The sequence below is a fragment of the Meriones unguiculatus genome, chromosome 10 (assembly GCF_030254825.1).
Source record: "Meriones unguiculatus strain TT.TT164.6M chromosome 10, Bangor_MerUng_6.1, whole genome shotgun sequence".
Classification (NCBI taxonomy): Eukaryota; Metazoa; Chordata; class Mammalia; order Rodentia; family Muridae; genus Meriones; species Meriones unguiculatus.
Window position 1 is genome coordinate 3,780,243 of NC_083358.1, and position 135,798 is coordinate 3,916,040.

Genomic DNA, 135,798 nt, shown 5'->3' on the forward strand with positions numbered 1-135,798 from the left:
TTTCCTAGTGCTGTGAGGACACACCATGACCAAAGCAACTCCTAGAAGAAAACGTGTCATCGGGGCTCACAGTTTCAGGGGGTCAGAGCTGGCGGCTATCACGGTGGGCGGCATGGCAGCAGCAGGCGAACATGGCACCACAAGCTGCCAGCGCATGTCTGACTCACAGCAGGAGGCAGAAAGAGCTAGGAGGGAATGGCGTGGCCTCTTTTGCTGCTGTTTGTTTAAACTTTCTGTTGATTCTCTGTGAATTTCACGTGGTACACCCCAATCCCACTCACCTCCCAGCCCTTTGCCTCCACCCTCAGCCCTGCAACCTCCCCACAGGAGAAAATCAATCAAACAAAACATCTCATCACAGCATGTCACTCAGTACACCCTTCCGTGCACACTTCTTTGCTTGTAAATGTTCATTGCATTGAGTCATGGGCCTGGCTGGAGGCCTCTGGCTTCTGTCACACTGTCAACACGGATCCTCACCGGGACTCCTCTCGGCTATCCTGCCATTGCCCTGTGTCATGGAGGTCCTGCAGCTCTGGATCTGCAGGACCAGCCTCTTGGCGTGTTCCAGCATTTCACAGATGGGGCAGATGTTGGGGGGGCCGACTCACAGCCCTGGATCTGGGCCTGGGTGGTGGCTGAGCTGTTCAGCCACCTGCTCTCCGGCGCCGGCACCACCAGGGTGAGCTCTCCAGCACTGCCCCGTGCTCACCCAGTGCCACAGCCAGCACGGGCAGAGCCGGGTCTCAGCACTCCCATGCTCTCATGCTCTTACACCCAGCTCACCCACACCCTCGCCACCAGGGCCAGCTCTTCTGTGCCACCCAGGTGAGGGGCGGGACCTGCTCTCCCAAGCACTGCAGCGGGGAGGGGCAGGGCCTTCTGCTCTCATGACCCTGGGGCCAGCTCTCTCACCTGCCATAGGAGGTGAGGCAGCTCTCCCTCCCCCATGCCACCACCGCATGGCAGGCAAGGAGTGTAGCCATGGACCCAGATGTGGCCCTCTGCAGCAACAGCATGGGCTGGGACCTCACTGTGGCCTCAGGAGGCAGCGCAGGCTGCTCACACAAGGCTGTTCCTCTCACCCTCCTCTCTCCAGTTCTGCCTCTCCTCAGAGAGTTCCAACCATTCTGCTTCTCTTCCTCTCTCATCTCTCTAGCTCATAGTGGCTCCCTCTGCCGGTGGGTCATGAGGGGGGCCTTTCCAGTGTGGACTTCTGCATCCTCTAAGCCATCCCTAGTGACACACCTACTCCAGCAAGCCACGCCTTCTAACCCTTCCCAAAGAGTTTCAGCAACTGGGGACCAAGTAGTGAAATGCATGAGCGTAAGGGGGCCATTCTCATTCAAACCACAGCAGTGACAGTGCCCCGAATTTGCTCTATAAGGGGTCCCACTTAAGAGCCCCTGTCCAGAGGCCACCGGATACCCAGGCCCTCTATTCCAGCTCTTTGGGAGCACCCACCTGCTCACCCACACAATGTGACTTAAGTTGTGGCCCCACACAGGGAACCTGGGGCCATTCTCTGCCACCGAGCTCTAACACGGCCTCTTCAGACACTGAAAGAAAAAAAGAATTCGCTTTTGGGTCTGGAGAGACAGCGGGGGGTTAAGAGTGCTTGCTGCTCTTGTGGAGGACCTGAGTTCAGTTCCCAGCACCCACGCTGCGAGCGAGGCTCACACAGTCTGTAGGCCTAGGTCCAGGGAACCAACAGAGATAATTATCTGTCTTAATCATCCCGAAATGTCACAGGTGATAATTTTCAGAACCATAAATTAAGCGTTCCTGGCACTGTTTTACACATGGAGGAAACAGGGCAGGTAATGCTGGAGCCAAGCAGTAATGAAATAACTCCTGGGTGTCCAGAGCTGCAGAGAAGCCAGGGTTCAACTGGCTGCTCCCACTTGCCCTCCACCCTCCTCCGCTCTGCCCACTGCCCATCAGCCAGGTCTGACTGCACTCATGAACACACCTGGACTTACATGAACCCCCTTGGCCATTCTAAACAGCCCGAGGACGCAGGCGTCGGCATCTCAGCCTCTCTCTTACTTCTGCGGGGAAGGCCTTGACTGTGCTGTGAATGCGTTGTGAGCGCAGCATCCTCCTGAGCCGCCAGCAGGGGGCGCCCACAAACACTTGCTGGAGCTCTAAGCAGCCAGGCAGCCTCACTACCTCCGACACAGAGGTCAACCAACCTACAGAAGGAAAGGGCTTCCTCCCTCTGACTGACTGCCAGCCAGCCCGGGCTCATGTACAGGACATTTCTGAAGGTGACTTGGCGTTTGGCAAGGACAGTTGTACGTTGCCAGAATGTACGCTGACCAGCAGACATTGCCTCGTCTGCTTCTGGCTGTGTGGAATTTTGCAGCTGTCTCTTTTCTGCAAAGCCAATCTCCCAGAACCACCTGGGACTAAAGGAAATACTGGGCTGTCCAGCAGGGTGCCTGGACACCCATCACAACCACAAGCGTTACTTTCAAATCCTAGAGGGAGAAGGAATGGGTGGAAAGCTAGCCTCACTCTCCTACGTCTGGGGTCATTTGCAGCAACTTGGGAGATGTTGATGACCAGATCTTGCCCCCACTTAGTAAGCACAGGCTTGCACTGCCCAGGGTAGTTTCTTGACTGAAGCTCCTCTCCTCCCTGAGACCCTAGGGTCCCTGCACTCCCCACAGGCCTCTCCCTACTCTGTATAGCCACTCTGTGTCGGGAGGCAGAGGCAAAGGCTGAGGTCTGTTTGTTTGGAGAGGGCATGCCTGCCACTGCAGGGTCAGAGGAAGACTCTCAGGATTCAGTGCTTTTCCTTCCAACATGGGAGTGGAGTCTGGAGGTTGATGTCAGACAGTCTTGCTTGGTGGCAAGTGCCTTTATCCCACCGAGCAAGATCCAGGGAAAGGCAGGCTCCACGTGCCCAGCAGTGGAGGAGACAGAGCTGTGGTGTGGGCACAGCTGTGGAGGTGTTGGCAGAGGACGTTAACTGGAGTAGGGCGTTCCTGAGAGCAGCTCTATGGAAGAGCAGACAGATGATCCAGCCGCTGGGTCTTCATTCTCAGCACAATAGCTGGCCGATCCTTTCCTTCCTAGGTTCCTCCAGGAGTCCCGTGGGCCTTGACCTTAGGACAAGTTTCATCTTGCACATTCATTCCCCCAAGAACCTGTGATGGGCCACTCCTGTTTTGTTTTGTTTGTTTTGTCCACAGCTGGCCCTTCTCCTGGTTCTAGGACAGATTGCCCAAGCCCCTGAGAGCAGCTCAGGAAACACTGGGAAAGGCCCCCTGCAAACAGAGTTTTGTTTCAGAAGTCAGGTGAGGGTTTTGGTCCAGATTAGAAGAGGGCGGTGGTGGAGCTGAGAGTGTACGAACTGAATGGCCAGAAGAAAAGGGAGGGTGGGAGGGAGGGAGAGAGGATGGGAGGGAGGGAAAGGGGGTGGGAGGGAAGGAAGGCTATACTCTCATGTCAAAGATTCTATAAAGCCAAATGACTGAACTTAGAGATTTCAGGGATTAAAATGTTTCCAACCAGAGCCCAAGTATCTGGGGCTATTTTTAGTTCCTTTGAAAGCCACCAGCTGCCCATCCCCTTGTCTAAGCTAATCTTGTTGTGACTATTGTATTCCTAGCAGACCACTGGGTCTCCAATAATCAAGAAGCAAGAGGCCACCGGTAGCATCTGGAACCAAGAACAGAGGGCCTTAATCACACCAGCGGCCGCACAGAGCCCTCTGTCAGCAGGAGCGGATCGGAGAAGCTGGACACTCACCCTAGGCCAGGCAGACAAGGAGAGTGCCTTGGCACTTGCCCACTGGCCACTTCGTACCGTCCCCAATCAGGCTCAGACTCTGAGGTGACACAGTCACCAGGCTTCCACTAGGGGAAATCTGAGAACTGGGACGGGAGGAGAAGCTCTCTGAGCACAGAGCCGCCTCTGTCCACGGCCTTTCCACAGACGATGGGGCCTGCATGCTTGCCCTGGAAGGAAGCTCTGACTTTCTCCCCACCCAAGCAGCCACTTCCTGGGTCACGTTAGGATGGAAGGCAGCCATCTCCTAAGCTGGCTCCACTTGAACAGATCACACTGTGAAAGCATGGCCAGCTAGGTGCCGCCCCCAGGCCAGCCACTGGCTGGGAGAGAAGCCTAGTCAGTTGTTTTTCCTACTACTGTGAAGCAAAGTAAGGGAAGAGCTCACAGGTGGCTCACAGGTTCCAGCTGTGTGATCCATCATGGTGGCCGGGGCATGAGGCGTCTTTAGTCAGGAACAGAGATGAAGAAGATGGAAAAGGAGGAGGAGGAGAGATGGATGTGCTTACTTTCTCCTTTACTCACTCAGAGGCCCCAGGCTGTGGCGTTGGCTGACTCAGGGCTGGTCTTCCTCAGCAAGCTTTTCCGGAGACACCTCTCGGTGCAGCCAGCTACGTTTCCGTGGGGTGCTTGCTGCTAGCGCCCGCACTGTTAGCACGGGGTCTGTCTGTAATGTCCCACGTCCCCCAAGCCCACGGAAGGACCCCAGTCCCACTGGATGATGTCACCTTCGCGAGCTTTCCTCATCTCAGCAGCTTCTTGAAAGATCTCGTTTCCCAGTGCTGTTTCATGCTGAAGAAACGGGTGATGATTCCAGCAGGAATTTCATGGGAGAGATAGAACCCCAACCTCGACTCAAGAAAGTTCGAACTGTCTTTGACTTTAGCCCTTCCTAACATGGAGAATGCCTTTGGGGGCTGGGAAGAAAAGCCCATTTGGCCAGCCTGAGCCTTCCATCTGTTCAATGGGAACCAGCTACCTAAGTGTCAGATGAGGCCCGAGGAGAGGGCTCAGCTGGTAAAGTGCTTGCTGTGCAAACAGAAGAACCTGAGTTCAAACCCCAGGATCTGTGTAAGAAGCTGGTCATGGCTGTGTATATTTTGTATGCCCCACACCAGGAGACAGAAACGGGGGAGCCTGGAGCTTGCTGCCCAGCCAGCCTAGGTAAACTGCTAAGCTCTGGGCTCAGAGAGGGGACCCAGAAAGTGGACAGTGACACGGAACACACCTAACCTTGATCTCTGGTCTCCACACATGGACACACATAAGTGTATAGACACACACAGCACACAGACACACACATAGATGCTCTCCCTCTCTCTCGCTCGCTTGCTCTCTCCATGTTGGGAAACCATGGTAAATAGGAGGTGCATTTTCTCGTGTGACACTCATGACTGAATGTGGCCTCATCTGACCTCCTATTGACACCCATAAATGAATGCATAGAAAGAGTGAATGAAGAGTAAATGGATTCTCCCAGCACTTTCGGCCTCTGCAGGCAGAAAACCCGGAGAAGCTGCCTGATGGGCGCCAGGCTCAGATGCTGAAGTCCGTGGTTCTGAATGGATGTCTGTCTGTGAGTGGCAGGGCCTCCCATTCAGAGATGCTCATTTTTTTCCTCCTCCTCTTTTTTTTTTTTTTTTTTTTTTTTTTCAAAACAAGCTTTCTCTGTGTAGTCCTGGCTGCCCTGGGACTCATTCTGCAGACAAGGCTGGTCTCGAACTCAGAGCTCCACCTGCCTCTGCCTCCCAAGATTAAAGAGTGTGCCACCAACACCCAGGTCATTGTTTTCCCTCCTTCTCCTCCTCCTTCTCTTCCTCTTCTTCTTTTCCAAGACAGGATCTTTGTGTGTAGTCCTGGCTGTCCTGGACTTGCTTTGTAGACCAGGCTGGCCTTGAACTCACAGAGATCCACCTATCTCTGCCTCCCGAGTGCTGGGATCACAGGTGTGCACCGATGTGCCTGGCTTGGTGACTCTTCTCTATTCAGGCTCATAAAAGCCCAGGAACCGAGGCTTTGTGAGGAGGATACATAGAGCAGAGTTAAGAGAATTCATTATGGTATGAACTTTTCTCCCTCCCTTCTCCCTCTGTCGTAGTCACTGTTCTGTTGCTGCGAGGAGACATCATAACCAAGCCAACACCTATACAGAGAGCATTTGATTGGGGGAGGAGCTGGTTCACAGCTTTAGAGGGTGAGTCCATTCTCATCCTGGCAGGGAGCATGGCACAGGCCGACAGGCGAAGAGAGAGACCCTAGGCCTGGCATGGGCTTTTGAACCTCAAAGCCGACTGCCAGTGACACACCCCTTCCAACGAGGCCACACCTCTTAATCCTTCCGGAACAGCTCCATTCGCCAGTGGGTGACTAAGCCTTCAAATGCTTCAAACGAGCCTATGAGGCCATTATCATTCAAACCACCATACCCTCCATTTTCTCTTCCTTCTCTTTCCCTTCCCCTTTCTTTCATTTTAAATGGGGTCTCCTGAATCTGGGGCTGACCACGAACCTTCTAAATAACTGAAGTTTAGGAAGCTGCCTAAATTTCCCCAGTGGTGGAATTAGAAACCATTACCAGCACACCGGTTTACGGGGAGCTGGAACTTGAACTCAGGGCTGTGTGCACAATGCAAAACCACTCTGTCAGCTCAGCTATTTCCCTGGCCTGAAAGTTCATTCCTCCTGCCCACCTCTTCTCCTTCTTATGCAGGACATTGAACCTAGAGCTCCTCCTACTGCAAGAACCTCTACGGTGGAGCTGTGTGTTCCAGGATATTTGATCCCACTGTGAACCCCAACATTGTGAACTGTAAACCCCTGTTTCTTGTTTGGTGTGGTTGAGCCCTATCACACACCTTGAATCCAAGAACGTTCTGTTTATTGTAGACAGGTGATTATAGTGTGGTTCAGCCAGCCCTGGCACACACCTTTAATCCTAGAGCTTTCTGTGCGCAGGATTTAATAATGCTAGGTCAAGAGGCGGAGCAAGAAACCAGCTAACAGGGATTAAGGAGTAGGAGGGACTTTGAGTTGAAGGGTATTTAAGACAGCGTGGAGAAGGAGAAGGGGCTTTAGCTCTCTAGCTCTCTGGCTTTAGGGGCTTTTTGAGTTTCAAATTGGCAAGTCTTTGGCCTTGGGTTTTTTGGCCTTTTCTTCCTGGGCTGTCAGCTGAGCTGGTGAGCCTTTTGGGCTTTTCCCATGGAGACTTGAGTTGAGAAGGAAGGTCAGCTGGGTGCTTTCTCTGCCTCTCTGAGCTAGCAGGTTTTCACCCCAGCATCTGGTTGGGATTTTCCTTCATTAGTAACAACAGCTGTGTTACCAGACTTCTCTGGGGACTCACTATGTTGGGCAGTCAGGCATTGAAATCACAGTTCTTTTTCAGCCTCCCAAGTAGCTGAGACTGTTGTTTCAAGACCAAATCCCAAAGTTCAATTTTACCAAAAAAGACTCAGGAGCCAGATGTTGGGGTGAAAACTTGTTAGCTCAAGAGGCTAAGAAAGCACCCAGCTGACCTTCCTACTCTGCTGACATCGCAGAAGGAAAAAAAATCCCTCCCCATCTCCACACTGTCTGAAATACTCTTCAGTCTGAATGCCCCTCCTTTCTATTTTCTGTGTGTCTCTCTATCTGTCCTCTGTACTTCCTCTCACTCTCTATGGTTTATTTTCTTGCATTCACTTCCTGTCTACTGGTTACTTGCTCTGCTTCTTGATCTAGGGTTAACTTTATTTAGCTCTTGGGTTGAGGGTGTGTGCTAGGGCTGAGCCACACCACAGTAAGAAACAGGTTTTTCCAGTTTACAATGTGATCAAATTTCCTTCACCACCTGGCCAGCTCTAATTTCCTTTTGTTGAGCTCCACAAATACTGAATCTATTTTGTTTTCAAAGAGTTAAAATTCCTGTTAGGTACTAGAAAGATGACTCAGAGGTCAGGAGCACTTGCTGTCCTTGCAGAGGATCTGGGTTCAGTCCCCAGCACCCACATGGGGGCTTACTTCATTTCTGGTTCCAGTTCCAGGGGATCCAACACTCTCTTTCTGACCTCTGAGGGACCAGGCACGAAAACAGCACATATACATACACATAGGCAAATACGCATACATAAAATGAGAATATATAAATCTTAAAAAAAAAACAACAACAAACTTTAGTTATCAGACCAGATTGCAAAACCTTTAGCTTTGTGGAAATTTCCTCACCCTCGCCACTAACAGCTCCATATTTTTGGGAAAATAAAGCTAAGTAATTCTACATTGTTGGAGTATCAGCTGGATACAGTAGCTAATGCCTATATCTCCAGTGTAAATGTAACTTTTATTCACCTGATGTAATTGTCATCTCATAGATTGCTACAGAAAAAGCTCACTTTTTCTAGCTCTTCTGAACCCCAACCCTTTTGGGGGTCATATAACCCTTTCACAGGTGTTGCCTAATACATCAGAAAACAGATATCTACATTAGGATTCATAACAGTAGCAAAATTACAGTTATAAAGTAGCAACAAGATAATTTTATGGTTGAGGGTCACCACAACATGAGGAACTGTATTTCAGGGTTGCAGCATTAGGAAGGCTGAGGACCACTGGATCTAAGTCTCCTGTTACACCAGAAGATAAAGAAAGACTAAAGCCACAAGTTGAAAACCAGACAAAGAAAAACTGCCCTCATCCATGGCTAGTATCAATAAACAGATAGAAACCGGGCGCGGTGGTACACACCTTTGAGCCTTGCGCTCAGGGAGGCAGAGGCAGGTGGATGGTTGTGAGTTTGAGGCCAGGCTGGTCTGAAAAGAAAGTCCAGGACAGCCAAGGCTACACAAAGAAACCCTGTCTCAAAAAGTAAAAAATATAAATAAGCAAACAAACAAACAAACAAAAGCAGACAGGAAACAGCTCTCCAGTTCTGTTCTGCTAAGCTGGTTTGGGAATCTACCTTACGATTTGGCCCCATGTGCTGTGCAATTGTGTTCCTTGTTGGAAATGTGTGGCATGAATCAGCAAGCACCTCCGTCCCTGTGGGAAGCTGTTGGCTCCTGCTCACACTTGCCCTCCCCACCGTGACATCTTCTTGTGGTTTCAAGACAGGGTTTCTCTGTGTAGTCCTGGCTGTCCTAGAACCGGCTCTGTGGGCCAGGCTCACCTCAAACTGCCTCTGCCTCCAGAGTGCTGGGGTTAAAGGCCTGTGTCACCCACCCTGCCTGCCATACCTGTGATGTCTTTAGGAGGGACTCTCTGGCTGGCCCAAGCCACACCCTCTCTATGCCATGAATAGCTATTTCTGGGTCTACTCGTCCTCCTGCAGACGGGCCGGGCTGTGTTCTAAGACCAGAGCAGGAAGCTACCCAGGCTCAGACTTATTTTCTCTTTAGAACATCTGACTCCAGACACAAGTGTTATCTGCCCAGAAGTCGTGACAGGCTATGACTGGCAGAATTTCAGTTCAGAATGAAGGTTAACGTGGTAGAAAGGGTGGATGACGTGTTGTTAGTATGTGGCTAAGGAAGTTTTGGGGAGTGAGGAGAGCTCTCGTCTACCAGAGCCCCAGTTAGCAATGGTGAGTGTGTAGGAGAGGGTAGAGGAGTCCGGGAGAACAGGGAGACCTCGAAGCCAGAAGAGGGCAAGTGTTGACCATCCACCTCAGTGCTTTCTTCATGTGTGAACGTCAGTCCTTATGTAAAACTCCTGGATGTGAGATGGTGTGTTTATTGTGCTTTGTTTAAAGAAAACAAAAATGGGGGTGAGGAAGGGGATGAGACAGGAAAATGAAAAATGGCCGAGAGGCCAGAGTTGAAACTTTCCATCACCTTTGTGAATTTGACTTACTCTGGCTGGTGGTGTAACCTCACAAATTGAGAAAACGTTTTAGGCTTTAAGTACTTCAAATGCCATAGCCAGCTCAGTTTAGTGGTTAAGGACACTTAAGGACCAGAGGCCAGTTCCCAGCACTCATGTAATGCCCTGCTCTGACCTCTGTGGGCACATGGACACATGACATACATTCACACAGGCACACACACAAACATATACACACAATAATAAAAGTATCTTTTTGCTGGACTGTGGTGGCCCATACCTTTAATCCCACCACTCAGGAGACAGAGGCAGGCAGTTCTCTGAGTTGGGGGCCAGCCTGGTCTACAGAGTGAGTTCCAAGATATCCAGGCCTACACAGAGAAACCCTAACTCAAAACAAACAAATAAATCAATCTTTTTTTTTTTTTTTTTTTTTTTTTTTAAGCCACAGTCTGGAAAGGACCCGAATTTTCCATATGATACTCAAAGGTCATGAAGATAAAAATCCTACTTAAATGCTATTAAAAGAATGACTTGAAGAGCTTTGAAAAGCAGATTTGAAAGTAGAAGTGAGACTGTCTGAGGAACAAAGTGACTAGCTGGGGCAGGGGAGAAGGAGGAGGGTAATGGAATATGAGGGAATATGACAAATTACACTACAGCTGTGCATAAGAGTTCTTTTAAGAAATCTTAAAGCTTTTTTTCAAGCAAATTTTAGAGGTTCTCTAGTTGTCTTTGATTTCCAGAATTCTATCTACACATCAAAATCCTGCTGTCATTTAACTCGTTACACCCCCATAATTACTTCACTGTGATTTTTAGCGGTGCTGGTACCCAGCTCGGGGCGTCCTTGGCAAGCACCGAGCTCCACCCTGGGTCATCCTGGTGTGATCCTGAGGGTGTGGAGCGCCTTGCTGTCTGCAGTCGGAAATCAGCTCTGTGGTGGGCGGCGCACACCTAACGCTGTGTTTCTGCCGCCCTTTGGGGCATCTCCCAAGCGGAGCAGAGTGGGACTCCGCCTCTCCTTAGCTTGGAGAAAGGTGGCTGCTAGCTGCCTGTGGGCCACTGTGAGCACAGCGCCTGGATGAAGTAACTTAATGGCAGAAACATTTTTTTTTTCTGGCTCACAACTTCAGGAGGGCTTTAGTCTGAAGTCACATCAAGGACCAGGAAGCAGAAAAGGAGGCAGGAAGTGGGCAGTGAGACCACCGGAGCCCTCCCCGCTCACCTGCTTCCTCCGTAAAGCCTCACCTCCCCCAACGAGCCCCCAGCGGGAGACCCGGGGGCACCCATGAGCCCGTGGGGGCATTGCTTTCCTCACTCTCCTCAGAGCATTCTATGACCCCCCTTCAGGCTTCGGCTGCTGTTGGCAATGGTAGGGTTCCTTGGCCTCTTGGTACCTTGTGGGCATGGCTGAGAGAGGCCAAGCTGGGTTATGCGTCCCCTGGGGACCGTGCCTGCCAGTGCCAGGAAGCTTCTGCAGTCAGGGTGTCTGGACCCAGATCTGGTTTCCCAGCCATTAACTCTTGTGTCCTCAGACAGCCGTGTAACTTCACTTATGGGATATGGATAACAGCATGGCTGCCAGTCTCTTAGTCATTACTGTGATGACCAAATGAGATAATGCGTGGAAAGCGCCCTTCAGAAGGGCAGGGGGATGAGAGGCTATCTCCATGTACACAGCACGGACCATCTTTGCCTTTTGCTTCATGTTACTTATGATCAGCACTTTAAAAAACATGTAATTTTTTAAATTAAAATTGTACATATTTTTAAAAGAATGTATGTAATAACAAGCATAAAGGCGCCATTTAAAAATCTTCTTTTAGCGGAGCATGATGGCCCACACGTGTAATCCTGAGCAATAGAGGCAGGATGTCATCATTTCCACAAGGCTGAGGTCAGCCAGGTCAACACAGCAAGCTCTAGATCAGCCAGAGAAACATAGACTCTGTCTATGAATAAATGAACAATACATAGTTTTATTTTATGGCAAGCCCTAATCTTATCAGTTTTTCTAATAAAATACAGAAAGTTGTGAATTTTATCTCCAGCTGATGGTGTCAGAACATCTATCTGAGCACAGAAAATAGTCAATCAGAGGCAGCTCAGTCGGTAAAGTACTTGTCCGCCATGTAAGAAGCCCAGGTCTGCTCCTTAGCATGACAGTACATGCCTGTGATCACAGCACTGGGGTGGTAGAGGCTGGAAGAGCAGAAGTTCAAAGTCATCCTTGGCCGAATAGTGAATAATGCCTGCTGGAGATACGTGAGACCTTGTCTGGGGCCGGGGGGCAAAGCAAGAGAGAAATTAAGAAAGGGAGGAAACAGCCAGGCTGTGAACTAAGGAACAGGAAAAATAGAAACTGGACTTCCTGTGGCCCGAAAAGCCAAGCCACTTCCTGGTTCCCTCGGCAGCACACGTCTTCAAGGAGACCAGCTGGGTCCTGCTAAGACGCAAGCCTGGCTTCTCCCAAGGTTCCCAGAGCAATTGCCCAGTCTCCGAGCTCTGGATGAGATAGGAACTTTCCGTGCCCCAGCCCTGAGAGCTTTGGCAGCCCCTCAGCAGTTCCTTTCCTGGCACCCTAAGTGGGCACAGGTGGGTATCTGGACTTTCCTCCAGGCCCTGGCTGTCACACTCCCAACGTGTACAGCAAAGATCCCCCCAGCTCGGCCTGGATTCTGGGGGAGTCTTCAGGCAGAAAGTCGGCCAGTTTTTTGGTGGGGTGGGCTTCATTTGCTCCTGTTCTGTCAGGGATCCCAGCCTGTTGCTCTTTATCTTCCATAGAGGACCGTGTTTTGTCCGGTCTGAGGCATGGGTGGTCCCATTAAAGGCAAAAGACCCAAACCCGTTACACGCATACCACGTGACATTAGGGAGTCCAGGCAAAGACAACAATCTCTCTCCCTCTCTGTCTCTCCCCCCTCCCTCTCTCTCCTCTCTCTCTCCTTCTTCCTCTCCCTCTCTCTTTCCTACTCTCTCCCCTTCCTCATCCCCTTCTCTTTCTCCCTCCTGCCCCTCCCTCTCCCTCCCTGTCTCTCCCTCCTCCTTCCTGTCTCTCCCCCCTCTTCCCTGTCTCTTCCCCCTCCTCTCTGTCTCTCTCCCCTCCTCCCTGCCTCGCTCCCCGCCTCTGTTCTGGGATATTGTTCACACTTTTAGGTAGGCACTGAATCACTGAGCTGAGGTGTTCATAAATGGACACCTGTTTCCCCTCACCCTCACTGGCAAGTTCCTTACTCCTGATGCTGAGTCGTTTCTTTGCTGGTATTAGAACCAACTTCAATGTGATTCCAATGTAGACTGAAGACCAGCAGCTCTCTGAGAGTTCCCTGGGGACTGCTGAGACATCCAGTCTTGAGGACTGAACAACTACCAGATTCCTGGCCTTTCTGTCAGCCAACAACAGCCTGAAAGCCAGTCTAACACATCCATTCTATCACTGCATTCCCACAGAGAACCCTGACTAACACATTCCTCTATGTTCTTTCTCTTTGCAGGATCAGCACAGCCACGGGCTGCCTGCAACAGGCCTGGCCTGACCTTCGACCTCTCCCCCTTCACATCTCATAGTGGCTGTCAGTTCACAATCTTGACATTTGTCCTGTGGAAACCCTTGCTCTCAGCCCCAGTCAGCAGTGAGATCACAACAGAGAGCCCTGATTCCCGACAGCCTGAGGTACTTCCTAAATCTAACAGCACCCCCACATCACACACACACCGGTGTGCTCACCGAATGCACGCACGTACAGGTAGATTTTCACGCAGCTTTGGTCAGGCCTCACCATCACTCATGGGTTCAGCAGTAGTTTCGTTGGATTTGATGGCATCCACCGACAATGTGACACCCAGAACTCATTACCTACAGCATGAGGCAACTTACAAAGACAAGAAAAATGGAGACATGGGGTGACTCCTGCCTCTGGAGTGTAACTGAAGCCTCTTGCCAGCTAGAAGAATGCCAACACAACTAACATTTGCTGTGAACCTGCTATCTTAGTCCACTGTTCTGTTGCTGTGAACAGACACCATGACAAAGGCACCTTTTATAAAAGAAAGCATTTACTTGACGGCTTACTTACAGTTTCAGGAGGATAGTCCACGATCATCATGACAGAAAGCATGGTGGGCAGGCAGCAGGCTGCAGCAGGCAGGCAGCAGGCAGGCAGCAGGCAGGCAGGCAGCAGGCAGCAGGCAGCAGGCAGGCAGCAGGCAGCAGGCGGCAGGCAGGCGGCAGGCAGGCAGCAGCAGGCAGGCGGCAGGCAGGCAGGCAGCAGGCAGCAGGCAGGCAGCAGGCAGGCAGCAGGCAGGCAGGCAGCAGGCAGCAGGCAGGCAGCAGGCAGGCAGGCAGGCAGGCAGCAGGCAGCAGGCAGCAGGCAGGCAGCAGCAGGCAGGCAGCAGCAGGCAGGCAGCAGGCGGCAGGCGGCAGGCAGGCAGGCAGGCAGGCAGCAGCAGGCAGGCAGCAGGCAGACAGGCAGCAGCAGGCAGGCAGCAGGCAGGCAGCAGGCAGGCAGCAGGCAGACAGCAGGCAGCAGGCAGCAGCAGGCAGGCAGCAGGCAGCAGGCAGGCAGGCAGCAGGCAGGCAGCAGGCAGCAGCAGGCAGGCAGCAGGCAGGCAGGCAGCAGGCAGGCAGCAGTCAGCAGGCAGCAGCAGGCAGGCAGCAGGCAGGCAGGCAGCAGGCAGGCAGCAGGCAGCAGGCAGGCAGGCAGGCAGCAGGCTTGGGGCTGAGAGCTCACACCTTGAGACACAGGAAGAGGAAGCAGACAGAGAAAGGAAGAGAGAGACTGGGTCTGGTATTAGCTTTTCAAACCTAAAAATCCGCCCACTGATACATGTCCTGCAACCTGGCCACACCCCCAATCCTTCCCAAACAGCTCCACTAACTGGAAACCAAGCATTCAAACATGAGCCTGTGGGGACATTCTCATTCAAAGCACCAAAGTTGCTGACATACAGATAGTATTCCTTTCCTATGTGGCTAATTTTATGGGAAAGTAGCAATAAGCCAGAATTAAGGCCTGACTATATAAGACTTTGGGTAGAGCCTCGTCTCTCTCCCAGGCATTTTCTGGAAATTGGCTTTGCTCACAGTGAAGATACCCCACTTTCAGCATCTGTGTCTAGACCTCATCAGTTGGAGGCCTGTCAGGTTCTGCTCAGGGCCTGCCCTGTGGCCTCATTTAGGTTCCCTACCAACCACTGGGAAACAATAGCTTCAAAACTCACAATTCTCTCTACAACTATTGCAGAGACAGCAAAGGGCGACTTTTCTTTGAGACCACTGCCCCCAGCTTCTGGGTGTCTTGCTTTCCTCCGGGGCACCTTCTTTTCTTTGCACCCTTGCGATGAACCTGTGGCGAACATCTGCATTACAGTCCTTTGAAATAACCCGAGTCTCTGCTTCGTGCTGGCTTGTTCTGAAGCTCCCTACAGTACTGAAGGCAAAGATCTGGCTTATTAGGCCGAGGACCTGCAGGTGACAGTGTGGGTCCGTGTCTCTGTCTCTAGAGTGTCTCACATTCCCTAGAGTGCTGTGAGCCCTGAGTTCATTTCTACAGGACCATTGCTCTAGGGAGCAACCCTTAGGTCAGGCTCCCGCCCCCGAAACACCAGTAACAGCGCTTTGCCACTTTTTAATGTAAGTATGTGTGTAAACACATCTTACTTAATACTTGCTGCTAATTTAGTTCTTTTTTAGGATTGTGGGCTTTAAAAAAAAAAGATTTATTTATTTTTATTTTGTGTGTTTGAGTGTTTTGCCTGCATGTTCCTGCACCATACGCATGGCGTACCCACAGATCCCAGAGGAGGGCAGCAGATCACAGAACTGGAGTTATGGATGGTGGTCAGCGGCCGTGTGCATGCCAGAGGCTGACCTCAGGTCTTCCGGAAGAGCATGTATGTTCTCTTAACCACCTGGACAACTCTCTAGCCCTCGAGCGATGGTTTGACAGTCTTACAGAGCCCGAGCTAACTGAGCTTTCTGCACAGCTGAGGACATTGTCCCGTCCTCCTGCCCTCACCTGTGCTGGGGCGACAGCCAGGAAGCGCCATGCAGGTTATGCTGCAGTGGGAAGTGAGCCCACAGCTGTGTGCAAGCTAAGCTAGTGCTCTGTCACCTCAGCTGCATGCCCAGCCCAAAGGGGCATCTCCAACACTCATTTTCTCCACAGGCTCATCTGGGTCTTCCGACACATCGGTGAATGCTTCACTTGGGGAACACCGCAAACAGCAAAACAACAGAAACTGCAAGAGTGGGGGAAATGTGGCACCAAAAAGACTGGAGGGGATTCTTGCTTGTGGCCTGCCAGCTCCTCGGGGAACAGGAGCAACAGGGGAGCCGAGATGGTCACTTCTCTCCGTGGCCACAGACCAGAACTACTGCTTGTGCCTATGTTGAGGTCTCAAAAGTAGCAAGCGGGTGAATTCTCAAACGCGGAAGCCGTGAGTACAGAGTCTGTGGACAGCATGGCTGTCTCTGAAGCTCCGCTGCCCGACAGTCAGCGCCTTCGTCGCTAGGGACCAGGCCAGCTTTGCCCCCTTTTCAACCACAAGGGCCTGTCACGTACATTCAGCTAGTCTGTTTAGATCCTACAGGATCCTCCAACCTGACCCCAGGGAGGCATTTTCTCATGGAGGCTCCCTCCTCTCTGGTGACCCTAGCTTGTGTCTCGCTGACATAAAGCCAGCCAGGACACTAGTTGATCAGACTTTTAGGAAGAAGAATGAAAAAGGTGGAGACCTGTTTGCTGAGTCACAGGTCTTTGTTGTCACCAGGGGCTGACAGCCGAGTCCAGCTGGCTAATCCATGGAGCTGCACAGGGCACAGTTTCCTCTGCTTGGCCATGTGGGGCTCTGAATAAATTCTGTCTAGTCTTCCAGTTCTATTCACATCCCAGTTCCCCCACTGTGCAAATTCTCAATGGATGCATGCTGGAAGCTTCCACATGCCGCCACTGTGGGCGGGAGCTGGGAACTTCCATCTGTCCTCTGCTTTCTGTTCAGTGAGGCTTGTCCCCACAACCTGACTGGTGTTCACTGAAACCGAGAGTGTTGCCTGGCAGGGAACCCCAAGCTCTCAGCTTCTGCAGAACTGTGATCCCTGAACAGGATTTGCCTATCTGCAGCGTATCTGGACACAGTGAGTCAGTGAGGAGACTGTTCAAAGCCTGGCCTGTGTAACTGAGTCACTCTGGTTTTGTATGGGACTCTCAACTCCTACCCATTCAGGGTTCTAAGGGGAGGTTATTAACAGGCACAGTCTGAGGATAACGCTCACATCTCTGAATGCAACCTGCTTTGGGAGCCCCAAGCCCTGAAGGCATCTACCCTGCTCCCCCATTCACAGCTCTGGCTGCTACGAGGACTCTGTGTGCCTCGCCAGCCCTCCTTACGAGAAACTGGACCCAGGAAAAGAAAAAAGCAGATGAGATGAAAATATATTTTGAGAATATCCAGAACCGTTACAGCCTGCCGTCAACAGAGCGGTGCTGGTGAGCCCTCGTGCTCTTTGTTTGGTGATCACCATGCTGTTCAGCACACGCCACCCGGGACCAGCCACATCACCAGGGCTCCGCCGTGGCTCCCGTTGGTCACCATCGCTTCAGATGGTTCCATTTTTGGCACATTTTTTTTTTTAACCCTTGTCATCCACAGTCACATGACAGCTAATATACTCAAAATACAAGCGCACAGACTGCGGCCAGAGCAGGGCAGAGAGCTGCGGCTTCGCCCTTCACCTATCCTGTTTGTCATTTCAGTCCATCAAAGTGGCTTGGCCAGGAATGCCTACTGTCTCAGCGTGGGAGTCACTTCACAGACCTCAGGGAGCACCGTGAAGAGGGAACAAGATGCCATCTGCAAAACGCACACCACAGCAAGCCTCAGCTCGGCCACTGTTGTCACTGTCACCGTCACCTAGGTGATGATGTCATTAATTCAGAGGGCAAGAGTTCAAGAGAGGATGGGTGTGAAAATAGGTCAACAATAGAAGTTCAGTGGGCGTTGCACACGCCTTTAATCCTAGCAGGGGCAGGCAGATCTCTGTAAGTTTGAGACCAGCCTGGTCAACAGAGTGAGTTCCAGCATAGCCAAGGCTACACAGAGAAACCAGGACCCGAAAAGCCAAAACCAAACCAAACCAAACCAAACCAAAACAAGCCGGCACTAGGAAGGGGCTGTTCCAGGCTAGCCTGAGCCACACAGTGAGGCAGTGAGTTCTAGGCAGCTTGATTACAATGTAAGATCCTGTCTCAAATATAACAAAACAACACAGGATCAAATAGCTTTGCTCAGCTAGGACTCAATAAAGCAAGTGAAAATGGTGAAAACCAATGTGGAGAATGCCGATGCTATGTGCGTTCCGCCTTGGCAGTTTTTGTGTACTGCTGTTTCTCTGTCCAACTTCCCTGGAAAGGGTTAACCTGCAGCTGGAGTAAAGCTCAGAAGTGTGAAGCATCAAGCCCAAACTCAAGCTTTGAAAGGAGCCAGCTCACAGGGAGGGACAGGAAGAAGCCTGGAACTGCTCAGGACTTGTCAAATACAGCTGGAGTCTCTCTGACACCCCGCCTCCCCAGCAAGTAACTGTGAGCTGGTGGCATCTGCGGAGTGGGGAGGCGGACAGAGCAACAGTGTCTCGCCAGACAGCTGTGGGGCTTGAGGTTGTGTGACCTGGAGTAAGGACTGCCGAGGCGAGGCTTGTGCACGCTCTGCTCTGCTCGCTGCTCCCCCAGAGTCAGTGGCCACTGTGATGGCCCCAGGGGCAGACGTCTCTGGGGCTTAGGCAAAATGGATCGACTGGCGAGGGTGACTAAGTCAGTCTTGAGGGTGGAACCCCATGAATGGAATTAGTGTCCTTATGGGAGAGGCTCCAGGGAGCGCCCCTCCACCCAGTGAGGACATACACAAGGCCCTCTGTGTGACGCTGTGTGAGGCTTGGGCTCTCTTCTTCCCTTTTCTCCAGACTCAGAACTGGGAGTGTAAACTTGGTTGTTAATAAATAACCAATTCCGAGGTATTTGCTGAGAGCAGCTCCAGCAGGCGGAGACGGCTATCAGATGAAAGCAAAGGCTGTGCATGCCAACATCCTCAGGAGCTGCCTTAATACCCTTTCCCCCTGGTAAGCCTGTGGTTAAAAGCAGGCACTAGGGGGAGGCCAGGAGGAGGCTCCATCAGCAAGGTGCCTGTCGCTAAGCCTGAGAACCCGACTTTGGATTCTTCAGCACCTGCAGACCCATCAATGGGAAGGACACAGAAGGACCCCTGGAGCTAGCTGGCCAGTCAGTCCAGCTGCTCGGTGTGCTCTGGGTTCCCTGTCTCAGAAAAGGTGGCCGCAAAAGTGCTTGATGGCAACCTGGAGACCTCAGCTTGACTGCTGGGAGCCAGACAGTGGCTTGTCTAAAAGCTTCTCTCTGACCCCTACATGTGCACATACACAAGAATAAAACAGCACACACACTCGTGCGTGTGTGTGTGGCCTGACGACAGAGCTCAGTGGTGGAGCGCTGAGCTTTCCAGCAGGTACAAGCAGTATTTAATCCCTGGCATGGCTAAATAAATAAATAAATGAAGCAAGCAAGCACTGGCACTGCCCCATGGGCGTCAAAATATTTGGTCGACTATTGCACAATTGTGTCTGGTTTGCTCATGTAGTCCTTATCAGTTCTGAATAAATTCTGTGGAGATTTCTATCCATCTCGGGTGTTATTTGCTGATGGGGGTTCTAATATGTTCACCTCCTTGAGTACCTACCAGAAGGCAGGGCCTGCTGAAACCCTGTGGCTGGGACTGACCAGGCTGCCCTCACACCAAGGGCCCCGGCTGTTTTCTAGCTGCCCCCATCCTCTTTCCTCCAGCTTCCGCCTTCCGGAAGGATATTCCGCAGTGTCTCAGATGCTGCAAAATGCTTCCTGTTGCTCTGTCTGCTCACTTGACCGTTCTGCTGGGTCTTCTAGAGAGGCGGGTAAGGAGGCAGATGAGAAAGAATTCAGGCCAGGTTGTGAAAGGCAGGTCTGATGTTTTCCTCCCCTCCCTTCTCCTCCTTCCTCCCCTCCCTCCCACACAATCTCCCATTGCTTAACAGACTGATGAGGAAGGAGTGCCCAGGGTTTGGGATGATGAGAAAGGAGTGCCCAGGGTTTGGGATGATGAGGAAGGGGTGCCCGGGTTTGGGATGATGAGGAAGGAGTGCCCAGGGTTTGGAAGGGTGGCTGGATAGTCACTGGACTGCTGGGAAATGTGGAAAGTGGCAGGGGGTCCCCTGGGAGCCCTCAGGTCTCACTGTCTGGCTGGGTCAAATTGATTTGGGGTGGGCTCCGTGCACAGCGGCAGACAGCCCCAAAGCTAGAGGGTGCTTTCACAGTAGGTATCTGAAGTGGAGCACACATGCTTCTGCTGAGCTAACGCAGACTCAGTCAGACCCTTTATATAAACCCGGAAGCCACAGGCGTTAAAGTCCTCCCTAGTGACCCTCTAGGCTTCTCTGCTGTTAACCGCAGCTCAGGTTTCCTCATCTTCCATCTGAGCTGGTCATCTCTTGCTAAGGTTTGATTCTTCCTGGGAGGACAAAACCTCTTCCTGACTCTCTTTAAGGTGTAGTTTTACTTACATTTGCTGGAGTTGGCAAAGAGTTTTTGAGATTTGTTGTCTTTTTCTAGCTCCCTGACATTTCACTTAAATTTTTTTTCTTACTTACTTTAGTGTGTATCGTGTGTGCACACGGCCTGATGGTGCATTTAAGTCACAACTTGGAGGAAAGGGTCTGTTTTCCACCAGGTGGGGCAGGGTCGTTATTCCCTGACGTTTCTATTGAGAATTATTCATCTGTTCTTGGCCAGGCTGAAAGACAAGTTGGTTCATTTCTTTAAAAGAGTGAAGAGAGCCTGGCGCTCCTCTTGGCTTCTGAAGTTCGGCACCCACAGAGCCCTTGCGAGTGCGCAGTGTGGGGTTCTGGCTTCTACCAGCACTCCAGGACTGAAGGCCGCGTTGGGGCACAGGCAGCCCCGGGGTTCGGGGCTGGGACTGGGTCCCTTGGTAAACAGAAGCGTTGTCAGGGGCTGGTCAGAGCGAGGCCAGAGAGGCCAGCCAGGAGCGTGGACAGGGAGGGAGGGGAGCAATCTGGAATGGAGGAGGGAAGATGGATGGGGCTGTGGGTGCAGAACGGGTAGGGGCAGGGCGGGTAGCACGGGCCTGGGGCTGCAGGTGGGGCTCAGAGGGGAGGAGGGTGACCAGCTGGAGATGGGGTGCTCAGGGCTGGGGTAGGACTGGAGGTGGGACACAGAGAGGTGGAGAGGGGGTGTGGCGAAAAAGGGAGGGGACTGACTCCCCGTGGCGTTCACGGCGTGGAAACTTAAGGAGACCCCGGGGGCCGGCCCGGGGTGCACATGGGTGAGGATGGACCGGAGGCCAGGGTACCCTGCAGGGCGTCGCCTCACAGCGGCAGGGAGCCGAGGAGGAGGGGGCGGGCCCGAGAGGGGCGGAGCCCGAGGGGCCGGGCCGCAGGCGGGGCTCGGCGGGCGGGAAGTGGGTGGGGACCCGCGGGACTCCGGGGACCCGGGCTGAGCTGCGCACGCCGGTGAGATGAGCGGGGCCGCGTCGGCGGGCGCGGCCAGGGGGCTGCGCGTGGACGGGCTGCCCCCGCTACCCAAAAGCCTGAGCGGGCTGCTGCACTCGGCGGCGGGCGGCGCGGCGGGCGGCTGGCGGCACCTGCAGCGGCTGTACGCGCAGAAGTCGCGTATCCAGGACGAGCTGAGCCGAGGGGGCGCGGGCGGCGGCGGGGCGCGGGCAGCGGGGACGCCGGCCAAGCCGCCCAACCTGGACGCCGCGCTGGCACTGTTGCGCAAGGAGATGGTAAGGACCAGGCGCAGCGGGTCCCGTCGGGGGGCCGTCTCCTCTGCTCCCTGGAAGCCCGTGCGCTCCCATCTCGGGCTCCCGGCGGCTGGACATCCGCGCGCAGGGCAGCCGCAGGGGCTGGGGTTCTCCTGGGCCAGGCCAGGGCGCGGCGCGGTCCGCCCGTCGGGTCCCTGGAGGAGCAGGCTTCCTGTGCGTCGGGCCTGCGGTCGCTGTGGACAGCAGATGGGTGGCCGGGCCCCTCCCCAGCCGCCCGCCAGGAATCCGATTACCGGCACGGAAGCCATGCTCCGGCCAGCCGGGTGAAGTCGGTGCGTCTGGTCCCAAACAATGGGGTTTAGTTTTCCTCCGTCCTGCGAAGTGCTGTAGGTGTTCCTGGACCAGGACGCGCGACTCAGGGTGACGCCAGGGCAGGGATTTGGGCCGCAGAGAGCCCTGTCCCAGCTTGCTTCCTGTGGCAAGCCAGGTAGCGAGGGACAGAGACACCCACCCAAGCCCCTGCCCTCTTTCCCCTGGTCCAAGAACCACTGGGACCAGTAAATACTAAAGAAATCTAATATAAGAAACCCTTTTTATCCTAAGAGTGTGTGTATATAAATATATATATATGATTTGGCAATTTATATATACATAAATAAATTATATATATGGGGGGGATTTGACTTCATCTAGTGCATCTGACATTTTGTTTAGAAATTCGGTTTCTGCCTCCTCTTAAAGGAGCATGCCTGCGCTTCGAACTACGATTTAATGAATCCAGTCTTAACACTTTTTTTAATCAAGGAAGTGCTGTCTAGTTCTCTCTGAAAAGATTTCCCAAGTTTCTTACAGAGCCTCCGAAGTTCCAAACTACTGATTTTTCTTTAATAATAACCACTACTTTAAGCCTAGCACATCTGGCAAATTGCATTTGGTTAGATAGATCAATTGTGCGCTCACAGCCCGAGCTTGAGCTTGGTGAAGGTAGACAGACTCCAGGTGTCTGAAGGTGTCTTTTCTTGTATCAGTTTCGGGGTGCAGGGTGACTCCTGTCTGTGAGGCTCTGCTTTATAAACACATAGGGAGGCCTGGGAGCCGGCTGCATTCCCAAAGGTATTTCCCAGGTCCCTCCCACTGTGACTAAAGTCCTGAACCTTATAATTAGCCTTGGGCAGTAGCTCAGAAGCTCAGCTATAGGAAATGAGGGAATGAGCAGCTGTCAGTTTGCCTGATAACAGTGTTAAAGGTAGGGTTTGGCTACAGGCCCCGACTGGCCCTTTCAGAAAACCATCACAGGGAGTTTTCAGTCTGTCTTGTGGCTCTTCAAGAGACTTATTGACCTGGGGGAATCGTGGGGTTTCCGAGACAACTCATGTCTCACTTAACAGGAATGGGCTTTCATTCCAGAGCCTTTCCGTGGGTGTCTGTGTTTCTATTTAATTTGAAAGCTGAGGTCAGATCTGTGGTGGGGATATAGTTCTGTGTCAGGACAGAGTGTGACAAACGCCAGAGAGAAGAAAGCTCCTGTGAGCACAGAAAGGGAGTGTCCTCTGGTCAGAGCGAGGACTTCTCTAGAGATAGGAAGGCCTCAAGCGACAGGAAGAGCACTCTGGGAGAGCAGAGTGGAGCCGTGGCCCCAGCTTGATGGCAAGAGTCAGCGTGGAGAAGGGCAGCGTGGACGGGAGGCTGTGGAAGCCTGAGTATCAGCAGCAGTAGGAACTCTGAGGTGTGCAATGGGTGCCGGAGGCTCCTGGTGCATCGTGGAGGCACAGTGGAAGCCAGCTCATTGGCAGCAGAACCCCAAAGTCAAAAGAATTGCTAATGGGTCAGCAAAGTGGATAAAGAAAGAAACCAATCACAGAAGACCCAAGGTTTTGGTTTGTTTGTTTACTAATAGAAAGTATTTTTGAAGCAAGACCATTAAAAATCACAGCCCTAAGACTTATCACCTGGTGGCAGAGGGCCTGCCTGGCACGCATGAGGCCTGTACTCACTACTTTTCTCATTGCTCTGACAAAAGCAAATGAGGGAAGACTTACTTTGGCTTGCAGTCCACCCTGGGGAGGAAGGCCTGGCAGCGGGAGCACCAGGCAGCTGTGACATCCTGTGTGCGGTCCGGTGCTCACTCGATTCTCTCCCTTCAGTCTGGAGTCCTGCCGTGAGTCGATGGGTCTTCCCACATCAGCTAATCCAGTCTTGGAATTCCCTGAGAAACGCCAGGCGTTTGTCTCCTAGGCTGTTCCCGGTCCTGCTGGCAGTCTGTATTAGTCTTCCAAGGCCCTGTGTTCAGGCTCGGTTCGAGGAAACCTCCATATTGTACCTGGGAGAGAGACGAGCACTGCTAACAGTCTGATATATGCAAAAATTCTGTCTGTATTCATATCCTGACGGGGTCGGGTGCACCTGTGATCTCACCACCAGGGAAGCTGATGCAGGAGGATTACAAGTTCTGGGGCAAGCTTGGTTACACAACAAGACCCTATCTCAAAAAAAAGCAAACAGAAACCAAGTGCTTTGTCTACATTGCCTAAATCCTTGTGTTTTACTTTTATCTCCATCACTGGGATAAAGGTCCCTCAAAAGGCAACTTAGGGAAGAGAGAATCATTCAACATTCAGGTCCAGGTTACGCCTGTCACTGTGGGGAAGTCCAGGAGCAGCTAGTCAGAGCCATAGTTCCAAGAGAATGAGAGCATAGTGTTTGTTAGCTTACTACCTGCCCCCACCCGCCCCCGCGTTCCCTCGTTGTGACAGTTCAGATCCTAGGCCATGGTTCCTGCCCTCAGTGGCCTGGCTCATTAAGCGTTAATCCCCACATCCACTAACGTTCAAGACAATTGTCCACAGATATTCCGTCAGGCCAGCCTAGTCCAGACAGCGTCTGGGACTCTCCTCAGGGCTTCAAGCTGATAATTAGAACCAGCCATCACATGTTGTCAGTTCTTCATGGAAACATTCTGCACGTTTATTTTGTGTGTTCTTTTCCGCCTCCTTTTTTGAGGCAGGGTCTCTCTCTCTGTAGCCCTTTGGCTGGACTGGAATTCACAGAAGTCCACCTGCCTCTGCCTTTTGAGTGCTGGGATTATAAAGAGATTTGCCACTACTCCTATGTTACTTTCTTTTAAAGTAAACTTTTAAATTTATTTTTACTATTTTTAATTAAATGTATGAGTGTATGTATGTATGTGCACATGAGTACAAATACCCTTGGAGGCCAGAAGGACCTCGGAACTGGAATTACAAGTGGCTTGGAGCCACCTGACCTGAGTGCTGGGACCAAACTTGGGCCCTCTGCCAGAGCAGGGTGGCTGTTAATCTCTGAGCCATCTCTCTACATCCTAATTATATTTTCAGAAACCGCCTGCTGGGGGTTAACTCCCATGAGATCACAACCTGTTTTGGGTCTCTTGGGCTTCACGGCCATCTGACCATGTGATCTGTACACACATGCGCACACACGCATGAATGCACACACATACAAAGACACATCCATGGGTCGTCACACACGCACAGGAAGCACACATTCACGGGTCATCACTGCATACCCTGCAGCTCGATTTTGGGGGGTGCACGCTGCAAACCTGTCCCATCACTAGGTCTTGTGGGGTCCTCAGTGAATGCAGAGCGTGGCTAGCGTGGCTAGCTGTGTCACTTTGAACCTTGATCATGGGTTGCAAGACAGTTTCCTGCAGCATTTCTGGTGCAGGGGTCTTGTGACCTTCCGTCTGTCCAGGAGTGCGCTGAACATCTCAGATGCAGAGCAGAGGGCTGGAAGGGAACTGGCTGGAGCTTGGGGTGCAAGTGTCGCTTCAAAGGAGGGACACTGATGGTAAGAGTTAGGGGAGCTGCTCTGCAGAGCAGAGCAGGAGGGACCCCTCCTGGAAAGAGGGTCAGTCCCACGGTTGGTTGACGCTGACCTCTGCTCAGAGCCGTAGCTTCAGTCTCTCTTACTTCCTGTTCTAGTAACCCCATGTCGGAGTCCCTGTGGCCTCCAGGAAAGAGTCAAAGGTCAAACCAGTGCTCAGCCACTGTAAAAGTGGTCGCTTAAAAAAAAAAATCACTGTATTGGCCTGGCAGTGGTGGCGCACGCCTGTGATCCCAACACTTTGGGAGGCAGAGGCAGCCAGATCTCTGTGAGTTAGAGGTCAGCCTGGTCTACAGAGTGAATCCATGACAGCCAAGGCTACACAGAAAAATCCTGTCTTGAAAAAATAAACAAACAGACAGACAGACACCCCCCCCTCCAATTTTGTAGTTTTGTTTTGTCTTTATGATTCTTTGAGGTGGTCTTACCATGTAGCTGTGGCCTATAGTTCATTGGGTTAATTATAGTTTGTTTGTTTTGGTTTTTTCAAGACAGGGTTTCTCTGTGTTGCCCTGGCTGCTCTGAAGCTCTCTCAGGAGACTAGGGTGACCTCAAACTCACTGAGCCCTGCCTGCATCTGCTGGGGTCAAAGGCGTGCACCACAGGGCCTGACTCCCGGAACTCTTTTAACCAAATTTACTTGTGCTCTTATTTTTGAGGCAAGATCTCCTCAAGCAGCTGGGTTCCCTCCGAACTGTGTAGCTGAGGCTAATATCCACTCTTGATTGTCTTGTGGCCCTAGATGTTATAGGCTCACGCCAACATTTTTCCATGTTTGCTTTTCTTTTCTTTTTTTTTTTTTTTTCCCCTTTTTTGAGACAGAGCCTCACTGTGTAGGCCAGCCTGGCCAAGAACTTTTGGCCTACGCCTCCCAAGTGCTGGGATTATAGGCTTGCACCATGATGATACCCAGCCTAGAAGGTCTGGTATGGAAGTACTGGGGCTGGGGCCGGGGGATGGCTCTCTGGGTGAGAGTCTGCTGTGCAAACGTGAGGACCTGAGCTGGGGGCCCCAGACTGCACAGAGAAGCCAGGCATGGCAGTGTGAATCTGTCGTTCCGGCTCCGGGGGTAGAGACCAAAGAATCTCTGAAGCTGGAGGGCCAGCCATCTTAAACAGTCAGCTCCGGGTTCAATGGGAGACTGTCTCAGCAAATAAGCTAGAGAAGCAGCTGAGAAGACACTGACGCTGACCTCTGACCTCTGGCGAGCACACAGGCGTCTCGCTCTTATCTCACACACACAGAATGGAGGACTTACACTCTCTATGTTCCCTGGATGAGCATTTTGCAGAGGGCTGAGGGCAAACAGGAAGTTAGGAGATGCAGGTGGATATGGGTGTCGTTACAGCAATGTGAGACAGACTTCGACCTATTTACCTGCCTGAGAGCACCTCAGGCTCATGCTGACCGACCTAATTCCCAAGGGCCCCACCAGTTGCTAAAGCACTCATCTCTTGCATGGAAACGTCACAGCCCCAGGTTTCGGCACACTGAGCATGCTTTCGTTTGCTCGGGCCTCGGAGGAGCAGCAGCCTCGGCAGTCACTGCTGCCTCTCAAGGCCGGAGCTTCCTTCCCTGGGTTCTGGGGCTTGCTCCCTGCATTAATGTGGCTGTAGCAATTGGTGGGGCTGGGAAGGGTCTCCTGGGAGGTGGGGAACCCACTGTAGGTCACTTCCAACAAACAGCAGCTGGGAGCTTTGAGGGTTTGCTCTTGGGGTGCCAGTGGAAGCTTGCCTGATCCTGTGGTGGAAACCACACGTGCAGACAGAGCAGGAAGTGAGCCAGTCAGATCCATGCCCGAAGCCCGTGCTAGCCGAGCCTCATCATTGCCTCCTGTCCCCGTGTTTCCATAAAGGTCACTCATTGCTTCATTGCTCCCCGCCCTGGCCCTGCGTTACACCGAGACAAGAAGCACCATTACCACAGAGCCTGCCGGCCCAGCCCTGTTCACTGTTATTTGCTCTGCTCTCTGATTGGACGCAGGAGCCACAGGCTGCCTGGTCCTGCAGGCCTGTAGTCTTGGGTAAGGGATGGGAAGTGGTGTGCAAGCTCAGAGCAGCAGGGCTCTGCGCTGTGACCAGAGCGCCGCAGTACATGTCATTAATGGGAGCCAGGTCCGGTCCAGCCGGGAGCAGGTAGATAGAGGGAGACTGAAGAACACACTGAAGAGAAAGTGTGGAAAGGGGATTTTAGTTCCTAGAGAAAGCATGGCGCACACCTTAAATCCCAGCACTGGAGAGGCAGAGTCAGGTGGATCTCTGAGTCTGAGTTCGAGGCCAGCTTGGTCTACAGAATGAGTCCCAGGACAGCCAGGGCTACACAGAGAAACCCTGTCACAAAAAAACAACCAACCAACCAACCAAATAGAACTGGAAAGAAAATGTCTGGGTGTGACAGCAGGAAGCCGGGCCTGGTGTCACATACCCGTGATCCCATCACCTTTGAAGTGGAGGCACAAGTATCTCCCTGGGCTTGAAGGTAGGTGATAGAAACAAATAAACACCACTGAAGACAAGTTACAGGGGTCGGCATCCTTGTGACTACAGATATAAAAACGATGGTGCTGTGCGTAGCCGGGGCTTCCCGGGAGACAGCGGCGGCCTCTCCTGCCTAGCTGGTACAGGCACGTGCGCTTTGATCTGGAGAACGGTTTCACAATCCACATGAAATTGAATCTGCACCTGCCCTTTGGCCCCGTAACTTCATTAGCTTAAAAACTCTACGATAGTGCTTTAGTGAACGGGGTGAGGTGTGCTGCACTGGGTCCGTGTGGAGTTTAGAGGCCAACCTCTGGGTGTTCCTCCAGGGCCACGCACCGTCTCTGCTGCTGATGCACGTTTCTCACTGGCCTGGGTCTCACTGAAGAGGCTAGGCTGGCCAACCATCCCTGGAGCCCTTGCTGTCTGCCCAGGATTCCGTGTTACTGACTCCTCCCCCACATCCAGCTTTTCGCACGTGGGATCTGGGATCAAACCCAGGTCCTTCTGCCTGCAAAGCAAGCCCTCTTAAGGACTGAAGCATGCCCCAGCCCTGTGGACTGAGGGACCTAGGCCATTGCAGGGTGACAATCAGATCTCCATGCCCTTCCTGCTCTGTAGACCTGGGATCACCCTGGGACTCAACAGGTACTGGGCTGTCATGCCTTGATCAGAGGGCCTCCTCCAGGTCTCAGTTCTGCTTTAATCTTGCCTCGGGTTTGAGGCCTGGGATTGGGGTGAATGGAAACAACTTGTAAGTCTGCACCCCAACCCACCCTTCACCCCACTTTGTGCTTTCTGCTTCACACGAGGGAACAGCAATTCTCCTACATGGTGTATGCTGTAGTTTTGTTTTGTTTTCTTGCTGGGTTTTTATTTTTTCAGGACAGGGTTTCCCTGTGTAACAGTCCTGGCTCTCCTGGAACTTGCGTTGTAGATGAGGCTGGCCCAGAACACTCACTCCCCACCCCCTGGATTAAAGGCACAAGCTACCCTGGCCTTTGGTTGTGTCTTGAGCCTTAATAAGTTACCCAGGCTGGCCTGCCAATCATAAGCATCTTGCCTCAGCCTCCTGAGTAGCTAGATTACATGCACATAAGCCAAATGCACGGCTTTTTTCTTTAAACAAACATTTATTTCAGGCTGGGTGTGGTGTATGTCTTTACCCCCAGCATTTGGAGGCAGAGGCAGGTGGATCACCATGAGTTTGAGGCCAGCCTGACCTTCATAGCAAGTTCCAGGACATAGAGAGACCTTGTCTCAAATAAGTAAACAAATTAATTAATTAATAATTAATTGATGTCTCTATGTATGTACCTGAGTATAAGTGCAACATAGGCATGTAACACATGTGTTCATGTGTGCATGTAGGTGCATACGCACTTGTGAACATGTATATGGGGGCCAGAGGGTGACTTTACATACCTCCCTAAGTTCCTCCCCACTGTATTTTTTGAGATGAGTTTCTCACTGAAGTTTCTCACTGGAGTTTGCTAATTTGGTGCGACCTGACGTCTCTGCCTACAGGCTCTGGCTTGAGTTTTGGGAACTCAGGTTGGCATGCTTTACCAACTGAGCCATCTCTTCGCCCCTTGCACGGCAACTCTTTAAACCTGTGGTTTTGTTCAGGTTGGGCTGTGATTGCAGGGGACAGTGGGCACGCCATCTGGCTGTTTTTCTCTTCCCACACCTGGCCAGGAACCAGGGCATTTCCCTGTGTGTTTGTTTTGCTTTGAATCCACTGTTGTTGGGAGGCAACAGTGGATTCCTTCCTTCTCTTCCTTCCTTCCTTCCTTCCTTCCTTCCTTCCTTCCTTCCTTCCTCCCTCCCTCCCTTCCTCCCTTCCTTCCTTCCTTCCTTCTTTCCTCCCTTCCTTCCTTCCTCCCTTCCTTCCTTTCTTCACTTCCCTCCTGAGACAGGGCCTCACCGAGTATCTCTTCTTGGAACTCACTATGTAGACCAGGCTGGCCTTGGACTCAGATATCCGCCTGCCTCAGCCTCCTGAGTGCTGGAATTAAGGCTGAGCACCAGCATGCCTGGCTGCAAGTGGTTTGTGTAAATGCAGATTTGGGGGAACTGAGCTCCCCGTACTTGCATGGCAAGCCCTCTCCACACCGAGCCGTCTCCCTAGCCCCTAGGATTCCTTTGGAAGGGTCCCCAAAGCAGAGGAGGCTCGTGAGCACCCATCCTTCCAGAACACGGGAGGCAGAGACAGGAGGATGAAGAGTTCAAGGCCACCCTCTGCTACGTGGTGAGCTGAGGTCAGCCTGGCCACACCGAGGAAAGAAGGAAGAGCCCCTCCAGCTGGTGGGGAGACCATCTCCACCACGACCTCGGTGAGCTTCTGGGACTTTGGGGAGCCTCAGCCCAGCACGGAGCCCCCATCGTGTGCAGGTCCATCTGGCAGCAGGACGGTGCAAAGAGCTAAAGGAACAGAGCAAATGGCAGGGAGGAGGCAGGCAGCCGGCAGGGAGGGACAGCAGCCTGCAGTGACTGAGCTGGCCCTTCCTAGCTCAGCTGTGACAGTGACAGCCGGGAAACCACAGCGCTGAGAATGATGGCTGGAATAAGCCTCAAGTTTTCAGACATGCCTGGAAGAAAGCTGTTATCTCTGAATCCTGCAGTAGCTGTGATGAGCAGAGATGTCCCTCAGGGACACGTGAGGGGATGGTGTCAAGAGATGGCAGGTGATGGGTGAGTCGGGCTTGCCTATGGGTGGGGTAGGACAACTCCTTAACACTTCTTTCTACAAGAGCGACCTGCTCTTGCCCATGGTGACTTCATCATGCCCTGGGGTGCACGTCCCCTCCTCGTCCCTATCCAGACCCCTGGCAAAGGGCCTTCTGGAGGAGGCAGGCCTACCGTGCTGGGTTCTGAGCTGTGAGCACACTGCACGGCCTGCCCAGCTGTTGCCTCTGGGCTACATGAGGGTTGTGTAACAGATTTGTGTATTCACTCAGCCATGCTGAAGGCTACCTGTCCTGGCGAGAGCCTCCGTGTCATTTGCCTCTTATACTTGAGGGAAACTGCAGAGTGGGGGCAAGTTAGCCTGGCGCCTGGAGCAGCTGCCGTGAGGAGCTGAGGCAGGCAGACCCGGGTGAAATCTGCCTGTGTGCCAGGCATGCACTGGACTGTGTAACAGATGTGTCAGGACCATGCCGAGTCTAGGCGGATCAGCTGTTTCTGGGCCAGGGTCACACCCAATGACAGGGCAGCCCTGTGAGTCATCTGTGTGCCTGTGCAGAGAGTCCAGTCATGTGCTCTGCTCAGCATCCCGTGCTGGGCATGTCCTTGGGCATCCAGGAAGGCAAGCCTGGCACCGTGTCCTGGGTGACAAGGGGTCATGGCCTTGTCATCCGACACTGCGAACCACTGGGCAGAGGCTTTTCTTTCTGTTAGGAAATGTGCGGCTGTGAAGGTTACACGTCAGGTTCACAAATCACACCACGAGATCGGTTCCACGTGGGAGGTTTATTAGGGGAAGGGAAAGGGGGTCTCAGAGAGACGAGGTGGAAGAGAAAGAGAGAGAGGAGGGGCTCCAGTTCTCGTATGAGGTGACCCAGGGCATGCGCAGTGGTTCCAGGTGATCAGTGGGTGGTCTTCTTGGTGGCTTCACAAATGCCTCATAACCAGTTTGTCAGGCCCCTTGGGGCTGGCCATAGAGATGCCTGCTTACTGATCCCAACACTTTCACCATGGGCCGACCCCAGGGGACCCCAGAAGGCGAGTGTCACCATGTGCTCAGAGCTCCTTTGGTCTTTCTGTGGTTGTTCCTGGCATGAGAAGCTGAGTACTGAGGCCTTTCTCCCGGTGGTGAATCGGTGGCGGGGCAGGAGACCTGTTTGTATGAGCCTCCTCTTGCATAGTTTCAGCCAGCACGGGGGTGAGTTCCGGAAGGTGCGGCTTCGTCAAAGCTGAATCTGGGAGCATCCGGGTGTACTTGGGCTAGTCAGGGCCCACGTGGCGGAGGCTGGAACCTGGGAGCCACGCTTAGGGAGGATTTGGCCATAATATCCTCATGAAAACAGCCCATGGGGCTGTTCTGTCTTTTGATGCTATAACTAAGTGGCTCAGGCCAGCCTCCTCTCACAGTCCTGTGAGCCGAGGGCCGGGATGGCAGCCATGCCCTGCCATGAGCGGCTCGCCTGTCCAGGCCGCAGGGTGTGGGCCCGCTAAAGCAGGTCTGTGGACATGGGGGTGCTCACACCTCATGCAGAGGGCTCTGCAGGATGACATGGACAGGTTCTGACTCTGTGTGACAGGGCTGCATCTGACTGAAATCCCGTAGGTAGCACTGGCGGGCTGCCCTTGAGAGCCTGAGGTTAGCGTCCCAGGGCTGGAACCCTTCTCCTGCCCTGGGCGTGTGGGTGGTAGCTTCCATCTGCCTGACCACACAGGTAGCGGTGTGCCGTGAGCAGGCAGTGCTTTCTCAAGCCCCAGTGTGCTTCTTGTCCTGTTACAAGTTCAGGTTGCGGGTTCCTCGGCACGCCTGAGCGCCACCTCCCTCCTAGGTCTGGGGTTGATGGAAGCCATGCTTTTCTGGACCTGGCTGCTTCTCGTCATAGGAAGGGAGGGGAAGGTGAAGAGCAAATGGGTGACACACACACACACACACACACACACACACACACACTCCCTGTCCCTGACACTTGTTTTCAGAAGGTGGTGTGAGGACACATGCTCAGTCTCTTCACAGTTCACTGTCTCAGGGAGCGGTCACATGCCCTGTCTAGAAGAGAGAGCACATGAACTCCGCCATGCCTGGAGAGCCCCGAGCAGGTGAGGTTGCTACAGGGTAGCATGTCACTGAGCACTGAGATCCTGTCTCTGGCCAGGGCAGGCAGACTGAGGGGGCCAGGGCTGCCAGGAAGTCACGTGGCCTCTTCTCTTCTCTGGGTGTGGGGAGAAGCGATGTCCCCTGGACCTGGCATCCACAGCGAAGCCAGCTGAGGGGCACAGTGTGAACCGTGGGCTTCACAGCGTGTCTGGAGCACCAGAGCAAATTCAGGCTGGGCCACAGGCCCACAGGGTCAGGCTCAGCCCCTCAGGTCTGAGGTGTGGCATGACACAGTGGAGGAATGCGTCTACCTGGAAGTCTGCCGACACGGCTGTGAGCCCTTCTGAGGGAAGGAATGTGCTAGCCTAGGCGGCTGGCTGGCTGGGTGTTCGGCTACAACGCAATTCCAGTGCTGACTTGGTTTCTGCCTCCCTCCCTCCCTCCCCTCCAGGTTGGCCTCCGACAGCTGGACATGTCCTTGCTCTGCCAACTGTACAGCCTCTACGAGTCCATCCAGGAGTACAAGGGCGCGTGCCAGGCTGCCTCCAGCCTGGACTGTCCCTACGCCCTGGAGAACGGCTTCTTCGATGAGGAGGAGGACTTCCAGGAGCAGGGCTCTCTCCCCGACGGCCAGGGCCGAGGCTGTCCCCGGGACCTGTCACTGCCTGTCGCCCACCTCTCCAGCAGTGACTGGGTCCTGGAGTCCATCTAGCGCCTCGGGAGGAGTCCACTGACACACACAGACGGGCAGCATCTGTGTCTCTTCCTGCAAGAAAGTGCTTTAGCCTCTTCGCCGTGGACAGTCCAGGGCATGTGGGGACACGTGCCATTTGTTTACCTAGTGGGTTTGGAGCTCGCGGACATGGGACAGCCTGCTTAGTTGTCTGCAGGGTCTTCCGGGCGTCCCAGGGGCATGCTAGAATATCCTGGATAGTTCCTGTAGCCCCTGCTGGAAGCTCTGACAACGGCCTCCAGGCGCACAGCCTTCGCGGCGTTTTGGGTGAGTGCGCTCAGCTCTCTGTACGGCAGGTGTGTCATTTTCTCTTGGATTAGGAAAGTCTCCCTGGCCTGGAACCCCCAAGGCGGCCTGCGTCTTTTCTTGCTCTTACTGAGCTGTCAGCCTCTTTGCACTGATGAAAGCTGATCACGGATTTTCCAGGGCACTCGGGAGAGCTTTCTAGAAGACAGTCTGCCACTCCGGTCAGCCGCTTTTCTGCAACTATCAAAACTGACATTGGGCGCAGGTGGAGGGGAGACCACCGATGAATGGACACGGTGGAGAGAGAAGAGAAACCGTGGCCAAGCTAACGCTTGTGCCGCTCACAATGAGGTGGTGACCGCTCGTGGTTAGACTGACCGTGAACGTCAGTGTTGGAAATGATAGGGTCGCTGGAGCCCTAACGTATTTATTAGAACCCTTTCTCAGGACTTCACTCTGGTTAAACACGGATGCGATGCTCAGCTGTCTCTTGCCGTGTGTCATTTTCTTCGCAGGTCTGGGATGGGCTTACTGGGTCCACAGAGTCCCTGGCAAGGATGAGGCCTGGGCTCTGGTCTTTACTTATCCTGTCAACTGGGCATGGTGGTGTATGCCTGTAATCCCAGAACTGAGGAGTTCCAGGCAGGAGGATCAGAAGTTCAGGACCACCCTTCACAACACAGAGAGTCCAAGGCCATTCTGGGCTTCCCTTTCTCAAACCAAAAAAACCCTGAGCTCAGACTTACAGCCTGAACGTGGGTCCAATCTAACACACATTAAAAGAAATTTAGGATTCTCTGGCCACTAAATGAATTTTAAGACAGATTTATTTCTCTGTTAGGCTTGGACGGCCATTTCATTGGCACCAGGCTGCATTTACAGCAAGATTTCACCTTGTGCCTTGGAATATGCCCAGCTCCTTGTTCCACTTTTAGGGGCCATGGCTGCTCATCAGTGCCCTCTGGAGGCCAAATACAGGAAGTGCAGGTTGGCAAATACAACTATGTGTGAACTTTCCCTGGGCATCTACAAGTCTGTACTCACCCCAGGCAGGGAACCAGTGACCAGCCAAAGTAAGGATTACAGAAGCCCAACCTGGCAAACCAGTACGCCTACTCCTGCCACTTAGTGGAGTGTGAGTGACCCCCAAACAGCTGAGCATCCAAAAGTCCTTCTCCAGGACGGCTGATGACCGCCCCCACGGCTGTGCCCACCCGAAGCTAACCTCACTAGACAGGGCTGGGATGGCTTTATAGGAAGGAATGCTAACTCAGGGGAGGATAATGGACCTTCCTGTGAAGGACTGGCACCAGGCTAACCTTGAGGGTGGGTCTCTTGGGTAGACGGCTGCATTCATCGATATGGTAATGGCTGTTGTGCCTGGAGGACAGTATGCTCCTCCAAGCTGTTTCTGATGAGTGTTTTTCACTGCAACAGAAAGCAGTCTGGGGCAGGCAGGCTACATTCAGTTACACAGCCACCTGAGTGTTACCTGTCTGTGCTATAAGGAGCTGGATTAGCCAGAGAAGTGGCCCTGTCGGTAGTCAGACGGACGGGGGTTGGTGACAGGACAGTCCAGACAGGACAAGACAGTGAACACAGGAAATCAGTCACCTGCAGGGCGCTGCTTTGAGGCCAAGGCCTGCATAACTGAGGAAAACCCGAGGTTAGCTTGTCTAAGCCCTGGCTGCATTAGGGTCACTTGGGGAGCCTTGGGGGAGCTCCAGCAGCAGTGCCCACCCCAGATCTGGATCTTCTTAATAAGTGATGCTAGAGGGCCTGGGCCTGCCTGCAGAGGGGAGGTACAGGTCAGGAAAGCATGTCCCACCATGCACCTTTATTGTAAACAGCCTAGCATTATCTATGATCCCTTTATTCCCGATAGCTGCCTTATAAAAATTCACGACAATAAAACTGATTGATTTACCTTTTTTTTTTTTTTTGGTGTAGTCCTTACTGTCCCTTGCTCTGTAAACCATGCTGTCCTTGGACCTCAAAGAGATCTGCATGCCTCTCCCTCCCCAAGTGCTGGGATTTAGGCGTGTGCCAGTACCACCTGGCTCTAAAATTGCTTTTTAATGCAGGCTTGGTTTTTGTTTTTTAAGTGGGTGCACAAACAGGACAAAGGCTGGCAGATAAAATGAAACTAGACTTTGGAAAACAGCCACACTGTGGGGAAGACAAGGCGTCCTTCTTGTCTGAGGGTGCTCAAGGCAGCTCTGACCTTGACTCCAAGCCAAGCGGAGGGCTGCAGGTCAGGTGCTTGCCTGTTTCCTGCCACGTTCGTCCTCACAAGGTGACTTCTGCCACGTGTAGGGAACAGCTGGCAGTGGAAATGTTTTACTTCTTTTCTTGTTTGGGGTTTTGAACAGCCTTACTCACCCTAGCCCAGGCTGGCCTTAGAAAGTCTCACCCTAGCCCAGGCTAGCCTTAGAAAGTCTCACCCTAGCCCAGGCTAGCCTTAGAAAGTCTCACCCTAGCCCAGGCTAGCCTTAGAAAGTCTCACCCTAGCCCAGGCTAGCCTTAGAAAGTCTCACCCTAGCCCAGGCTAGCCTTAGAAAGTCTCACCCTAGCCCAGGCTAGCCTTAGAAAGTCTCACTCTAGCCCAGGCTAGCCTTAGACTCCTGGAAGTCTCCTGCCTCATCATCTGCCCCTTGGTCAGAATGGAGTACACCATGTTGGCCTCACAGCTCACCGGATGTGGGTTTTGGAGAGCTTCTTGCATTGCCCTTACAGCCATGGGCGAGAGCCCCACTGTGGCAGTGGGCACAGCTAGCGATGTGAGGATTTTGCAGCAGATGGAGACAGGGGTCTAAGGGAAAACTTTAAGCGTGTGTATCTGAAGCCTGTGTGGAGAGGCCCTGTAGAGCTGAGCAGTGGCCTTAGGCTGGAATTACTCCGGGTCACCTAGGTGGGTAATGCCGCCTGTGGTCCTCCCAAGAAGGGCAGAGGGACACTTGACTGGATGGAAACTACAGGGATGCTGGCCAGTGACAAGCCAGGAAGAACGCACAGCAGTGTCCCTCCTAGCATCTCCAGGGGCCGCACAACTCGGGCCACACAGGAGGAACCTGCATCTAGACTCCCTGCCTGCCTCCCCCATGCAGGCACGAGCGTGAACCAAGTCTCCTAGCTGCAGGCCAGGAGTTTAGCTTTAAGCTACATGCACTTCCCTTCACAGCATGATTCTCACTGCACAATGAGGCTGTGGGTAGGCACCAGCGACTGTTACCTCCATTAAGGGTCCCAGCAAAATGCTCACTTCCTTTCATCACTGCTTCCCTCAGACACAGACTCATAGTGAAACCTGGTTTTAGTTCTGCGAGTTCTCTACTTATCAAAACTCCTTTGGGCCTCCCTTCCCGGCACTGTATTTGAAGGTCAGTAAATTATTCTGTCTTAACAAAGAGATACAGATCCCCAGAGACCGGCCACTAGGCTACAGATGGGCAGAGGCTGTCCATCAGACCAAGAACAAGGGGACTCAGTCCTGTCACTTGACCTTAAGTGCTCCCAGTAACCATTTTGTGGTTTCAACTATGTTACTGCTAAGCTTCCTGATGAATTCAACCTTGCAAATATCTACACATCTACCATTTTGACTCCCATACTACGCTGTCTCCCAGCGTGGTCTGAGGGCTCCAGACCTGGTGACAGAGGCACCTGCCCTCTGCCCATGGGCGTGCTATCTGCAGCACTGGTGAGCAGCCTGGTCTCTCTTGGCAGTGAAAACAAGAGTTGGCAGTTGGCTCTGAGAGCACTTAAGGTTTCTTCCATCGAGGTCATTCTATAGGCCTAGGCTGACTTCAAACTCTGCATCCTCCTGTCTTAGCCTCGTGAGTGCTGGGATTTGTCACTGCGCTCACGAGACAGGTTTTCAACCACCGCTGGGGTGCATGTACTTTTCTTTTTGTTTCAATTAATTGTGTGTGTGTGTGTGTTTTTCCAAGGACAACTTGTAGCTGCTAGTTTTCTCCTTCCAACATGTGGGTCTTGGGGATCACATTCAGTTGGTCAGGCTCTTCGGCAGAAACCTTCACCCTTTGAGCCACCTCAACAAATGTTTGTTTTAATAAACTATGTGCAAGTCCCCATGCCCCACCCAGGACTGCAAAAACAAAACAAAAAAATAAAACCAAGCACAAACTTAAACAAACGATCAGAGCAAAATGAAATCAACTGTATTCTAGGAGCAGGTGTCCAACATATTTGTCTTTCAAGGTTTTCACTGAAAATGCTCAAAACTGCTGGAGACTGTTGGCTGACAGCACAGACAAACCTGTGTTTGAGCGGGGAAACCCTCTCCTTACATGCCATTCCATTGGTAGCTGGCTGGTCTTAACATTTTTTCACTCTTAAGTGATGGATCAGTTCTGAGTCAGGCAGATCACTGTGAGTTTGAGGCCAGCCTGGTCTACTAGTCTACAAAGTGAGTCCAGGAGAAACCCTCTCATTAAACCAAAACCAAATAAACAAAGAAAAAACTGAGTAGACTGCTCTGACCTTTTCTTTGGTTGGCCTGCAGGACCTCACCCATGGGAGGCAGTGTCTTGTGCTAAGCTACCCAGCCCTGCTTACTGAGACAGGGTCTTCCTAAGTCTCGCAGCCTGACCTTGACCTCACTGTGCTGCCACAGTGAGCACTTGCACAGCTGGCTCCGATTCTTGTTTAAAGTTCTTTGAGCGCCACGCTCAGCTACTCAGAAGACTGAGGCAGGAGAACACGCTGGGCCAGGGCTCTGAAGACTGGTATGGATGAGACTGAGACCTTGTTGAAATAGAAGGGGCATTAGACAGGGACAGGCTGCCGCTGGACCCACTTCCAGCAACAGCTTTACTGGGATAGATTTCACCTCTAGGTTGTGACATTTAGGGATTTTATGACTTTGGTGGCTGGAATGAGAATGGCCCTCACAGGAATATATGTATATGAGTTCTCCCAGCCGGGGTTTCTCTGTCTCACAGCCCTAGCTGTCCCAAAACTCACTCTGTAGATCAGGGCAGCCTTAAACGCACGGATGAGACATGCCTACCTCTGCCTCCTGAGGGCTGGGATTAAAGGCTGAGCCACCATGGATTAGGCCCATATATGTGAACACCTGGTTCCCAGTAGGTGGAACTATGTGTGAAGGATTAGGAGGTAACCTTGTTGGAGGGAGTGTATCACTGGGAGTGGGCTTTGATGTTTCCAAAGACTCCTGCGATTTCCAGTGCTCACTGTGCCTCAAGCTCGTGAATCAAGACGTGAGCTCTCAGCTGTTCCTTCTAACCCTCTGAAACTATAAGCCGAATTAAACAGTTTCTTTTATACAGTACCCCAGTTGTGGTGCTTTATCACAACATTAGAGAAACAACTAAGACACTTATCTTGGTTATCGCAGACAATTCAAAAGATGATCTTAGTTACTGAATCGGAAATGTATAAAAAACTTGATTTATTCTGAAAGACTACTTAAAAGTGTTTCTCTCAGCAAAACACAAAACACGGTTTTAAACCAGCAATGTAACACTTAGACTTAAAGGACATAAGACAGGCCAACATGAACCCTTTCATTGCTGGGACCACAGTGCCTGTCTGGGTGTGATTGTAGTGCTCCTCGCCTTGTGTCTAGCTGGTTCAGATCTTCCTTGGGTGTCTGGGTATGCTCAGGAATTGCAGCCTTGACTTCACTCACAGAAAGCGGGAACCTTGATTGCTCTGTGCCTTCTCTTTTGAGGTAGACAGTCTCACCATAGAGAGTGCAGAATAGAGCTGTGGAGAAGAGAGGAACACTTTGTAGGCCTGTCCTGATCTCCATAAAAGACCTGCTCCCAAGGCTGGCTGGGAGCCAGGGAGGGCACAGAAGCCTGAGGCAGGGTCTCTCCCTGGTGTAATTTCAAGGAGACTGAGACAGAACAAAGCACAAGAAAGCAGGCCACTGGCTCTGCTGTAGAGAGAATATCTTCTGTATTATATGGATACATTGTCAATTAAAAAAAACCTATGGCCTATAGGAATGGGTAGAATAGAAAGCGGGACATCTGGCAGGCAGAAAGGATTCTGGGTTAGAGCTAGAGGTGGGTGAGTTCCCTGGGAAGATATAAGGAGGTCAGTCACATGGTATCTGAGCAGAGGTAACCAGCCATGTGGTAGAATGTAGATTAGTATAAATGGGTTGTTTTAAATTAGGAGCTAGTTGAGAAGAGCCTAGCTATATGGCCTAGGTATCTGTAAATATATTTCAAGTCTGAATCACTATTCTGGCAGCTTGGGGTCAGGAGGAAAAAGAGTATCCTACTACACTCTGTAGTGGATTCTAAAGATTGGAGATTAGTTGTTTTTTGTTTGTTTGTTTTGCCTATGAATTATAGCATATAACCAGATACACAGATGCACTGAGGGAACACAGCCCTGGGTGGCCTAGGGTAGAATTTGGAAGGCAGCTGCTGTGAGGTGCCAACTGGGTAGAAGTGCCAGGGGGCAGTCTGGAGACACATCCCTCCTCAGGAATGAATGTGGCATTCTATAGAAGGGAAACCAGCAGTCGCAGCAGTTGGAGTGTGGGCATATCAGGGAGGGCCACGAATACCAAGTGTTAGGCAGGAGACAGGACACAGCACTGGGCAGAGGAGAGGGACCTGGGAGGAACATGCCTATCCCTTCATGGAAGGAAGGAAAGAAAGAAGGAAGGGAGGGAGGAAAAGAGAAAGGGAGGGAGGGAGGAAAGAAGGAAGGGAGGAAGGAAGAAAGGGAGGGAAGGGAGGGAGAGATGGAGGGACAGGGTGGGGCTAGAATTCTAGAACCAGTGGGGAAGCAGGTCTGATAGAAAGAGACCATGAGGTTCATAGCTGCAGTAGCCTGTTAAGTTTGAGACCTGCACCCAGGGCATGGAAAGGGTGGTGCACTGGGGAGGGGGGGCGGGGGGGCGGGAGGGGAAGCGGCAGTTCAGACGGAATGTCCAGGATAAAGAGCTGCACATGCAGGAGGGAGGGCAGGTCCAGCAGCCGCACCTGCAAAGACCCACGAGGAAGGAAGAAGAGCTGGCTCAAAGCACAGCAGGACGTTGAGCCTCCACCTCCAAGGAGCATGGCCTCCCCTCCCTGCTATGGGTGGATCCTCCAGCACTTCTTCATCCTAGGATCTAGCCTCCTTGCATGGAGGAGGGGCCCACAGGTCAGAAACAGTCCCAGAGGGAGCTGCACACAGCAGAGAACTAGACAGAGGAGGAGGGAATGCCACAAATGATAGATGAGGAACAAACTGTGCTCTTAGCACAGGGGGGCAGCGTGGCTGAGGAGAGGGAGGGTGGGTTCAGGTCCTCAGAACAGTTCTCAGAGGCCACTGAGTCTTGCTGAGATCACATGATGGGCAGAGACCACCCACTCCAGAAGCTTGAAGCTCGGGTAGACCCAAGAGGCTCAGCAGGCAAGGTGGAAGGCGGAAAGCAGAAATATTTCAAGGGCCTGGCAGAGAAGCACTCAGCAGCTTCCGTCAGAGCCCATGTGGTTAAGAGATGCAGAGACAGTCAGAAGTAGAGGGACTCTGGAGAGGAAGAGACTGAGAGACAGGAGAGAAGGAGAAGAGCAGCTGGAAAGGGCTGCAGCAGCTATCAGTGGACGGATGTGCCCAGACCCTGTAGCCCAGCACAGGCGAGACAGGGTGGACTCTGAGAACAGGTAGGGAGAAGTGGAGTCAGGTGAAGATCCTGGGGAGCCCAGCACTCCAGTCCTCCTGAAGAAGAAGGATGTGAGGGAGAGGCCATGAACAGCTTCAACTCAGCCACACCACTGTGCCAGCCAGCAGAAGAAGATCCATGTCTGACGGGATTTTCCTGGAATGCTAAACCCCAGGCATGACACAGCCATAGACCTCAACCCTTGGCAGCTGCGATCAGTAACAGGCCTACTAACATACAGTGATGTGGGAGGGGTCACAAGGCCCTTTTCCTCCCCAAGATACACACGGAGCTAACAAATGCCGAGGAGACATTCCTTGGAGGGACAGCTGCCCAGGAAACTGCCATGCTCTGTTAGTCATCCCAGAACTAGTTCTGGACGGCACCATTTCCTGGGTCTGTTGCTGGTGCCATATGTGGGATGAATAGATGACATTAGTCCCCCAGACAAAGTTAACTCACGAGAAAGTAGACGTTTCCAGTACCTTCAGAAGTCCTGAGACTTGTAGACTGCACAGTCACTGCCCACATCCCACTCCATTCTCTGGAAGAAGTAGACCATGATGCTCTCCAGCAACAAGCCGCTCAGCACGGCCAACAGAGAGAGCCTGCGGTTGGTGTTCAGGGTCACTAGAAAACAAGGGCAGCAAATGTCCTAACAACTCCTGTGACATGACAGGGCCTGGGAGATGCATGGCGGGAGAAACGCTGCGTGACGCTCACCTGAGGAACCCCACCCCGCTCCTTGTCTACACTGAGCTAAAGTCCCTGCTTGAACACAAACAGCCCGCTCTTCTCAAGCAGAAAGGCCATGAAATAAAGAGAAAATAAAGCAGGCTGTGGTGGTCCTGCCTGTAATCCCTTGCAAGCTTCATACAGACGGACTGCCATGAGTTTAAGGGCAGCCTGGGCTACATAGGGAGACTGTCTCAAAACAACCACCACCATCCAACTGAAGGTTTAAAGAGACTAACAGAAAGGAATTTTCACTTGCAGCACCACAGTTCGGGAAGAGCCTGACAAGGTGGCCAGGCGGCAGGGCAGCAACTTCATCCACAACAACGCTTTCATTGTTGTGCCTGAAAGACTCATCTGGCAGGCAGAAACTGTCTTCCCATGGGAGGCAAGTACCTGGCATTTTCTCTTGGCCAGACAACTGCTCAGTCTCATAACTTTGGACAAGCCACTCACTCCTCACAACCCCTTAAAGCCATTGATAAAGCACAGGTAACAGAAGGCTGCTGCCTAGCCTCCAGGAAAGACACTGTGGGTGAATGTGCTTTAAGACTCACGGCACACAGGCTGAGCTGAATGATCCCAGTGTCTGCTGTGCAGGGCACTGCTGACATGCGCAGAGCCAGCATGACTCTGGGAGCATCCTGTTCGGAAGGCCCCACTCACCTCGGATCGCCTGGAAGTTGGACGTCAGGACGAAGACTTTAATGAGCCTGAGGCACAGCGGTGTGTAGTCGTGCTCCCATATGACGGCTGGGATCAGCAGGAGCTTCCCATAGCTGGACAGCAGCAGCGCCTTCAGCAGCAGGACAAGGTCGGGTGCTTTCTTTGCGGTCATGGGTTGCTCTACCCACAGGAAAGCAAAAATGCCAGTAAAAAAGGCAGCTTGTTCTATGGAGCAAATGAGAGAAACACAGATACCTCACTCAAATGTAACCCTGAAAAACAAGAATCCTAATTCCAAGATAGAACTCGGCCGATGTCACAAAAAAAACACCTTAACAATATCATTTTTTTACACATGTGCACACAAGCATGCACACACACAAAGTCATGCTGGCATGACTTAAGAAACATATTTCAATAGGTTTTACAGTTTCTTTTCTCCTTTTGGGTGGGGTGAGGGCTGGTGCCATGCTTCCATGCCGAGGTTGGTCTTAACCTTTGGGGCTTACTGCACCTCAGAGTTCCAGGATTACATCTGAGATTATCAATATCAGCCACCAATCCTGAGAAAGCTTTACTTTAAAGCCTGAAACTACATTTTAGCTCTTGCATTGGGCAATATGCTTGAGTATTTTTTTAATGTTTATTTTATTGTTAATTATTTGTGCCTGCCTGTGTGTGTGTATACACATGAGTACCACTGTGTGGAGGTCAGGAAGAGGGCATCCAATCCCTTGAAGCTGGATTTACAGTAGCTGTGAGTTACCCAGTGTGGGTGCTGGAACCAAATTTAGGTCTAGGTCAGCACATGCTCCTAATTGCTGAGCTATCTCTTCAGCCCACTTGAGTATTTTCTTAATATTACAGTCTTTAAGATGTACATGGTAATAAACTTACACTGTACATGTCAGGTTTTAGTTAAACAGACAATAAAAAAAACATTAAGTTTTTTAAAGCTGCAATAGAGTCTCAATGATAGCTTAATTATGGGCTGAATGTGTATCACATTACTGAAACAGTCATAAGCTCAAGAAAGCAAGTCACAAGCCATCCTTGATTCTAAGCTCTGAGGGTGAGAACATCAGTGTTTTGTTTTGTTTTTCTTTTCATTGATGTGTCTCCAGTGTCTACTACACAAACACCAAATAGTTCTTCAGTAAACCAGCAATGCTGGATGGTGAATGAGCAATCCCAGGCTAACCAAATGGACATGCTCATGCTGAAGGTATGTCTGTCTGTGTGCAACCCTTCGTTTAGCCACCCAGACAAATGCCTACTGAGCAGCCACAATAGGCCAAACATTCACTGGGCTTAACCTACGTGGGTGAGGGCAAATCAGCAGTAATAATAACCACAGCACTTGTATTCGTGAGATGGTGTGCACCTAAAGAAAGGTACAGCAGGGCAAGACAGAAAGGGTTGTCAGGGAGAAGGCAGAAGTGTTGTCAGGAGAAGTGTCACTAAGATGAGATTGAAACCAAGACCTCGGGGACACAAAGTCAGACATGGGGACACCATGGACAAGCACTGGAGCAAAGGGAAAAACCAGTCCAAAGGCCATCAGCTGGAGGCTCACTGAATGCGCCTGAAGCATGGCTGAGATAGGGCTAGAGCAGTAGCAGTAAGCGCCTTGAGATCCATGGGGAGGAGGGGCTTATCACAATGCAAAGCCCCTCTGTCACTGCACAGGAAGCAGGAAAGAGCTACTGCAGATCACATGGGCTCTCTGCTTCTCAGAAAGGGAACCTTGGGGAACAGTGCCAGGCCTGAGGCACAGGTTACTCTACCTTGTATAAAGTCCCAGCCAGACACGGAAGCAGGGTAGAGCTTTTCTGAAGGTGAAATGAGCAAGGCTTTCGGTAACTGAACAGAGGGCTCCAAAGAGAGGGAGGTTCGGGCAGGACATTAAGGCCTTTAGTTTTAGCAACCTGCAGTGGGAGGCTGAGGGCAGAGGCAGAGCAGGAGCAGGCTCAAAGATGGCAACTTTCTAGCTGTCCAGAAGGGCCGCTAAGAAGCAGGTGGAGAGCTTGACTACTGCCTGCTCTGAGCCTCCTCCCACGCTTTTGAGATCCAGGTCACCTTGCCAGAATGTCTCAGGCTGATTTTGACAAAGCTGCTGAGGAGGTGAAGTGCCTCAAAACTCAGTCACGTGATGAAGACATGCTATTCATCTCCAGCCACTTCAAACAAGACACCATGGGCAATAAAAATACAGAGCATTCTGGGCTGATGGACCTCAAAGGCAAAGCCAAGCGGGATTCCTGGAGTAAGCTACAGGAACTTCCAAGGAAAATGCCATGAAAGCCTTTGTGGAGAAAGTAGAAGAGTTAAAGAAGAAACACAGAGATAAAAGATCAGATTTGGTTGCCAGCCACGTGTGTGACCTGTGAGGACATAATGCCTTGTTTTTTTGTTTTTTGTTTTCCTAATGTAGATGATTTGGCTCTGATAAATTAGGGCCAGAACTAATCATTGCTCTTTCTCCCTATAGTTTTTACCTGAAATCAATTAAAAGTACATTTGTTATTCAAAAAAAGAGGAGGAGGAGGAAGAAGAGGAGGAGGTAGGTAGACACAGGGTCCAGAGGTCAGGAGAAAGGTCTAGGTCAGATGTGGATATCTGGAGCTCTGAGAAAATGGATGAATGAGACCCAAGGGAGGAGAGGGAAAATGGCGGCGAAGACAAGAGGGCACATGGTCCAGAATATGATGTGGAAGGCATCACACTTGAAGAACTCCTAAAACAGTGCTTTGTGACTAACTGAAGGGCTATTTTTATTTTTGAGATGGAGTCTCACTGTGTTGCCAAGACTAGACTCAAAGCTTCTGGATTCTAGCAATCCTTCTGCCTCAGCCTCCAGAGCAGCTGGGAGTACAGATGTGTGCCATAGCCTGGCTTAAGTCAAAGGCTTCTGAGGCAGAAAGGATGGAAACTGGAAATCAAGCTGTCACAGAAACTAATCCAATGCAACTATGGAGAGGAAGCCATGGATTTTAATTTCACTGGAAGGTGCTTCCAAACACAGGGAAGTATGGGAAGTCCTTGTTCGTAGCCCCACAGCAGCAAGCTTCCTGTAGACATCCTCACGATGCAGCCAGCCTAACGCTCTGGGGAATGCCAGGCAGGTATCAGGAATGCCTTTCAAATGACAGGACTGATGCAATCTTCAAGGCGGACAGTAAGAACTTAAAAATGTTTAAAGCATTTTACAAAATGTTCATGTATTAAGGCAAAGCAAGCAGGCGACTCACCAGGCAGTTAGTGGCTGAGCTGAAATATGGTCTCCAGTCCGGTATTACCAGCTGCCTCACTGTGTGTCTTGGCTTTAACCAGAATTGTGAGGTGCTAGTTAGCAAAACACAGCATCAGCTTACCGAAAGACGCAACCACGAACATCCTGTAGAAGTCCCACTCCTTGGCGTACCGGATCAAGTCATCAGGGGCTATGCTCTGGCTGGAGTCCTGCAGCTGCCACCACCTCAGGTATGCTTCACAAAGCAAACAAAACATGCAGAGTTTCCCATGGATCTGACAGCCAAACACAGTGTCACCAGGTCAGGGAAAGAAGCAGGCAGCTCACTGCTCGCCAACAGGCACACCGCAGCATACACACGTGTAGGGTTTACTCTGGTCTTTGAGGTAGGGTTTGGCTTTGTGGCCAAGGCCTCCGGCCTCAGCCTTCCGAGTCCTCGGACTACAAATGTGCAGCACGTTCCACTTGGAAGTGGCACTGAGAACGCCCCGTGCAGATCCTCCGAGGTTTTTAACTGGCTAGTTACATTCTTATGTCACTAACAAGTTCTTAACTAGCAGTGTCTACTGGAGCTCCACGTGGGAATTACAAGCTTGAACCATCCAAGGACCCAGTCTGGAGTCAGATTTTTAGGAGCAAAAGCTGGGTAGGTGTATTTTGCAGCAATTCCTGGCTAGACCCTAGTGTGCATCCCCAGCCAGGAATCATTGCTTTTAACAGTTCACCTTTATCATATTTTTAATGCCTATCCCCACACATAGCCAAATACATTGATGTGACTTACACAGGGGGGAACAGTCAGAAGAGAATCAATTTAACCTTAAGGGATCTTGTTTTCTGTTTTTGGTTTTCTCAAGACAGGGTTTCTCTGTGTTGCCCTGGCTATTTTGGAACTCACTGTAGACCAGGCTGGCCTTGGATTCAAAGAGCCACCTACCTCTGCCTTTGGTGTTGGAATTAAAGGTATGTACCACCACATCCAGCTAACCTAAAGATTATAGTACACTACATTAACTATTAGTCTGCACAGCAATTAAAAAAAAAAAGCTTCTAGGCTGAATGAGTATTAGGTCAATGAAAGAGAAAAAGCTATACAGTGAAAATAAGTTGAAAGCTCTTAAGATGCTAATTTTTTAAATCAATTTTACCATTTTCCCCAATCCTGCAACCTGAGCTGTCCATATTAGTGCACAGCAGGTATGTATGCTTGTTATGTCTGTGAACCTGACCCAACCTAACAGACTCAGGTTCTGAGGCTCCTCAGCTGGCACACAGTCCTCTGGTGGCACTCTGGAAACTTCAGGGGAGGGACGGTAAAAAACTCCCACAATGCCATTCACAAAGACGCTAACTGAGCTAGTCTGGGGAGGTCTCCCACACCCCAGGACATCTTCAGTGTGCAAGCAAGCTTGAAAATTGACTCTCCTCACTCCAGGCCTTGATTATTTGAGGAGCAGAGCACTGCACTGTCCGCTTCTGCCCAAATTTAGGAGTGCTGCATTAATGTTTGCTTCCTAAATCCAGGTATAACTGTCTCCTATTGAGTGCTAGATTTTGACTGTCAAATTGATTAATTTAAAAATACCCAGGGTGACATTCCATTGGTAGTTTGGGGAAAGAGACCTTCCACTTTAGACCAGGGCCAAGTTTGTCTATAATTTCTGGAGGTCCCTGGCGCTGGTGACCGCTGCTGTGACTTAGTTAAAGCCTCAGTTAGTCACATCTTACACTACGCCAAGGTGGAGCTGGTTCACCCAACTCCACAGCTACTCAAAAGATTCAAAGGGTGAAAAAGTAATTCCAAGTCCTAAAGCTGGTAGCTTCAAACAGCTTTCAGTTAAGGAAGCTCTGCTGAATGGTTTGGCGGCCACGGAGGTGTGAATGTGGTTTTATATTGGAGAGATCACAGGCAATCTTGGCATCCCTGGCCATAATGTTTGAAGCCCAATCTTTGATATCTGATTGTATTTGAGTTCTTATTTTAATGTTCTTAGATCAGCCGTAATGAGACTGCGAATCTGAATAAAATACTGTTGGAAAAACAAAACAAAATAAACTACCTCTGTGTCAGGGTGTTTGCAGGAAAAAAAAAAAAACAAAACAAAACAAAATAAACTACCTCTGTGTTAGGGTGTTTGCAAACAGGACTAACAACCTAAGAGGGAAGACTGGCTGTGGACAGCAGTACACCACAGGCTGGGTCCCTGACCAGGTAAGAGGGAGGAACAGACACCAGCTAAACCCTGGCATGGCCCCTTACCTGCCTCACCCTCATTGACATGCTGTGCCCCATCACATGAACTCACTGTGAGCCAACCTGAAGCTGCTTCCTCCTAGGTATTAGGTCACAGCAATGAGCTAAGAAAATATACACCTACCCAGAGATACTTAAGTTTTCTTCTGCACAAACTCAGCATTTTAAGAGGTAATCCATTACAGGCAATCCAGACTATAGCTGTCTGCTTCTTGCTGTGACCACATCCTCCCCTGAACACAGTCACTAAGCACTGATACTCTTTTAAATTTGTATCAGCCACTTCTGGAATGCTTCCAGACATGATGAGAGGGGGAAATCCCACAGTTAGAACTGTTACATATTCTTTAATTCTGTTTGAAACTGTTATTATTCCTTTTAAACACAAAAGCATTAAGTAACATTAAAAAATTTTTTTAAACCAAGGTTGAAAAGAGGACTTGGCAGTTAAGAGGATATATTGTTTTTGCAGAGGAGGAGAATTATGTTCCCAAAAGCTATGACTGGAGGCACACAACTGCTTGTAAGTCCATCTCCAGCTTCCACAGCACTTGCAATCAAGTGCACATATATCCTCCTTCAACATACACATAAATTCAAGAAATTAAAATGCCACAACTTACATTTATTTTAGTGTTGAAAAGAATATGCCTATAGGCCTGAGCTTTGCATAAAATGGCATTAATCAAGATAATAACAGGATCATACTCAATATATTTGTCTACTGGTTTCTGGCAGGATTTCTGAAAAAAAAATAAATAAAAATAAAATTAGAGCAAACAAATTAATACATTCTGAAAAAAATTAAAAACTGGAGGCTGTTTTGGACTTTCCCAGCAACAAGGTGTACCAGCATCTATTGAAAATCCGCAGATTTAAGAAGCTCACCCGTGTAGGAAATGCCCTCTAAGTACAGACTAAGTACAGACTTCGAACTAGAAACACGAATTATTTTAAATTTATATCAAGAATCTAAAAGGAAAGCCAAACGTGCTAACACATAACTAACCCCAGCATTTGAGACACAGAGGTGAGAGGACCCTGAGTTTAAAGTCAGCAAGTGCTGAGCAGGGAGATCCTGCCTCAAAAAAACAAAACAGAAAGAACTCAGATTTAGATACCCACTCCAGGCACAAAAGTATTTTAGAAGCTCCTACTTTCAACTCCACTTTGGTTTGCATGATTTCTTAAAGCGAATCTCTGATGCACTCTGGCTGCCAGGCTGTGGCAGAGCCTGTGGCTCAGGACCTGGAGGAAGGTGTTCAATGGGGTTCCTACCTCCTAGCTTCTGGTGGACACAGTCAGCGTAATCAGCAACCCCGAGCCTGGGCTTTTCTCCAGCGAGATCAAGAACCTGGAGAGAAAATGTCTCTCTCTGCTACCACAGACACAGTGGACAGTGCTATGCTGTGTGCATCTATGTCACCCAACACTAGACTCCCTCAGCTTCCACAGTGGCCTACCCTCATGCTCCTATCTGTGAGGAGAAGTTAGAATGGGCTATTTAATCACATCCAATCATAGGTTGCTAGGCAACCATTGGACATAGAAACAGTATTAGTTTCAAAGTTGCACCAATGCTACCATTCATTGCAAAGATTGAGTGGCTGCAATTCTGAAAGACTGACAGGATAAAACAGAAACAGAAATAACAGGCACATATACATACCAGGATCACCTTTCAGTTACATCAAAACCTAGAAAAAAGGTCAAGTGTTTTGGAGAACTGCAACCTCATACTTAAACATAACAAAACAGATTCACTTTCACCTGGGAAGAGATTCTTCACTTCATGGATACCATTGTAAGACACACCATGCTTTTCCAGTTCCCAGGTGAACCAGCAGTTGTGTTATTCCTGGAATGCCAATCTAGCTGTCAAAATGGACTTACAGAGGTTCACATTTTCTGTTACCTAATCAAAAAGTGAGTTAACGAGTAGCCACATTCAGAAATCAAGCTCAGGACGATGGCTCCTTCCCAGAGTTCCCTTTCTTCACCACTCCAGGGCTCATCTCCTCCCCTCATGCATGAGGTTCAAGCCAGGAGATGTAACATTAGTGTTCAAAGAAACCATTAAGTTGGTAAGTCCCTCTCTCCGTCTTTTGAAAGCTATCTAAACCCCACTTCACGTAGCACCCCAAATGTAAGATTAGGAGATAGACAACTTTTGGAAGCAGGAGGGGAAAGACCAGTATCAGGAAACACAGCCCCTATCCCTTCTGTACCGTTTGTACAGATGGCTGTGCAGTGGGTGTTCTAAGGTAACAAGAGCACCCCTTCCTCAGAGCCACTGCTCTCTACCCTCAGGGACCTGACAGGTTAGAAAGGTGAGAAAGCATGCCGCCCTGCCTTCTGACGACTGTCACATGAGGAGATGCTAATGACCTGCTAGGATCAGGTGGCATGCTGTGTGCAGTCCATCACTTGTAGCACCTGACACACAGGAAGTTGACTTATGTCAGCTGACTATCTCCATCAGCAGGACCTGCTTTCTCTTCCATCAGCACCCCTCTCCACTGTATCCTCCTGCCTCCACTTTGAACACAAGGAGGAAACACGCCTGCACACACACACACACACACACACACACTGGCAGCAGATCAACTAACTGGAAGTTTACTACTTTTAGTAAAAAAGAGAGAGAGAGGAAGGAGGAGAGAGAGAGAGAGAGAGAGAGAGGCAGGATCTCTAAGCCTCAAAATCAATGGAAAGTGGACTGGAGAAATAAATGGCTCTGTGGTTCGGAACACCTGAGGTTTCTGCAGGGCACTTGGGTTTAGCTTTCACACAGGCTCGTGGTTTTGAACCTCTGGTCCTCTTGCCTCCACCTCCCAACTGCAGGGATTACAGGTGTGTACTACCATGCCTCAACATGGTGAGGGATGTCAGGCAAGCACCTTAGCAACCGAGGAACATTCCTGGCCTTAGTAAATGTTTTCTATTTTGGTTAAATTGCTGCATCATTTATTATTTAATTGACAAGTACCCTGAGAAGGCAGTTTTCTTCTAAGAAATCTCTACAGCGCCGGATCTCAATCATTGCTTCCATCTCCTCAGGCTCAACACGAGAATGACAGGCTTCCTGCTACAATGACTATTTCCTAAGTGAATCACATCTCTTCCCATCACTCATTTATTCGTTTGAGGCAGGGTCTCTCCCTCTCTATTTAGGTAACCAAGGCTGGCATCCAATTCGTGATCTTCCTGCTGGCATGCGAGTAAAGCGCTGGAGTCACAGCAATGCGCCAGCACTCCTGGGTGTCATAAGTCTTAGGACACCAGTGGCCTGCCTCTCGCTTTCTCTTTCTCACCATCAAAATGACCACTCCTCCCCTACGTGCTCAAGGACTCGCGCCCCCGACGACAAAGCGTTCGGGTCCGCCTTCTTAGCCGCGCCCCGGCCCGCCCCGCCCCCGGCGCGCTCACACAGATGGTTATCTTGAGCACGCCGTGGCTGTAGTCCCGGTACAGCTCCCGGGCCTCCCGGTTGCACTCGATACAACGGTACAGACAAGGGGAGGAGGCCGCCGCCGCCGCGCCCTCGGTGCCCTTCCCGGACCGCGAACTCCTGCGGCCGCCCGTCCCCATGGCCACTCTAGGCTCCTACTTCCGGTCCCTGGCGGAAGTCGCTTGAATAGACCTAGAAAGGCTCACCAAGGGCCTCACTGGGACTTGTAGTCCGCATGCCGGACACGCACGTGAGGCTAACGGGCCGCGGACTACGACTCCCGGCGGGTACTGCGGCCGCGCTCCGCGCCCACCTGCCCGCGTTGGGCCGAGCACGGCCGCGCCTGCGCCGTGCGGGAAGATGGCACCTGCCGGCCGCGGCTGCGGCTGCGGCTGCTGGGGCTGCTTGGGCGCTGGGGTGGTGCGGCTACTGCAGCTGCTGCTGCTCCTGGGGGCGCTGGCCTGCGCGCGGGCCACAGAGCACTACTCTCCGCTGTCCTTGCTGAAGCAGGAGCTTCAGCACCGGCAGCAGCAGGAGGCCCCGGCGGGCGGCGGCTGCCCGCAGTCGGGGGACTGGGCGGACCAGTACCCGGAGTGCGGTGAGTGGGCCAAGCCGCCCTCTCCCTGCGGCCGCCCCTGCCCAGCGTGGAGGCGCCTGGGAGGTGGGGAGAGCGGGCATGGGCTTAGGCGGGCGGCGGGGACTGGGACCCGCCCCGAGGGTGTCTGCTGGCGTGCGCGGGTCAGGAATTCTGACTTCCTTTCTGCCTGCCCGGAATGGAGTCTTGGGCTCAGTCCCCACCCCAAGAATCCTATCCTGAGAGATGCAAGCCATTGGATCTACGGGGTGACATCAGCACTGGCCCGTGCCCCTCAGATGTACCCCTAAGGGTGGAGATCCTCAAGTCTGAATCCTGCGTGCGTTCCAGCGGCTCAGGCTCATTCATTGAAGGCAGACGTTGTAGGCCTGTAGAATAAGTCGTGGAAGACGAACTCTGGGCAGAATACACATACTCTTTTTCCGTTTCGAGTTGCAGAATGGACATTTTTTTTTTTAAAAACCCATCAGTACCCTCTCCGCCGTGCCTTCCCCTCACCCTATGACTTGCCTTGGGAAAGTTCTGGGTCTTCCATACCTACCAGCAGTTGGCTGGTGCCTTTTTAGACATCCCACTGGTGTTCAGCCCAGCCGCTACCTAATTTCTTAGCTGAGATGAAGTCCCAAATTAGCCCAATCTGATTTCCTTTGCGCACCGTCTGGCTTCTTGGAGAAAGTGTCAGTCAGCGAGAGTGACTTTTGTGACTTATTTTGTGCTCAGCCTTGGCTACCCACTGTGGCTGATGCGGCCAGCATTCCTTTACTGAAACGAACGGTCACTGTTAATGTCACCTGATTCTGTGAACTTGTCTGTAAATTGCAGACTCTGTTTCCTTGAGTGTGAAGTTTTGTTTTCCTCATTTGGCCTTGTTTGGTGGCTTAATTTACCATAAAAACAGTAGCCACCGTCTTGGATGGCAGCTCCTTATTCAGAAGGGAAAACTAAGGCACAATGAAAAGGCTAGCCCCAAAGGTCTCAGCTGTAGAAGGAAGAACAAAGTACAGGCAGCGGGTGCCTTTGTTTTTGTTTTTGGGAAAGGGTCTTTCTTAGCCCAGGCTGGCTTCGAACTTACGTTTACCATGATCCTTCTGCTAAGCTCCCAAGTGCTGGGATTACAAGTGTGACCTACCATGCTCAATTTTGCAAACAGGTTTTTGTCTTAACCTCCCAAGGGCTGTTGGTAGGAAATGCCTCTCTTCTGTTTCTCCCAACCCTAGACTATCGTATGGATATTGGACTCTGTGAAGCTTTGGTCGGGCCCCTGTCCTAGACTGTGGGGACAAATTCAGGATAGGCAAGTAAGCGCGTCATAGTTTGAGGGGCAGCTGACGGTCTGTACCTAGAGTCCGAATACCAGCAACACAGTGGTCTAAGCTTGGTGTCCAGAACCTATGAGGGTCTCCCCCATCATACAGGCCTGACCTCAGCATGAGGGCACCTTTGATCTTACCACGATCACTTATGTGCCCGCCTTCATGGAGCCGGACTGTGGACTTGGAGCAAAGAGCAGCATAACTGTCTCAGTTATCTCAGTTGCTCAAGAGATGCCTGCTTGGGTTGCAGTCTGCAATTGGTGGATGAGCCCCGCTCACACTTACTCTCTACTGCCCCCAGTGCGGGGAGGTGCAAATGGCTTCAGTGAGAGCCCAAGGGGCTGGAGGTGTCCAGGGAACAGCCTGAACCCTCAAACCTACAAGCACGCCATGTTCCCCAGCCCATAGTGATGTTTGTCCTCCAGTATGTTTCTTACTGAAAATAATTTATAATGTTTATGACCATATTTCTCCATGAGAAGATAATATTAAAAGGAAAGATTTGCTTACAATTACGTCTTTGTGGGGGATGTTAGGTGTGGGTGGTTGTTCACAGAGGTCAGAAGAGGGCATTAGCTCCCTGAAGCTGGAGTTACAGGTGTTGTGAGTGCTCGGGACCAAACTTGGGTCTTAGCCACTGAGCCAGTCTCCAGCCCTGAGAAAATAATGTTACTCTTTCAAAAGAGAAGAAAACATCTGGTGTATTACTTGTTTTTGCTTTCGGTTTCTTTTTCTGCTCTGTTTTGTTTGAGGCTGGCTAATGATAATTGAGCTAGCCTGGCCTAGAATTCAGTATGTAGTTTAGACTATCCTTGAATTTGTGACAGTCACCTGCCTCAGTCTGCTGAGTGCTGAGAAGAAAAGAATGAGCCGTCAAACCTGAAACATTTATTTTCAAAATAAACTCAAATTTTGTCTTATTCCTGTGGCCTTATTTTTAATTTATGCTTGTGGGAGGAACATGGAACAAGGGCTTTTCCCATTTCTCTTCCCTGTTCCTGTTACACCGTATAAAACACTCTGTGCCTCTGTTGATGCTGGACTTGTGATTATTACCATTTTTCCCAGGGGCAAACTGAGGCCAAAAGAAGCTAAGCAAGGTTACTCTGCAGGGTCATCCTGCAAGAGCCCAGATTTGGAATTAATTTGATTTTGGTGTTATAGTCTCAGTTTTTTGCATATTAGCATAATCTCTATAAGCATTAATAATAAGTCCCACACCTTAAACTTGTTGCAAGTTGTATTTGTTTGTGTTTGTTTTTTTCAAGACAAGGTTTCTCCGTGTAGCCCTTGCTCTCCTGAAATTCTCTCTTGTAGACGAGGCTGGCCTCACTCAGAGATCTGCCTGTCTCTGCTTCGCGAGTGCTGAGATTAAAGGCTTGTGTCACCACTGCCTGGCTTGAAACTTGTATTTTTTTATTAGTTAATTGGTTTATGTATGTATGTATGTATGAATGCTCAGTCTGCATGTACATCTGTATGTCAGAAAATGGCATAAGATCCCTTTTTATAGATGGCCGTGAGCCACTATGTGGTTGCTGGGAATTGAACTTAGTACCTCTGGAAGAGCAGCCAGTGCTCTTAACTGCTGAGCCACCTCACCAACTCCCAAACTTGTATTTTTAAATAGCACCTAGGATTCCATATGTTTCACTGGTCCTAGTATTTTGCACTATATAGTCACAAAAAAGCTGTCCGTCCCGACATTACTGGAATGTGCTGGACCTTAGTAACCTGACTGTGGCCCTGTGAGGAGCCAGTTTGGTGCACAGAGAGTAGAGATACTGACTAGTGGGTGGAGCTGAGCCGTTGGAGGGACTGGAGTCCCGAGGAGGTTCTGTCGTGCAGGGCAGCGGGGAAGACCCGCTGTGCTGGCAGTGGAGTGCCAAGGAGAGTGGCCCTGAGTAGGTGCTGGGTTCATGTCTCTCTGGTGGCTCATTTTATGGATCTAGTAGATTAAGGACTGTACCAGGTGGAACTTGCCCACTGACTAGAGAATTTAGGTTTTCTGCCCTTCCTACAAACCTATACTGTGTGTCATTCAGAGGGAACACTGACTGGTGCTGTCGACATCTGAGTTCTTCACAGATGTCCGAAGCCACACCTCAGCAATCCTGACACACATTTCTAGAAATTCCCTTTCTAACACCTTTGGTGTCTCTTTCTTTGAAGTAACAGGAATGATGGGCTAAGGTGCAGCATTTTTTTCTTTTGAGATAACACATCGTGTGTCCCAGGCTGGTCTCCTGGTCTCTACACAGTAGAGTATGGCTTTGAGCTCCTGATTCTTCTGCCTCTACTTCCTGAAATTTGAGGGTTACAGGTATATGCTACCACACTTGGACTTTTTTTTTCGCTGCTGGGGCTTTCTGCTTGCTAGACAAGCACTTTGCCAGGTGGGCCGCATTTCAGCTCTTCTGTGGGGTTTTTAAGTGACAGACCTGGTCACTCCTAGGTGACAGTCCTGACCGTGGCGTCTCCATGGTAGTTTTCAGTGAGGTGCCGCCATCTGGTTGGTGACTTTAGCACAGCCCGTGTTGAATGCTACACTCCGTTTGAGTGATGACTTGGAGCCTAGGCATGTTAAGTTGGTTGGGATAAATGATCCCAGAATCGAGGCAGTGAGATGGCCCATCGGGTAAAGGTGCTGGCCGCCAAACAGGAATTGGGTTGAAGCTTAGGAACCACGTGTTGGAAGGAGAGAACTGACACCTGTAGATGACCTCTGACCTCCACGTGTGCATCATAGTGCACATTTGCTTACCTATACTCAGCCGCATAGTAAATGAATGTTTTAAAATTTTTCACCCTTAGAATTGAGTTGTTTTTTTTTTCCATAGTTTTTTCTGTCTGGCCATCTAACACGGGGCTGCTTGCTGGGTGAGTAGGAAGTAGCCACGAGCCCAGTTCTAGCCTGCAGATGATGATGATGATGATGGTGCGTGTCTCTCTTGGGTAGGACACTTGGCAAGAAGTTGGTCTTGCTCGCTCTACTTAGGTGTACGGAGAATCAATGGAGGAAAGCATGGAAAGACATTAGCTTCCTTCTCTTTTTAGGGGGGGTTCCGAGTTGAGAACCAAGTTTTACGCTTTGGGAACGGCTGTGCGAGCTTTATTGCTGGAGTGTGGGGTGTGGGCTGGTGTGCTAAATGCATGTGTGTCTGCCTTTGGAGGGTGCTGGTGCGCATGCGTGTCTAGGCTTGGTGAGTTGCTCACATACTTCGATGTCAGTGTGTGGTTTTACCTGGTGTGGGGACATGCTGGGTCTTCAGATGTCATCATTGTAACGAACGTGCATCTGTTGGCCAGAGTAAAGGTGCTGCTTACTGTGTATAGGGACTGGCCCTTGTGGCACTGCCCTGGGAATGGCATCCTTTGAAAGCCCTTTGATTTAGCCAGAAATGGCACTGGGTACTTTGAGAGACCGGGCCCTGTGAGAGTAGCTATGGCCTTTACAGGCCATTTGCTTTTCAGATGTGTCTGTTGTAAATTGTTTCTTTCTCTTTCTTTTTTTGTTCTTTTGAGAGCAGATCTCACTAGTCGAGGCAAGCCTGGAACACAGAGATCCGTCTGCCTCTGCCTCCCAAGTGCCGGGATTAAAGGCATGGGCCACATCCTGGTGTAACTTCTGTGTGTTTTTCTTTTTTTTTTTTTTTTTTTTTTTAGGAGGTTCAGGAACCACCAGACACAGGGATGAGGGCTGATTTTGCGTCTGTGTGGGCAGAGGCCACGGTCTGTTAAACCCGAGGGTCTTAGTAAGAGCCCTGGCAGCTTAGAGCTTCAGTATACTGTAATAGTTGATGAAACTTTGGTATGGTGAGATATCACATTTGCACGGCATCTTAGGTTGTGTCATCTGAGTTGGGACCAGCATGGAGCAGTGGGCTGAACTTGACTGACATGTGCTCAGGTTCTTTTTGTTGTTGTGTTTTCGAGACAGGTTTCTCTGTGTAGCCTTGGCTTCCTGGCCTGGCTTTGTAGACTCGCAGAGATCTGCCTGCCTCTGCCTCCCAAGTGCTGGGATCAAAGGCTGCACCGCCACGCCCTCTTAGGCTTTTCTTTCTGGCCCATCTTCTCCTCAGGCCCTCCTGCATATAAAAGGTGCTTGGCCTCTTGCCGCTATTTGTGTTTGCTGTCTAGGGGGCTGTATTCCCTTGACAGCCTCCTGGAGCTAGTCCACAGTTCAAGTCCAGGTGACATTTGCTGGTGACTACAATTATGGGAAGGTTGTTAACTTTGGAAATGCATGTGGCGGGGCTGGAGAGATGGCCCAGTAGTTAAGAAACTGGCCTTGGAGAGGACCCAACTTCATTTCCCAGCTCCCACGTTGGGGCACTCCAGCTGCCTGTGGCTTCAGGTCTAGGTGATGTGACACTGCTTCTGGCCTCCACAGCACCACACACACAGCGGACACTCTGGCCTCCACAGCAGACACTCTTTGGGCTATTTGCTTACTTGAGACAGTCTCACTGTAGCCGTGGCTGGCCTGGGGCTCACTGTGCACCCCAGGCTTGCCTGGGGAGAGACCATCCTGCCTCTGCTGCCTCCTGAGTACTGGGATTAAAGATGTGCACTGCCACACCTGGCAAAATTAAATCTCTTTTTAAAAAGGGCATGCGGCCAGTGTGGCAGCAAAGGCCTTTAATTCCAATGCTTGGGAGACTGAGGCAGGTAGATCTCTGTGAATTCTGGGCCAGCCTGGGCTACATAAACACCATCTCAAAAATAAATAACTAAAACGCAGCTTCGAGAGTTCCTGGTACATCCTTGGCCTCCTGCAGCCAGGCCTGTGTCTGGCTGTCTTGCCCTTGAGTAGTGGCCCTCCCCCCATCTGGGCAGCTCGACTCCTCCCTTGATGCTTCTGCAGCTTCCCAGGTCATGCCCTTTACATGCCAGGCAGGTTGGCATGTACTTGGTGAGGTCACATTCAAGCTTGCTTCAAAGTTCTGCCTCTTTGGGCTGAGTGGGTCCTCGTTCTAATATACCCTCATGTAATCGTGGGATTGCCTCGTCCCTGGCGGAGGACAGCCTCTATTCACAGTGCCTTTGAGGTGGCTTTGGTTTATGCACTTAAGTACACTCACTTCAAAGAGCTCTCAGGTCTGTAATCCCACTTGGGAGGCTGAGGCAGGAAGCCTTGGGATTCAGTGATGGCCTTTGCTTTAAACAACAACAAACACACACACACACATTCATGAACATTGAGCTTACTTCCTGTGTGTGCCTGGGTTATGCTGAATGTTTCAAGTACCTCAGGGGAATAAGGACCAGAACAAATAACATTTGTGAAGCACATAGAAGCTAAAACATGCTATTTTGGTCTCAAAGGAAACGAGGAAAATAGATAATAATGACGTGGGTGGGAATTTCAGCCATGTACACAGGTAGGTCGACTGTCCCTCACCCAGATGCAGAACTTGGAGCCCCTATTTGCTGCCACAAATGGAGAGTTCTGTACTGCGAAGTCTTGTTTCAGAGTCATTGAGAACTGCGCAAAATGACCTCAGGGCTACATGTGTGCTGTGTGAAACATGAATTTTTGTTGTTTAAATGTGGATTCTACCTCCAGGAGAGTTCATACTTACTCAAATAAAGTCTTTAAAATCCCCAGTGTGAGGCTGGAATGGTGGCTCAGCTGATAAGAGCACTTGTTGAGGACCCAGGTTCAATTCTCAGCACCCACATGGTGGCTCACAACTATAGCTTCAGCTCCCGGTCAGTCCGTGCCCTCACGTGACTTCTGAGGGTACTGGGCACATGTGGTATACATAAGCAAACTTAGGCAAAGCACTCACACACATAAATCTTTTTAAATAAGTAAAAAACCCTCAATCCAAAATACTGCCAGCCCAAGCATTTCAGATAAGGCATATTCCACATAGGCCGGTGGGATGGCCCCGTGGGTAAAGGCAGTTTCCGCCAAGCCTGATGAAGCTGGTGGAATGGCCTCGTGGGTAAAGGCAGTTTCCGCCAAGCCTGATGAAGCTGGTGGGATGGCCCCATGGGTAAAGGCAGTTTCCCCAAAGCCTGATGAAGCTGGTGAGATGGTCCCGTGGGCGAAAGCAGTTTCCGCCAAGCCTGATGACTTGTGCTAGAATCCTGGGATCCACTTGGTGGAGACAATGGGTTCCCATAAACTTCCTTGGCATCCACTTGTACGGGTGGCATGTTCACCCACATAAACCAGCAAATGTAAGTTATTTTCTGTAAGGTGGGCTGTGTCCTTCCCATGGCTCTTCCCATCCTAAAGAATGGAGCACAGAAGTAAGGGCACTGAGGGTCGTGCCCAGCATTAGGCAGCCACCAAGGTGCCTGAGCTCTGAGCCAGCGTGGCATTGCCTCCAAAGCGGTCAGGTTAAGGTCAAGGGAAAAGCACAGTGAAACAGAAGACCTGGTTCTGCAAACACCGTGTAAGTATGGCCAGTTATCCGGCAGCCTCCCCAAGACAAGCCTGGGGAAACCGTTATTTGGCTTTAGAGAAAGGAGTTTGGTGAAATCTGCAAACCACTGGAAAAGGTGTGTGGCTTTAGGGCGAGGTGCAGACTGTCAGTGGGCTGTTTAAGAGGGTAAATCCAGTCTTTCTCCCTCGCTTGTGTCGTTCTTTCTTAGCAAGCAAAGCTGCCCAGCCCTCATGGCAGCCTCGTCTAAAGGTCTACCTAAGCTCACACCCAACAGCTCTCCGGGGCAAGTCCACATGGTCCCTGTGTCTACCTGGCTCTTGCTCATGCATCTGACATAAAAGCAGAGTTGCTGCTGGCCTCTGCCCAGACTTTCTGTTTCCCTGGTGCCGTGGTGCCTCCTTCCTTATGTCTCGGCCACTGCTTGTCCTTTCCTTTGTGTCATGGCAGAATGTGCCCTCTTTCCCCTCTCCAAATTGGGCTTTTCATCTTTGGCCACTGCCCAGGCTACAGGATCACCTCAAACGAGCCAGGCCCTAACCTAGAACCGTGTCTTCCTCCTCGGAACCAGTGATAACAGCGTCTGCCCAGTCTTTCCCTGACGTACACAGTTGCTTGCTTATTCACTCAGCCACTTCTGAAAAGCTCTCGTGAGCAGTGGCAGTGAACACAAACTTCACAATAGTTCTTAGGCTATTCCAAATGCCTTATGCTTTTTTTTTTATACTTCTAATTAACAAGAATTAGTATCGTGTGTTTTCTACCCATGTGGAGCTTAGACTGCCATCTGTGAGGATTATTACCGAAGCTAAAGAGGTTTGTTGTTGTTTTTGTTTTGTTGATATTAGTCTCATCAGGCAGCCCAGGCTGCCTCTGAACTTGTGGCAGTCCGTCTGAGTGCTGGGATTACAGGGATTCACCACTTCACCAGGCTTTAGTCGAATTGAAGTAATCTTAAAGGTTTCATGGGGCCAGGGATGCGAAGATGGCAGAAAAATTGATCCCTTAAGTCATGGGCGCTTGGACAGCAGGCTAGCTCTGAGGAAGATAGATGACTGGGAATTTTTCTGTGTGCTCTGCTGGAGTAAATTCAAGTGGGCAGAAAATGGGCAAAAGAAGTGGGGTATGGTGACAAGCACCCGTAGCTCCAGCACTCTGCGGGCAAAACAGGAGGACTGAAAGTCCTGGGGCAGCTTGAGCTGGGACGGAGCCCCCGTCTTAGTAGGGTCATCTGCTGCTGTCCATCACAGTGTCCCTCCCATGTACCTGAAACATTGCTCACCAGGCTGCTCTTTGCCTCAGGAGGCTCCAGGGGCAAACTGGATGCCCTTTATCTACCACGGCATCATAGTACACTTTTAGTCCCGGCTGGGGTGAGGTTCTCAGTAAATGAGCTGCTTTGGAGGACTCCGGCAATTGTACGATTCCCACGCTCTGCAGTTACTTCTAATGTGATCCCCAAAGGGTCATGACCCACAGGTTAGGGGCAGCTGCCATGGGCATCTCTAGTCTGTCCGTTCCTTTAGCCCTTGAGAAGCCATCACTTCCTCCCTGTCTCCACAGTTGCCCATCTGGCCGTTTGGGAGCTGGGTACCCTGTGTGCCAGTGGGCACTGCGCTGTGACTAGAAAAGACAGGCCTAACCGAGACACCTTTTGTGTCTTGTTTCTGTCCCTGAGCCTCGTGTGTGAGACAGTTTTCCGTGCTGTTCTCTGTTTTTGTCGAGGGATAATCCGTGGTGTGTATCTAGCCCAGTTTACATACACACCTGCTGTGAATACGTGGGCTGTTACCACCTTCTAGGTGTTGGATACCGCTTCCATGGACTGACTGTGTTTGGCATTTGTTTGAGTTCCTGTATTCAGTTCTTCATCTATTCACAGATGGAGTTGCTGGATCCTGTGGTGGGTCTGTCTTGAGGAATTGCCAGCACATTTTCTGCAGTGGCTAAACCATGGTACAATTTTTCCTTCAGTGCCCAAAGTTTCCAGCTCTCCTGTGGGTTGGGAGGAGGGCCTTATCGTGGTTCAAACTGCATCCCTCTGACTAAGGATAATGGCCTTTCTTGGGTCCAGTACCTTTTATATACCTTTAGAAAGTTGCCTGTTCAAGGCCCCTTGCTCATTTGTGATCTGATTTTCTTTTCCCTGTTGAGTTGTAGGACGTGTTCATATCTTCTGGACCCTGGATCCATAGTGCAGGTCTCCTGGCTTGGCTTTGTTCTTGTGTGTGTGGTGGGGGACATATGTGCATATACAGGAGCAGGTTTGTGTTAAGCCTAAGGCAGGTGCTGCCACATGGGGAGGTGTTCAGCTACTGCACAGCCACCGGCACCTGGGGGGTAGACGGGTGTCGCTTCGCCTGCTGCTTCAGACAGGTCAGGACTTCCCTCCTGACCCTCACCTCATGTCTTGAAGCTCTGCGGCATGTGTGACAGGTGGCAGGGTGCGTGTCACCTGCGAACAGCATGCGGCTAGAGGCAAGGGCCTCTAGTTTGGGCCTGTGGGCATCGTAAGACTTCAGCTGGTGTCGCAGCCCTCAAGCTGAGAGAGTGACGCAGAATGTTTGCCTTGCAGAGTCACCGTTCTTGAGCTTCCACGAGTCTGACTGTGAACTGAGGGGCTCGCCACCCTGTGACTCCCTGCTTTCTCTCAACACCGAAAAGATCCTGGTATGTGGTCCTCCACGTGTGCGCATGAGTGCTGGCCAGGTGCCCACCTGTGGACTTCGTACTTCGGGTCCCTGTGTGACCAAGGTCCGGCCAAGAGCCGGGATGTGACACATTCCCGTGAGGCTGGGATTGCCTCCTAAGTGGGCCTCTGTCCTGTGTGTGTTAGGATCGGAGCCAGCTTGCTCCTGACTTCACGGCCGAGCGCAGCTCTGGTTTATGACAAGAAGGTCTCGTAGCCATACTGAACACAGTGGTCAGGTTGTTGTGGTCGGCAGTACGGCTCATTGGTCACACTGCTGAGCTGTTCAGTGATGTGTGCCAGTGGGCACCGCACTGTGAATAGAAAAGACAGGCCTAAATCTGGAGCTGCCTTTAGGTCTCGTCCTCTAGGTGCGCCTGGGGGCGGGTCTGTACTCCTTTCTCACTAGATTTTCCTGCATAGCTCCTAGGAGTTTGAATTGTATCTGTGGCACCTCCAGCCTGGAATTGTTTTAATATGGTTTTTTTTTTTTAATTTACTTATTTTGTGCGTGTAAGCGCATTCGTATGCACATGCGCCAAGGTGTGTGTGCAGAAGTCAGGGGACAGCTTGCAGGACGTGGCTCTCTTTTCGTGTGCTGTGTGGCCCGAACACAGTAGTCGGCCGTGGCACCTTCCCCACTGACCTGCTTGTCAGCCCCACGGTGACACGTGTGTGGGCAGGGCCTCCTGTATCACCATTTCGTGTTGGCTGGCAGAACATCTGGAAAAGTGGCAGCTGTCCGTATGCCAAAATGTGGTTTACCTCCACAACCATTAGAACCAGCTGTTTGTGCAAGTGTGGCAGCATGGGACTGTAATCCTAGCACTTGGATGGTAAAGGTAGGAGGATTGCCTGAGTTCAAGGCTAGCCTGGGCTACATAGAGTTCTGGGCAATCACGGGCAACGTAACAGGATACTGCCTTTAAAGAGGGCCTTGCTTCTGTGATAGCTTACTTCCTGTTTCCTGTAGTTTGGGTCCTGTTCTGGCAGTCTGGTCATACGTGATCTCTGCATAGGGCCAGCCTGACACCGTGCACTAGACAGCTATGCGCATTAGTTGCCTGGGGAGCACTTAGTCACGTCTCATTTCTTGGCCAGATTCTCTTAGGCCTTTATGTCTAGCATGTGGCTGTGGATTCTGGAGGAGTTGTATGCTTTACCTGGAATTCTGTTTTCAAGTCACCCTGGAAGGACTGAGGACTCATGTGGTCTTCTCAACATACTCAAAGGCCTGTGCAAACTCAGGGCCTCAGAGTAGCCAGCAGGACTAATCCCCATAAAACAGAGAAGTTGTTCCCTCTTGGAAACAGAAGTGCTGGGGACAGGGGACCAAACATTTGCCCACTAACTGTGTTCTCAGAACTCAGGCAGCAGACAGTGGCACATGTGTGCCTGCTTCAGCAGAGCTAAAACACAGCTCCAGCATCTTAAAACGTGCTCTCATGCAGCGTAAAACACAGCTTCTATCATTCGCCAGAAGCTAAACGATGGCTGTTTGTTTTCAGAGCCAGGCCAAGTCTATTGCAGAACAGAAGAGATTCCCGTTTGCTACTGACAACGACAGCACCAATGAAGAGTTAGGTGAGAATCCAGTCTGGGAGCAACTTGTAACATCCGCCCAGAGCCAGGACTGGCTATAGACCAGGAGGTCAGGTGGGACAGAGACTAGGAGCCTGGCACTGCCCCCCACGCTGGGACTACCCGAGCCGGGAGGCTCACCCTGGCCTTCCTGAGAGTCTGTGTGGTGTGCATCATGACAAGAGGCTTGGGTGGGCCATGGGGGGGTGGGGTGTACTTCAGCTGATAGAGTGCTGGCCTAGTGTGCAAGAGGCCCAGGGCTCAGCTCCCAGCACAACATAAACTAGGCATGGTATGAGCCCAGCATCTAGGAGGTGGAAGGAGGAAGATGAGAAGTTCACAGTCATCGTTGGCTAAATAGTAAGGTGGAGGCCAACCTGTCATATACGGGACCCTGGCCCAAACAAAGGGAAGGAAGAAAGGCAGGCAAGAGGAAGGAAGGCAGGCAAGAGGAAGAAAGGCAGGCAAGAGGAAGGAAGGCAGGCAAGAGGAAGGAAGGCAGGCAAGAGGAAGGAAGGCAGGCAAGAGGAAGAAAGGCAGGCAAGAGGAAGGAAGGCAGGCAAGAGGAAGGAAGGCAGGCAAGAGGAAGGAAGGCAGGCAAGAGGAAGGAAGAGGAGACCTTTGCACAGTGGTTGGTGCAGTCCTGGGGTCTGTGGAAATTAATAGTGACATTAGTAAGGTCAGCTGCTCTGAACTGCTAGACTATTCATGTGCCATCACCACCATGAACAGCATGGAGGTGAAAGGAAAGAGACTCAGAAGAGCATCTTAGGTGGGAACAATCACATTCACTCAGGTCTATAGAGGAGCCTCATGGTTTGGCCGTTCCTGGTTCCCAGCATCTAATGTGTACCGGGTGCGTCCCCTTGCCCCCTTGCCTCGTGAGTGGACGCACAGCAAGAACGAAGGGTGAACCCACAGCAGCACAGGGCTGGGCAGAGCAGACGGACTCAGGTTCCTACATGGGATCATGTCCTCCTGTGGCCATCCATTCTCCATGGTCGCTCAGCCTGTGACAAGTGCTTTCCTTGGCTTTGTCACTGCAGACCACTGCTGACTCTGGAAAGTGCCCCCTCAAGCTGTTCTTTGGGATGACTTTGAGAACTAACTGTCCTTTAAGACTGATCTCTGTGAATGGCGGGCTTCTGTTCAGTTGAATGTCTGCTTAGTCACTGGTACTCGGGCCCTGCTGTGGGGGCTGGAGAGACAGTTCAGAGCTCTGGCTGCTTTCCCAGAAGCCCCAGGTTCCATTCCCAGAGCCCACATGGCACCCCATAACCGTCTGCAACTCCACTTCCAGGGGATATGACGCCCTCGTCTGGCCTCTGTGAGCACCAGGCATGTGTGTGGTGTACAGACACTCGTGCAATAAGAGTGAAGATAAGTAAATGAAGTAGGCCCTGGTAAGAGGCTGCCTTACTCATTCTTAGAACAATCCAGGAAGCTTGAGCTGGGGTAGACTCTTCCGTCTGAGAGGTTTTTCTTGGAAAAAAAGCCTGCCAGGCCAAGACAGCATCCAGAGATGAGCTGCTGGCTCTAGAGGTCTCCGCTGGAATTGTAGCATTTCTAGCTCTTCCTTTATGTCCTGGTCTCAGACTCCAGTGGCTATTTACGTTTGCCTGAGATGTAGGCCAGTAGTGTTTGAAGTTGTGGGTATGTATGGCAAGATCGGGACCCCGTTTGTTCTCTTTTGAGGAAAATTTGGTAGCCAGGGTAACCAAGGGTTTTCCTGAAGTTCTGTCCATTTTAATTTTAAAAGAATTACAAAAACTGTTTCTCTAATGTGAATGAGTGTTGTGCCTGCATGAATGTGTGTGCTGTCTACATGCCCTTGGAGATCAGAAGAGGGTGCTGGATCTCTGGAGCTAGAGTTACAGTTGTGAACCACCGTGTGGGTGCTGGAACTGGGGCCAGGCCTCTGCAGGAGCAGCCGCTGCTCTTGGCCTCTGAGCCGCCTTTCCAGCCCTGGCTTTATTTTATAGCTCATTTGTTTCATCCAGCAGATACTACCAGTTATGGGAAGATAGGAAATCCTAAAAACGTGTCTGACAGGGTTCTTTAAGAAAATTTGCCAGTGGCTTATTAAGCAAGAACCAGGGAGTTGGAAGAGGTTTCTGGGGCCCCATCCTCATATGGCCGGGCAGGACTGAGCCTGCTCTCGGCCATCCAGCAATCTTCAAAGTCTTACATTCAGAAGGTTGGTCCGTGTCTTGCGGTGGCAGCCCAGGAAGGGTGGCACTGGTACCTGTCTGTAAGTGGAGGAGATAATTGTACCATCCTCCTAGCAACCAGTCAGAGAGTAAGGCCATCCCTAAAGGCCTCTCTGCGCGTGCCTGAGAGGATGTGAGGTATGCCCCCGTGCTGGCATTCCTGGCCCAGGCTGCGCTGGAGGGTGGAGCTGGGAGGCTCCTTGCCTGCTTGCCTCCACGGTCTTTAGCTGCACCCTTTCTCAGAGCTGCTCTTCTGAGACAAGGCAGAGTGAGCTGACTGCAGACTGCCTTCTTTTCTTCTCGCTGACGCATTTCTGTTCTGTCCCACAGCTATTGCTTACGTGTTGGTCGGCAGTGGTCTGTATGACGAAGCAATAAGGCACTTCTCGACCATGCTTCAGGTAAAGTTCCCCTTGGTCACGTGATTGTGAGTGTTCCGTCTGATGCCGCATGAACCCACACACCTGCAGTGAAGCGTCGTGTAGGGTTGCAGGAGTGCAGGAGGGAACCCGGACTGTTACTTCTCGGTGCCGGGCCTCCAAGCATCACTTTATCCTATGGGAGACCAAGGAAGTCGGTGTTGCATGGTCAGCTGCCCATACTGCCTGCACCATCACGACACAGGGGTGGCTTCTTGCTGCAGGGCTGAACAGAAGTAGCTGCAGGTCATACCTTCTGCCATAGAACCGCTGGGAGACACGGGCCCTCCCTGACACACGGACCCTCCCTGACACACGGGCCCTCCCTGACACACGGGCCCTCCCTGACACACGGGCCCTCCCTGACACACGGGCCCTCCCTGAGACACAGGCCCTCTGTGGGAGGTGGACATTAAAGTGTGAAATTCCAACTCCAAGGGCAGCATTGGGGGTAACGTGGGTCCAGCTTATGGATCTGCCTCTCGCTGTAGCAGTTGTGAGGCCGCCAGAGCAGGCTACCAAACAGCTCAGTTAAGAGAACATAGCCTGTGGCGAGGTGGTGCACACCTGTAGTCCCAGCACTTGGGAGGCTAAGAGAATTGTAGGTTTCAGGCCAGCCCTGGTTACAGATGCACAGCCTGTACACACACACACACACACACACACATACACACACACTCACATACACACACACACACACACACACACACACACACACACACACAGGACAGGAGACTCGTGTGTAAGTGCACCGTGCTGTGCAGGAGCCCCGCCTCCACCTGCTGTCCTCTCAGTCTCCTTCGGCTGTTGGTAGGAGTGTGTTGGTTGGTGGGTCTGGTGGCCTGTCCTCTGCAGGAGAGGGCCTGCAGTGCACACCTGCTCCAGCAGTTACTCAGCCTCCTGTGAAGCACAGGGACCGCCTCTGGAAGGGCCCCTTCTGGTTTCCCCGTGAAGAACTAGTGTCTCTACCTGGCACCTGGTGTTCAGCAGGCATTTTGAGATTTCACTACTCATGTCTTTGCTGTAGATTTGTCATTATTGCTGAGAGGGGCCAACAGATGGCTTCATTTGAAAATATTAAGTTTGAAACTTTAGCTCTGCTTGTGTTTAAAAAGAAAGCACCCACAGCTGGGTCTGATTGATAGCGTGCATTCTGAGAAAATTGGTGAGACGTTTTGGGCATTACTTTGAGGTCTGTGAGTCAACAGCTGTGTGTGAGCAGGCACACAGGGTTTTGCTTTTCAGTAGAATTTGAAATGCAAAGAGAAGTTTAAATAAGCTTTTACGTTGCAGTTTTGTTAGTGTCACAATATTACAAGTGTTAAGCAAGATTCCACAGTGAACACAGGCCCATGGAGAAGGGACCTGAGGCATTTTATCCCATTCACATACTAACCAGGCCCAAGCCAGTGCCTGAGACCTGCTAAGATGAGACTCCATCTGGACTGTGTGGTCATAGACTGAAGGCATTTGTTTTTTAATTTGGTTCTTCAAGACAGGGTTTCTGTGTTTGACAGCCCTGGCTGCCCTGGAACTCACACTGGAGAGCAGGCTGTGCAGGAACTCTCGGTGTAGACCACACTATCCTGGAACTCAGAGACCCACCTGCGTCTGCCTCCTCAGTGCTGGGACTTCAGGCGTTTATATTAACAAAAATCAGGGTTTCTTTTTTGTTCGTTTTGTTTTTTTGTTTGTTTGTTTTTGGTGCCCACAGCCTGCAGATGGATAATTATTTAGTTCAGCTTAAAAAATATTATAATTGTGGTTGGTGATAGTGCCGAAACATTTTTGATTTAAAATGTCCTCTTAGGTAATTTATGATCTGAATACGTGTGTATAGAGTTTGTTAGTGTTAAATTAGTGCTGTATCCAGTCTGTGGGGCTGTAGGACACTCTGGTGTTCCATCCGCTGGGATTTCATTTTGCAAGGACACTGTTCCCTTTAGGCTGGGACACAGCCAGTGTGGATTGTAGTCAGCTCAAGTGTGGCTGTGGGGACCAAGAGGTCCTTGTATGCACTGTCTCAGGGCAGGAGGGCTCAGGGGCCGGGCGCAGCCTCCTGCTGGCTTCCCTGTGCTGTCAGCTGCTCCACGCAGTGAGAAGTGTAGGTGTCTTTATGGTGGGGACAGAGCGCAGTGTCCAGGTTAGGTTTGTGACTTTTCTCCCTTTTCTTCATAGCATATGGTTGGTTATACTAAGTAGAAAACTCAGAGATTCAGTGACAAAACTTTCCCCAGAGTTTTTAAGGAAAACCCGAGCCCTCTCTTCTGTCAAAGCTTCCCTGTATTGGGCTGTGTTTAAGAGTTCCATGTGAGTTCCCTCTGGTGCTCTGTCAACCCTAGGCTGGGACTCTGGCCCAGTAGGCAGCAGTAGGGTAAAGTCTGCTGCCCACTCCACTTAATAGAACTTTCTTACATGGGTGGGATTTTGCATGAGCCAGTCTCTTCAGGTTGAATGTTGATAGCATGTTTGCTCTTCACATCAGCTGCTCTTGCTGTCTTTATACTGGCAAATGTAGTGGTCAGATTTCTTGGTGTAATGGAACTGATTTTTTCCCCGTGATCCCTGTTCCTATCCAGAATTTGAGAATCTTGTACTTCTCAAGCACACCTGAAACTGTATGGATGGACTTTGTATGTCCCTCCCAGCTCTGAATAATGACATGGAGACTTATTTGTTTATAATAGCTCTGGCTTTAGCTTAGGCTTGCTCCCCACCAGCCCTTAAATTACCCCCTTTATAGTAATCTATGTGCCCATTACCTCTCCATTTTAGTCTCAGCTCTGGCTTCTTCCTAGTGTCTGCTTGGCAAACACTTTCCTCCCTTTCTTTCCCGAGCCCCTGTCTTTGCCTGAAGTCCTGCCTTCCTCTCTTGCCTTTGCTATAGGTCGTTCAGCTCTCTCTTCAACCAGTCAGGAGGGGTTGGAGAACAGTGTTTATAAAACATGGAGACAGGTGATGCTCAACAGTCCCAAAGTCCGGTCTGTACTGAGCTCTGCTGGCACAGACATCAGCATTGGAATGTAAAGGACAACCTTTACAATGCTCAAAACATCTCTCCGACAGACACCTGCTGGTGCCGGGGTTCTCTGCCCTCTCTGAACTGTAACTGGGGACCTGTTTATGCTGTGCTGGCGCTGACCAGTCCTACTCTTTTGCTGGGACCCTCCAGATGTGCAGCGGTTGCTTCTAAGCCAGTGACCATCCTATGTAAATCATATGCTGATAGCAATCCTCACACAGATTTGGGCTTTTCTTGAGTTCGTCAACACTCAGCAGACCTATGAGACAGTTTTGGACCACACACAAAGCAGTAGCATCTCACTCCACCTACAGGAAATGACAAGGGTGCCCACAGGGGTTTGGATCTCACGAAGTTGCTGTGTGGATGAGATCACGTCTATGTGAAGGTTGAGTTCCAGAGTCTGGTTGTTGTCTCAGGGTTTCCATTGCTGTGGAGAGACACCATGACCACGGCAGCTCTTATAAAGAAAACCTTTAACTGGGGCTGACCTACAGTTTCAGAGGATCAGTCCATTATCATCACGGAGAGAAGCATGGTGGCTTGCGGCAGACACGGTGCTGGAGAGTAGCTGAGAGTTAGTTCTCCATCTCGATCTGCAGGCAGCAGAAGTAAATGCCACACTAGGCCTGGCTTGAGCGTCTGAGACCTCAAAGCCACCCCAGAGCGACACACTTCCTCCAACAAGGCCACTCCTCTTAACAGTCAAGGATTCAAACACAGGAGTCTATGGGGCCATTCCTGTTTAAACCACCACAGATGGTAAAGCTCCAGGTCTTCCCAGCATCTGCTCTGTGCCTTCAGTCTATGAACCTGAGGTGTTCCTATGCTTCTCTGAGTTTCTGAATGTTTGTTAGGGAAAATCTTCCTCTTTATGTCTTGGGACTCTGAGCACAGTTACCTGTTTTTCCTGTTCTTTCTTTCCTTTCTTCTTCTTCTTCTTCTTCTTCTTCTTCTTCTTCTTCTTCTTCTTCTTCTTCTTCTTCTTCTTCTTCTTCTTCCTTCTTCTTCTTCTTCCTCCTTTTCCTCTTTTTCCTTCTCCTCCTCTTCTTCCTCCTTCTCCTCATCCTCATCGTCCTCTTCCTCCTCCTTGTTCTCCTCGTCGTTGTCCTCCTCCTCCTCCTCCTCCTCCTCCTCCTCTTCTTCAAGAGGTCTCACTGTGTGGCCTAGAGTACCCTCTGACTCTCAGTCACGTCTCGACTTCCTGAATACTGGGATTACAGATGTGTGTTATCACATCCAGCCGCCCTCAGTTGGCACACTTTGTAAATGCCAGTCTGCACCACAAATTGCTGATTTATCCATCCGTTCGTTCCTTTTGAGGCATGTCTCATTTGGTAACCTGCACTGGCCTTGAACCTGTGGCATCCCTCCTGCCTCTGCCTCCATAGAACTGGAATTCTATGTGGACCAGCATCCTGGACTGAAATGCCAATTTTAGTTTGAGTTGGGCTGACTCCACATCAGTGTTCCTGCATCCCTTCCTTGGGTGTCTGTGCACTGCAGTGGTGCTATTGAATGCCAAGCTCCGCCCAGTCCTGGGAGGGCTGGGAGGGCAGGAACCGGAACAGTTTATGAGGCAGTTTGAACCTCTGTGTGGATCTGATCTGACTGTGGTGGACCTTAGTTGCTATCAGCTTTGCTTCTTCCTTCCACAGAACTAAAGGTACCCTGTGGTGTCTGTGGCATTTTATAAGTGGGCACCACTGAGGCAGGGTTTAACCCATCGCTCATGTGCTGATTCTCTTAGTGGACTCTGAACATAGTGACTTCTGGGTTTGTGGCTAGAAGCCAGCCCCATGGTGAGAAAAAGAACTGCCTCTGCTTCTAAGAAGATTATTATTTTATTGTATTGTTTGTGTATGTGTGAGCACTGGCTTGTGTGTGCCTGCACCAGTGTGTGCCTGGTTCTAGGAGGCCAGAAGAGGGTAAGTGGGTAGTTGTGAGCCACGTCATATAGGCGTCAGGAACCAAACCTAGGTCCTGTGCAAGAAGAGCCAGAGCCAGCTGCCTCAACCTCTAGGCTGTGTCTCCAGCCCCTCCTGTGAAGAACTGACAGCCCTACGTCTGCCAGCTGTGGGGCACGAGTGACATGTAGGCAGCATCGCCTGACGGTTGCTCCCTGCTGCTGTGGCTAGTCCCCAAGGTGCTGCAGCTGCAGGAACCAAGGAAGACAGGGGACTATGCGCAGTTTTCTCTGGGCTTAAAATGCCAAAGAGCCTATTAAAACACAGGACTAAACTGGTCATATTTGCTCAGTAGCTTTTTGTTTTTGTTTTAAGAAAAGTTACTACTACATTACTTAAATAAAAGCTTTGTCTTGTCAACTTGTAAAACTAAAGATGGAAAATGTAAGTAGATAGACTGGGCCTGTTTTTAGAACTGATAGAATTTGTTCTGAAATTTAAAAGTAGTAACAGTGTACTCCGCCTACAATAGCACAGTTATCATCTGTCCTTCTGTGCTGCTACAAAGTATTTTCTAAAGGGCAGGCTCAGTGGACCAGAGGGCCTGAGTGCTGCGCAGCTGCTGGCAGGGATGGGTGCCCTGTGGAGATATTGAGCCTGGGGCTGGTGAAGAAGAGGGCTGGATGGGGCCTGCATGCGGGCACGCCTACATCCCTGGGGCCTGCTGAAGGTGGCTAAAGGCAGGAAATTGTCAGTGTCCTTGCATTTCATTTTCTTCTTCCTCTCCTCCTCCTTCATGTGCTTGCATTTCAGTTTCTTCTTCTTCCTTCTCCTCCTACTCTCTTCTTCCTCCTCCTCTTTTCCTCCCTTTCTCTTCTCCCTAGTCTCCTTTGTTTTTTTTTCTTTCTTATTTTAATTAGCACTTAAATACTACAACTTTTACCAGCTTTTGAGCAGCATTTTTTTTAAAGGTTTAAAATATTGCTATACAAATGTTGATGGGAGGTGGAGGCGCCCATGAGCCATTTCGTGAAGGTATCCATGGCAAAGCTCCGTCTGCCTCCATTCAGCCTGCACAATAGCTAACACGGGTTAGCAGAGAAGAGCTCAGCCTGCTCTCACCCATTCTGAGGTTTTTCTAACTTCAGTACATGCTCTGCGTTTGTTGCTAAGTAAAGGCGGCCTGTAATAACACTTGCTCTGTACCAGCTTCTGTGTGTGCAAGATTCCAGTGCACTGTATGTGCACTGGATTCCAGTGGGCGACAGGCATACAAGTGTGAAATAATGTGATACTTAACTGTATCCTTGGGGCCCTTGTTTGCTTGCTTGCTTGATTTTGTTTTTTGAGGCAGATTCTTAGTGTGGAGGCGAGGTGGGCCTCTCTCCTCTGCCTCCCCCCGTGCCAGGATTGCAGGCTGGAGCACCATGCCCAGCTGAGACATGCTAGACTTATTTAACATCTGTTAGTCATGGGATATGATCACTTGGCTTCAAAATGTTATCTTAACTGTGACTTCGGGCTGTGTTTTGTTTTGTGAAAAGATGGGGAAAGTGCCAAGGATGGACACTGGTCATTGCTACAACCTCAGACTCATCAAACCCTTTTTTCCATTTTCTTTCCCTTTTATTTTTTTTTTCTTTTTTTCCCCTGTGAAGCACTCTCCAGCTTGGAGAAATCCTCCTGTCTCAGTCTCCCATGTGCTGGGAATACAGATAGAGCCACCATGTTGAGTTCTGGCGCTACTTGGATTACTTACTTCTTATTGAGGTGGTTAGTTGGTTTGGTGTTTTTGCAACAGGGTTTTAAGTATCCCAGGCTGTCCTTGAACTTCGTATGTAGCTAAGATTGGCCTTGAACTCTTGATCCTTCTCCCTCCACCTCCCAAGTGCACCATCATGTCTGACTTCTATTTCGAATCCCGAAAGGCTGTTTTTATTCAAACTTGCACATCTTTCTTCTGCCCTCTCACCTGAGCCCCATCCGGTCACTCAGCTCTGCATGCCCTTCTGGTTCAGCTCATGAGTTTACACTCCACACACCTGCTGTCCCCTCACACTATCATCCAGCTCTGTGACAGCAGAGATCCAGATCCCTCTGCTTGTACGTGCTGTCCAGGAATGCTCAGGGCTGTTTGCCAGCTAACATCTGACCACTATTCCAGGTGCACCCAGAGCAGTGTGATCCTGTACCTGCTCCTCCCTGGCTCTACAGCCGAGCCCTGAGCCGAGCGATGGTCCTGCCTCTCTGCCTGCCCTCTGTCTGGGTGGTGCTTTGGGCTCCTCCCTGTGCCCCACCCCCATCCTCAGCTGGACAGGCAGCCCCCCCCCCCCAGGGATGCTTCTGTACTCCCTTCTGCAGACTCACCCCTCAGTGAGGAGCAGCCTTGCTCCCGTGTGTGATTCTTTGGCTGTGTTGCAGGAAGGCAGGAATCCTTTCCCTTCTGTGTCGGCCCGCTTGCTCCTCCTAGCACAGCAGGCATGCTGCAGCTGCGCCTGTCTCCTGGCTTGAAGCCTGCCTCACCGGCAGAAGGCCCCAAGTAGCTGAGTGACACCTGTCCACACAGACACGGCAGTGGCGGAGGAGAGAGCACGCTTCATTCATTCCAAGGCTCTGGAGAGACTCAGGGAAGGTCTTGGGGTAGAAGAGGCTTCTTGGGGACAGGGCTGAGGTGTGCCCCGGGTGGGTTTGGGGCAGACACTGCTCCCCTCAGCCAGACTCGATGCTGGGCAATGGCTGGGGAGAAGTGCTGGTTTTGTGAATATGGAAGGGAGAAGGAGCGGGGTGACTGATGAGGTTGGACACAAGCGTCAGCCTCTGCAGGGCTCGGCAGTGTGGCCTCACTGCTCCTGCCTTCAGTGCCTGATTACATGTAGGCAGCAACGGTGAGTCTGACTCAGTGATCCTTCTCTGATCCCATGAGCAATGTGCACATGTGTGTCTGTATGTGCATACTTAACACATGTGCACATTGGCCAGCCCATGTGCATCCTGGGTGGCAGTGTAAAATGCAATACTGTTGGGGTTGGGTGATGGCACAGGGTTGTGGCACACCCAGACATCCGGGCACAGAGAAGAATCCAGAGGACAGGGAGGCAGCTGTGAAAACCTGGTGAACAAAGCTTAGCAGAGCCAGACTGACTAGGTTTCTTCAGGAGGAGGCAGGGTGGTCAGAGTGGTGTGAGTGTGTGAGAGACAGAGGTAGCAAGTGTGTGTTTTAGGGGCATGAGGTGATGCTCTGAAAGACAGCCACAGCTCCGCGAGGCCAGTCACATCTGTAGGGTACCTGTTTATTTGTAACTGTTTCTGATTCACTTCATGGCTACCTACAGTGAACTGTTCATCGCAAAAAAGATGCCTGTTTGGTACATTTGAGTCACAGCAAACCTAGGCCTGCTGCCTGAGCCGTGTCAGGTTTGAGGCCAAGTGTAAGGATCCGAGGGCATCTGTGAGAATCCCAGACCCTCTCAAGGCCTGGCTTCTGCTCTGTCTTCTCGTGCTGCCCCTGGGTAGAAACCTCTGCTGCAGGGAGGCAGTTCTCCTTCTGGTCCTCTGGTGGTAGCTTTTTCCTGTATGTCTTTTTCCTCCCGCCTGCTCTGCCTTCCTGTTTCAGTGCAGGCTTAGCATCCTTGGTGCCCTTAGCAGTCTTTCCTGAGCCCAGGAAAGGCATGATTTGTCTTAGCTTTCTCTAGTATGTCTTGTGTAAAATGTGTTTTCCATCTGTGTCGAATAGACACTGGTTCACATAGACAACAGGAACACATGTTCTTGGGAACATGGGGTCTTGTGTGGCATTCGCCTCTGCCAGAAGAGTCTTTCCAACTCTGGATTTTGTCCTGTGCACATAGCACCTGTAGTCACCTGCTTGGGCTAGCGACTGCTCCAGACATCACTAGAGCCTGCTCTCCTCTGTGACCCTGTGGCTTGGCCCTCCTCCTTCTTAGCAGATATACAGACAGCCCTCATGCAGTACAGAGATCACACACAGCCTTCATGCAGTACACAGATCACACACAGCCTTCATGCAGTACACAGATCACACATAACCTTCATGCAGTACACAGATCACACACAGCCTTCATGCAGCTACACAGATCACACAGCCTTCATGCAGCTATACATGGATCACACATAGCCTTCATGCAGGAACACAGGGAGTACAGATAACTGGCTAAAAATTTCACGGAGCCAAGAGGAACTTAAGCCAGTTTCTGCTGTAGAAGATTGCCAAAGTGTGCCTTGTTCTTGTTCCACTCTCTTTAAATTTTTGTTTGTCATCACTGTTTTGTGTTTGTTTAGGATAGGGTCTTATTACAAAGCCCAGGTCGGCCTCAAACTCACGATTCTCCTGTCTTATCCCCTAGCTCTTGTATCACAGGCCTGACTTGTCCTGCTCGTCCCATGAGGTACTAGCAGGGCAGAGTTGTTGGGTGGAGTTCTGTGGCGTTTGCATACAGTGTGCCTGTTGCTGTCCAGAGCCTGGACCACAGTCCTTATTCTGCCTAAGCAGCCTCTAAGACTTGAGTGGAGGACGTCCTTCCCTTCCACCAGCATGGATGTTGAGGTGCTCTTTGTCAGTAGTCGGGCAGATGCAGCACTCAGGTCCAAAGCTGAGCAGCGTTTTCACCTCTGACAGGCCTGGCACAGGGCGATTCTGTACAGATCTTCAGGTTGCACCAGGATCTTGTAGCAAAGCATCCAGAAATGAGGTGAATGAGGCAGACACTCAGCGTAGACAGGTATTTCTTCTGCCAGAAGAGTGATCAGGCCTGGGGGACGGGGCTGTGGAGAGACTGCAGAGGGTGTGCCCTTACCTCGGCAAGTGTGGAAGAATGGCAGAGCCACAGAGTCAGGTGTGCCCTTACCTTGGCAAGTGTGGAAGAATGGCAGAGCCACAGAGTCAGGTGTCTCATTCTCGTGGCTCCTCAGCACTTTTGGGATCCACTGCTGCCCTTCCCATGGCCGCGGGGACTCTGCCTCCTCAGGTTGTCATGGGTTTGTTCAGGGCAACATGGATGCTCATCAGAGAAGCACCTGCTCACATCTCCCCAACTCCTGGGCTCTGAGGTCCTCTGTGAGGCATGGTTGCTGTTGTGCCAGGCTCAGCGAAGCTGAGAAGGCAGTGTGTGTAGGAAGGTAACTCCACAAAGGAGTGCCAGGACCCTGCTGTCCAGTGTGGGTCTCCTCAGCAGGTCTCCTCTGCGAGCTCTGTGGTTACGGTTTCAGATCAGGGACTGGAGAGACACCTGGGGTCACAGTAGTGTAAAGATACAGAGCTGTCTTTTGAGGTATTGAGTAGCTTGAAGCAGAAGCTGACTCTTGCTTATTTTATTTGTTTCCGGGTTTTGACGTGTTTCTGTTTTGGTCTGACTAGGAGGAGCCTGATCTGGTTAGTGCAATTTATGGCCGAGGGATAGCCTATGGAAAGAAGGGACTACATGTGAGTATGTGCTGGTTCCGCGCCACCTGCCCACGTGGCTTGCCGCACCCACGACTTTGTCCAACCTGCTTCTCATTCACTCAGCTCTGCCAGAACACAGCCAAGAGAGAAGGGGGATAATCAGCCTAGGCACTGTGGCTGGAAGGCTGGCAACCAGGCTCCCCTGGCTCTTCCAGTCAGTGCTGAGCTGGCCACAGGAGAAGCCAGACACCTACTGCATTCCTAGGACATTACCCAGAATGCATTACCCAGGACATTACCCAGAGTAGGATTGCTTGTCACAAGTAGGACCTACAGCCTGAGACCCTCATACAGTTGTGACATGTTGGATGAAAGAACATGTTTATTATTATTGTCATTATCATTTTGATGCTGTTGTTGTTTGACAGGGTTCCTCTGTATATCCCTGGATGTCCCAGAACTTATTTTGTAGACCAGGCTGGCCTCAAACTCACAGAGATCCTCCTGCCTTTGCCTCCCGTGTGCTGGGATTATATGCATTTTGCAGATAGGGAAAAATCTTTGCAAGCACAATCAAGCCATTCCTCTTTTTCCCTGAGGAAGGGGGTGGAGGCTACAGTAAGCCCTGTTCATGAAAAAGCCACCATGCTCTAAAAGTGCTTTCTCAAGGTTGTGGGGATTATGCAGTGGGTCATGGGGCACCCGAAAGACCAGCGTGCTTAGAGTGTTGTACACAAGCCTCTGTGTGGTTCTCAACTAAAGACAGTCATGGAGGAACTATCATTTATAACTTTTACATTAAAGACATCCTGCCTTTAATGTTTCATGAAATATTTCAGTTAAAATTTATTAGAGTTTAAAAGTTCTGCTCAGCAGGTACTAGCTTGGCGAAATTGATGGGACAGTTATAGTTGTACTCTCCTGAGTCATGGGGGACCTGGTTGAACTGGGCCTTGGTAACCATGGCGTAGAGGGTGTAAAACCATTCTATACGTAGGTCAGCAGGCACCAGGGCCCACACAGCCCAGAGACCATTGCTGCTCCCGTCCCCACCTGGCCAGAGTTTGCAGCTCAGCTTGGGACTTGTTTTCACCCTCAGTGGGAACTTAAGTATGCATATTTAGGCGTGAAATCAGCCTATGCTCACTCGAGAGCTTGGCTCGTAGAGTCAGAGTTGTGGGCTCGTGGCTTTAGCCATTTTCTTGTCCCTCACTGGCGGACAGCGTGGGCCTCACTCCTCGGTGGCGCCCACATGCTCGCCCCTGTTTTAGATAGGTAAAGTCTGCACCTGTGCACTCGTGGGTCACTGGGTGCCACTCCCTCAGGGTGGGGAGATGGGGAGCTGGGCAGCTGAGCGAGCAGAGCGTTTGTTCATCTCTGAGCAGTGCCACTGTTAGTGTCTCACAGATCTTGTTCTGAGCGTGTCTCACACTAAGCTAACACCTTTTCAAGGACGTTAAGAATGCTGAGCTTGCTTTGTTTGAACTGAGCCGAGTAATCGCCTTGGAACCTGACCGTCCAGAGGTATTTGAGCAGCGAGCTGAAGTGAGTGCAGCTTTCTTTTTCCCTCTGTTACTGGATTAGCTGAAATGCAGAGCGTTTTCCCGTGATTTTATCATTGAAACTTTTAATGCTTCTTTATGCTGAATTATGTTCCCACTGGACAGCTGTGGAATGATGCTCTCGAGGCATATATGAGTGATATTTAGTGTGAGCATGTGGTTCTGTGCCTTTCTCAGTGGGCTCATTAGAGAGGTGGCATACAGCATACTGCAGATAAAAATGACACAGTTTAACAAAAGTGGCTAGCAGTTGGGAGAACCTGAAATATGTAGCTCTTGGGAGCAGTTGTGCCCCTGGTATGGAAGGGAGGATAGGGAGAATGAGTGAATGAATGAATGACCGTGGCTGCGTGTGTGTATCCACGAGCTCACGTACAGTTCTTGGGAGATGGCCCTGCCTCCACAGATGCTTGGAGCAGGTAGGTTTGCTGCAGATCTCAGGCGGAGACAGGCGAGGGTGCCTGCAGCTGTCTGCCGAGTGGACACGAGCAGGGCCTGCACAGGAGGTGGGGAGAATGCCAGGCGCGGGGTGAGGCTCTTGGGCAGCCTTGGGAGGAGAGGGCCAAGACTGCTCTGTGTTTTCAACGTTTGTGCTTTGGCAGTAGAGCTGGGCTGTTGGGGACCCGTGTGCTGGTGTGGCTGGTATGGCTGGTGTGGTTAGTGTGTTGGTGTGGCTGATGTGAATGCAGCCAGCCGTTTGACAGGACCCTGAGTGCTCAGTCACCCCAAGACTGCATCTAGAGGTCTTGTCCTCGGGGTGCGGCATTTTCTATTTCAGCCTCTTTAAGTGTTTTCGTGTCATGTCGGGGCCTTGGTTTTACTCTAACCTTTCTCAGCTCCTCACCTGCCAAGCTGGGTCTCACCCTCAGGCTCTGTGACTATAGTCCTGTCCCCACAGTGGGAGGCCCTTGGATAGTGGTTGGGCACTCTGCACCAGCAGGGCAGGGCAGGCTTGCTGGTGTTCCCTGGGCTGGCCGCTGTGCCCCAGCAGGTCAGGGCGGGCTGGCCACTGTGCCCCAGTAGGTCAGGGCGGGCTTGTGGGTGTTTCCCTCAGGACCCTGGGCTGCTAAAATGACTCTGATAAAGTAGGAATTCAGTTAAGACTCGCAGGCTTTAAAATTTTATATATCTAAGAGAATGCTAGTTGCTTATCTAAGTGAGATTGGTAATTAGAACAACAACTTTCCACTATCTAAAAATACATAGCCGTATTTATGACACAGCAGTCACTGCATCATGATTTTCATAGCTCAAGTGCAGCCTGCCTTTGTCTGTCTCAGAATTAATTTGCAGGACACTTTGCTCTTGTGCTTCCTGAATTAATCTATAGTTGATGAAACTGTTTTAACCCATTACTGTGGATATTGGCAGCTGTGCCAAGATGTGGGTGAATAAGCAGAGAAGGGCAACTTTCCTTCAGGTCGCCCCACCCCAGCCTGTGAGCAGGTCTGGGTCACGTGCCTGTCTCTCTGCCAACACGCGGGCTGGGCCCACCCTGAGCTGTCCCAGGCTGTGCTGAGCTGCAGAGTCCAACAGGGTGAGCACAGCCTTCCTAGAGTCCCCTGAATAGAGACCTGCTGGAGGGACACAGGGACCCACTGGGCTTGCTTCTGTCTCTCTGACTCCCTTCCTGGTACTGGGCTGTCACCTGTGTCGTCACGCTGCCTGGACCACAGTGACCCTGTGCTGGCTCTAAGGGGCTTCACACATAGGTGGACAATTTCCGCTGTGATGCTAAGTGTGGTTGGTGAGCTCAGGGCTGACAGGGCGCTGGGGTGTCAGGACCTGTCCTTCAGCTCTCACTCCCTCAGGAAGCTAGAGACCATGACGGACTGCCAGGGGCTTGTCTGTCTCTCCCTGTGGTTGAATGTGCATATGCCAGCCCTTTACTTAAAGAGTGAACGTAGCATAAAAAAAAGGGGTCCTAGCTCGATACTCTGGTAGGCCCAGATCAGAGTCAGTAGCAAGGCAGTTGCTTGAGCTATACCCCAGCCCCCATCCTAACCAGAGTGGCCTTCTGTCTGTGCCTGAGGCTGCAGCCTGCTGCAGGGTGATTGTGAGTGGCGTGTGGTTCAGTGGCACTGGAAAATTAAGACCCTGGCAGTGTAGGGCTGGTCCTGGGAACGTTCCTGATTGCGTGTTTTGGATTTCTAGATTCTGTCCCCTCTGGGGCGAATTAATGAAGCCGTAAATGATCTCACTAAAGCTATTCAGCTTCAGCCCTCCGCACGGCTGTACCGACACCGGGGGACCCTGTACTTCATTTCTGAGGTGACTGCCCCACGATGATTGGCCCACGCCTCACTTCCCCATCTCCTCAGGAGCCACCCTTCTGCCGAGCAGGCTCAGTTCAGTGTCTTCGCCACAAGGCGGCTGTGACAGCACTGTCTTTGGCAGAGACTAAACGTAGGGGAGAATACTGGGCCAGCCGCGCGTCCGTGTTGGTCGTCAGCAGCATCACGTTCTAGACTGGCACGGAAAGGTTGCAGTGGCGCATAGCTCCTGCTTGGAGGCACAACCCGAATGCATCTGCTTCTCCGCCTGAGAGCTGTGGTCTGAGCCCGTGAGGCTCCCCCACCCTTGTTTACATGACCTGAGTCCAGCCAGACTCTGTCTCTCTCACAGTGGCCCCTAGAGCACAGGTGTCTGTGAGCGTGCAGTACGCTAACAGTGCATGTAGACACCAGCGAGTCAGCTCAGCACGCAGTGAGGTTACACCACAGCCTGGTCATTGCACAAGTGTCCAGTGTGAGCAAAAGCGGTCTCATTGCTATTTGAAAGGACACTTTTCCTGTGGTTGAGATGGAAGGCCCCAGAGTAGGCCTCTGTGCACACCGGTTAGCAGTTAGCTGGGCGAGGACTGCCAGTGTGGCTGGACAGCCTGGCTGTGGCATTCCCTTCCAGGCCAAAAGTACCAGGTTGCGTTGAGGTTTTCTCTCTGCCCGTCCACAGCCGAAAGCATCCAATTTCTAACAAACAGCACCTTACCTCTCCTCCTCCTTTCCCTAGGACTACGCGACAGCCCACGAGGACTTTCAGCAGTCCTTGGAGCTGAACAGAAACCAGCCCACAGCCATGCTGTACAAAGGCCTAACTTTCTTTCACAGAGGACTTCTGAAGGTGAAGCTGCCTGCGCTGCTGTGCCCACTGCGCTGGTGGGGAGGGGCCTGAGCGGAGCTGATCTCAGGGTGGTGCGGCTGGTTTCTTAGCTCTGTGTGTGTGTGTGTGTGTGCTGGTGGGGAGGGGCCTGAGCGGAGCTGATCTCAGGGTGGTGCGGCTGGTTTCTTAGCTCTATGTGTGTGTGTGTGCGCGTGTGTGTGTGTGTGTGTGTGTGTGTGTGCGTGTGCGTGTGCGTGTGCGTGTGTGTGTGTGTGTGTGTGTGTGCGCGTGTGCACGCACACTCGTCCATCATGAATGTGTGTGCATGCATGTTCACTTCATTTGCAGGGAAGGGGGACTTGGATTGTGCCAAAATGACATCTCAGGTGCCTTAGCTGCCTCCTTGAGAATGCAGTCTGCGGGACTGTGCTCTCGGTTGGTCCTTACATGGAGGGCTAAGCGGGAGGCAGCTAAGGTAACTAAGGAGAGAGTCAAAAGGCTGGCTGGCTGCTGGTAGGTCTTCCTCTGGAGCAGCGCTGGCCGCGCTGGCCAAGCGTAAGGGTCAAGAGGAGCTATGGCTTTGGGGAAATCACAGTGGGCACCCAGTCTGTAATCGGCTCTGACTGTGGCCCGGGTGAGAAGCGTGGGAGCCTGGATGGGAGGCCCTTGTAGGTCCCCACGGTGGCTGAGAAGATGTGACCCAGCTGCTGGGTCCACATGAGCGGGAGGGACATGTTGCTGAGGCTGATGATGTGACAAGTGTGACCAGTGTGACCATGGGCCAGGGAACAGGGCAGTAGGACGGGTAGGACACTAGAAAAATTCAAGCCACTTGACCTGATGAGGGGTGTGTGCGTGCGTGTGTGTGTGTGTGTGTGTGTGTGTGTGTGTGTGTGCATGTGTGTGCCGCGCGCGCGTGCACGTGTGCTCGTATGCTGCTTCCTCCTGGGCAGGCCATCCCATGTCCTGGTGTCTCTGTGGTCCCTGCTGCAGCAGGCTGTACCTGTAGCCGGGCCATAGCCTTGCTGCCTCTCTCCCTGGGCCCCAAGTACCATTGGAGCCCTAGTACAGGGTACTCAGGCCACTAGATGAAGGCCAGGCTGTCCTGAGCGCACAGCCAGCTGCCGTGCTGGAGAGCGCACTGTGCCGTGAAGCAGTCCTGTTCAGAGAGGGCGGTCATGAACCCAGTGTCCAAGACTGCATGGGATGGGGAGCGTCCCTCTCACCACACGGCCGTGCACACTGCCCCCCACACCTGTTCTCTGCACCAGCTGTTCCTCCTTAGACCTGCCGTCCAGAGCTCTGAACTGCTCAGGGGAAAGCATTCGGTTTGTTCTTGCCCCTCACCGTGTTGATGGCCCCTGCAGGCCCTGCCTGTGTTAGCTCTTACAGGCCATCACAGAAGCCTGGCAGAGCTCAGAGGCTGGACGTTTGGCCCATGCCAGTGCTGGCCCGTCCTGTCTGAGGACCAGAGACGCTGTGCAGTTTAGTATCTGAGGGACCCCAGAGCCGCCGCTGCCACCTGCAGGGAGGGCTGCAGATGTGTTTGCAGATGGCAGATTGTCTGGGCCACAAGTAAGTCCTCGGTGTTGAGGACGGTTCTTGTCGACAGCCTGTGTCCAGAGGTGAGATGGGCAGAGCATGAATGTGGCCTTAGGGCTCTGGCTGCGCCCTTGCTCTGAGCTCTGCTAACTCCCCGCCGGACACGTAGCTGACTCCATAGTCTCCAGACTTACCAGCTTCTCACATGCCCATAAAGTAGGCACACCCTCTGTCTCTCCTCACAGTGGCCCACAGAGTTTGATAGCCCCATGAGAAAAGCTTTATTACAGTTATTTTATCAGGAGAAAGTTCGTCTGTGTTTTATAGGTGCTTTTTACAAACTCCCATCCCGCTGAAAACCAGAAGACAAAGAATTTTGCCAGTTCTGTGTATGTTCCTCACATCTCATGCCCAGAATGTCCGAAAGCAGGGCTTCCTCTCAGGCGAGGAGCTGCCCGTGGGGGTGTAGGACTCTCTGGGCTGTGCCCACCCGTCCAGCAAGCCCCTTCCGTTTATCTCCTCACAGCCTCTGGAGGTGCAAAGGTTCAGGCCACTGTGCTGCGCTCAGAGGCAGCCCCAGGGAGGAGAAGAGGCAAGGAAAAGTCTGTCCAGTCCACTTTCTGAGTATTTCTTGAAGGGAAGCACGTGCCCGCAAATGCACTCTCCACTTGTTTGATGAATCCAGCTCAGGCGAGAGGCGGGCTTCTGAAACAGGCTCTGAGGCTTGGCTGCGCTGTCACTCTGCGCATCCGAGGCACACTCGGGCAGTGGGAGAAGCCGAGGGGGCTGTTTGTGGTGGTTTGTCTGTCCAAGCAGGTCAGAGGAGCTCGCTGCCTCCCTCTTGTCCCACCGCATCCTTGCTGTGGACAGCAGTCTCTGAATTGAGGCGCTAAAGGGTGTCTGCCGTCCACAGACACGGAGCAGTAGACTCAGCAGTGGCCTTGGGCCGACGTTTACTTCAAGGGGTCTGTTCAGGCCAGGGGCGATCTAGAAATTGGTTAGGTGACTTTTTTATTTTGTAAGTGCTGGAAGGATATTCAACATTTTAGAGCTTTTTATTATGTAATTTGTTAAAGAAAGGGCTTGACTGCAGCTCAAGTCGGTGTTCAGCTTGTAATCTTGTTACCTTGGCTGCTGCGCATGAGCACCACGGCTTCCTCGTGTGAGCGCCACCGCTCCTGGCCAGGCCCGTCACACAGCTGTACAGTGTGCCGGATCTAGCCCTGGGGATTCAACAGCAGGAACTTTCCATCCATTTAGTCCACGTCATAGGGATGTTGTAAGCTCTCCCCACTAAGCCGTCTGTTGTTGGGAGCACGGAGGGCGGTGGTGAGGGAGTGGATGGCGGCCCTGGCAGGCTGAGGGTTCTGAGGCGGTTTATCTGCGTAGAGGTCGCCTCATGTGTGCTCGTCTCTTGTTCCCAGCGGCTTAAGGTCTTGATTCTGCTCTGTCCCTCTTTGGCAGAGTGAGATAGAGAGCTGAGCAGTGCTTAGACAGGAGCCCTGAAACCAAAGCCTTAAAAGCTGAAGAGAATCAGACTTTGAAGAAGTGTGGCGTCCACACATGCTGTAAGTGGGGTGGGCAGCGGATGCCCACTGGGCACCTCCCCTGGATGTCCACAGACACGGCAGGCTCAACATGACCCAGCCCCCTCTCCCTATATCCCCGTGCTCCTCAGCGGCCACACCCTCGTCCAGTACCGCCTAGTACCGCCCTGTTCTTCTTCCTCCCCTCAGCGCCACCAGACTCTGGCTGTTTGCCTTCAGAAATGTCCCTGAACCTGACCCTTCTCTCTCCTCAGGGACACTCACCTTGAGCTTTTATTGTCTCATGCCCACTGACCCAGCCTGGGTCCCGCTTCCCTGCTCTACCCCCGACTGCTGCTCTGCCACAGTTGCCGTCCTGTTCCCAGGGCCTGGGATACCTGGGCAGGCACCAGCTAGGTTCCATTCTATCTGTCTCCACTCACATCCTTGTGCACTGTTCTGAATTCCCACTACTCCTGTCTCTGAGCTCCGCACGGTGTTGTTTCATCCCTAGACCCCGGAGCTGATCCTTCCTTCTCCCTGTTCCCAGGGCCTCCCTCCTGTGTCATTCTAGCTTGTAGCATTGGTGCCAACAACCCATTTCACAGTTGGCTTTCTGTTCTGAATTGACTGGGTGTTCTTAGAGGACACAGGGAATGGCTGCTCGTGTGCCCGCCCCTCACACTGCTCTGGTACATGGTAGGCATGCACTGTGTGTTTGCTGAGTAAAACTATCATTAAAGTCCTAGAAGGTTAAGGCTGGGCACTTCAGGAGTACGGTCAGAGTCATGGGGCCCTTCAGCGGTTGATCATCCCCACCATGGCTTCAGAAGAGGCTGAAGCTGCTCTCCATCTACGGAGAGCCTGGATGCAGAGACAGATGGCTTTCGAAGGCTTGCGGTTATGCCTTGAATGAGTGCCTACCGTGTGCAAGGCCTGGGGCACTCCTGCCAGCATCTGACTGAACAGACACGATGTGTCTAAAGCCAAGTCTTCTGGTTGCGACGGCGACTTAGTGCCATTAGTCCTGTCCCTGGAAAGGGTGACATGTCTGTGACTTTTTATTACCCTGACAGTGACATGATGTGCAAGTGCAGGTGTAGTGGGTGCCCGTGTTCAGGCTGTGTAGCCGTGAGCAGAGTGGTGCCCTCAGGTAGTGGTTCTCACATGAGGTAGGTGCAAAAGTGTGCTCCGGAGTCCCCTCCGTGGCTGCAGCACCCCAGCCCAGCTGTGCCTGGTGCCCCAGCGTGCCCAGTGCCCAGCCCTGGGTGGGCTCTTTTTTACACCACTTTCCTGGTGATCCGAGGAATCCTGACCACCAACCCAGGAAGCCCTTTTTTTTACTCTATCTTGTTGACTCAGTTTAAGTGCAGCAGGCTGTCCTTTGGAATAATCTCAGGGCTGTTGAGTGTTTGGCTCATTGGCCTGTTACAGATGGAAGAAACGATGTCCTTATGAAGGTGAAATTGTTAGCACTACGGGTTCTGCCAAGATAGATGGAACAGCAGCTCTGTCACACTTTGAGAGGCGCAGCCTGAGGCCGTCTACGGGTATACGTGTGTGTGCCGTTAGGAACACAGCCTCCCAAAGCTCTGTGCATTGCCTGCCTCTTGCCTGGCCTTATTTAGGATAAGCCTGCCAGAGCCGGGCTCGGCATGTATGTAACCTTTAGCAATGTGAGTGCAGACATGTGAAGAGCCTCTTCTTCGTGCCTTCCCCAGGAAGCCATCGAGGCCTTCAAAGAAGCGCTGAGACAGAAAGTTGACTTCATTGATGCGTACAAAAGTCTGGGACAGGCCTACAGGTGAGTGCCGTGGGCTGAAAGGAGGCCAAGACGGTAGGTTTGAAGGCATTGCCACGCCCGCTGGCGTCTGTTCTGCGGTGTGAGGGAACCCGTAGCAGGACCCACATGGCACCTGCATATTCAAGCACAGCTCTCTGAGGGTGTCAGTGCCCGTAGACTGGTGTTGTGCCTGGGTGATGGACACTGTCACCACTTGCCAGGCCATGCGGTAGGGAAGTCCCAACCGTGGGAAAGTCAGTCCAATTCCATAAGCTCTGGCCAGCCCTCACCTCGTGGTTCTGGGCATTGCCTCCCTGTCAGGGTATTTCAGCTTTGAAAAGCAGTGTCACTGTGATCAGAAAGGCAAGTGGCCTGGCTAACAGTGAGGACGCATGAACTCTGCAGCTAAGCCAGTGTAGGCCTCTAGGCCTCTTGCCTTTAAAGGAGCCGTTCATTGTGGCTGCAGGGGAAAGGCTGTTAGAGAGCCAGGGAAGCCCCGCCCCTCAGGTGGAGAGCTGCTTTGTGGGATGGATGGTCTGAGAAGGCTGGCACCAGCTGGGGAGATGCCTATGCTTCTGTGGGGCTCAAGGTGACGTTTGGCCCCCTGCTCCACAGGACGGTTAGATACACAATGAAAGTAGGTTGGAAACAACCATAAAATGAGTGCAGAGATGTCAGGAAGCTGTGTTTTTAAAAATATTCCTCATTTTTAGAAAATTGGCATCTGGACTGTTTCCATTCACTAAAGTAACTTACTTCAGTGACCAGAGAGCTACAGTTTTAATCCTCTGGATTTGACATTTTTATGACTGATCCGTGCACGTTTTCCCCAGCGTGGGAGGAGTGTTTGCATCCATAGCAGTCTAGAGGTTGGTACGGGTGCACTAGAGAGGACTTTGAATAAGCATTTGGAAATTGCTGATTGTGGAAATCAGTAAGTCACTTTTTCGTAGAGAAACCAAAGAATGTGAGTGTCCTGCAGTGGGTTAGATTCCTAAGTGTGTGAAGACACTGTGGCCGTGCCTGAGGTGTCCCCAGCAGAGACACACCCCCTGGGGCTCCCCGCGCTGCACTCCGTGCTCATCGCGGTGTTCAATCCTTAGAGAGCTGGGGAATTTCGAGGCGGCCACCGAGAGCTTCCAGAAGGCCCTGTTGCTCAACCAGAACCACGTGCAGACCCTGCAGCTCCGGGGCGTGATGCTCTACCACCACGGCAGCCTGCAGGAGGCCTTGAAGAACTTCAAGGTGAGCCTCACCACAGCCCCGGCCAGGGCTCTTGCGAGGTCTTCAGAGAGTGCAGCAGAGCTAGCTGAAGGGGCCACGGCTACCAGCACAGGCCACGCACAAAAGGAATCTGGACGTGGTGTGCTCCTTCAATCCCAGTACCTGGGACGCACAGGCAGGTGGCTCTGTGAGTTCAAGGCCAGCCTGGGCTACAGAGTGAGTTCTAGGCAAGCCAGGGCTATATAGTGAGACCCCGTGTCTCAGAGAGAGGGGGGAGGGAGATAGACACAGAGACAGACAGACAGACAGACAGAGACAGAGAGAGTAAACACTGTCCTGGCCTCTCGACTAACTTAGAAACCTCTGTAGCTGACTAACCTTCCAGGAAGGCTTCCGGGTTGAAGGAGATGCTGTCCCACCCCCGTGACACTGATGCCGCTTGTGTCTAATGCAGCGCTGCCTGCAGCTGGAGCCGTACAATGAAGTGTGCCAGTACATGAAGGGGCTCAGCCACGTGGCCATGGGGCAGTTCTATGAGGGGATTAAAGCTCAGACGAAGGTCATGCTGAATGACCCCCTCCCCGGCCAGAAGGCCAGCCCGGAGTACCTACGGGTGAAGTATCTCCGAGGTAAGCAGGCAGTGGTGGGCACGTCCACTTCCACGCCCAGAGGTGGTCGCCCTGCTGCTTCTGTGAGGGAGTGGGGTGGGGCCATCCTGTCCTCAGCGTGTCTTGCTCTTGGAGGTTTCGGGACCAGGGCCCCAGTGTCTCCCGAGACAGGCCTGCTGCTCTGTCTCCCTTCCCTGCAGGAAGACACATTGCAGCGGATGTGAATCCTGTGGGTGGCATGTCTGTGCCCTCTCATTTCGCTTCTGAAGGACAGGGAGTACCCACGTTGGTTGAGGTCACCGTTGAGTGTCACCTGGCCGCTCACTTATGTCATATCCTCCTGTATCAGAAAGGCACAGTTTGGTGAGACAGGAAGCAATTCTCGGGTTAGCACACGCTTGCTGCTTCTCCATCTCCATCTTCAGTGAACACGTGCGTGGGCCTTCCAAAGCATCCCTACACACATCTTCCTATGTACACATACAAACCTTATATAGACACACACATCTTCCTGTGTAAACACACACACCTTATGTACACACACACATCTTCCTATGTACATACATAAACATACCTTCCTATGCACACACACATGCTTTACTGTGTACACACAGACACACACACACCTTCCTGTATGCTCCCATAAACATCTTCCTGTGCGTACACACATCTTCCTGTGCGCACGCGCGCACACACACACACACAAACATGCACATTACTATACACACACACACACACACACACACACACACACATGCACATTACTATACACACACACAGGCACCTTGCTGTACACTCACATAAACATCTTCCTATGTATGTACACACATCTTCCTATGTTCACACATACCCGCACATACACACACACACACACACTTTTTCCTGTGTGCACACATAGCTCTTCCAGCTTACATACATGTTGTCTTAGGGTTTCTGTTGCTGTGATGAAACACTGACCACAAGCAGCTTGGTGGGGGCAGGGCTTATTTTGCTCACATGATAATGGTTGTCACTGGAGGAGGGCAGGGCGGGAGCCTAGGGTGGGAGCTGATGCAGACGCCATGGACGGGCTGCTCAGGCCTGCTCCCCAGGGCTCACTCAGCTGCTTTCTGACACACCTCAGGACCCCACCCTGGGGTGGCATCGCCCACAGTGGGCAGGCTCTTCCACATCAGTCATGATTAAGGAAATACCCCACAGACTGACGTTATTGAGAGAAGACCAGCCCGTGATACATGCACTTTCTAACATACACACAGTGTGTCCCGGTGTGTGTCTTCCCGCTCACTTAGGAAGGTGTTTCTGCTGTCTGCAAACCCACGTATTTTGCCTTTGTTTTTATGAACCCTTGAGAGCATTGTTGTAAAGCAAGTGTGTAATCCTAAGTTAGTAATAGCGATATCAAAATAGGAAAGCACAGGGCATGCAAGGGGTCTCAGTGGGTAAAGACAGCTGGCACCTGAGCCCAGTGCCAGGGTGCACAGCATGGAGAGAAAGGTCTGAGCCCTACCGTGTGTCCTCAGTCCTCCACACACTGGTGCACACACAGGCCACCCCCAAGTTAGTAAAATGAAGAAAACATCTAAAAGAAATGTAAAATCCAGCAGGTGGAGATCATTTTAATGATTTTTTAATTCAATAAAAATAAATTTAATTTAATAAAAATTCTTATTTTTAAATTCAGCATATAATTAATAGAGAGCTAGAGGCTTTTGTTCGTGTTTTGGGTTTTTTTTGTTTTGTTTTTTTGTTTTTGCTTGTGTGTGTGTCTTTTTGAGATAGCATCTCATCTTGTACCCCAAGCTGGTGATCCTCCTGTCTCAGCCTTTGAGTGAGGAGATTACATGCATCGCCACCACAACGGGCCTGCTTGGAAATGCCCTGGCTTAGGTCTCAGGAGACAGTTCAGTGGTTGAGAGACCTGACTTTAGTTCCTGGACCAAACACGTGTGGCAGCTCAGAGCCACTGTGAGCAGCCCCATGGAGTCCAGCATCCCTGTTTTCCAAGGGCACCTGCACTCCTGCATGTGTCACGCTCAGACACTCATACACACACACACATACACACACTCATATATACACTCACAGACAAGTAGTCATAAATGAATACACAAACATACATATTTGTGTTCACACACACATCCTTATACATACATACACACATACGCAGTCACATGCACATCCTCATATATATAAACACACACACATACTCGTGTTCACACACACATCCTCATACATACATACATACATACGCAGTCACATACACAGTCATATATATATGTATATGTGTGTGTGTATATATATACATATATATATATGTATATATACACACACACACTCACAAATAATTTTAAAAGTAATAAAATTTTTTGAGACAGGGTTTCTCTGTGTAGCCTTGGCTGTCCTGGACTCACTTTGTAGACCAGGCTGGCCTCCAACTCACAGAGATCCACCTGCCTCTGCCTCCTGGGTGCTGGGATTAAAGGCATGTGCCAGTGTGCCCAGCTCAAAAATTTTAAAACTGTTTCATCCATGATTTTTGACTCCAGTGTGTGACCCCTGGGGTGTGGGTGTATGTTACACCACAGGACATCTCAGTTTGGCTGTGACTTTTTATTAGCCATATTTGACCTTGACCAGACTTTGGGCTTCATAGACGTCATGGTTGGAAGAACAGGCTGCTGTGTGTGTGTGTTGTCCCAAACACCCCGAACTCTTTAATGACTGACTCAGTTGTCAGCAGCCCTGTGGGCCATCTCCTGGACATTTGCCCTTCACTCCTGGCTTAGCAGAGCTGGAAGCGGGCCGGTGCTCTGGCCTGTTCCCTTCTGCAGGGCTCTGTACAGACATGTAGCTGTCAGTCAGGTCGTGCTGAGCGTGCACAGCCGTGTGACTGTCAGAGCGGACAGAGCCAAGGCTCAGCCTGTTGTGCCGTCGGGCTTCGGGCTCTTTGGCTTGCTTGGTAGCAAGGTCCCTGGGATGTAGCAGCCGCAGGCTGCCCTGTGGGTGCTTGACCCTTGTGCTTCAGGCTGGCAGCGTGCTCCCGTCACCCTGGAGCCACAGCTCGTGAAAGCGTCAGTGTGCTGAGCGTGCTGGCCAGGACTTCCCTGGCTGGGTCTGGCCTCGGCAGCTCCTTTCCCATCTACAGAGTACTCTCGGTACCTGCATGCTCACCTTGATACCCCTCTGACGGAGTACAACGTTGACACAGACCTGCCCGGCAGCTTCAAGGACCACTGGGCCAAGAACCTGCCCTTCCTCATAGACGGCTACGAGGAACAGCCTGGGCTACAGCCGCACATCAAGTGAGTGCGGGGCAGTGTGGGCGCAGGGGGTGCCCCAAGCCCACCCGATGCTCACTTCTGCTTTAACGTTTGTTGTGGGTAGTGCTGAGTGTGCATTCATTTCAGGCTGATTTCAGGCTTAGTGCCTCGGCCTCCCCAGGGCTGATCGTTCTTGTCAGCAAACAACTTCCTGTGCGCTTCCTTGTGCAGTTTGTATGTCACCAGCCCTTCCTCCTGTAAGGCAGCTTGAAGCTTCTCCCAGATGTTATTCTCGGCACTTCTTGCCCCTCCGCATCATGGCGGCTCTGGGCAGCCTTTAGTGAACGCTCTTCTTTGCTCCATGCTGGTGAAACAGGTTGTAAGCAGCTGTGGTAGCACAGTTACAGTCACAGCGCTGGGAAGGAGCAGGGCTCGGGGCCAGCCAAGGTCCGCAGGTTAAAACTGCACTGTTGGGCAGCTTCTGTCAGAGCTGACCAGGGCACGTGCCCTTAAGGGCGGGCGGGTTACAGAACAGACGCAGGGCACAGGCTGACTGCCAGCCAGGTGCCTAGCAGGACCTAGAGCTGAGACATCCCTGCAGCTTGGCATTTCATGGGAGACAGTGTGTCATCTGCCCTGCAGCGGAGAAGGGGGCCTTTAGGAGTTAGTGTGAGCCTGTGTGGGAGGCATCCAGGACCTCCCCAGACATGGTGGCAGGCTCCTTGGAGTAGAAAGCTACCCCCATTTACTCCTGTAGGCCCACATGCTAACAGCACGGAAACAAAAGCCAAACCTCTAATTGCCCGCACCACGAGTACTGGTAGGGAAGGAGCACCTGGCCGCCTTGGGCCTTGAGCGCTTCACATTTGCTTACACTTCCACATCACTGAAAGAAGTCAGGGCAGGAACCTGGGGGCAGGAACTGAGGCAGTGGCCATGGAGGGTGCTGCTGACTGGCTTGCTCACCTGCCTCCGCATAGAGCCTGGGACTACCACCCCAGGGAGGGCACACCCAAAACGGTGTGTGCCCTCCCCATCAGTCACCAAAGAGAAGATACCCTACAGGCTTGCCTGTAGTCTGGCCTTGTGGAGAAGTTTTCTTAAGTGAGGCTTCTTCCTCTCCGATGACTCCAGCTTAGGTCAGGTCGGCAGAGAACTACCCAGCATGGGGGCAAAAGGAGCCAGGCTGAAATCAGCTCAGATCCCTGAGCACTGCGTAAGTGTTAAGAGACATAGGTGGGCAAGGCGTGGCTGCTTGCCGGAAGGTGCACTTCGCACTGTCCGCCTGGAGCAGTTTCCAGAGCAAATGCCAACCATGGGGCGTTGGAGCCCACCTGTGCTACTTCCTGGTGTGCTGACCTGCATATGCGAGCAGACGGCGCACAGAGATGGCTTCTGTTAGTGTGTGATGGGATGCCAGGCTGCAGAGGCCGCCTGGTCCTGTGTGTGTCCCGGTTCAGTTCCAGCTGAGGACTGTGCAAGTGTGCGTTTCCCGCAGGGATGTGCTCCCTCAGAGCTTGGAAGGCTACAAGGCTGAAGTGCAGGAGCTGATCTGCGTAGCTGACCGCCTGGGCTCACTGATGCAGTACGAAACACCAGGCTTCCTGCCCAACAAGAGGGTACACAGAGGTATTCTGGGACTCTGGACATTCTGGCTGGGAACAGGGTCTGTAGGCCGGGCTGTCTTCCTTTAGCAATTGTTGTACTCAGCTTTCCACGTGGCCAGAACGGAAATGCGTAGCGTAGTTCAGAGAGTTCTGGAGGAGGGTGCTCCCTCCACCTGGGCCCTTGCAGTCATGCAGATACAGAGCGGGCTCCCACGCCCTCACTGAGAGGCGGGCAGAGCCAGGGCAGCTGTCCTTCCCACAGGAGGGAGGATGGGCTGGGCTCCGGCAGGAAGCAGTGCTGGGTGGCGGCAGCCCAGTCTCGCTGTCTCACCAGCTGCTTCTGGTTCTTTACTGGTCGCCAAGGCTGGAGAGAAAAGGAGAGTTTGCCTCTTGCAGAGGGTTCTGGTGAGCTCTGTCTCGTGTCCCCCCTTAGCCATGGGCTTGGCAGCGCTGGAAGTCATGCAGGCCGTACACCGTACCTGGACCAACTCAAAGGTCCGCATGAATGGGAAGACGAGGCTGATGCAGTGGAGGGACATGTTTGACATCGCTGTGAAGTGGAGAAGGTAACACGGGGGAGGGGCAGCGGGTAGAGCGGGAGAGCGCTCCCGTCCGGCCCTTCCTCACCAAGAGCTCTGAATCCCGACCTGCTTACCGAATGAAGACTATGAATTAAGGTGTTGCGCTTAATTCATAGTTTGCTGGAAATCACTGTTACCTTCATTCTGCAGAGCACACTCCACGTGTGCTCTCGAAATAGGCGTGAGGGCTGCTCAGTCTCCAAGCCCCTGCGTGAGCATGGAGTTTTACCTGAGGTCCTCCGAGTGTCCTTCCTCCCCAGTGGCCCGTGTCCTCCATGCAGGCCTCTCTGGCTCTCCAGCACACACATGCCTGCCCAGGACCTTAGCGCCTGTGCTCACTGTTAGGGCAGAACCAGTTGAAGGGAGGAGGCTTTGCTGTGGCTCGGGGCTTCCATGGTGGTGGGATGGTGTGGCGGCAGGACGAGGCTGCCAGTGCGCATCCAGTCAGGAAGCAGAGATGAGCTGGGGTGCAGCCACCTTCTCCTTCCTGAGTTTGGTCTCCCCGTCAGCTCCTCCTCTCTGAGTCTCCCTGATGGTGTGTTTCCCAGGATGATTCTGACTCCCATTGGCTTGACAGTTCCATCAGCCTTGGCTGGCTTCTCCCAGGTGTGGCAAGCCGGCGCGCTCTTTTCAGAGCCAGTAAGGGCTCCTCCTCAGTGTTGTGAGGCCCCTCTGTAGTTTATCCTGAAGGCTGTGGGTGAGGTCTCCTCCCTCATGCCCCGTGTCTCACAGGATCGCGGATCCCGACCAGCCTGTGCTGTGGCTGGATCAGATGCCGGCGCGAAGTCTCAGCAGAGGGTTCAACAACCACATCAACCTAATCAGGTGCGCGCTTTGTGCCTTGGCCCTGTGTGCGGGAGTGCAGGCGGTGTGAGGTGGGCCCTGGGGCCTCGATGGGCCACACCCAGGCTAGCTCTGCACCCAGCAGCTCAGGGGTGCCTCCCTGCCGGCCCCCGAGGCACACACGTGTGTGCGTGCGGCCGCAGTGCAGAGCACCGCCGAAGGGTGAGCTCGTGAGGTACAGACAAGGGTGTCAAGAAGTCTCGAAAGAGTGTAGGAAGGATTCTCGGGGAGTTCAGTATTTACCGCAGTTCCCTCCTGCGTCTGCCGTGGCCAGGCTCCGCTAAGGCTCAGGCAGTGAGGCCACTCCCGGGTTGGAGAGGTTTGAGAGCCTCTGTCTGTCCTGAGCCTGCAGCTAGGCACCTGGCCTTTCCCTCCCTCATGGGCTTAGCTACCTGAAAACAGGCGTGAGCACGTGCCGAAGAGCCCACATCAGGGACTCTTGCAGTGCTTGCCTGCCAGTTAGTGAACATGGAGATACATTTGGCAGATGTGGTGTTATATCCAGAATAACTCTAGCTCCAGAAACCTGCATCAGGAAGATGTTCCTCTGTCTAACATGTGACATTTAAACTTAGGTTTTAATGTGGACATTTTTTTTTATGCTTTCATTCTTAATTTCTAGAAATCATGTTTCTTCTCCCTTTGTGATTGGCTCCTTTCTGGTTCTCACAGAATGACCTGTGACCCTTTCACTAGATTTAGACAGAGTTGTAACTGAGGCTACCATGTATCCGCTTACGTTCTTGCTGAGTGGTTCTTGAGTCTCGGGGCCTCCTGTCAGGGTTTGATGGAGTACCGAGCAGGGCCCTGGTGCACAGCCTGAGTTGTCTCAAGAGAGACGACCGGCTCCGGCACCAGCCAGGAGGCTGTGACTCGCCCACTAGCTTCCAAGCACGGTGCACTGCAGGAAGTCTCGGGAACTGATTCAGGAACGATAGGTAGAAGCCGAATGGTGAGCTGTTCAGGGGGTCAGCAGGGGCAGATGTGCAGGGTCATGGTGGCAACAGAGGAACGAACAGGTTTGAGAGGGCATCAGGCTGGGAACAAAGGGTCAGAGTCTGAGGACAAGTGTGGAGGTTCGGATCCATGTGGCCTGCTGGGGATGGAAGGCAGCTGCAGATGCCCTGAGGTGTAGCTGGGAACTCGGCATGCCTCAGGGGGCTGCCGGAAGAGCATCAGAGGAGGCCTTTCCACCTAAGATTAGTTGGAGAAAAAGCAAGGGCTGGAAACTGAGGCGCCCTACTGGGGAGAGACGTCCTACTTGCGTCATGACCTTGACATGAGGTACTATGGGAGCCGGGACTGGCATTCCTTGAGCCGTAGGACTCAGGCTCAGCTGTCGCTAGACATGAATACCTGTGAGAGTTTAAGGAGGGAAAAGCCAGGGAGTGTGGAGACTGGAGTGTTCATGGTGGGCAGAGGGACAGGGCTGCTAAACAGTTAGGCGGGGCATCCCCCAGACACAGACGAGCAGAGGTGCCACGCTCTGTGAGGGAGCAGCGTGCCCCCTTAGTGCCATCGGGCTGAACTCCCCCATCCCCTGTGGCTGTTGGGAGTCCTGGACTCTCTCAGCCAGGACAGGAGCCCCAAGCTTCCCGCTGAGCTGGAACTCTCTTCTCAGCCAGGACAGGAGCCCAATCTTCCCGCTGTGCTGGAACTCGCTTCCCAGCCAGGACAGGAGCAAGCAGCTCTCTAATACTTTGCCAAACCCGCCCCAGGCCTTAGTTTCCGGAATGAACTGATATTTACACTCCTTTGTAAAATGGTGGTTAATTTGTCACTTTCACCTTACAGGGGTCAGGTGATTAACATGAGATACCTGGAATATTTTGAGAAAATACTTCATTTTATTAAAGATAGAATTCTTGTTTATCACGGGTAAGCCTGCAGTCTTCCCTTTGCTGTGAAGGATTGAGTCCGTGCATGTGTGATGTATTTGTGAGGCTTGAAGACTGAAACACTGGCAGACCAAACGAACCAGATCAGAAGTTTAAAGTCTGCTCCGTGTAAGGCCTCACACACTCCTGGCCGTGGTTCCCAGTTGCCTCCCGAGCTTTCTTCTGGTGCGATTACCAGCTGAGTGTGAGAACGGTGTGGAACCCAGCAGGGTTCTGTGATCTGAGCATCTTTAGGAAAAGCCCTGCACCTGCTTCCCACTGCAGAGTTGGGCCAGGACAGTCCCGGTTCTCCTAAAAGCCTGCACCTCTGTGTTGGCCATGCTTTTCCCTCTGACCCACCTTCAGCCTCCCCTGCAGCCACACACATGTCAGCCTGGATTGACTCACCCTGCTGTTGCCCAGTTTGGGACACTGTTTGCCCTCAGTGGTGGACCCCAGATCCGCATGTTCAGGCCCCTTCCGTTAGATGGCATGACATTTACATAAAGCCCCCACACGCACTTCCGTGTGACACCGATGCCAGGTCGCTGCTGTGTGCGGAGGAGCAGGGCCACAGTCCAGTCTATACAGTCAGTTGGTAGAGGTGACTTTCCTGCAGGTATTGTTGATCTGGGTGGGTGACCTGTCAGTGAGGAGCCTTGGCTCTCCAGGCCTACAACACTGAGCTGCTCGTCATTAGGAGCAGCTGTTTAAAGTTTAAATGTGATCGGCTTCTCTTATTCTGCATTAATCTCCCTTGCCTCCTCACTTCTGCTCTGCCCCTCTCTCCTCAAGAGCGAATAATCCCAAGGGCTTGTTGGAAGTCAGAGAAGCTCTGGAGAAGGTGCATAAAGTGGAGGACCTTCTTCCAATCATGAAGGTAAGCTTCTCCTCAGACCTTCTTCCAATCATGAAGGTAAGCTTCTCAGACCACAGCTGGGCTGGAGCGGTGGCTCAGCAGCTCCAGGCGCTGGCTTCCTTTTCCCAAGGACCTGGGTTTGATTCCCAGCCCTCACTCACATGGTGACCTCTCTTAGTGACTCAAACCATCTGTTAGTCCAGTTCTGGGGGATCTCGATCCTTCTGACCTCCTCAGGCACCACGCATGCAGGGCGTGCAGACATAAATGCAGACAAAACACACACATAAAATTTTCTAAATATATCTCAGAAGGAATTGTATAAGAGAAAACAATCAACACTTGAAGAAATAAAGAAAATGCATGTTTAATGTGCTGTTTGCAAATTTATGAAGGATGCTATCTGAAGTCCCTACCTAAACATATTGTAAGCAGTAGCCAAGACCAAATACAGTGCCTAGACCAGACTCAACAAAATCTGAATTTCAAGTCAGTTCAGGAAGCAAAAGAGACTTGAAAAGAGATTTATTCAAGCCAGCTGTGGCCACAGTTGTGCTTCCTGAGGCTGAGCTGTGGCTCTTAGGTGGGCAGTCCCTTTGTCCACCTCCAGCTTCATTTCTCCCAAATGCTGCGTACTGTGAGTGATCCAACGCTGTGCCAGCAGCAACAGCGTGCTGAGAACACGGACTGAGGTGCACGTCTGACGTGGAAAGGCAGGACCAGGATGTCAGTGCAACCGAAAGCTCACAAATTGACACAAAGAAGCTGAGGAGGAAAGCCACAGCTGTGCACAACTTATTGCTGGCTGCTGAAGTACGCCCGTGTGGGCAGACGCTCCCGAGACGGGGCCGGGACACCACAGAGGGGCTCAGCTGCCCAGCTGCTTTCCTGTGGATTTCAGCCACTAAATTCAGTACGACGTCAGGGAGAAGTCAAAATCTGCTTGTACAGACAGTGGAAAGGGGAGCACAGTGTGCCGCGGCGTGCGGCACGCAGCCACCACAGCACGCAGCCAGAGGGTGGCAGCACTGCTCCTGTGTTGTCTTAGGAGCCTGTCCTTTAGATGGAGCCTTTTCACCGCGAGACTGCCTTCGGCCACATCCTGGTCTTTGTGTGCTTAAAGTGAATGGGAAGCATGTAGCTAGCTGCTTCCTTGGAAAAGCGTGGAACGACACCGGAAGACTTAAAAAAGGACTTGGGCCCAGCAGATGGCTCCCTAGCCAGGGGCATGGACCAGAATCAGAGGGCCTAGCTTCACCCCTCCACTCTACCACTTCCTGGCCGGAGGCTGGCCAGGCCTGTTTGCTCCTTGTGAGTGTGTGCTCATACCTGGGCTTGTTTGTGGCAGGGCTCCCGCTGTAAGCACCTGTGCTGTCTTCTGAAAGCCATTCCCTCCAGCTTCAGTTCAGCCGACAGCTCTTGTCGCCTGCCCTGTGCAGCCGACCCTGCTCCGGGCCTGCAGCCAGCACTCGGGCCTGCTGGTGGAGAGACCCTCCCGCCAGAAGCCGGAGGAGGCCTTGTTAGTGCCATCTTTCTCCGGCGCATCCATCCTAGAAAAGCCTGGATGGCATCAAGCGGCTGAAGTAGGAAGGCGTTTTTTCCTAGAGGAAAGGCAGAGCCTGTTGCTGCTGCTTTGGAACATCACAAGTTTTAACTCAGAGCTGACACCTGCAGCTGTGCTCCTAGGAGACACCCTGGCCAGCCCTGAGGAACTCCCTCACAGCCCGTGGTCTGTAAGCTTAGAATGTGTGCACATGAAACTCCCATGCTAAGCACCTCTCGGGCCTGCGACTCCAGGGAAGCATTGGCAGGACCACAAGGCGCCTTTCCAGGGTACAGGAGCCGGCGTTGCCATGCTGTTGGCAGGTAGGATGGCTGCCAGCCTCGCTGGAAGGAGAAGCAGCCCGGAGCAGCTGCCACAGGGAGCCAGATCCTGGCTGGTGGGACCATCCCTCAGCTTCCTGCTGGAGTCTCCACACTGCTGTGTGCTCACGGGGTGTGGGACTGGGGCCCCGGGCTGAGTCAGAACTGCAGTGTGAAGCCTGCAGCACGTGGGCCGTACGCAGTGGGGAGCTGTGAACACAGCCCAGCTGTCTGCAGGTGACTGTGTCAGGGCAGCAACTAATATGCGTTTGTGTTCTCCCTCGAAAGCAGTTTAATACCAAAACGAAGGACGGCTTCACCGTGAACACCAAGGTTCCCAGCCTCAAAGACCAGGGGAAGGAGTATGACGGCTTCACCATCACCATCACCGGAGACAAGTATGTGTGGCCAGGTGTGCCGAGGGGCTGTGGAGGCCGGTGCAGGTGTGCCCCGAGCTGTGCCGGGGCCCAGCGTGCACGCGCGTGTGCCTGGGCTGCATCTTCCCTGGCCAGGTGCACAGCCGTTATGTTCCTGCAGCACCTCCGCCTGCACGTCAGGTTGTGGAGAGCTTATACAGCAGCGGGAAGACACGGATCTGTGCATGCGCAGGGCTGCCGTGTGTGTTGCCTGGGTAGTGCCGTCTTAGGGAAAGTCTAGACAGCAGAAGTGCCGCCTCAGGAAACTGGGGTTACGGGCACCATCCATGACCTCCTCCACCGCCTTACACTCACATCCTCGTGGCTGCTTCACAGCCTTAGACGCTTTACAGAGTGGTTTCTCCTTTCCAGTTCCGTGCTTGTACATACTGACTTTCAGTCCTCACGCCATGTTTCCTGTGTCATCCCGAAGCTCTTCCCACTGAAACCCTCCTTCCCAGCTAGGCCCCTTCCTATTTGGTGTGTGTGTATGTATGTGTGAACACCTTGGGAGTTTATCCTCCCAGAGCCACGGTGCTGCCGCGTGGAAAGCTGCAGACATGGCAGCAGCACGGGCCAGCCACCATGTGCACACAAACACACACACAACACACACCCCCTCCGGGTTTCTGTGGGGACTGTTTAACCGGGCCTTTACCAACACTGCTTGTGTTTACAGGGTGGGCAATATCCTATTTTCTGTGGAAACGCAAACCACCGAGGAGAGGACCCAGCTGTACCATGCAGAGATAGACGCGCTTTATAAAGACCTGACGGCCAAAGGGAAAGTGCTGATCCTCTCCTCAGAGTTCGGGGTAGGTTTTGCTTTGTCTTGTTTTCTGTTCCTGTGTGTGTGTGTGTGTGTGTGTGTGTGTGTGTGTGTGTGTGTGTGTTATATGTACACATGCTTGTGTTAGACAGACAAGGCAGGCAGAGGGCCATCTATTGCTATTATGGATATGGGAGAAAAACCTAGGTTTTACCAAGCACAGCAGTGGGGAGACACGGCACATGCCATATCATTATCTCTGCAGTGTTATCTCTCAGGTTTGGGGTCAGAAGAGGTCACCCAAGTCGGCCACAGTGAGTGCAGGCTGTGTCCTCCCTCGCTGTGGTGGCTGCTGAGTGTGGCACTGCAGTCCCGATGCCCCACGAGGGTTTAGAATCGCTGGGGAGGCCCCTGGCCATACCTCTGAGAGTGTGACTAGGAAGGTCAGACTGGGGAGGAATCCCGAGGCCTGGTTGTCGTTGGTTGAAAAGGGGAGAAGAAGGAGACCGCAGCACCTCCGAGGGCCCTGCCCCCCGAGCACAGCCCCAGCGTGGGCTCTGCTCCCCCCCACACCCCCAGCATAGCACCGCCACGGGCAGCACCTCCGAGGGCCCTGCCTCCGAGCACAGCTGCTGTGTCATGCACTGCGCATCCCAGCAAGCTCGCCTTTAAGCTGGCTGTGGCCTTGGGAAGGCGCAGAAGCCGGCCTGCTTTGCTTTGTGACTTCTCCCCGTGCCTGCTGAGACAAGTGGCCCCGTGCAGGGGAAGACATTCTGCTCCAACACGGAGAAGCCTCCTTCCATTCTTCACATTGGGTCAGTTCTTCTGTGGGCACCTCGGCCGTATCAGACTAAACCCTGGGGGAGGGGGGCATGGCCTAGAAAGCACATTAGGCCTCGCCTCCTCCCCTGTAAATTTTAACTGCAGTGTGCTTTTCTGAAATTACACATCACCGTGTCAGAAGGCAGTTGCCTAAGAAAGCTGGGGGAGCTGCTGTCAGGACTGGGGACCCTGCAGCATGCAGTTAACTGGGCGGCCCAGAGAGGAGGGAGGTGGAGGTCCCTCCTAGTGCAACACTCGATTGTGAAGTGAGTTCACAAACCTCTGTCCTTTCTCCTAGGAGGCTGATGCTGTCTGCAACTTAATCTTGTCCCTGGTTTATTACTTCTATAACTTAATGCCCCTGTCTCGAGGATCCAGGTGAGTGATGTCCTACGCTGGTTTCAAGTTGAGAACTGTCGCTGTGGCTGTGCTTCCTGTCACAGAGACAGGCTCTAACATCCACTACAAGTCATAAGACGCTCCTATTATTCCCTCTAAAATCCCCCCCAAAAAATGATTATTTTTATTATATTTTTCCCACCCTTGAGCAGCCATCAAGGGGATTTAGTGTAAGTCCAAGGTGGGGGACTATGTGAGCTTCTCTCACAGTGGAGAAAGAAGCAGGGAGCACACTAACGGAGGAACGCGCTCAGAAAGCGGGCATTCCTGTCCGCTCGTGTGCTCTTTACAGAGGGAAGCAGAAATATCTTCAAACAAACACTCCCAGGTTCCTCTGTTAACTAAACACTTAAGATTTTAATGAGAAGAATTCTTACGTAAGCTGCTGCTTGGAGCTGGAAGGCCATGGGGAGGGTAGCGTGGCACCGTAGGCCAGGGCTCGCTGACGTTTGCTCCGTCCCACAGTGTCATCGCCTACTCAGTCATTGTGGGAGCACTGATGGCCAGCGGCAAAGAAGTGTCTGGGAAGATCCCCAAGGGGAAGGTACGCCGGGCTGGCAGGGTGCACGCGCTGCGCCACATCCTCCGTTCCCTCACACCCCGTTCTCTTCTTTTCCAGTTAGTTGACTTTGAAGCTATGACAGCCCCTGGCTCAGAGGCCTTCAGCAAGATAGCAAAAAGCTGGATGAACTTGAAAAGGTAACTGGGGCTGGGGCTGGGGCAGCCTAGCTGGGGAAGGGACTCCTCCCTCCTTCCTCCTCTCTCCTCCTTTCGCCTTCCTCCTTTCTCCTCCCTCCTTCCTACCTCCATCCTTCCTCCTCCCTCCTTTCTCCTCCCTCCTTCCTACCTCCCTTCTTCCTCCTTTATCCTCCCTCCTTCCCCCTCCCTCCTTCCTCCTCCCTCCTTCTCCCTCCCTCCTTTCGCCTTCCTCCTTTCTCCTCCCTCCTCTATCTTCCCTCCATCCTAACTCCATCCTTCCTCCTTTCTCTTCTCTCCTCCCTCCTTTATCCTCCCTCCTTCCTACCTCTAACCTTCCTCCTTTCTCCTTCATCCTCCCTCTTCCCTCCTTCTTCCTCCCTGCTTCCTCCTCTCCCCTTCTTCCTCCCTCCTTTCTCCTTTTGCCCTCCTCCCTCCTTTCTCCTCCCTCCTTCCTACCTCCATCCTTCCTCTTCCCTCCTTTCTCCTCCCTCCTCCCTCCTTCTTTCTCACTGGGCAGAAGCCCTGTCAGAGCTGTCTCCACAGGTGAGCGCTCCCTGTTACTCAGTGCCCTATCTGAAGGCTGAGACACTGGCTGCAGGTGACAGTGCATGATGAGAGACATGGGGAGATAGCCCAGGAGATAAAGTGCGTCTTGATGACCCAAATTCAGATCCCCAGAGCCCAGATGAAAGGCTGGCTGGTTCTGGTAGCTCACTTGTAACTTCAGAGCTCAGAATGCAGAGACAGGACCCCAGGATCAGGGTGGCTGGCGAGGCTGGCCTGCCTCTGTGAGTTCTGGGTTCAGCAAGAGACCCTGGCTCAATAAATACAGTGAGAGTACATAAGAAAGAGTGGTCTCAGTGTCAGCCTAGGGCCAGCACATACACACACACACAAAATACACATAAGCATGTAGGCACACGTGGTAATTAATTTAAAGTGAGTGATAATGAAGAAAATGGTATGTGAAGGAAAGTTTACTGGCGTCTCTTACGTAGCCAGTTCTCCTTCTTCTCTGTCTCCCTCGCTCCCCTCTCCCTCAGTCCAGGAGTGGCTTAAAAGCATTCATTTCCCATGATCCCTGTGCAGCACAAACCTAGTGTCCTGCACTCTGTGGCGCCCCAGTTCCCAGATGCTTTGTTGCTGTGTAGTCGGGGACTGCCTGTGACCAGCCCCAGCAGGGACACCAATCCCAGTGTCACCGTGTGCCAGAGTCCAGAGGGCTGCCTTACAGCTCTGCCTCCGGGAGTGCTGGGGAATGTGTGTGCACTTGAGCAAGACACTGTCTGACTTGCTCCACATCCCTTCCTGCTACGTGACAACAGCCATTCTGTCGCCTGCTGGGCCCTTTGAGCTGTGTTTGAAACTGAGAAACGTGTGTCTGTCTTGTTTCCAGCTTACGAATTTACACTTAGTTTGGTGACGTGATCACAAGGTGGAGGGTCCTGGTCCCTTTACTTATGTAATTTTGGCAAGTCTTTCCACAAACCACCCTGCCACGTATTGTACGGTCATTGTTCAGGGCAATCCTGGAGTGGAATGTTTCTCAAGGCTGTGGGAGTTCTGAGCTTTTGTCTACGGCTGCAGATGAGGGAGACAGGGCTAAGAGAAGTGGCAGGGTCAGGAGGGGCGAGGCCCGGCTCGAGGGCAGGTTCAGCACACGTGGCAGCGACAGTAGGCCCTGTCCTGGCTGAGTCTCCGAGCCGCTCCAAGCGGCTCCGGCCGGGACGCCACTCCTGTAGCGGGGTCTGCCATGCCTTTTTCTGGCACTGTCCCTCATGAGGGACTGGGGGTCTAGAAGGCTCGCCAGATGAATGCGTTTTCCCAGGCCATGGCCCTGCCGGGAAGGCAGCAGTGACGGTCACGGTTTCCTGTGCTTCTCTTCCAGCATCTCCCCTTCCTACAAGAGCCTGCCGTCCGTGTCAGAGACGTTCCCCACCCTGCGGTCCATGATCGAGGTGCTGAACACAGACCCCGCCCCGCGGTGTGTGAAGAAGCTCTAGCTGCACTGGAGGACTCGCACACGTGCAGGGCCGGGCCTCTCGCTCCTTAAGTTATTTTTTAAAACATGGAGTTATTATGGAATTAGGTCCTTTATTACTTTTGATACCAATTTTTGATAGGAATTGAATACTTGAAGACACTTTTCTTTCCTTTTTCTGAACAGTAACAGAAATCATGGAAACGGGTTTTTGGGGGAAAAGCTACTTGACCAGGAAGGGGTGTGTGCGTATCGATGGCCGCCTGCTGGTGCCCGTGTGTTAAGACTGCTCCTTCCTTACAGCGGGAGATGTTTACTTCAAAAACCAAAAATTAATAATCAAGCAGAACAAAAGCGACGACAAGCAGGGCTTGTCTCCGCTCGTCAGAGTGTGGGTGTTCCCAGACGTCCTCCCTGTGCACCTTGTAGGGTGCCTCGCTGCTGCCGTGCCCCCCTCCCCCCGAACCGTGGAAGGGCCTGGCACCCGCACTTCCATGGCTTGAGACAGTATTTGCCAATGTCCCTACACTGAATCACTGAACCGCGTTTTCCTTGTTGGAAAAATAAGCCGAGGTGATTTCTGTAGGTCGCCAAGTTTGGGCACTGGATTATTTGTTTTTACGTGTGAGCTAGTTTTGCTTTCAGGTATAAGAACATTTAGAAAGTTTCTTGTTTTCTCAGACAGGCCGAATGATGGAGTAAGAAGGTCCATTAAACCGTTGCAGTTTCAAATCATGGGCAGTCTCTCTATCTTTGCTGCTGCCGTTGCGGCTTTTTTGCCTTGTTTTATTCCTGTATCTGCCTAGACGCTGGAGGCGGTACCCAGGGCGTCACATTCCAGGAAAACCCTCGGCTGCTCAGCCTCCGTGTTAGTATCTGCCTTGAACTTCTGGTACAAGAAGGGCACGGTGGCAGGCACGGTGCCTTGGCCATCACTGAGCGAGGGGATCTCTGGGGGCCTCTGGAGGACCCACCCTCGCCATCTGGAGTCAGCAGTCCCAGAGACGTGGCGTTGAGTCCCAGAGGTAGAGCACTGAGTCACCAGAACCCACTCTCCTCTTCACTGAGGCTGCACTGTGACAGGGAGGGGTCCCCACACTCCGAGCATCCCACAGCCGGCTGATGGGACGGTGCTGGGGGAACTGAGGGCTCAGACTCCCACTGCCTCTGCTCTCGGCGCTTAGCACAGTCTTGAACAGTGTCTCCACGCACAACCTGGGTCCTTTGCACTCTGGGCTCCACACCCCTCTGACAAATAGTCCAAAAACAGGAAGTGGGGCAGAGAGAAACCACTGAGTCCAGTGGGAACAAGCCGGGCCTACAGTCAGGGTGCTCTGTGTGGTGACAGGGCTCTGGCACAAGGGGTACCGCAGAGGCATATCCTGGGTCCAGAACTCTCTTCTGAGCTGGTCCCAGGGTGCACTCTGAGGGATTTGTGCCAGGGGACCAGGCAGATTCGATCACTGATCTGTTGTCAGGCCAGAGTACCCAGTGGTTACGCCGACAGCTGACTGGAACTCCAGCAGCAGATGTCAGAAACAGCAATGTGACTCACAGAGCCTGAAGACACTCAGACAGAATGTGGCCCCCAGGGTGACTAGGAGCCATTGGCATATCTCTGCTACCTCCTTTCCAGGGAAGAGCCATTCCAGAAAGGAGGGTCGCAGCATCTTTTTAAATGCATTCGGATGAGAGCGGCAGGGCCACGTGCTTGCTGTCTCCTTACAAGCTGGCTGCCTGCAGCCTGTGGCGTGGGCATACTCCACGTGAGGAAGCTCACCCAAGCCTCAGACTCCAAAGGAAAATGCCATGTGCCCTTGGCCTGTGCCAGCACGCCAGCCCTGGTGGCAGAATACATCCACCCAGAAGCCAGTGAATACCTTATTTGTGGGCACCTTGTCTTCCATTGGCACCAGGCTAGAAGAGAATAGCCCCGTGTGGCCCAGTCTCTCTCCACAGATCTTTCCAGCACTGAAGGGTGCATGGCTGTCACTGCCGTGGCAGATTGCTGTGGTCTAGGGTGCTAAGAATGGGCTAATCTGATGAGGGAGATGTGTGGAGAGCTTCAGGAAGACAGTGAAAGGTGGGTTATCTGGCCCTTCCCTGCTGAGGTGAGGGCTAGGTGTGAGAGGGGATGTGCCCGTTTCACTCTCGCCATGAGGCTGGTGACACAACTCAGGTGCAGCGCAGAACCTGCCAGCATCACTGAAAAGTGGTGGCACAGCTCTGCCCTCCATAGCTGCGTGACCCCAGGGAATGGAAGCAAACTGCCGGAAGGCACCTCACTTGTCTTCCTGGGCTACTGGAGGCTTCGGGCTGGAGGCAAAGCTATCAGGACCATGATTCTCAGTGTGGTCCTAGGCCAGTGGAACCAGCAGTCTCACAGCTTTCTGACGTGGCTGGCTTCTTACCAGCTGGGCTCGGTAACGCTCTGACAGTGAAATTCTGCCAGTTGTGAGCCTGGGACAGTCTCTGCTATAAAGGCAACATGTCTGCAGCAATGTGGCCATGGTCTGCACCCTCTAGGCCATGGGCAATAAAACAGAAGCTGGAAAGTTCTTTGATAGCTAAGGCTCTTGTTAAGATGTAGATCCCAGCATTCAGGAGGCAGGGGCAGAATGACCACAAACTGCAGCCCATCCTGGCTCTACAGCAAGACCGTATCCAAAAGGAAGCTTAAGCTGAGCGTGGAGGTCTGGCCTGAAATCCTAGCCACCAGAAAGCTAAGGAAAGAGGGTCATCAGTGAGGCCATCCTAGGCGACATAGTGACCCACATCCTCAACACCCAAACAAAGAAAGGAGACGAAGCATGTGATGAGAAAATCTTAGTGTGGAAATTCTGCAGCTAATGATGCCACTGTGTCGTGTGTGCTGGCCCCGGCCATCCTGAGCGCAGCTGCCTTGCCTGTGGTCCTGGCCCTGGATGAGCGGAGCTCATTCGTCAGGCCCACTCACTTCATACTGCACTGTCATATATAGATCATGTATACACACACACATATAATTTCCCTGTGTAATTCCAAATCATTATTTCTGCATCTGGTGTTTCTCTGGTGTTCTGTCAGCTATTTTTCTCAGTTCTGTGACCAAACACCTGACAAAGCAGCTTGAGGCCCATGTTTTGAGGTACAGCCTGGCATGGCCAGGATAGCATAGCTGTTGGAGAGGAAGGCTGCCTGTTCACGTCTTGATGGAGCAGGAATCAGACGAAGGATAGAGTGGCTCGGTCTGTGGAACTTGAAGGCTGATCTTCATGACCTGTCTTCGACTACGATCACCTCCTGAAGGTCCAGAGCCTCCCAAAGAGCAGCACCAACTGGATGAGCCTGTGCCCATCCAAACTGCAACTCATGTTCTCCCATGCTTGTTTGCTTGTTTGTAACTCCTGACCTGGAAGAATAAAGAAGACACTGTTGGGCTCAGACAGTGGTAAAGGCAAGCACGACAGTCTAAAGTGCTGAGTGCCTGACAGGAAAAGAAGCCTCAGATTCAAGGCTCTTTCTCCTTCCCAGCCATCCCTGGCCTCCAGTCTCCCCGCCTCAGCCTCCTAAGTAGCTGGGGTCACAGATGTCTACTTGAGAAATTTGCCTGGCAATAAGTTATATTTGCTCCAAAACACGTTGGTTCTTTCTTAAAACAACAACAACAAAAACCACTTATTTTTTAACGCCTTTTGTAAAAAGGAGTTGTTTTTATTTCATGTGTCTGAGCGTTTGCCTGTGTGTATGAAAGTGTACCGTGTGCATGCAGTGTCCACAGAGGTTAGGAGAGGGTGGCAGGCCCCTTGAGTTACAGACAGTTGTGAGCTGCTGTGTGGGTGCTGGGAAGCAGACTCAGGTCCTCTGCAAGAGCAGCCAGTGCTCTTAACCGCAGAGCCTCTCGACTGCTTTGAAAACAGCATGAGACCAATTTTATGGAACCAAAGACCCTTGAGCACACAGATAGCAAATAAAATACAAGGGCACTTCTTCCTTGTAGTTTTTAAAATACCTTTGATCTGTTCCTTAAATTGTTCACACATTTACGCGGTGTATTTTAATACTATCCACCATTTTTATTCGTTCTCTGTGCCCCCATCCTGTCTCCCTCTCAGCTTCTTGTCTTCCCAACCCTGAGTCTGTGAATGGGTGTGAGAGTATCCACTGGGGAGAGTGACTGCACCGCCCCCAGCAACCGCTGACTGCTAACTCCCTCCCAGTCATGCTGGCGTTGCAACTGGCCTGCTCTTGTGTGGGTCTGTGCAACGTTGGCGCCATGCCACTTTGCAGCACTTCGCACCCATCTCCTACCAGTGTTTCCGCCTACTCGGCAGGGTTCCCGGAGCCTTCTGTGGGGTAGGTTGGTACAGACGGTTTGTGCACAGCGGAACACTCACAGTACAAGGACACTTCTGTCATTTGTGTTACTAGAAGGCGGTCAGTGAGACAAGCCAGGGGGCAGGGCCAGCATGCCGAGCCTGTGAGTGACACCTGCTACAGTGCCATTTCAGCAGCTAGAACAACTTGGAGAGGCCAGCACCTCAAGTCTGGGGCTTCGGCCTTCACATCCTGAAGCCTCAGCTGACAACTGAGGGCTTTGCTCTCCTTCCTTCAGTGTGTTATACCGATGAGATTTTTGTTTTTATTTATTTTGAGGCGTAATCTTATACTCTAGCCCAGGCTGGCCTGGATTCACTGTACAGCCCAAATTAATGGCAATCCTCCTGCTTCAGCCCCCAATGGTAGGGTCACTGGTGTGAACCACATGCCTATTTTATGCCAAACACACACACACACACACACACTTGGAAACAGGTTATCATGTAGTGCAGGCTAGCTTTGACCAGACTAGGTGGCTGAGAATGGACTTGAACATCAGGTCCTTTTGCCTTGGCCTCACACGAGTGCTGAGATTACATGTGTTTGTCACTCTGCCTGGACTGTAGGATACTGGGGATGGAACTCGTTATGCACGCTAGCCAAGCACAAGCACTATGAAAACTGACACATCCCCCATACCCTGACAGCATTCTCAGTGGTGACTGGCTGGTTCTGTGTGTCAACTGGACATAAGCTGGAGTCCTCAGGAAGGAGCTCCCTTGGGGAAATGTCTCCATGAGATTCAGCTGTAAGCCATTTTCTCAATTAGTGATCAGTGCAGGAAGGCCCAGCCATGGTGGACAGTGCCATCCCTGGGCCAGTGGTCCTGGGTTCTATAAGAAAGCAGCCGAACAAGCCAGGGGAGCAAGCCAGTGAGCAGCACCCCCCAAGGCCTCTGTGTCAGCTCCTGCCTCCAGCTTCCTGCCCTGCTTGCGCTCCTGTCTTGACTTCCTCTGGTGAAGCTGGAGGAAGTAACCCCTTTTCTCCCCAATTCACTCTTTGGTCAGGGTTTTTTGTCACAGCAGTAGAAACCCTAATTAATACAGTGGTGATTCCTTTCATACGGAGCCTGCCACACTTGTGACATTCCATTTAGCTGAAGGCCTTTCAAGTTATTTCTACACTTGCCGTCAGTGTTAGGCAAGGGCTATTTCAGAGGCAGCTAAGCTACGGCTGGCATTTAGCTGTTACCTGAGACCAGTACAGTCTTGTGAAAATCAGATGGCAAGGATGGGGACACAAACATCCCAGCCCTGGATAACTGTGTGGTCTGCAAAGAAAGTTTACCCTAGCACGCCTGGCCCCCTTGGGGGTACATCTGCTTCCCTGTGGAAACTTTCCATCCTCTTCAGTTTGTTTGCAGACAGCAAACCTCCCGGAGTTCTTGTGATTTCTGAAATTCCAGGATTAGCTTGGCCATTTTTGGAAGTTTAAGCTTTTGGTTTGTCCCGCATTTAAGTTGATGGACTGCAGGTTCCTGACACTGACCAGCATCTGGTGACCAGAGTTCTTTAATTCCTGCTTAGGACCCTGAGTGACATTTAAAGACATAGCCCTGGGATTTAATTGACTGTGCTTTGGGGGGAGGGAGCTGCCTCACAGTGGCAAGCATCGGAAAGCCAAGGCTTGGAGAGGCCTTGGTTCAGAGCTTCTGAGAGGAAAGAAGCTTTGGCGCTTTGGGGCACCTCCCTCACGCTGATTGCTTTTCTCTCTCTGTCTCTCTCTGCGGGGATGGTGGTAGTGAGACAGGGTGTAATCCTATAACCAGGGTTGGCCTTGAATTAACCCGAGCCTCCTGCCTAGGCTGCAAGGGGCATGAGCCGGGCCTCCCCACTAATGAGCGGCGGGTCAGTGCCCGGGCCTGGACCCTGTTCAGTGTGTTGGCTCGCCCAGCAGGCAGCGCAAACCCGAAACGCTCACGCGAGAGCGCGGAAGAACGACAATGGTTGAGAGCCAGGTTGGGCACGTGCAGAAGGAAGTTTCCTTTGTCAGCAGTGCCACGTGGCGCCATGGCAGGCTTTGCCCGGAGTTAACCCCAGTGGCCATTCCCAACCGCGGTGCGCGTGCCGGGGCACTCTGCAGCCGCCCCGGAGACGCCCTAGGGTCCCGGAAAGCGCCCCCACGGTGGGGGGAAACTGGAGGGCCGTGCGAGGGGGAGCTGGGGGAGGGGCTCGCCTGGGGAAAGAACTCAGGATGGAAGCGGGACCTCGGTGCTGACAGAGCTCAGGGACGGCTCGTGGTGGGCACCGGTGCCGGGTGGCGCATAGGTGGCCGAGAGGTTCCGGGGCCTCAGCCAGGGCGGAGATGGGCGCGGCGGGCGGGGCGGGCGGGGCAGAGACGGCGCTCCGGACGGAGGCGGGGCTTCGGGGCGCAGGCGGGGCTTCGAGGCAGAGACGGCGCTCTGGACGGAGGCGGGGCTTCGGGGCTCAGGCGGGGCTTCGGGGCGGAGGCGGGGCTCCGGGGCGGGGCGCGGGCGATTGCTTCGGGAGGAGGAGGAGCTCTGGGGAGGGGCGGGGCTCGAGGGCGGGGCTCGGGCGGAGGCGGGGTTCCTTGGCGGGGAGCAGGAGGCCCCGGGAGGAGGAGGCTGAGCTCCGAGGAGGGAAGAGGCGGGGATGGGGGCGGGGCTCCGGGGCGGGGCGCGGGCGGTGGCTTCGGGAGGAGGAGGCGGAGCTCCGGGGAGGGAAGCGGGCGGGGCGGGGCTCTGGGCGGAGGCGGCCCCGGGAGGCGGTGCTCGCGCCGGGACGCGCGGGCCGGGGATGGCGTCGATGGCGGCGGCGATCGCGGCGTCGCGCTCGGCCGTCATGAGCGGGAACCGGCCGCTGGACGAGCGGGAGCGGAAGCGCTTCACCTACTTCTCGTCGCTGAGCCCCATGGCCAGGAAGATCATGCAGGACAAGGAGAAGATCCGGGAGAAGTACGGGCCCGAGTGGGCGCGGCTGGCGCCCGCGCAGCAGGACGAGATTATCGACCGCTGCCTGGTGGGGCCGCGCGCGGCACCGGCCGCCGACGCGGGGGACGTGGGGGACCCGGCGCGCTTCCCCGGCCTGCGCGGGCCCACGGGCCAGAAGCTGGTGCGCTTCGGCGACGAGGTGGGTGCGGCGGGACTGGCCACTCGGGGCGGGGTGGGCGGCGGGGTGGGGGTTCGGCCGTCTCCGGGAGAAGGGACCTTTAAGGACAAAGTGGGAGCCGTAGAGAGATCACGCGGACCTGGGTTCCTCCCCTTAGCAGCCTGGTCCTAGGTGAGTTTTCCGGGGGTGAAACGGGAGCGATGTTCAGGCCACTGGGCGCTCAGTGGCCGAGTGTAGGAGGACCTCAGTGGGGGAGGTGGGGACTGCCAGGCACCGCCACCCTGGGAGATGTCCCTGGGGGACCACAATGGAGAGTGTGTTTGGGTGTGACGCGGGAGAAGTTTAGATGCCCCCAGCAAACCTGAGTGTGGAAGCCTGGGGCTCTGGACGCTGCGGGAAGAAAGAAACTACTGGAATTGCCCTAGGCTGACCCTGCTCTCAGGCTCGAGGGCCGGGAGGCTGCGATTCTCAGCGACCTGCTGTTTTATTTGGAGATGGTTTCCCAGAGTGTATACTTGGACCTCAGAGACTTTGTTTTAAAGGACAAAATCAGTAGCAGCCAGAGTCGTGAAAAGTCCGTTTGGGAGGGGGCGGTTTCCTAGTGGAGGAGAGGCCAGGAGAGCCCCCACCCCCACCCCGGGGATGCGCCAGGCGGAGGGAACACCAGTTAAGAATGAGATTTCCCTCCGATTTTTCAGGGATCTGTTTGTGACTACAGACCACTTGTGGTCACAAACCCACTTGACTGCCAGGGGATTGTGAGGGCTGAGCCGACCGCACTCTCCTTCTGCTCTCCATCCCACTTGAAACTCTGAGGGCGTTGCCAGGAAAAACAAGGGTGTGGTGGGAGATGAAAATATAAGTCTTAAAATATATTCCTGGATCTGAAACATTTCATTGTGAAAATATGCACCACCATAAAGACATGCAACGGAGTTTGTGCTTGGCTCGGAGAGGAGCGGCCAGGCAGCTCCTCCTTGGCAGTGTCTCAGTATATCTAAGAGGAAGCAGCCCTGTCCGTACTTAACAAATGCTGAGATTGGCTGTCCCTCCCTATATAAAAAAGCCACATTGTAGCCAGGGTCACAGACAAGGAGAGATTTTGTGTGCTCACTCCTCTTGTTATCCAGTTGCTCGCCTGGTGCGGTATGCCTGGCATATTTTAAGGAACAGCCCTGTTTCTGCATCTGTGGGCTAGTGTGGTCTAGAGCACGTGGGTGTTGGGAGATAGTTCCGCCGGAAGACTCCTGCATCCACGAGGATCTCTAGCAACCCTGAGCCGAGGCTCACACTCAGCTCACGAGTGTGCTTCCTGTGCTGGGCGGCAGATCTAGGCAGATCCCTGGCCGGCCCAGCCTATTTGTCAAGTTCTAGACTAATGAGAGAGCCTGTCCCCAAAACAAGGCAGCCAGCAGCATCGAAGGCTGACCTCTGACCTACACTTACACCTGCGAGGTCCCTGACCCCAGGAGGCAGATGGCCAAACAGCCTGTAGGACACAGCCAGGGTGTATGTGTCTGTCTGCAGCAGTGAGAGGGTTAACAGTACGGGGCCTGGAAGTCCCACTAGAACCCATGAGAGGTTGGCACCAAATTGAAGTCGGTCAGTGGCCTTACCATTGCCCCAAGGGGTCATTCACGTGGACCAGAGCCTGTCCCCGGCTGACAGATGGGGGTGCAGTTGGCAGGGATGGCTCCCAGCTAGCTGAGTTGACACCCGAATAAGTGACCCCAGAGTTGTCTCACATGACCCCCAGCTGGCACGGTGCCAGGGCTCCACAGCCCGTCCCACTACCCCAAAGGATGCTGCCTGTTTCTTTGAATCATATCTTCCATTGCCAGTGAAATGTTGTGCCCCTCGCCAGGGAGATGGCTCAGTGGTTAAGGAGCATGGGCTGCTCTTTCAGAGGAGCCATGTCCAGCTCCCAGCACCCACGCGGCAGATCGCAAGTGTCTGTACCCCTAGATCCAGGGGGCCGACACCCTCACACAGACACACGTGCAGGCAAAAACACTAATGCATGTAAAATAAATAAATTATTTTTTAAATGTGCTCCTCATAGTAATAATGCTAGTCATTTTTTTTTCTGTCATTATTTTTAGTATTGTCTAGTCGTTTTTATGTCTTTCAGGAACAAATAGGGTCCTAACTACAGGCTGATGATCACAGATCTTGGCGACTCTGGATGTAGTCAGGTGTCCTTTGCTTGTGTGCACAGGACAGGTGCAGCCTCGTGTGCGTGTGTGAGTGCGTGCGTGTGTGCGTTTGCCCTGCTCTCCATAAAGCTGGATGAGCTGGGCAGAACTCAGACCCCCTCTTGCCTTGCTGATTTAACCTGGTCTCCTGTAGAGATTGTGGTCTTTGCTTTTAAGTGATGAGGCAAAGAGGATGTGTCGATATTTTAGCTACTTTGGGAATCAGCTGAGCAAGCATTTCTCTAGGCTGATGTGGAGGCACCCTGGATTCAGGGGCTTCAGCGCCCCCAAGCCCATTGGCTTCTGCCAGCTGCACTGAATCCCTGCTGTGTGCACTGAGTTCAGGGAGATGTGCGCGCTCCTATCAGTGGAAGCTGCCACCCCTCTCCCCACCTCCTTAATCCTTCCACTTTTGCTTTGCAGCAGCAGGGAGGAGGGCTTGGAGCCCCAGGTTCAAGTTTGGCCATGTCAGCAGCAGGGCACCCCTCTGGCAGGGCGAAGCATACTGTGGTGCTTTGGGACAGGCAAAGACCCTGGGGGGTGCCCTCTGCCTTGCAGATTTTCTTGAGATCATTAAAGCAGGTTCTTGGGTGGATGCTGTTATCAGCCTGGCAGCTCCCTTCCTACTCTGGGAATGGCTTTCTTTGGGAGAACGAAGATTTTTTGGCTGAGAAGGGATCCAACAAACCCACAACTCTTAAGTTTACAGGAATTTGTTGTGTTCATTTTCTGCCCCCAACCCTGACTCCTGGCCCCACACCGCAGGATGAGAGCACACCCGTGAGTTCCAGGGTTCCAAGCACTACCTTTTTGTTTGGTTTGGTTTTTTGAGACAGGGTTTCTCTGTGTAGCCCTTGCTGTCCCAGAACTCACTCTGTAGACCAGGCTGTCCTTGAACTCACAGAGATCCGCCTGCCTCTGCCTCCCGAGCCCTGGGATTAATGGCATGTGCCGCCCCTCCACCACCTAGCCAATGCTGCCGTTCTCTTAGGTCCACACAGAGCCGTGCAGAGGTGCTGGCACTCCTTGGTGGGGAAATCTCGCTTCTGTGGCATCTGCCTGCCTCTGCCCCCTCTCCGTGAAGTGGGTGGAGCTGGGCGGGACTGGTGCGGCACAGGCAGCCCCGCAGCCCTTCACCTGGATCCTGGAGACTGGATTTTTAAGACCCTGGAGCCAGATCGCCCCAAACGTCCCAGGCAGTTTACACGCCCCTCCTGCTTGAGCACCCTCCTCGCTCCTTCTGGAATTCTCCTTTTTATTGGGTGACTTCGGCCGGATGCTTAACCTCTGGGCTGGGACATGAGAGGGCTTTCTGTCCTCTGCTACTTCAGCAGATTTTTTTAAACACTTTTTACACACTCTGTCTGTATATACACGCACACACACACACACTCTCGAACACACAGGCACAGGCCAAATCTAGGGTGTTTCTCTGTAGCTCTCCACATCGTTTGGGGGACAGAGTCTAGCTGAGGGCTCAGCAGTACAACTGAGCTGGCTGGCCACTGAGCCCTCGGGATCCTGTCTGACCTCCCAGCGCTGGGCTTAGGGTGTGTACTGCTGTGCCCTGCTTTGTTCCTGAGTACTGGGGAGTAAACTGGGTCCCCCTGCTTGTGTCACAAACATGCTGTCCCCTGAGCTGTTCCCAGCTCTCAGCCTTTCTTTGGGTGGGGGAGTGATTGAGAGTTGGCTTCTCCGTGTGTTGGACTTGATTTTTAAGGAAGGTGGGATGTGTGAGCCACCCTTCCCCCATGTCTGGGTATCCCGTGCCTTTGGTCTCTTGTGTCCCTCCGCTGGGGCCCTGGGCTGGGCTGCCGAGCCAGCACTAAGAGCTGTGCAGAGGTTGGGAAGGGAGGCCCGGGGCCGTCCCTCTCTCCCCTGCACACTGATGGCTCCCCAGCTTGATGGCGCTTGGCCTGGTGCCCAGAGCTGAGCCAGCAGGGGTGTCCCCCTCCCGGGCGCCTCCGCTGCCGGCTTCCATGGGAGGTGACCCAGTGGCAGCCTGAAAACTGGTTCTGCAGAGACGAAAGGGTCACTTGGTGCCATCAGGGAGGGCAGGAAGTGCGTTGGCATTCTTAGAGTCATCTTTGACGGACAGGAAGCACACCCTAAGGGAGAGGTTCCCATAGTGCTGGAAGTAGCCATTTCTCTAGCAGAGGGACCGAGGCATCCCTGATGGCCCTTTGACCTCCCTCCTCCTAGTCAGTTTCCTCTTCTCATGACTGTGAGCAATGGCCCCGGCCAGGCCCATGTTTCTGAACTTGTGTTCCTAGTGGAATGTGTCACAAGCTCAGTCACCAGGGCTTTCTGTTTGGAAGTGCAGCTCTGAACCCTAGTTCTGGACCCTTACTTCAGCAGAGATAAATAGACTGCAAGCTGAAAGTGTGGGCACGGTTGCCACAGACAGGCGGTTGGTTTTCTTAAGGCAGAGTGTAGTGGTTCTTTTCAGGCTCCCATCCTTTCTGTTCTTATGAGCTGGCGAGTGAGCCCGGGCTCCCGAGTGTGAAGCAAGTGCTCAACCATCAAGCTACAGAGGCCCTTTCTCTTTCTAACTGTGTGTTTTGAGACGAGGTCTTGCAAGGTTGCCAGGCTTGACCTTGAACTCAAGGCACGGCCTGGGCTTAGAATCCTCCTGCCTCAGTCTCCGAAGCAAGTGGGAATATAGGCCCGTGCTGCTATGCTGGGCTTGCCGGTTTTTTGTTTGTTTGTTTGTTTGTTTGTTTGTTTGTTTTCACGGCGAACGTCGAGAGAATGATCACCTCATTCCTTTATGTTTTCATTTATTTGTGATGCTGCAGAGTAAACAGTCTGGGACGCGCCAGGCAGACCCTCTACCATGGAGTCAGCTACATCCCCAGCCTCTTCCTGTTTCTTTAAGTTGATGGACTGGGGTGTGTGTGTGTGTGTGTAGAAAGTGTGCACATACACAGGAGGATGTGGGTGCCTGAGTGTACACGCTGCAGCTCATATGTGGAGATAAGAGCATGATTTTGGACCCTTTCACCTTTATGTGGGTTCAGGGCATTAAGCGCAGGTTGGCCAGGCTAGTTTGGTGAGTGCTTTTACTCTCGGAAACTCCTTCTCATCAACCCTCATTCCTGTTTTTTTTTATTTTTTATTTTAATTTAATACTTTTAAAAATAAATAAATAAATCCTTTTTTAGTTTTTATTTAATTTTTATGTGTATGTATGTTTTCCTGTGCACCATGTGTGTGCCTTGTGCCCACAGAGTCCTAAAAAGGGTCTGGACTCCGTGGAGCTGGAGTTACAGATGGTTCTGAGCCAATACAGGCGTGCTGAGGTTCAACGCAGGGCCTGGACCTGAACGAGCTGTGAGCTGTCCTTGGTGTTCCTGTAGTCTGGTCAGGAGACAGGCTCCGGGTCTTTGCTCTCTGAGTCACCCAGCAGCAACCCAAGGGTGCCGTTGTCAGCGCCGCAGCCTGCTTTCCTCTGCCGTCGGATCTCGCTCTTGCCAGTGGCAGTGCTCCCTAGCCTGAGCCACAGTGCCACTGCTTGTCCCCAGACCCTCCCCGATCCTGGGCTTTAGAGGCGTCGTGGCCATTTGCGGTCCCAGGGAAACCGACCATATTTCTGGGACTTAATAGTTGGGGTTCTCACTTTTGGAACCCGGCAATCCTCGCAGAAGGTGCTAGTTAAACTGCGGAGGCTGCTTTGTGGTCAGGGTGTGCGCAGAGAGCAGGCAGGAGGCCAGGTGTCCTAAAACATTGTGATTAAACAGGCTCTGCTGTGCTTAGTGTGTGATCTTCAGATGTCACCAAGAACAAAGGCGACCTTGCAGGCTTATCATGTGCCCTCTGGAACTGACTTGGAGGGGAGCGCAGCGAGTCGGTGGGAAGCTGGGCAGTGTTTGCAGGGGGCCTTTGCACTCAGGGTAGCTTTCACACACCTGGTCACACGATCTCCGATCCTTCTCCCAGGAGAGTTGGAATCAGACTGCCATCTGCCGGGTTGGCAGCTCCCATGAGTAATTAGTAATCAGCTCCGCCTTGTCTTCCCAGGACTTTTGACTTCATGCAGTGTATGCTACACAAAACTCAGGGTTGCAACCAGGTCTTTTTCTTTTTTAAGACGGGGTCTCTGGCCAGGTGTGGCATCACACGCCTGTAATCCCAGCACTCTGGGAGGCAGAGGCAGGCGGATCTCTGTGAGTTCGAGGCCAACCCAGTCTGCAAGCAAATTCCAGGACAGCCAGGGCCCCACAGAGAAACCCTGTCTGCAAATGTGTCGGGATTCCCAGGCAGCCCTGAACTCACTGTGTAGTTGAGGACCATCTTGCACTTCTCACCCTCTTGCCTCCCGTCTCGAGCGTTGAGCTCGTAGGTGTGCACCACTGTGCTGTTTGTGCAGGACCAAACCCAGAGCCTTTGTACACACCAGGGAAGCACTTCACTGAGCGAGCTCTGTTCGCAGCCATTTCGGAGTGCACGTCTGAAGTGTGCGCAGCCGTGCCACACACACACACACACACACACACACACCCGTCTCCCATTGTTGAGTTATTTATTCTCTGCACAGAGTCCTGTGGCTCAGGCTGTCTGGAGCTCACCATCCTCCTGTCTCAGCTTTCTGGAAGTTGAATCGGTGGGGCTGCTTGTGCCCGGCCATAGTTGGTTTTGTTTTGGTTTTGAGACAGGGCTGCAGTGTGCCCTTCTGTTTGGCGCGGAGCTCGCTCCGTACGCCAGGCTAGCCCTGAACTCACAGAGACCCGCCTGCCTCTGCCCTCCGTGAGCCGTACCAGGGGCTTGTGCCACACGCCTGGCCCCAGCCGTGTTCTCTTTGCCTAATTGATGGTTTTCCTGTGGGTGGGCACGGTGCACGCGTGTGAACGGGAGTGCCAGTGATCTCGGGGAGATCAGCGGGAGCCTGTGAAGTTGCTTCTCTACACGCTGCAGAAGGTTGAATTGGGCTTGCTGGCCTCAGCCGCTCCCTGTCCTGCCCGGCTGAGTGTGCTATTTTGAAACGATCCTTTGTGTCCATCTAGCAGTGAAGCGGTGCGCGTGACCATGGGCTGCACACCGCCCCGCTCTCCGGCGCTCTGCCGTCTCATGGCTGGAGACGGCCACGGAGACGGCGTTCGCGTGTCTGGTCCAGTTAGCGTGAAGAACACTGGCATCTGCTCTACGCACACCGTGATTCTGCTTTCCTCCGGAGGCACATGAATTGGATCAGTGTCTTCCGGGCAGAGCACATGCGTGTGAGCCGGCGTGAGCGCCTCTGTGCAGAGCCTTGCTCTGCTGGGAGGACCAGCGGGGCCTCCTGGGTCACGCCTGCCCCTGCTTGCCGTGGTTCCGTTCGCCATGCCCGTGTCCTCACGCTTCCGTCCATCCCTGGCGGCTTCCATTGCGCCTGGAGGAGTGTGCTAGGCTGGCTCTGGCAACTGTGCTCCTCAGAGGCCCAGCCCCACTTCTGCTGCCCTCCGCTCTCAGCGGGGTTCTGAGGGCAACTGCTGGCCAGCTGGGGTCTGAGGAGTGTGTGCGTGCGTGTGCGCCTGTGTGTTGGTGCTTCCGCTGTTTCAGGTCTGGGAGCCTGAGATTCGGGCAAGAGGGCTTTCCAGCAGCCCCAGAGAGCACGATTGGGTCGCCTCCTGGTTACTGTGGAAATAAAAGGGGAAACACCTTGCATGTGTGTAGTGTCCATATGTGTATGGATGTGTCTCTATGTTTGTGCATGTATGTGTCTGCGTGTCCATATATGTGATTGTCTGAATGAGTGTATCTGTGTGTCTGTATGAGTGTGTTTGTGTGTCTGTTTGCAGGTGTACCTGAGTGTCTGAGTGTATCTGTGTGTGTGAGTGTATCTGTGTGAGAGTGTATCCGTTTGGGTGTGTCTGTCTGAGAGTGTATCTGTGTGTGAGAATGTCTGTGTGGGGTGTGTCTTTTGTGAGTGAGTTTGTGTCTGTGTGCGAGGTTGTGCTGCCGTTTGTACTGGCTGCCCAGAGCTTGCACACTCGCTGCCAATACTCCTGCCTCGCTTCTCTTCACTGTGTCATTCTTTGTGAACTACGGAGACCTCTGCCATGAACAAACGGCTGAGACCCTGCTGAGGCCGCCGGGACCCGTGGGACCCCAGAGCCGAGCCCCGAGCAGGCTGAGGCCTCCACTGACCCCACAGACACTGCCAGCGGGCAGGCCAGGGTACACACTGAGCCCAGCTCCCACCCGAGTGACCACACTGCCATCTCTGTCCATTGTCGCGGCTTGCACCCCCCAGGGGAAGTGTGTAATCCAGACAGTCCTCTTCTCTGCTCCAACATGGAGTGTGAACAGTGTCCGTCCCACCCAGGCCAGCGCTGTCTGCCCCGCTGTGTCCCTAGAACCTAGAGCCTTCGGGTCCATGGCTCGCCGCAGAGGCTTCTGGGTTCTTACCTCGCCACCTCCTTTCCCACCCCAGCCAGTGTCGTCGCTCCTGGCCTGGACTCTCGTTCCTCTGGGAGCTGGGCGTGTTTGGAGGGGCGGGGCTTAAACACTGGGAATAACTGGGTTTAGCTGAAATTCCAACGTGGAATGCAGTGACCCTGGTCTTGTTTTTAGAAGTTTTTCCATGTGATTGTGTAATCCGAAATAGCCCAAGCGGCCGGAGCGAGGCTCGGTGGTCCAGAGTGCTGGCTCCCCTTTCGGAAGACCTGAGTTTGGGCTCTGGGGGCGGGGCAGGAGAGAGGTTTACCGGTGGGCCTCGAGAAGCTTGGTTTCTGCAGCCCACCCCCGACCCCTGTTCTCAGGGTCGGGCAACACCGTGCCTGGGTTACTGCGGTTCCTAAGTGGACCAGCTCGGCAGGGCTGTGGCAGGGCTGTGGCAGGGCTGTGGCTCGGGAAAGCTGGCCGGCAGCCTGGATGCCTGATGTGTTCGCAAGCATTCCTCAGGAGTCCCCGCCATCCGAGGCCAGTCTGGGGCAGGGCCCTGTTGGCGTCTGAAGAAGGAGCTCTGGCCACAGTAGCCACAGTCTCGGTGGAGGTTGGAGCCAGGTCACCCAGCCAGGTGACATTAACAGAATTTGTGGGGTGCGCCGTGGAATGATACGGATACCTGGAGCTGTGTGGGGACAGTGGGGTATGAGCGGAGTACCTGTGTCACTCGCGCTGTACGAGTTTTAGACGGAGCTCTTTGGGAAAAGTGCACACATAAAGTTGGGTTCAGTCCCAGTGCCACGTAAACCAGGCGTGGTGGTGATGCCCATGATCTAAGCCCTTGGAAAGTGGCAACAGGGAGGTCAGGAGTTCAGGGTCATCCCTGGACACTTAGTGAGTTTGAAACCGTGAGACTCCATCAAAAAAAAAAAAAAAGACAAAAATCATTAATAAGAAAAGAAAGTATGCTGTGTGCTTTCCATATTACCCAGCATGCCCGTGGGTTAGGCCATAGATGGTGCTCCCTGCAGCAGCCAGGCACAGCCAGGTACCCTGCTGGGGCGGAGAGGAGACCCAGGCCCTTTCAAGCCGGCAGCCCTGACCTGTGAGCCCAGGGTCAGTCTGGCGACGGCCCGGGAGAGGTCTGCCGCTCCGGGTGTGCTGAGTCGGGGGCACCAGCAGCCCTGCTGTGGTGAGGCACTGGCGTTGCCTTCACGCTCTGCTCGCTGATTCCGTTCCCAGGACGGGGAAACTCGGCTGTACCATTGGTCTCATGGAGATGTCCTCTCTGTACAGTTCAAGTGTCCCTGGGTCGGGTGTGGGTCCCTCATGACCCTGGACGGGCGTGTGCACCGGGTTGTCGGAGTTTGGGCCCCAGACTTATTCTTGATTTTTTATTTCAGGACATCACTTGGCAAGATGAACACTCAGCCCCGTTCTCCTGGGAAACAAGAGTAAGTCGGATTAAATTTAGATGTGTTTGTCACTTTTGAAGACATACAAGCGTCTGCAGCTTTTCCTTCAGCATTTGGTGGGTACAGAAGTTGCTGTGTGGCCTTCATTGCTGGCCCACAGGTGACAGGGCAAAGGGGAACTGAGCCTCCATGTGTGCGTGTGTGTCAGCCCTGCCACATCCCACTCCGGTGGCCCTCCCCTCCCCCGTGTGTCCAGGTATATATGCACAAACACACATGGACACTTGGAAATGGGCCCCAGCCTCCCAGCACTCGTGTCCGGGTTGTTGTGTCCTCCAGAGAGAGTGTCAAACCAGGCCACAGGGCATGTCCCCATCTCCCCAGTGTCCAGGAGAAGGACCTCAGCAAGCAGCAAAACCCCAAGGAAGCAAGTGTGCTCCGGTCAGGGAGAGGCGAGAGGTCACGCTCTCCTAACTCCACAGCTTTCCATGGGTGTCGTCTCCCAAGTGGGTGGCGCCTCGGGGGACGCGGGCCGGTGTCTGGAGTGGGACACCCCCACACTGTTTCTGATCACACCCCTTGTCCTAGCTGACCCTGGCACCCCAGGGAATGGTGGAGACGAAGGTGTAAGGTCGGGACACTGGTAGAGGCCTGAGGGACCGAGCAGCCTCTCATCCAGACCATGTCCTTGGGTCCACCAGGACGCAGAGGGCAGGGACAGCTGCACCAGCTGGCTGACCCCAGGGAGGCGAGCCAGCCTCAACACCAGTCCCGAAACGTTTGAGGTGAAAGGTGGCCGGAGGGTGCAGTGCGTTCATTCCCGTGAACACACTGACATGGCGAATGTGGACCTCCCCAGCCCTCTGCACACCCCATAGAGAGCTGACCATCCTGAAGTAACGAAGTCGGCCTCTGCATCCATCCATCGGTCCTTGAGACTAAGACTCACATGTAGCCTCGGCTGGCCTCAAGCTAATGTCCGTCTGCCTTCACTTCCTCAGGGCTGGGATCACAGGCCTGTGTCACCATGCCCAGCCCCTGTAGGGCACAGAGGGTTGGGGATGGAGGCAACTGGCTGGGAACACATCTGGGCTACCTGGGTGCTGTCTCTGCCCTCATCCTCTCTGTTGCTCAGCATCAGCATTTCTGGAGACAGAGCGGGGCTTGGAGGGTGTGAGGAGACATGAATGGCTGCCCCGTCCACTCCTCAGTCAGTTTAGACTTGCAGGGAACCTCAGCACTCGCTCCCCCTCAGCCAGAACCTCCGAGGGCCTTCCCCTCTGCTTCTACGGGACCAGCTGCGGCCTCTTAGGGACTAACGGTGACCAGGGCCCTTGATGGAGGGCCGCACACAGGAGATGGCTAGCACAGCCTCCACCACTCACCACAAACACGCTAGCACAGCCTCCACCACTCACCCATATACACGCTAGCACAGCCTCCACCACTCACCACAAACACGCTAGCACAGCCTCCACCACTCACCACAAACACGCTAGCACAGCCTCCATCCTTCTGAGCAGGTCCCTCCCCACAATTGCACATCCGAGCCCCTTCCTCTCGGTCCCGCCCTCAGGGAGCAGGCCCCATAGCCATCTGGAGAGCGGCGGGTACCCCCAGCTGTGGCTCAGGGGTGTCGCTGCCCACTCAGGGCAGAAGGGCTGCTTAGTTCTACGCCGAGGCCTTGCATGCACCTCCTCAGTGTCCGTCAGTTCCTGGGGGCCCATCGGCTGCGCCCAACCCCTCACTGCCTTCTACTGCCTGTCCTTGCTCACCTGTGTGCTTGCTGGATCTTGCCCACCTTCTCTTGAAGGCTCCCCCCTGCTGTGTGAACCCCATTTCTGGCAGTCCCCAACACACCATTGTGAGAACCGCACTGAACACTTGGCTACGCCATCTCTGGTCATCCACACCTTTTTTGAAAAGAGAAACTAAGGCGGGGAGAAGTCCTCTGCCTGAGTTCTGCTCCCAACACAATACCATTCATCCTCGGAGGGAGGCATAGGTGTCCGTGTCCCTGTCCCAGAGAAGGCCGAGGGCTGAGACTCCAGCCCCTGGGCCTCTCTGCCACCCTGTGTCTCTCGGTCCTTGCTGCCCTGGAGCCTGACCAGTGGGTGAGTGTTTGCCCACCTCAGGGCTTTGAAGCTCCTGCCCGGGACAAGTGCCTTGGGACATAGGGTGTGTGGGCTTGAAGCCCAGCTCTGTCTCAGGCCGTCTGTCCGTGCTGGCTCATTTCTGTACGATGCCCCTTTGCCAGTTTTGTGGATGGTAAGGTTTGCCCACTTCCCCTTTCTTTTTCGGAGCGCTGAGGGTATGGCAAGTTTGGGGGAGGTTCTCCCGAGTCTTTCTGACTGTGTGTGAATGTGAGTGTAGCTCGGCCAGCCGCTGCCAAGCCAAACAGCCCCTCTTAGCGGCACCCCCCCGCCCCTTTTGCTGAATGTCACACATTCCTCTCCAGTGACTGGGGCATAAAAATAGAGCTGGGCTCTGCTGTGGTCTGGCCGTTTTTAGAATGGATGTGGCCAGCTGAGCCCTGTTCCCCACATGGGCTGACTGGCGCCCGCTCTGCTGGCTGACCACAGGGAGGTCAGGAGCCCGGGCATGGAGAGCAGGTGGGGCACTGCCATGAGCCGAGGAGACTCTTACCTTGCCCTCAGTCCGTGCCTTGCCCGTGACCCAGTGCCACTGTTCCTCCCTGTTATTTTCCATGCAGTGTTCCTCGTCAGGGCTGGCCCGGGAGCCTGGGCGCTGAGAGGAGGCCGGCATGACTTCTTTCCCATTCCCAAAACAGACAGACTGTTTGGAAAAACTTGTCCCTGGCGTCCCTGCTCTTCCTGTTTTCCACCTTTCCCTGTGTGGGGGTGTCCCAGGTGGAGGTGGCCTGGTCTGGCCTTCAAAAGCAGTGCAGTCTCAGGAAAAGTTGGGCGAGTGGCCGCACTGGCTCCTCTGTAGTGAAAAAGGAGACTTGTCTGCTCCTCGTGTCATTTCTGGGGAAGGTTTCCGGTGGCACCAGGTACATGGCACACGCTCAGTCAACTAAAACTTCCGGCTGTTTCTCCCGTGGCACACGCCCAGTCAACTAAAACTTCCGGCTGTTCCTCCCAGTCTGTGATGTGAAGTCAGCTAGCTTATGTGTCAGGGGTCGCGGCCCGGTGGCTGCCACCAGGCGCTGGGCCCTTCCTTGCCTCGCTCTGCACCCTGGGGAGCAGGAGGGACCTGGCCACACTGAGTCTGGAGCAGGAGGGCTGCGCAGTGGGTGCTCCTCAGGCACCCCTCCCCCGGCACCCAGGGCTGACACCGTGTTGCTCCCCATGGGTTCTGTTGTGTAGCCACCCACCGCCCTGTTCCATAACCTGCCTCGGGGTCCTGGGACTGTCCGAGCTCCCCCCGTTTCCCTTTCTGTGAGCCTGGAATGATCAGGTTGGGAGAGACAGCTGTCGGGAAGGCCAGTCCAGCCGGCCATTATGGAACCCACAGAATGGGGACCCGGGGCTCACTGACCCAGGAGGGGGAGGGGCTGCACTCACACACGGCCTAGTTGAGCACATTCTCGTTCTTCAGCTGAGCCCACATAGACAAGGACAGGAAACAAATTCTTCCCTCCTCCCGTTCTAGCCAGAACCACTGTGCCCTGCCTCCTTTTTCTTTTCTCTTTGCCTCTTGTTTTTAAGACACAGCCTCTCATTATGTAGCCCTGGCTGTCCTGGAAGTCACTCTGTAGACCAGAGTGTTTTTAAAAAAAAAGTGTTTTAAAGTTAGAACAATGACTGGATACGATGGACCATGGGGTGGGCAGGACCCTGCCATTGCCCTGGGCATCATCCTTGGCAGCCTTGGGCTCCTTAGCCCTGCAACTAAGCCTTGGTCTGGACTGAACGCCCAGCTGCAGGGTCTCCTTGTAGACTAGAGACCCAGGACAGCTGTCACTCCGCATCTCCATCTTCCCTTCCTCCTCACTTTTCCTGGAGGGGGTGCTGGTGCAATATATAAAAGCCCAGCTGAGCTGGGCACACTAGCACACACCTATAATCCCAGCACTCGGGAGACAGAGGCAGGCTATCTCTAAGTTCAAAGCCAACCTGGTCAACAAAGTGAGTCGGGGACAGTCAGGGCTACACAGAGAAACCCTGTCTTAAGGGAAAAAAAGTCCAGGCTTGAACTTACCGTCCTCCCATGACGTGCTGAGTTCTCTAGCCGCACACATACAGCAGAATGCTGGGCTCAGCCTCCGTTCCCTCCTTTGTAGCATGTAAACACTAAACCTGCCACATTAAAGCCACTCAGGCGTCCACTTCTGCTCTTGGCCACCGTTCCTTGCACAGCCCAAGTGTGAATGGCCGTTTCTCAGGGCTGTTGATTTCTAGGTGGCTGGCTCTTGCTTTGGACCTGTATTCTTCGTGTCGTCCTCTAGGCAAAGGGCAGCTGGCTGTTCCCTGGCCTCACACTGAGGGACTTTGTGCTACACTGTCCTGAGCCCGCAGGGCTGTGTTCCACCTCGTCCTAAGGTCCCTGAATGTGGATGGGAACCCGCCCGAGAGAGTCCTGGAGTTAGTAAGGATGTGTGTGAATCCGTGAGGCATTCCAGGGTACCACCCTCTGTGCAGTGCCCAGGGCAGGCTCACTGAGGAAAACTGCAAGGGTTGCCCTCTGGCTCTGCTGTTTCCAGGCTGCTGGGGCGCTGCCATTCAACCCTAACTGGCTAGGGAACAGGAAGGAAGCCTCACTATCTTCCCCCTTCTCTCTCTCCCCCGTGCTTTTGCACACTGTCACTGTCTATGTTAAATTACTGTTTTTTTAACTTCTCTCAAATTACCAGGTGATGCCATGTTGTCTCAGTGTTTTGTGAGTCGGCACAGGTTGAAATGATACCTCAGTTGACCAGGGATGACCCTGCTGTCCAGCTGAGGCCAGTGCAGAGCAGCTCTGTAAAGCTGCTTGGCAGGATCCATCCAGAGCCACAGTAGACAGTTTAAACCTTTGCCTTCTGATTTTTTGTTCCTGCCAGTCTGAAGACATTTATCTCGAACTGGACAGCCGTGTGCACAAAGATAGTCCCCGTGACCCAGAGTGCAGGAGTGAGGGTCAGCAGGGGTAGACTGATGAAGAATGTGAAGTGCATCATGGGACAGACACTGAGTGTTCACAGCCGCTAAAGTGGGGCCAGGAAGATGGCTGCCAGTAGATTCTCTCCCTGCAAGTATGTGCCAGCATCAAACAAACAAACAAGAAAGACCTGCCATGGTGCCAGGCACTTGTTTGCCCAGTGCTGATGGCGTAGAGACAGATCCCGGGACTGCAGGCCGGCCAGCCTCGCTGCGTAGGGAGTTTCTGGCCAGTGAGAGACCCTGTATCAAAGAACAAGGTCACATACATCAGTCTTAGGGAAATGTGAGCAAACGTCCGCTCACCCAAACTGCGGAACCAGCAGCTGGCCAAAGTCCAGCATGGTGAACCAGAGTGTTTAATTGGGGGTGATTTGCAGGAATGGGGGGGTCTTAAAGGAGCAGAAATGACTCAGTACCATCTGCATCACCAAAACACCCCTTCCAACATAGGTGACAGCTCAGCAAAGCTGGAGACCTGGAACAGCGGGCACAGCAGGTTAGGGAGCGTTTCTCCCATGGGACTCAGCTGGTCTGAGTCGCCTCTTCTTGTGTAACAGCTTCTCTCAAGTCCTCACTGCGTGGACACACTTGGGAGGGAGGAGCCTAGCAAATTTGGTCAGTTTCAGGGATTTTTCTAAAGCTACTGAGTTGTTTACTTCCTGAGTCTCAAGGAGATTCCTTACTAAATGGAATTCTTTTATCTCCAAGGAATTTACCATACAACAGTGGCACCTGGGGAACACACTTGAAGTTGTCCTCTGGCCTCTACATATGCGAACACACTCACACATCTATGTGTACACACGCGTGTGCGCGCGCGTTGTGCGAACCAAGGAAGAGCTGGATGATGCTCATGATGTACTGAAGAAGTGACAACCCATGTTACACACCTGACAAGACCACACCTGATGTGTGAAAATGTGGCACAAAAGAACAGTTACAGGGGAAGGGGTTATGGCTTTTCTCTGCTTTCCCAGCTTTACATAATATCATTTATTATTGAGGGTGCCTGCGTGATGGGGAAGTGAAATTTTCAAGATTGGCTTTGAGCTGGCGAATGGCAAGTTCTGCAGAGCAGGGCAGAAGCGGCCTGCGGTTGGCTCTCCTTTGATGACGGCTCGGCATCCTTGGCGATGGTTTCTGTCAGAACTGCTTGTTTGCACTATTTCAGAGGTCACCATGGTTGACTGGTCAGGGAAGTGGCTGGCCTGTGTGCTATGACGTGCGGTTTGAGCTCTGCTCACGTAGCTTCCCTTCGCTCTCCGTGTTTGCTGCAGGAAGCAGGCCTTTGATGCTCCGAGGTGCCCACACAGCCTTCCCACCTGCCTGCTGGGCCAGCCATGTTCTCTCAGAGCCAATGGGGAGTCTTCTTATTCTTATCAGAGACAGGGTTTCCCTGTGTAGTCCTGGACTCACTCTGTAGACCAGGCTGGCCTTGAACTCATAGAGATCCTCCTGCCTCTGCCTCCCTGAGTGCTGGGATGACAGGCGTGTGACCCGCCAGGGATTCTTGGTCACTGTTATGACTGTGAAAGCTGTTGAGGGTGCACTGTGATGGGGCTTGGCCTCGTAGTTCTTCATGTGTTTCAGATGGGGAGTAAGGACTGATGTGAAAATAGACACTTGGGACCAGCAGACAGAGAGCTCTGCCCAGTGGGTGCTAAGGCTCACTCTCATCTGTGTCTTTTTTTCTGTCCCTGCACAGAGTCAGATGGAGTTCAGCATCTCGTCCTTATCCATCCAGGAGCCCAGCACAGCCACCGTAACCAGTGATCCCAGGGCCCTGGCCAAGGCCCCTCAGGGCACACAGGGTGCCAGGCCTGCCCAGAGCAGCAGATCCTCCAGCCTGGATGCCCTGGGACCATCCCGAAAAGAGGAGGAAGCCTCCTTCTGGAAGATCAATGCTGAGCGCTCTCGGGAGGGGCCTGAGGCTGACTTCCAGTCACTGACACCCAGCCAGATCAAGTCCATGGAGAAGGGGGAAAAAGTCGTGCCGGCTTGCTACCGCCAGGAACCCACCCCGAAAGACAGGGAGGCCAAGCCTGGGCCCCAGGAACATCAAACCCTCCAGAACGTGAGCGCAGAGCAAGAGGTGCCGCGGCCCGTGCCAGCCCCTCTCAGCTTGCTGCCCAAGGCCACCCCCACTGAGTCCCCCAAGAAGCCGCCGCCTCCCCCTGCCACCCAGCAGGAGGAGGAAGATGATGCTCTATTCTCAGAGCCCGCCCTTACGCAGGTGGGTGATGGCAGCAGGCTCCCATGGGGGGTGGGGGGGTCTGGGGCTTGCTGGTCAGGCGGCTCAGCCCACTTGGGGAGTTCCAGGCCAAGAATAGGCCCTGTCTGTAAAAAGTGTCATACAAGTGTGTCTCCGCTTTATACTGCTGTTCGGAAAAAGTGTCACATGAGCGTGTCTCTCTGCTTTACAATGCTGTTCGGATGCAGCAGGGCACGAGCCGAGAACCAGGCTACCCTCCTTTGCGTGTAGAAACCACACACAGAGCTTCCTGGGCCTGGGGGGCTGGGGCTGGATGTGACAGAGTGTCGCTTGCTCCAGATTTCGTGCAGCTTTCTGGTCCCTAGCGCTGAGGTGAATTGAGGTCAGGGCCCCTGAGGCAGAAGCAGCTGCTGTCCGCTGGGTCGTTCTCGATGGAGTGCTTGCTGTATGTAGGTTGTGCGTGGCCGAAGCAGAGCCCACGTGTTACTTTCTCACTTTGTCCCTCTGCAGGTCAGCTCAAGCAACGTCCTCTTGAAGACGGGCTTTGATTTTCTGGACAACTGGTAAACGGTGCTGCCCGGAGGCTCCGCGTGGCCGCCGCCCTAGCGTTCCGAGGAGGTGGCTCTCACTGCCCGTGTATTTTCCCGTTTTCTCGACTCTTTTCTTAGTCTTTGGGGAAACTGGGAAATGTTGCCAGGTTTCCCCCTTTTTTGGTAAAACCAAATAGATAAATATGCTATTTTCAATGATTTGATAACAAGTTTTACAGTTGGGATTTTTAAACACTAAGAGTCCAGTGGACCTCGTAATTGAAGTTTCTGTTCCCAGCTCCATCCCACTTTCCCCTCCAACAAGGTTCTCTGACCAAGTCACAAAAGGTCGCAAAGAAGGTTCTCCCCCATCTTTGGACCGGCCCCACCTCTCTCCTGTTGTTTTCCTGCTGGGGCCCCCTGGATGGCTGCAGGCTGTTGGGTGTCACTGTGGAAGACTCCTTGAAATGAGCTCACCTGGTGCTCTTCCTCCGCCGAAGCCGGGTGTGGCGGCATGCGTCCTTCCCCTCCCCCCAGGGCAGGACCCTGACCGCTGGCAGAGGTGCCAGGCACCCTCTGAGCTGTCCCGGTGACTTACTCAGAGCTCTGGTGTTGAAGATGAGCTGCTTGCCTGTATGTCGCATCCTCGCTGTTTCACATGGGGCTGCAGCAGCTTCCTCGGCTCTGTGGGAGTTTCCTCCTGGAAGCTATCACCGTCCTGCTCCTGTTTTGGCCCTGGCCGCTCTGGGAGTCAGGGCGGGGACAGCTGGAGAACGGGGCTCTTCTGCCTCACTGTGTTAGAACGTTCCGGTTGGAGGCCCACAGGCCTGACTGTCTTTAACCCCGGCCTGCTCAGGCTATATGTGAAGGAAGGACTCCATCAGCGCTTCCTGATGGTGAGGAGCAGGCGTCTCCCCCAGCGTCTGCCGTCCTCTGCCCTCACTGCTGCCCTGCCATGGCCCCGAACCACATGTACCTACAGGAGGTGCCAGGCAGCTCCGTGAGCTCCGGGTGGCACGGTCTACCCTTTGCTGTCACTCCGTTCTCCTCACCTGAAGCCTTAATCCCCATGAGCCCTCCTCCGAGCGCCTGCTTTCAGTTCTGAAAGATGTAGCCTTCTTAATGTCTGAAGTACCTTCTGGAATATTCTATTTAGCTTCAAGGTAAAAGCACACGGCAGCTCCCCCACCAGCCCCTCCCCTCAGAAAACATGCCAGAGCTGCACTTAGGCAATACTGACGTGATACCTGCCAAATAGCTTACGGCCTGGACCTCTGTGCCATGTCTTCCTTCCCTGTGGGTCCGTGTCCCATAGCATTGGCGTAGCAGGAAGGAGAAGGCTTGCCCTCCCACTTGGCCAGGGTGACCCCTCTGGGCAGACAGTCTCACTTCTTACCCACACTCTCCTGATTCCCTCCTAGGAGACCCACAGGCCTGTCTGTGAAAACGTGGAGAGGCGCTGAGTCTAGGCTGCCCCTGGGATTAGCCCCTGGGCTGGGGTGTTCTCACAGTGGGTGGTGTGTCTTGAGGAGGCCTCTGAAGAGCGGGTAGAAGTCAGAGAGTCCAGGAGGCCCTAAAGGACCCGCCCGACCTGGGCAGAGTCCACACCGGGCTGGCGTCTTAGTCTCCCCAGGCCTGTGTGGAAGTGACTAGGAAACTGAAACTGTACTGCCGCCTTCTCCTCCTCCACGCACCTGGATGAAGTAATTCATCGTTTTCCTTGAAAGCACATTCTTTGGCTGAAGCCTGGGTCTGGTTTTGGACCGCAGCACCTGGGAGGCAGCTCTAGGGCTCCGTGTCTTGATCTCTGTGGCTGCGCTCCACAAAAGCTCTCAGGGACCCAGGCTCTGCCCGTCTGGGTTGTCCCTGAATCCCAGCTCTCTGGGCCGGGTCGCGCTCCTGTTAGCCGCGGAGTCGGCCTCCTGGCCAGGGGACCCCTCGCGCCAGCCTCAGGAGTGGCCCTCCGTTCCACACGCCTCCCTCTCCTTTGATACATATTTTCAAAATGGTAAATTCTTACTGACAGCTTGTAATTTGGTCCTGTTTTATACTACTAGCCTTTAATAAAGCCATTTTGAAAACGAGAGCTGTGTCTGTTTCATTTTCCCCTGTTCAGGAAGATGATCAGGGTTGTGGTGGTTTAATGCCGAGTTGCATTTCCTAGGCAGATGTGGAGAAAGAGCTGCTCACCTCAGACTAAAGACACTGCTAAGTAGCCAGTGGCTTTCATGGTGGCCAGCACCAAGAGAACCCTGCAGCTAGAAGGGCCCTCTCAACATGGCGCCTTTTCTCAGAGCTCCACCCCTCCCTCCTGTATAGCCCAGAGCCACCCAAGACCACATGCGTCAGGAGGGAGTGGCAGCTGGAAGCTCAGTTTCCCTTTGTCGTGAGCTCCTATCAAGCTCCCACTTCATTCTAGTTTCCTGTGGGCCATGGTCTTTTGCTTCACAGCAGTGACAGTGTGCCATGCCTGGAGAAGACAGCATCACTACAGCATGCGATGAGGACACACCGGTGGGAGGCAGCTGTACCCTCTGTTGCCGGATATTTGATCGAATTGTGAACTCTAAAACCCTGTTTCTTGTTTGGCGTGGTTGAGTCCTAACACATCTTTAATCAAAATGTTGTTTTAAAAAAATGAAAATCCCAACTGTTGTATTTATTAATAAAGACTCAGGAGCCACATGCTGGGGTGAAAACCTGCTGGCTCAGAGAGGCAGAGAAAGCACCCAGCTGACCTTCCTACTCAGCTCGCACCTAGATGGGAAAAGCCCAGAATACTCACTAGCTCAGCTGACAGCCGAGGAAGAAAAGAACAAAAAACCCAAGGCCAAAGGCTTAATAGTTCAAAACCCCAAAGGCCCCAAAAGCCAGAGAGCTAAAGCCCCTTCTCCTTCTCCAGGCTGTCTTAAACACTCCTCAACTCCAAGTCCCTTCTACTCCTTAATCCCTGTCATTTGGTTTCTTGCTCCAACTCTTGACCTAGGGTTAGCATTATTAAATCCTGTGTACAGAAAGCTCTAGGATTAAAGGTGTGTGCTAGGGCTGGGAGAACACCATAATCACCTGTTTACAATAAGCAGAAAGTTCATGGGTTAAAGGTGTGTGCTAGGGCTCAACCACACCGAACAGTAAACCGGGTTTTACAGTTCACAGTTTTTTGGTTCACAGTGGGATCACATATCCTGCAGCAGCCATCCATTCTGGAGCCAGGGAGGTGACGGCCCAGGTTCCCCTGCCCAGCAGACAGAAGACTGTCCCAGAGGTGTAGCCAGATCCCCAGAGTTGGTGCTTCCTGTCACAAATGCCTGTGGGCAGAGGCAGCGGTCAATCTCGAAGCTGAGTTTTGTTCAGCGAGCCAGGGGCAGTGTGCCAACACCTAAACACACCTCTGCAGCTCACCTCCAGCCCACAGGCTTTGGGGGAGGGGATCAAAGGCCGCCAGGTATTAAGTTTGCCGGTCAGGTGGCCAGCCATGGCTCCGGAGCACAGGTGCTCAAGCTTTTCTTGCTGTATCTGCTGCTCTTGGTCCTAACCGTTGTCTCTGTGCAGCTGGGTTGCACCTTCCCACAGCCAGTGAGCCTTGCTTCCTCTCAGTGCACACGCTGAGCGGCTGACGACGTACAGAAGCGCGTTCCCTCCTACCATATGCAGAAGAGATACGCCTTTAGCATGGAGAAAGCAAAAGCGCCCCTGTGTGTCACTATGACCTGTCAGAGGGATTATAGGGCTCTCGGGTGACAAGAGTGACAGACAGACTTCCCAAAGGCAGGTTCATGGTGCAGTGGCCCCAGAGCAAATGTCGAATTCCTTGACATTCCGAGCTGAGGGAGTACAGTTGGGGTGAGCTGCTGTTTTGAGGTGGAAGAAATTCAATATGTAGCCTAGTTAATTAGTCTGCTCCTGTTTTGAAGCAGGGGGATACATTGCCAAGCGTACTTGGAGAATTTTCAGATGTCTTTTTTTCTTCTTCTTGAGACAGGGTTTCTCTGTGTAGCCCTGGCTGTCCTGGAACTCGTTCTGTAGACCAGGCTGGCCTTGAGATCCACCTGCCTCCGCATCCCCGAGTGCTGAGGTGAAAAGCGTGTGCCACCACCGCCTGGCCAGATGTCACTGTCAATGCAAACTACAGCTCTCACCTCAGATGGAGCGAGGAAGCCTTCTCCTCCGCCTCCAGGGTCCTGCCTGCCCCTCACCTGCTCAGGCCTCCTGTACCTCTCCAATGCCACTTCAGGCCCTGCTGTTGTCTGCCCTCTGGAGGCCTCCGGGGCTGCAGGCTTTCTGCGGTGTTGCTGTGTTCTATTCCCTGGCTTCCCAAGCATGGACTCTCTAAAGAAATAGTGGGTTCCCCCACAAGTCTCACCCCGAGGCCCACTGGCTCTTCCTCAGAAAAGGCTGGTGCCCTAAAGCAGAGAGCAAAAGGGGGGCACAGGACAGAGTGGAGGGCAGCCCTCCTGACCCGCAGACCGCTGGAGGGGCTCATGGGAGGTCGAAATCTCTGCTCCTGCCCCTGTATTCTGACTCCTCTCCGGCTTTCTTGCTCATCACTCACCTGTGAGATGGTGGGAGGAGGGCCCCCCTTCATGGCTCACTGGAAGCAAGCCGGGCTGTCCATCTCCCTGGGAACCACGTGACTGCTTCCTCTATGTGGAGGTGGTAGAACTGATTTGGCATTCTGTGATCCTTAGACTCTGTAGGCTGTGCCTCTGGGACAATTTCCTCCTCTTCCCCTTGCCGTCAGTGACCCGGGTCTTTGAGACCCTGCTCCTGTCACTCTGCAATGCTGCTTGCAGTACTGCTCTGGCCTGGGTTACACCCTCATTGGTGACAAGCGTGAGTTACTCAATGGCCAATAGGAGAGTTTCGGTCTCCACTGCTCCTCAGAAAGCTGCCTGGGGTCTCACTCGGCTCCCCTTCCCGAGGCTTCTTTACCTGTATTCTGTAGGAGACAGTAGCTCTGTGACATGGGCCAGGGGTGAGAACCAGAGGAGCGAATGTGACTAAAATGCAGCCAGCACACACCAGCACTCCCATCAGGCTGTGTGGCCTGGTGTTGAGGCAGCCTGACATCAGGCTCCCTGGAGCCCTCCTTGCTTTGGGACTCTGTGACATCCAGCCTTCAGAGTAACACACGGCACCACCGTGGCAAAACCGCCTTTGCAGCCAACGCAAGTGAGAAGCACAGATTGCTGCTAAGGACTCAGCCGGACAGGGCCTGCCAGGTCCCTGTCACCGGCCAGCTGGGTTTCTTCTCGGCAAACTGCTCTCTGCCTCCAAACATCACTGGTGACTCACGCTTTGTCTATTTTTGAATGTTCTGGTTTGGATTTTAGCCCAAACCAACTGACAGCAGTCTCTGCTTTAGGGTCAGAACGACAAGCCATGTTTCACTGCCCGGGTGTGGTACCATGCCCCTTTGCCTGCTTGTCCGTTGGAATGTGTGCTCTGGGGCTGGGGTCTCTCCAGGCACTAGAAAGCTGTCACACATGGTAGCTCTCTTTCCAAGGTTGCTGCTGCAGGCTGTCTCCAGAGGTCCCATCCTCCTCCGTGTGGTGTGGCCGAGGCTCACTGGACCATGTCCACAGCATGGAGGCAGGAGGGACGGGGTGGGGAGAGCATCTCCATCTCCACAGCAGGAGTAGGAAGGCGCCTGGGCTCCTATGGGTGCTCAGAGCGATGTGTGCCACAGAGACAAGTCACCGCTCCTAAGATGGTGTTAGGAGGTGGGGGTGCTGCTCAGAGGGGTGGAGGTAATAACGGAGGAGGAAAATGCCCTTCTCTCCTTCTCTGCCTCCCTCGTGACCCTGATTCAGTTCAGTTTAAGCTGAAAAATGCTCCATTGTTTACACTGGAACCTCCCAGGGACCCTGCAGCTGACGTCTGTCAAGGGCAAGGTGTACTGTTCTCTATGGTGGGGGCCAACGCTGCTAGCCCAGCCTGCCTTGTCCAGGCCTCGGTGGACCTTGATCTGCCTCCTCCTGGAGGCTCAGCCTGCCAGCCTGAAGTGGGGCAGAGTGAGAGGCAGGCCTGGCTGGGCTCTTGGGGGTGGGGGTGGGTGAAGCTGAGTGGACAGCATCCCCAGGGCAGTCACCGGGTTGCCAGACCCAGAAAGCTCTGCATGAGTCAAGCAATGGGAGCAGTGTGCTGAGAAAGGACTCATCAGAAC

The 135,798-nt window shown here is 52.7% G+C and overlaps 4 protein-coding genes and 2 pseudogenes across 16 annotated transcripts; 5 read left to right on the plus strand and 1 right to left on the minus strand.

Annotated features, from left to right (window-relative positions):
* Window positions 1–21,124: 21,124 nt before the first annotated feature.
* Fam89a (family with sequence similarity 89 member A) lies at window positions 21,125–35,443 on the plus strand. The gene is made up of 2 exons (XM_021648509.2): window positions 21,125–21,435; window positions 32,984–35,443. Exons 1-2 carry the CDS (start codon window positions 21,166–21,168, stop codon window positions 33,242–33,244), a joined length of 531 nt encoding a protein of 176 aa, XP_021504184.1. The 5' UTR covers window positions 21,125–21,165; the 3' UTR covers window positions 33,245–35,443.
* Arv1 (ARV1 homolog, fatty acid homeostasis modulator) lies at window positions 23,338–51,686 on the minus strand. 2 transcript variants are annotated; one of them, XM_060391801.1, is made up of 6 exons: window positions 51,503–51,686; window positions 48,697–48,816; window positions 45,941–46,094; window positions 42,567–42,791; window positions 41,651–41,795; window positions 23,338–23,734 (listed from the first exon to the last, which is right to left on the minus strand). In XM_060391801.1, exons 1-5 carry the CDS (start codon window positions 51,662–51,664, stop codon window positions 41,653–41,655), a joined length of 804 nt encoding a protein of 267 aa, XP_060247784.1. In that variant the 5' UTR covers window positions 51,665–51,686; the 3' UTR covers window positions 23,338–23,734; window positions 41,651–41,652. The 2 variants fall into 2 exon arrangements, with proteins under 2 accessions (XP_060247784.1, XP_021504194.2); XM_021648519.2 differs by lacking the exon at window positions 23,338–23,734 and adding an exon at window positions 38,929–39,262.
* Window positions 44,655–44,956, plus strand: LOC110555493 (acyl-CoA-binding protein-like; annotated as a pseudogene).
* LOC110555499 (ATP synthase subunit g, mitochondrial-like) lies at window positions 47,149–47,760 on the plus strand (annotated as a pseudogene).
* A 165-nt stretch (window positions 51,687–51,851) lies between the features above and the next one.
* Window positions 51,852–105,117, plus strand: Ttc13 (tetratricopeptide repeat domain 13). Of its 12 annotated transcripts, none has more exons than XM_021648530.2 (23): window positions 51,852–52,122; window positions 62,406–62,500; window positions 64,028–64,103; window positions 66,641–66,711; window positions 77,033–77,098; window positions 78,512–78,604; window positions 80,776–80,892; window positions 81,631–81,741; window positions 86,510–86,592; window positions 87,675–87,816; window positions 88,250–88,424; window positions 91,552–91,708; window positions 93,165–93,295; window positions 93,707–93,839; window positions 94,587–94,679; window positions 96,492–96,575; window positions 97,370–97,454; window positions 99,585–99,694; window positions 100,392–100,527; window positions 101,602–101,681; window positions 102,168–102,246; window positions 102,322–102,401; window positions 104,290–105,117. In XM_021648530.2, the coding sequence occupies exons 1-23, from the start codon at window positions 51,885–51,887 to the stop codon at window positions 104,402–104,404; spliced, it is 2,550 nt and encodes an 849-aa protein (XP_021504205.1). In that variant the 5' UTR covers window positions 51,852–51,884; the 3' UTR covers window positions 104,405–105,117. The 12 variants fall into 12 exon arrangements, with proteins under 12 accessions (XP_021504205.1, XP_021504211.1, XP_021504219.1 ...); XM_021648536.2 differs by having other exon boundaries at window positions 99,588–99,694; XM_021648544.2 differs by having other exon boundaries at window positions 78,512–78,583.
* A 6,320-nt stretch (window positions 105,118–111,437) lies between these two features.
* On the plus strand, window positions 111,438–131,716 carry C10H1orf198 (chromosome 10 C1orf198 homolog). Its single transcript, XM_021648609.2, has 4 exons — window positions 111,438–111,830; window positions 121,774–121,824; window positions 128,596–129,123; window positions 129,613–131,716. The coding sequence occupies exons 1-4, from the start codon at window positions 111,498–111,500 to the stop codon at window positions 129,667–129,669; spliced, it is 969 nt and encodes a 322-aa protein (XP_021504284.1). The 5' UTR covers window positions 111,438–111,497; the 3' UTR covers window positions 129,670–131,716.
* The last annotated feature ends 4,082 nt before the right edge of the window (window positions 131,717–135,798 follow it).

What these genes read in the sequence shown, in the direction of transcription:
- Fam89a (XM_021648509.2), top strand. Translation starts at nt 21,166, where the DNA reads ATGAGCGGGGCCGCGTCGGCGGGCGCGGCCAGGGGGCTGCGCGTGGAC. An exon ending in CACTGTTGCGCAAGGAGATG is followed by an intron (nt 21,436 to 32,983) that starts GTAAGGACCAGG and finishes CCTCCCCTCCAG; the next exon opens with GTTGGCCTCCGACAGCTGGA.
- Arv1 (XM_060391801.1), bottom strand. Translation starts at nt 51,664, where the DNA reads ATGGGGACGGGCGGCCGCAGGAGTTCGCGGTCCGGGAAGGGCACCGAG. An exon ending in TTTTCAACACTAAAATAAAT is followed by an intron (nt 46,095 to 48,696) that starts GTAAGTTGTGGC and finishes TTTGGCTGTCAG; the next exon opens with ATCCATGGGAAACTCTGCAT. An exon ending in GTTCGTGGTTGCGTCTTTCG is followed by an intron (nt 42,792 to 45,940) that starts GTAAGCTGATGC and finishes TTTGCTCCATAG; the next exon opens with AACAAGCTGCCTTTTTTACT.
- Ttc13 (XM_021648530.2), top strand. Translation starts at nt 51,885, where the DNA reads ATGGCACCTGCCGGCCGCGGCTGCGGCTGCGGCTGCTGGGGCTGCTTG. An exon ending in TATTTGAGCAGCGAGCTGAA is followed by an intron (nt 78,605 to 80,775) that starts GTGAGTGCAGCT and finishes TTGGATTTCTAG; the next exon opens with ATTCTGTCCCCTCTGGGGCG. An exon ending in CCCCTGTCTCGAGGATCCAG is followed by an intron (nt 101,682 to 102,167) that starts GTGAGTGATGTC and finishes TCCGTCCCACAG; the next exon opens with TGTCATCGCCTACTCAGTCA.
- C10H1orf198 (XM_021648609.2), top strand. Translation starts at nt 111,498, where the DNA reads ATGGCGTCGATGGCGGCGGCGATCGCGGCGTCGCGCTCGGCCGTCATG. An exon ending in CGTTCTCCTGGGAAACAAGA is followed by an intron (nt 121,825 to 128,595) that starts GTAAGTCGGATT and finishes GTCCCTGCACAG; the next exon opens with AGTCAGATGGAGTTCAGCAT. An exon ending in CAGAGCCCGCCCTTACGCAG is followed by an intron (nt 129,124 to 129,612) that starts GTGGGTGATGGC and finishes GTCCCTCTGCAG; the next exon opens with GTCAGCTCAAGCAACGTCCT.